General features: G+C 44.0%; 1 protein-coding gene across 1 annotated transcript; it reads left to right on the plus strand.

Moving 5' to 3' along the window:
* The first annotated feature begins 30,991 nt into the window (after positions 1 to 30,991).
* Positions 30,992 to 100,048, plus strand: LOC121002472 (insulin-like growth factor III). The gene is made up of 4 exons (XM_040433924.1): positions 30,992 to 31,181; positions 59,829 to 60,003; positions 98,085 to 98,213; positions 99,537 to 100,048. The coding sequence occupies exons 1-4, from the start codon at positions 31,131 to 31,133 to the stop codon at positions 99,548 to 99,550; spliced, it is 369 nt and encodes a 122-aa protein (XP_040289858.1). The 5' UTR covers positions 30,992 to 31,130; the 3' UTR covers positions 99,551 to 100,048.
* The last annotated feature ends 44,131 nt before the right edge of the window (positions 100,049 to 144,179 follow it).

Genomic DNA, 144,179 nt, shown 5'->3' on the forward strand with positions numbered 1-144,179 from the left:
CCTCGACCCCACCAAAACACCCCCCCCCCCCCCCCCGGTCACCCAACTCTTGTGAGGGTTCATGTTATTGAGTTGGGGAGGCCCGGGTGGCTTTGGCCTGGTCGATATGGATCCATAAAACTCCCTGTCGCCTACGTGACTTTTTCTTGGTCGTCATCGGCCTTTGCACCTTTAGCATGGTGTCACCCATTACTTCAAGGACCTGATAGGGTCCTTCCCAGTTTGCATCCCAGGGGCCGGCCCGACGAAAGATTTTCACCATCACTAGCTCTCCTACAGAGGGCATTGGCGTTTCCCCCTGTAGATACGGTCTGTGTAGCCGTATCGCTGCATGAGGCAGTAACTCCTTCAGGTTTAGTTGTACCTGTTGGAGAAACAGGTCTCTGGCGATGGCGTTCTTCACTGGTCCTGACACTAGGGGTTCATTGGGTAGGCATAGGGGCATTTTGCGTCCGGTCATTAGTTCAAATGGGGTGATACCGGTACTAGTAGCCTCGGTAGCTCGGATTCCCATTAGCACGGCTGGCAGAGAGGTTACCCATGAGGAACCTTTCTCCAGTAGTGCTTTAGAAAGTCGTGTTTTTATGGTCCGGTTCATCCGCTCCACGATGCCCGCAGACTGAGGGTGGTAAGGCACATGAAACCTTTGCTTTATATCTAAAAGCCCACAAAGTGCTTTCATTACCTTACCCGTGAAATGAGTCCCTCTGTCCGACTCTATCAATCTGGGGATACCCCATCGTGACAGAACCTGTTCCCAGAGAACACGGGCAGTGGTTGTAGCCGAATCATTAACCGTGGGGATGGCTTCTACCCACTTAGAGAAGACATCTACTACCACCAGTGCGTAACGATAGTTACGACTTCCTGTTGGTAAAGGTCCTATAAAATCTATTTGTAGTGCGGACCATGGACCATCTGCAGGAGGAACTCGCTGCAACACCGGCTTCAGGGCCGACGCCCTTGGGTTAACCTGAGCACAAACCAGGCACTGTTGTGTTACTTCCTCTACTGTGTTGGACATTCCCTGCCAGTATAATTTGTCTCTCAGGAGAGACAAGAGTTTATCCCGGCCCAGGTGTCCAAACAGTTGGTGGTTCAATCTGGTTAGCTCTGCTTGCAGATGTTGTGGAACCACGGGAAGAGGAAGTTGCTGTGTACCGGTATCGTAACACAGGATCCCCTGCTGTATTGACCAGGGATGCTGTGGAGATGTGAGGTGTGTCATTAGAAGAGGATCTTTTGCTTGTTCCTCCTCAAATGACACCGGGCCTTTACTCAGGTTGGTACGAACTGCAATCTGGTAGGCCGGTAACGGCTCAGTGTCTGTTTCCTGAAGGATCCCAGACACTGCCGCTAGTTTGGCCAATTCATCCGCCTTGTTGTTACCTAACGTCAAAGGCTCATCCCCTTTCTGATGCGCAGGGATTTTTATGATGGCTGCTTCCGCCGTGTGTGCCATGCCCCATTCCCAAAGTTCTTTCAGGACCGACAAATGAGCCAGAGGTTTGTTTTGGCTATCCACAAATCCTCGTCTTTTCCATGTGTCCAGGTGCAGGGTGAGAGAACGAACTACATATGAACTGTCGCTATATATAGTTCGTTTCCCTGGGGGTTGAAGAAGCAAGGCTTCCTTGACCGCCTCCAGTTCCGCCCGCTGTGCCGACATGTGACCTGGTAACTTGACAAGATTCTGGGTACCTGTGGTCTCATCCAGCACAGCAAAACCTGTGACATAGGTCCCATCCATGAAAAATCGAGAGCCATCCACAAAGATGACTCTGTCTTCTGGATGTTTATCGGTCCTGAAAATTTGTGGCGCGTTGATATGCGCTGGTTGGCCACAGTCATGTTCGGTGCCAGTTAGGTTCAATAACTGGGACAGAACATACTTGGCTTTGTGGTTCACCTGCAGACTCCGGCCGCTGAGATCCATAATCCACCTCCCGAATCTCTGTTGGGAGACTCCAGGGAGTGTATCACGGAGCAAGAGGGCCAATGGAGAGTGTGGAGTCTGTAAAGTGAGGGGCCTGAAGCCTACAATATGCTCAGTGGTTTTGACGGCATAGTGTATGGCTGCCAGTTGTTTGGCACACTCATCGAACCCTCGTTCAACAGGCGAAAGTAACCTGGAGAAGTATCCCAGCGGTCTAGTGTCATATCCTATCTGCTGTAGGAGGACCGCTGAGATAGACTCCGTCCCTGCATGCGCCTGTATGGCTATTTCCCCTTCAGGATGGGGAGTGGCCAATACAGGGGCAGAGGAGAGGTCCCTTTTCAAAGTAGAAAAGGCCCCTTCCTGTGCATCAGACCAACCTTTGATTGAGGGGTCTTCTCCTCTGAGGAGTTCATAGAGGGGTTTTGCTTTGGCAGCAAAATCCTCTATGAACTCCCTCATAAAATTAGCAACTCCCAGGAATTTTCTCAAATCTTGTAGAGTGCACGGTCTAGGTAACTTTACCATGGCTTCCACTCTGGCTGCCACGATTCCTTTGGCTCCAAAAGAAATTTGGACTCCAAGGAAAGTTACCTCTGTTCTGGCCAAATTTGCCTTGTGGGGACTCAGCTTGAGTCCTGACTTGGCCAGGAGTCCCAATAGCTCTTTTAACAGAACCAAGTGTTCTTCTATGGTTTCTATGTGTAAGAGCAGGTCATCCACGTATTGCAGAAGGCACTCCGGCCGTGAGAATACACTCAGAACGGCCGCCAATGCCTGGTGAAAATACGTGGGACTACTGTGGAACCCCTGGGGGAGTACACCGAACATGTACTGTTTGTCCCCTACTGTAAAGGCAAATTTGTACCTACAGTTTTCAGTGAGTTCAATTGAGAAGAACCCATTGGCAACATCTATGGTTGAGAATATGCGACTTTTGCCGCTTATTCTGGCCATGATGTCAGGAGTCTGTGCCACCACTGGAGCGGACATTGGGGTGTATTTGTTGAGGACCCGGAGGTCTATGGTGAGCCTCCATGCATTGGTGTCCTTTTTCTTTACTGGCCAGAGGGCATTGTTGCATTTAGAATTGCCCTCTATGACCACCCCCCTAGTTTTTAATTCTTGGACGGTGTCCAAAATTGAATGGGTGGCTTCTGGCGGAAAGCGGTATTGGCGTTGAGGTGGAGGGTCGGGACCCTGTATGTCCACCTGAACACCAATCAGTCTGCCACAATCATTTTTTCCCTGGGCCCACAGATCGGGGTACTCATACACAATAGGCTCCAGGTCTGGATTATGCGAGATCTCAGGCCATTTGTGTTCAAGTACTTCAGTAGAGTCATCTATTGTTGGCAATGGTGGTCCCAGAAACTGGCGTTGGATGACAAACACCTTGGATTGTCTGGGACCCCTCCATACAATACTATTTGCCAGATCTAAGATCCACCCATTTTGTGTCATTACGTCGGTTCCAATAATGTTGTCAGAACCGGGGTAATACCACATGGGGATCCTAAGGGTCGTGTGACTGGTAATCTGGACAATTACTTCTTCTATTCTGTGGGCCCTCACCCCCCCTTGTTGGTGATCAAATCCGATCACCACACACTGAGGGCTGTTGGGATGTAAATCATGTTTGACATTGGTAATGGAAATTTCCGCACCAGTGTCAAGCATGATTTCGGCGTCCTGATTTTTGATTTTGGCCTTTATGTGGGGTCTCCCTGAAGAATCCAGTATGATGGGACATACTGGCGCCAGATCTTTAGGGATCCCTGATCTTCAATCAATTTCTACCAGACTCCCAGTAGGTACCTGTGAGGTACATACTGCCACTTGTGGGTTCTTGCTATGAACCCTTCGTGTGGATTCCAGGGATTCCACACTCATTACCGAACGCGCTGGGTCATTCACAACAGCCACACGTTTTGGTGTCTGGACCTGTGAATGTCCCAGATATTCCCCCACTGGTTTGGCATAATTAGGTTTCATCTTGAAACCGTTATTATTGCCTGTTCTCTCAGGATTTGTCCGGTTGTTACGTGACCATTGTGGACAATTCCTCTTTATGTGCCCGTATTGTAAACATAGGAAGCATCGAATGCCTCCAATCCTTTCCAATGGCGGGGCTGTGGGGCGAATAGCCGAGTTACCTTTTGTGTGCTGTACCCGTTCATCTTGAGATGTATCGTGTACAGGCGCACGCTCCGTCACTTTGACGGATTTCTTATTGAGCAGTGTATCCTGTCTGCACTGCTCAATAATCATAGCAGCATCCGTGAGGGATGGCTCCCTAGCTGCACTCAACCGGATTGCAGTGTCAAGGTATGGGAATTTTTCCACAAACATACGTATCATACCCTGTGGAATTCCGATACCATGATCTTTTGTAACCCTTCTGTACATTGCTTCAAACCGACTACACATAGACAGAGGTTCGTCATGTATAGTGGGTTTGAACTTGGACAGGATATCCGGAGTGACGTCCCAATGGCCCGTTGCCAGTCTCATGAGTATGGAGAGACGTTCCTCCTTGTCATAAAACTGTCCATTCATGGGTTGCGTCCTCCCCGTTACCTCATACCTTTGGTTTAGGTGTGTAGGTAACCATAACTTGAATAACTCCATGCGATATTCGTGAGCCACTGAATACTTGTTACAGTGACCCTCGAAGATATCACATGAAGTAAACGGATCTACACTGGGATCATATTTTGGGATCTCCTTGCAGATCCGTAACAGGAAGTTTATCCTTTCCATACTGGAATGGTTAGGATAAAAATCTTCCTGTCTTTCCGGACGCGTTGGCGGATTGGAAGTGGTAAATGGCCAACCACTTTCCTCTCTCCAATCGTTGCCCTGTTCCTGGGATCGGTTGCTACTATTCTCCCTGGGTGTGTGGGTGAAATGTAGCGTCCGTTCCACCTGTCCCCTAGTGTCTACTGTATCGGATGTTTGATCCGTGGAAGATCTTGGCGCTGTCGCCGCTATCTCCCCCTGTGCCGTTTCCGAAACACAAACCTGTTTCGTGGGCACCATACTGTTAGCACCAGGCCGTGACAGATTCGAGATGACCTGCTGCAAATCCGCAATGGTTTGCGTTTTTGCAGCCAGGTCCTCTCGAAGTTGAACAATCATGTTATCCATAGATACCGTATTGTTCCTGAACTGGTTTATCTCAGTGTACAGTCTGAGCAGTTCTTTATCCATGTCAGAGTAGAAACTCTCCTTGTCAGAGAGTCTAGACTCTAACACGCAAATTTCCCTGCCCCTCTCGACCGTACACTGGGATTTCTCTTGTAGTTGTGTTTGTAATGTGTGTAACTGTTTAATGTTCTCAACACAACAATTGCAGTGGAAGTTTGCAGTGTTGGAAACTTCCTCTGCCTTTGCCGTGCTGTTAAGTGTTTCCAGATGTTCCGGCTTCCAAATGATATCCTCAAAGGTGTGAACCAATTTGGCTAACATTTGGAACCGTTTTTGGTTTTTTTAAACATGCTGCGATTAATGCAGAGTTTGTCATGAGCGTATGCCTGGTCCAATAAAGTGGACCATAGCAGCTCAGTGGATTTGTAGGTGGTGGGAATGATGGGGTTGTATGTGCTATGTTTGCTGAGGTGTTGCAGTGTGGCGAAGTTCATACTTACTTTTTGACGAGAGGCCATCTTCATTGGTGTCGTTTGTTGTGCTGTATTGCTGCGTGGAGGAGGTCCTTCAATATTCGGAACGCCTTCTCCCGACCAGCCAGACGACTTATGTTCGACTTCAATGACGACGGTTCTCTCTTCAGTGGTGTAGGTGATGACTTCTCTCCAGTGGGCGTGTAAGGGAATCAGAAAATATTAATACAGAAAAATCAGAAAAGATTTTAGATTCTCTGCTGTAGAGGTTGCTCTGTGTTTGGTTCTGATTCAACAAACCGCTTTACCTATACGAACTATCAGGCAATGGACGCTCAGAATCCACTGACCGCGTCCCTCCCGCCTGACTAGTTCACAGCGTAAGCGATTCTTTTCACCAAAACCCAAACACAGAAAACAAATTCTCAGCAGTGGGCCTGGCTCGCCAATGTAAAGGGGGGAATATTAATCACCAATATTTATGCAAATATTGATACTTAATATTCATAAATAGGAGGAGCCGTCTATTGATAACTCCGCCTATTTATACCTTTATATAATAATAACAATACCTTCACTATGCCTTACACTGATCGCTACACTAGCTGCATGCGCCTTACTAACTAACTATCGCCAATAACTACACGTTACCGACGGATACAAATATAACAGTATTTATTAACAATACACTACGCAATACATTTACAATACAGCACTAATTATACAGTACTCAACTACACTACACATTCCCAATTCCACCCACAAACTAACTATACGATACACACATTCAATATTAACAGCCCACCCACCTAGTACTATAAACTATCCCTATGGGGTAGACGAAGGTTGACGGTGGTCTTACTAGAGTGTAAGCCAACCATAAAGCATAAATATACCGCGGGAGGTGATTAGGGTAAATCAGGGAAGGGATTACTAGGGGTGTTGGATTATCAGGGGTAATAAGGGGTAGGGTACCAGGGGTATATAGGTTAGGGTTACCAGGGGTATATAGGGTAAGGTTACCAGGGGTATATAGGGTAAGGTTACCAGGGGTATATAGGATAGGGTTACCAGGGGTATATAGGGTAGGGTACCAGGGGTATATAGGGTAGGGTTACCAGGGGTATATAGGGTAGGGTTAGGGTTACCAGGGGTATATAGGGTAAGGTTACCAGGGGTATATAGAAGGTTACCAGGGGTATATAGGGTAGGGTTTATAGTGAGTGAGAGTAGTGGGGTATATAGTAGGGGGGTATATAGTAGGGGGGTATATATTGAGAGTAGTGGGGTATATAGGGAGTGAGAGTAGTGGGGTATATAGGGGGGTATATAGGGAGTGAGAGTAATGGGGTATACAGTGTGGGTGAGAGTAGTGGGGTATATAGGGAGTGAGAGTAATGGGGTATATAGTAATAGGGGGGTATCAGAGGGGTAATTAGGTATAATGCTCGTTGTCCAGGGGTTGCTCGTTCGTCCAGGGATGATCCTCTCCGGCTGGGGCTCTGTACAGAAGTGCCTCAGCGTAGCGCCGCCTGACTATTTAAGTTTGGCGGCGCTCGCTCCCGAGGCCGCACGTCCGGACGTGCACGTGCGCGCCGCCGGCCAGAACACGTGGGCCGGCGCGGTGATATGACGTCACCGCGCCGGCCCGCGCATCCCGGAGCGCGCTTCCAGGCGGAGGGTTCCTTTGATCCTCCGCCTGTAACACGTCTGCACACCATGCGGCGCGATAATTATCGCGCCGGAGGTGTGCAGATAACAGAGGGAGGGACGTTTGTTCCTCTCTCTGTTATGTTAACTATCCCCAATGGTTGGGGATAGTTAAATACCAAAAGGCATCGGATCTCTATTGATCCCATGCCTTTTGAAGTCACCAGAGGCTGGACATAATTGTCCAGCCATCTGGAGATCTTCTCATCCCCTGCAGGGATGCATGAGGAGGGGGGGGGGGGGCGGCACGTCTTGTTCCTATACTATATGTGTATGGATGCTTGGGGCACATCCATACACATATATATATACACAATTATATTTATAAGTATATGCATATTCATGGATGTTTGGGGCACATCCACAAATATGCATACACACACACACGGGATAATAAGCCCATCCATACATATATATATATACATAGAGATGTATGCCTGTCAAGGAGGCCTACATACATCTTCATGTATATCCCCTGGTCCCACCTGGACGGGCCCACAGTCAAGGGCCAATATACATGTATATATGTCAGGGCATATATACATATATATTTAAATATCACACTTCCTTCAACACACAGCTCTGTGTATGCTTTACGCTACAACATTTACCTGTTGCAGCCTGACCTGCTCCTGCTGAGTTTGGTCTAGCTAGGTGTAGGCCGTATACTATACCCTTAACAATTAGCTGCTGCTGCTGTTTGTCCTCATCCTGCTGAGGACTACCAGCATGGACCACTTATTCACCCTTGGACTTTATCAACTATCAACTAGTATTAGAATTCTCTTAAACTGTTCATGCTGTGCTTGCTTAATTTTTTTGCACATGTGCTCTGTTCATCATAGATTGTCAGTACTGCAGTCAGCTGACAGTCTGCAGTTAAAGCACATCTTGTTCATTTCATTTTAAATACATTGTGGTGGTGTATAGAGCCAAAAATGTTAGAATTGTGTCGATGTCCCAATATTTATGGACCTGACTGTGTATATATATATATATATATATATTCATTCAAATCAATTCAAATATATATATATATATCACCGCATGCGAAAACTTTTTATTTATCCCATATGGCAAACGGTGAAACGGAAAAAAGTCAAAATGGTAAATTTGCCGTTTTTAGGTCGCTTCACCTCCCACAAAAATTTTAATAAAGAGTGAACAAAAAGTCATACACACCCCAAAATGTTATCAATGAAAAACAAAAAATTTGCTCCATACACATAACTACAAAAAGTTACAGGGATCAGAATATGGCGGTGGCTGTTCGGGCATCACATTCACAAGCGAGGAGGATGCCGGGGAGCGGGGTAAGTATGACCAGTATGAGGGTCCCAGGCACTTTCAGGGGTAATATAGGGGTTGGGTAACCCCTTTAATAGTAAAAAACCCTATCAAGTACTTTACATCAACCCCATGTCGTCCATTATGTGAGGAGATACATGTTGGGATTACTTACTATTAATGTGAGGCACATGGCTTTGTCACTTTAGACTTCCATGTGCCTCACATTAAGGGTTCATTCACATGAGCGTGTCTCTTGCGGAAATCACACTCTATGTGAAAAAGGGATTGTGCGGAGTGGACTCCGGTCTGGACTACAGGAGCGCACAGCATTATCGTGATTGGTTACGATAGATTCCGTTACAGAAAGGTCACAAAGAGGCACACAGCATTAACAATCATGATAATGTTGTGCACTTCTGTACTCCAGACCGCACAATCCCTCTCTCACATGGAGCGTGATTCCCGCAAGGGACACGCTCTTGTGAAAGAGCCCTTATAGTAAATAACCTCATCAAGTACCTCACTATGTAATTATTTAATATTTATATCACTGTATGACTCACAGAAGGGGAAAAAGGTCCTTCAGATAAGCCAGTAAAAAGAGTTTTCAATTCATGGGATAACCCCTTTAAGGCTTCTGACATCTCATACTATGGATGAAAGTGCCAACAAATTACTTAACAGCAAGACCAATAAACTCATAGGATGTTTTTTTCAATGAATTGTCTGTCATTTAGGCCATTCTGACCTAGCTGTTAGGAGAGGTTGGGAGCAGTGGTTATGTGAGGGCACACACAGCAGACAGGCTTCGGACAGCCTACAGAGACCACCGGTAGAGAGGATCATTTGGTCTACCAACAAGCATGAGCAGCTCTCACTTTTTAGTTTCCAGACCCAGGTGGCACCTTCATTACACGTCCCTATCTCTGCCCAGACTATTTCTGGTGCTTATCAGAAGGAAATCTGGTGTCACGGTGCCCATTACATGTCCTATCATTGGCAGTGGTGTCGTGCTTGAGAAATCTGCACTGCTATGGACTGGAACAATATCGTCTTTAGCAATTCCAGTTTGGGATCCAACGATGGATTTTAGTATGGAGGCCATGTGGAGAGTGCTTCAATCCTGCCTTTGCTGTGGAGTGACACACTGCCCCAGTTTGCTGGTGCTGGTGTGATGATGAGGGGAGCCATTGCATACGACAGTTGGTCACTCATTCTAGTGATACGAAGGACACTAACAGCTCAGCGACATGAGCAGGACATCCTGCAGCCACGTGTTGCCTCTTATTGTATTACTTCCAAGTGGAATTTTTCAGCAGGTTTTACAGGAATGTCTCTGCAAGACTGCAACAATTTCTGGGCCTGCCTGGTCAATAGATTTATCACCAATAGTGCATTTATTAGACCAGCTGGGATACCAGCTTTGGTAACCTACGGGTGTACAGGATCTACAGACCCAGTTGCAACATCTGTGGGTAAATGTACTGCAGGCAGTGGCATACCCCCTATAGTGGCAGACCAGCTGCTATGGGCCCGTGGGGAAAAAGGGACCACAGTAGAGGATAGGCCCTGCCCCCTAATTACACTTATTACATCCAGCTCTAGTAAAGTATCCATACCATCAGTGGAGAAAGCTAAATGACCTGTGATGATGTCATCACAGGTCCTGTAAATGTAGTAAAGGAACTGCACAAAGAAATCCTAAATTAGGCAGGAGTATCTGCCAGGACCTGTGCTGACATAATATTCAGCATCACAGGTCCTGTACATCTAGTAAGGGAACTGCAAAGAACATGGTGTAGTTCCCTGGTTAGATAGAACCATATGCCAGGACCTGTGATGACATCATTATCATCATCATTACAGGTCCTGCATATCTACACTGACCAAAAATATAAACGCAGCACTTTCGGTTTTGCTCCCATTTTGCATGAGCTGAACTCAAAGATCTGAAACATTTTCAACTTACACAAAAGACCCATTACTCTCAAATATTGTTCACAAATCTGTGTTAGTGAGCACTTCTCCTTTGCCGAGATAATCCATCCCACCATATCAAGGTGCTGATAAGACAGCATGAATATTGCACAGGTGTGCCTTAGACTTCCCACAATAAAAGTCCACTCTGAAATGTGCACAGTTTTGCCTTACTGAGAGGGGGGGGGGGGGGGGGGGGGGGGGGGGGGGTGAGAAAACCAGCCAGTATCTGGAGTGGCCACCATTTGCCTCACGCAGTGAAACACATCTTCGTTGCATAGAGTTGATCAGGTTGTTGATTGTGGCCTGTGGAATGTTGGTCCACTCCTCCTCTATAGCTGTGCGAAGTTTCAGAATATTGGCAGGAACTGGAATACGCTGTCGTATACGCTGATCCAGAGCATCCCAAACATGCTCAATGGGTGACTGTCACGGGTAGTACGGGGAAGGAAAGACAACCAAAGGGAACAACAACAAAATAACTACAGACTAGGCCCCAAGCCTAGGGAATAAAGAGGTCACCTCCTAGCAAACCCTGACTCTCCCTAAGCTGCTAACCACATGTGCAAGTCTCAAAGGTAGAAATACACATGCACGGGAACCTAAGGCTGCTGACACACTGCACTAAACCCTTAGCTTAGGGAACAGGAAAAGAGGCAACCATCTCCTTCCAACCTGAAGGAGCCAGTGTCTCCCTGAGGCTAGTCAGGACAGACACAACAAGAAAAGGGAAAGGACTAAGCTTGATAAGCAACTTGAACAGGAGAATCACCACACAAGCAGAGCACTCCTCAGAAGAACTATTAGCCGCAGGGAAACCAGTGAAAGGCAGAACATATAAAGGGGCCACCTGACTGATAATAAGCAACACCTGCGAAGGGGTGGAAACCTGTCAGCAACAATGAAAACAATAGAGATCTGTCAGATTGACCGTCTATCTGAACTTCTAAGATCTCTCCCAGAGCGGTGACAGTGACATGTCCGGTGAGTATGCTGGCCATGCAAGAACTGGGATGTTTTCAGCTTCCAGGAATTGTGTACAGATCCTTGCAATATGGGGCTGTGCATTATTATGCTGCAACATGAGGTGATGGTCATGGATATATGGCACAACAATGGGCCTCAGGATCTCGTGACGGTATCTCTGTGCATTCAAAATGCCATCAATAAAATGCATGTGTTTGTTGTCCATAACATACGCCTGCCCATACCATAACTCCACCACCACAATGGGCCACTCGATCCACAACGTTGACATCAGCAAACCGCTCACCCACACGACGCCACACATGCTGTCTGCCATCTGCCCTAAACAGTGAAAACCAGGACTCATCCGTGAATAGAACGCCTCTCTAACGTTCCAGACGCCATCGAATGTGAGCTTTTTCCCACTCAAGTCGGTTACGACGACGAACTGCAGTCAGGTCCAGACCCCAATGAGGACTACGAGCATGCAGATGAGCTTCCCTGAGACGGTTTCTGATAGTTTGTGCAGAAATTCTTTGGTTATGCCAACCGATTGTTGCTGCAGCTGTCCGGGTGGCTGGTCTCAGACGATCATGGAGGTGAACATGCTGGATGTGAAGCTACTGGGCTGGTGTGGTTACACGTGGTCTGCGATTGTGAGGCCTGTTGGATGTACTGCCAAATTCTCTGAAATGTCTTTGGAGATGGCCTATGGTAGAGAAATGAACATTCATTGCATGTGGTCTTTTATTGTGGGCAGTCTAAGGCACACCTGTGCAATATTCATGTTGTCTTATCAGCACCTTGATATGCCACACCTGTGAGGTGGGATGGATTATCTCGGCAATGGAGAAGAGCTCACTAACACAGATTTAGACAGATTTGTAAACAATATTTGAGAGTAGTGGGTCTTTTGTGTATGTAGAGAATGTTTCAGATCTTTGAGTTCAGCTAATGCAAAATGGGAGCAAAACCGAAAGTGTTGCGTTTATATTTTTGGTCAGTGTAGTAAAAGAACTGCACAACAGAGCATCATCATATCACAGGTCCTTCAGCCCCCAACAGCATGGAAGATGAGCTCTCCACTGAGACTAGAATGGGGTGGTAAGAGAAGGTCCTCCTCTGTCTCCTCCTTCCTCTTTATTTGCCCCCCATTTTATATATATATATACAGTACAGACCAAAAGTTTGGACACACCTTCTCATTCAAAGAGTTTTCTTTATTTTCATGACTATGAAAATTGTAGATTCACACTGAAGGCTTCAAAACTATGAATTAACACATGTGGAATTATATACATAACAAACAAGTGTGAAACAACTGAAAATATGTCATATTCTAGGTTCTTCAAAGTAGCCACCTTTTGCTTTGATTACTGCTTTGCACACTCTTGGCATTCCCTTGATGAGCTTCAAGAGGTAGTCCCCTGAAATGGTTTTCACTTCATAGGTGTGCCCTGTCAGGTTTAATAAGTGGGATTTCTTGCCTTATAAATGGGGTTGGGACCATCAGTTGCTTTGAGGAGAAGTCAGGTGGATACACAGCTGATAGTCCTACTGAATAGACTGTTAGAATTTGTATTATGGCAAGAAAAAAGCAGCTAAGTAAAGGAAAACGAGTGGCCATCATACTTTAAGAAATGAAGGTCAGTCAGTCAGCCGAAAAATTGGGAAAACTTAGCAAGTAAGGGCTATTTGACCATGAAGGAGAGTGATGGGGTGCTGCGCCAGATGACCTGGCCTCCACAGTCACCGGACCTGAACCCAATCGAGATGGTTTGGGGTGAGCTGGACCGCAGAGTGAAGGCAAAAGGGCCAACAAGTGCTAAGCATCTCTGGGAACTCCTTCAAGACTGTTGGAAGACCATTTCAGGGGACTACCTCTTGAAGATCATCAAGAGAATGCCAAGAGTGTGCAAAGCAGTAATCAAAGCAAAAGGTGGCTACTTTGAAGAACCTAGAATATGACATATTTTCAGTTGTTTCACACTTGTTTGTTATGTATATAATTCCACATGTGTTAATTCATAGTTTTGATGCCTTCATAGTTATGAAAATAAAGAAAACTCTTTGAATGAGAAGGTGTGTCCAAACTTTTGGTCTGTACTGTATATATCGTATTTTTTGCTTTATAAGATGCGCCCGATGATAAGACGCGCCACAGGTTTTAGATGAGGAAATTAATAAAAAATGTTTTTTCATCAGACCTCATATAAGATCCTCAGATCAGACCCCCATAAATATCAGGACATCGGATCAGACCCCCATATCAGCCCTTCATGTCAGAACCCATCAGCCCCTCATGTCAGAACCGCATCAGCCCTCCATGTCAGACTCCCATCAGACCTCAGATCAGCCCTTTATTTCAGACCCCCATAATGGAAGCGATCACTAGTATTCGCTTTATAAGACGCATGGCCATTTCCCCCCCACTTTTGCGAGAAAACTTTGTGTCCTATAAAGCGAAAAATACTGTATAGTACTGCAGTTAGTTACAACCACTATTACCTCACATAGTGAGCATAATATATAACTGACCACATATATATCTACACACTGGATTTATTATACCTTGTACTTCTCACATCAGTACACTGATCTATATACTATATAAATATATATGTGTATATGTTTTATCTCTCTCTCTCTATATCTCTCTTTCTCTCTCTCTCTCTCTCAGCTTTATATATTATATATATATATATATATATATATATATATATATATAGAGAGAGTGCATGTATGTATGTATGTCCGCTAAATGAATACGCACTGTCGCATTTACAATTACGAAATTTGTTACGCAGGTACATCAGGTAACCGTTCCTGAGATATTCCAAAAAGTGCAAATATGGCACATCACATGACCTACATTAGCCAATAAAAGCCTGCAGGTCTTTCTCCTCATATCCCAACTGCCATACACACGGTCACACGACCCTTATCAGCCAATAGAAGCTTGCAGGCCCTTAGTCTCAACATACACACAGTTTTACCCCAGGTTTCCATAACAACCCAGCCATTTTTCTTTACTGCTTTAGGTCAGCTTTAAAGGGGTAGGGCGCTGTGGATGCCACTGTTAAGGGAGCGGAGTGCTGTGGAGGTTACAGTTAAGGGGGCAGGCTGCTGTGGAGGTCACAGTTAAGGGGACGATCCGCTATAGAGGTCAGTGTTAAGGGGGAAGATTGCTGTAGAGGCCACTGCTAAGGGGGTGGGGTGTTGTGGGAATCACTGTTAAGGAGATGGGGTACTGTGGAAGTCACTAATAAAGAGGCGACCGCTGTCGAGGTCACTGTAAAAGGGGCGGGCCACTGAGGAGGTCACTGTTAAGGGGCGGGATGCTATGGAGGTCACTGTTAAAGGGGCGGGCGCTATAGAGGTTTCTTTTAAGGGGGAGGGGTTATGATACTATGGAGGTCACTAATAAAGGGGCGGCTGCTGTGGAGGTCACTGTTAAAGGGGAGGGCGCTGTGGATGCATACCTCCCAACCATCCTGGATCCGGAGGTACAGTCCCGGATTTTAGTGTCTGTCCTGCTGTCCCCATACATGGGAGCTATGTCCCGCTTTCTGGCTTTTTGGCAGCTGTCTCTGCTTCCATAGGAAGCAGAGACAGTTGCCTGTATTATCATGAAGCCGAGAGCCTCACCCACAGACCAGAGCAGCCGATGTCCTGCTGCTGCTGAGAACAAGGTAAGTATGGGGTGTTCATTTTTTTTTTACTTTCTGTTAGGGGCACATAACTGGACATACTACTGGGGGCACACCTGGGCATATTAATGGGGGCACATAACTGGGCATATTACTGGGGGCACAGCTGGTTATATTACTGGGGGGCACATAACTGGGCATATTAGTGGGGGCACAGCCGGACATTTTACTGGGAGCACAGCTGGGCATATTACTGGGGGCACAGCTGGGCATATTACTGGGAGCACATAACTAGGTATATTACTGGCGAGACAGCTGGGCATATTACTTGGGGTCACATAACAGGGCATATTACTGATATATAGTATATACAGCAGTGTACTTATTTGTGAGGTATGAGGTATAATTTGTGAGGTATAAGGTATAATAGATGCAGCGTGTACAATTATATAGTATATACAGCAGTGGACTGATATGTGAGGTACGAGGTATAATAGATGCAGTGTGTACAGATATATAGTATATGCAGCAGTGTACAGATATGTTAGGTACGAGGTATAATAGATACAGTGTGTACAGACAGGGGCGTAACTACTATAGCGGCAGACCACGCGAATGCTATGGGGCCCAGGGCAAGTGGGGTCCCAGTCTTAGTTGTGATTATCTCCTCTGCTACTGGAGGTAAAAACTTGGTCAGGACTCTACCCTCTAATCTAAAGGAACAACTTTTAGCAAATCAGGCAGTGGAAAAATGTCCCAAGAGTCATTGAAAAGGGTTTAGGCAGAACCCTTCTGTCCTGTGTGGGGGGCCTGGTTTGATCCTTGCTATGGGGCCCTTGCTTCTCTATGTACCCCACTGTGTACAGATATAAGGTATATACAGCAGTATACAGATATGTGAGTTACAAGATGTAATTTATATCTCATACCTCACATAGTACACTGCCGGCCAGGAACCGGTAGTGGGAGGGGCTATGAATGGGGCATGGGGGCCTAATTTGGATCTTTGGTATGGGGCCCAGTCACTTCTATGTACGCTCCTGGCTGCAGTCTACCATATGGAACCTGTATGCCTCCATGCCCAACCGTACCTCATCTTGCATCCAGGCTAGAGGCAGCCCAACAGGATACTAGAGACTCTTTTCAGTTGTACAGTTTCCCCCAATTAACATATCCTTCTGGTCTAATACTGTATTCACTTACATATATCATCAGTACATTCACACATAGAAACACTGGCGTAACTATAGGGGTCGCAGCGGTCGCGATTGCCAGAGGGCCCCCATTGCCAGTGGTACTGTACTTTTCCCTTTATAAGAAGCAGTGCATCTTATAAAGGGAATACTAGCGAGCGCTTCCATAATGGAAGCACTTATTAGTCTTCAGGAGGAGGGGGAGAGAAGCGCTGTGAGCGCTGTACAGTACTTACCCTTCCTCCTGCTTGCTCTTCTCAGGGCCCGCGCTGCTGTGTCCTGGCTGCCTACAGCGTCAGGACATACAGAGCGCACTCTGAACTGACGCTGCAGGATGTCTGCTGACTGCAGCATGGGCCCTGAGAAGAGAAGACAGTCGGGACAAGGAGAGTGGCGGTAGGAGAGGTAAGTTACTTTATTATTTTACAGTCTGATCTGAGCTCTGATATGGAGGTCTAATGGGGGATCTGGAGAGGTCTCACTGGGGGTCTGGAGAGGTCTAATTGGGGTCTGCAGTGGTCTATGGGGGGTCTGGAGGTCTGACTGGGGGGGTCTGGAGGTCTGACTGGGGGTCTGGAGGTCTGACTGAGGGTCTGAAGTGGTCTAATGGGGGCTATGGAGGTCTGACTGGGGGGGTCTGGAGGTCTGACTGGGGGGTCTGGAGAGGTCTGACGGGGGGAGTCTGGAGAGGTCTGACCGGGGGCCTGGAGGTCTAATTGGGGTCTAGAGGTCTAATGGGGTCTGATTGGGGGTCTGGATGTCTAATGGGGGTCTGATTGGGGGTCTGGAGGTCTAATGGGAGTCAGATATGGCGGCTGACTGCAGCACGGGCCCTGAGAAGAGAAGACAGTCGAGACAAGGAGAGTGGCGGTAGGAGAGGTAAGTTACTTTATTATTTTACAGTCTGATCTGAGCTCTGATATGGAGGTCTAATGGGGGATCTGGAGAGGTCTCACTGGGGGTCTGGAGAGGTCTAATTGGGGTCTGCAGTGGTCTATGGGGGGTCTGGAGGTCTAACTGGGGGGTCTGGAGGTCTGACTGAGGGTCTGAAGTGGTCTAATGGGGGGGTATGGAGGTCTGACTGGGGGGTCTGGAGGTCTGGCTGGGGGGTCTGGAGAGGTCTGGCAGGGGGAGTCTGGAGAGGTCTGACCGGGGGCCTGGAGGTCTAATTGGGGTCTGATTGGGGTCTAGAGGTCTAATGGGGGTCTGATTGGGGGTCTGGATGTCTAATGGGGGTGTGATTGGGGGTCTGGAGGTCTGATTGAGGGTCTGGAGGTCTAATGGGAGTCAGATATGGCGGTCTGGAGGTCTAGTGGGAATCTGGAGGTCTAATGGGGGTCTAGAGGTATAATGGGGGTCTTATATGGGTGTCTGGAGGTCTAATGGGGGTCTTATCTGAGGTATGATATTGGGTCGGGGTCTTACATGGAGGTCTAATGGGGGTCTGATCTGAGGTATAAAATTGGGGTCTTATATGAGGTCTGATAGAGGTCTAAAGGGGGTTTGGTCTGAGATGGGGGGGATCTCATTTAGGGTTTTTATAGGGGTCTGATCTGAAAGGAAGGGGGGATTTTTTTGTACTAGCGCACAATATAAAGGGGTGTTTTTGTACTGATGCACTATCTGTGTGGTACCAGTATTTTCAGGGGGACTGTTTCTGCAGGAAAGTATTGGGGAGCACAATGGACACAGTATTGGGGGTGGCAGGATCAGGTGAGGAGGAGGATGGAAAAGTAGGAAAGTAAGATGTCTGTTTGTTAAACTCTGCAGAGACGAGGTGCGGCTGAAAGAAGTCACCATGGCGGTCTGGTCTGACAGGAGAAGAAGAGGAAAGAGAATATCTACATCAGAGAAGAGAAGTCACTGGATGTAAGAGGTACATACTGTATGTGGTGCTGTATTATCCTGTATGTTCTGTAGCACTGTAGGTAAAGTTTTCCAAGTATGAGCACTGCTTTCTCTGCTCTGTTTACCTGCTCATCACAGCAAATGCTACGGTGAGCAGGTAAACAGAACAGAGAAAGCATCTCTCATATGAGCGCTGCCCTCTCTTCAAATAGCAGATCGTCGGGGGTGCCAGAGGACCACGGCTGATCTGATATTGATGATCTATCCTGAGGATAGGTCATCATGTAGTAAAAAGAGGACAACCCCTTTAACAGTAGGACTGGAGGGAAAGGGGGGGGGGGGATTTCAATATTTGCCTTGGGCAGCAGAAAAGCTAGGTGGACCAGCGCTGAGTGAAGAAGGGGGGGGAGGCAAGCGGAACTCTTGCACCAGGGCCCATGAGCCTTTAGCTGCGCCCCTGCATAGAAAGTTTCATTCCATTCCAACAACTCCTTCTTGGTGCATTATTTTGTTTGTCAATAAGTGTATATTTTAAGCATAAACTCTGGGGGGCACTTAATATTGGAGTCCACCATAAGCAAATATATGAAATGATTTAGTCTCTAGTAAAAGGAACACACAATCCCAGTCCAGCTGTCTAGGCTGTTGCTATGTAAAAAATGTCATCTTCCCTCTAACCCCCTCACTTCATCGGCAGTCAGTAGGCTGTCATTGGAGGACCCTCTTCCAAAACAAGTGCTTGTTTACCTAGGGGGTGTACTGTTAACCAGATGGAACTTGTTTGTCCAATTTATTGTGTGAGCTGCTAGCCCTGAGCCAAAAAGTCAATAGAAAGGGAAAGGAAATGCAACCTCATTCCACTGCTGATAATACCATGTCACTGCACAGGCCTGTACTCAAACAAATAGGTGCAAGCATATTCATCTTCTCAGGTCTTCTTCAATAGCTTCTAGGTGAAAAACAAACTCCTATTTGGAATCCAAGACCCTGGAAACTTGTGGCTTGAGACTGCAGGGATTTTAGCTGTTGTGTGTGAAAAAGACAGACCATTAGAATCTGTAAGTCTAAGGCACTGACATTATCTGCAAACCAAACCACAGCATCAGCAGAAGGTAATTCTGAGGTGGTGAAGGGATGTTTCAGATGTTATGTCTGGTTGGGTAGGATAGTACATCACAGCCGTATTGGATTAGGATCGAAGCTAAATCCCATCATACACATGCTTAGAGTACCTTGAGCTTAAATTCATTAAAATGGCCAATTTTGCCAACCATTGTTTGAGAAAGTAGCAATAGTTGAAGGCAGAAAATTGGCTGCCAAAATGTTATTGGCCAGGTTGGAAAACATGTACAGTTGCAAGAAAAAGTATGTGAACCCTTTGGAATGATATAGATTTCTGCACAAATTGGTCATAAAATATGATCTGATCTTCATCTAAGTCACAACAATAGACAATCAGTCTGCTTAAACTAATAACACACAAAGAATTAAATGTTACCATGTTTTTATTGAGCACACCATGTAAACATTCACAGTGCAGGTGGAAAAAGTATGTGAACCCCTAGACTAATGAGATCTCCAAGAGCTACTTGGAGTGAGGTGTCAGCCAACTGGAGTCCAATCAATGAGATGAGATTGGAGGTGTTGATTACAGCTGCCCTGCCCTATAAAAAACACACACCAGTTCTGGGTTTGCCTTTCACAAGAAGCATTGCCTGATGTGAATGATGCCTCGCACAAAAGAGCTCTCAGAAGACCTACAATTAAGAATTGTTGACTTGCATAAAGCTAGAAAGGGTTATAAAAGTATCTCCAAAAGCCTTGCTGTTCATCAGTCCACGGTAAGACAAATTGTCTATAAATGGAGAAAGTTCAGCACTGCTGCTACTTCCCCTAGGAGTGGCCATCCTGTAAATATGACTGAAAGAGCACAGCACAGACTGCTCAATGAGGTGAAGAATAATCCTAGAGTGTCAGCTAAAGACATACAAAAGTCTCTGGCATATGCTAACATCCTTGTTAGCGAATCTACGATACGTAAAACACTAAACAAGAATGAGTTTCATGGGAGGATACCACAGAGGAAGCCACTGCTGTCCAAAAAAAACATTGCTGCACGTTTACAGTTTGCACATGAGCACCTGGATGTTCCTCAGCAGTACTGGCAAAATATTCTGTGGATAGATGACCAAAGTTGAGTTGTTTGGAAGAAACACAAAACACTTTCTGTGGATAAAAAGAGGCACACCAACATAAAAACCTCATCCTAACTGTGAAGTATGGTGGTGGAGGCATCATGGTTTGGGGCTGCTTTGCTGGGTCAGGGCCTGGATGGATTGCTATCATCGAAGGAAAAATGAATTCCCAAGTTTATCAAGACATTTTGCAGGAGAACTTAAGGCCATCTGTCCACCAGCTGAAGCTCAACAGAAAATGGGTGTTGCAACAGGACAACAACCCAAAGCATAGAAGTAAATAAAGAACATAATGGCTTAAACAGAAGGAAATATGCCCTCCGCAGTGGCCCAGTCAGAGACCTGACCTAACCCTGATTGAGATGCTGTGGCATGACCTCAAGAAAGCGATTAACACCAGACATCCCAAGAATATTGCTGAACTGAAACAGTTCTGTAAAGAGGAATGGTCAAGAATTACTCCTGACCATTGTGCACTTCTGATCTGCAACTACAGGAAACGTTTGGTTGAAGTTATTGCTGCCAAAGGAGGTTCAACCAGTTATTAAATCCAAGGGTTCACATACCTTTTCCACCTGCACTGTTAATGTTTACATGGTGTGTTCAATAAAAACATGGTAACATTTAATTCTTTGTGTGTTATTAGTTTAAGCAGACTGTGATTGTCTATTGTTGTGACTTAGATGAAGATCAGATCACATTTTATTACCAATTTGTGCAGAAATTCATATAATTCCAAAGGGTTCACATACTTTTTCTTGCAACTGTATATGGCAACCAGTTTGGCTGATCATTTTTCATTGTACTCAAGTATTAGGAAGTCATGTTTTTTAAAAACTGCCCCCCTCCAGTTTAGTTTAGAGGTCTTCTGGGATATTAATATTGATGACCTCCCCTCAGACAGTGCACCCCTGCCAATAAGCTGTTTCAGAGTAACTCTGGTGCCAGAAGTCACCTTCGGAAGTACACAACTCTTTCCATTGTGTAGTAGGTGAAGCTGCTTACAGCAATGCTGCTCCTATTCAATTTTCTAGGAATAGATCATCAATAGTGTTGAGCAAGGTGCAGCATTCAAAGCCAAATTCTGTCTGAAGTTTAGGAAAACTTTGATTCGCAAATAATACGAATTTCCTTCAACTTCGTAGTAACGAATTAGTGTTTCCTAAAATGGTGGCTGCACGTGTTACAAAGTGAATGTAAGAAGCCAGGGAATGTGAGATCACCCATAATCCCTTGTCTCCAACCAATCCTCATCTTTTACTGGCTTTACTTCTTCCAAATCATCCTTTAAAGTCTCCATGTCCTGGAAAAGTCAGCAAGATGAAGAGAGAGGAGGAGCTGGATGTTCCTGATGACATATTCTCATCGATATTAGATGATGTGAAAAAGGAGGAAAAGCAGATGGCAGAAGAAGGGCTCCCACCTGTAGGGCAGGAGAGCGCTGGGGTTGGAGAAGTGGATATGCCAGAGCTGATTAATATTGTGTGTTTACTGTCAAATAACCTGCAGGAGATTGCAGGCAAGAACAGCAATAATATCCATATTGTGCCCCCACCTAACCAGCCAAACCCCATACCCGCAACAGCCCCTGTTTAAAAGTGCTGCGCGGCCATTAACAATGAAGAAGGACTACACAGTGCGGTCTCCATTATGAAAAGGCTGCTGTGTCTGGCTGTACCCTTTGGCCTCTTTCACACGGACGTCATGTTTTTGGCCCAGATAAGATGCAGGTGCGTCGCGGGAAAATGCGTGATTTTTCCACACAAGTGCAAAACATTGTAATGCGTTTTGCACACCTGTGAGAAAAATCTGCATTTTTGGTACCCAAACCTGAACTTCTTCACAGAAGTTCGGGTTTGGGTTAGGTGTTGTGTAGATTTTATTATTTTCCCTTATAACCATGTTATAAGGGAAAATAATAATGATCGGGTCCCCATCCCGATCGTCTCCTAGCAACTGTACATGAAAATCGCACCGCATCCGCACTTGTCCTATTATTGCCCACAAATCTCGTTCCGCGGCTTCATTCAAGTCAATGGGTCAGCAAAAAAAACGGAACACATACGGAAATGCATCCGTATGTCTTCCGTATCCGTTCCATTTTTGTGGAACCATCTATTGAAAATTTTATGCCCAGCCCAATTTTTTGTAATTACTGCATACTGTATATGCCATACAGAAAAACAGAGCGGAAAAACGGAACAGAAACAAAAAAACTGAACAACAGATCCGTGAAAAACGGACAGCAAAACACTGAAAAAGCCATACGGTTGTGTGCAGGAGGACTAAGGCAGAGTAGCTTGGGTATACATGATTTATAGAAATTTGCGACAAATTAATTTGTGACTAATTGAATTTCTTGGATAACTTTGGTGAAGTTGCCAAATCAAATTTTTCGCTCACCTCTAGTCTTCAATATTAAAATCCTGAAAATCTCCTTTAAGGCTTTGACGCTGGGTTCACACCTGAGCGTACTGTATGGAGCGCTCTGTATGCGCGATTTTATCGGGCGTTTCTATTCGCGGCCGGCAACAAGCAAACGCCCATTGTCGCGCATTCTCGGAAGTCTATGTACGGGAACGCGCGACCATACGCCCCAAAGAAGCTCCTGTACTTATTGGGGCGTAGGGCGTTTTACAGCGCGTTCGTACGAGCTGTAAAACGCTCAGGTGAGAACCATGCCCATAGGGGATCATTGGTTCTTGCCTGTTGAGCGTTTTACAGCGCGTAGGAACGCACTGTAAAATGCTCAAGGGGTGAACCCAGCCCGAGCCTATTGCTGTTTTGGCAATTAAAGTAGAACCTTATTCTAATTTCATACAACCCTTTTACTACAATGGGTCTAATTTAGCAAAAATTGTCTATAGCAACCAAGTTTTCATATTTACAGTATGTGAAAGTGCATTATGATTTTTTGTTATAGGCAACAAGACAATTTTTGATAAATCTGGCTCAATGTTTCTACATGCCAGACCTGTTTTCATAAGAGGTGCCATCTTGTAAATTCTTGTTTCCATAAAAGAGGACAAAACACCTATTTAAATAAATTTACTTACAAATAATAGATCCATATTGCTCCTTCCTTTCAGCCAAACCCGACCCGGGTTTCACCACTGCTTCGTCAAGTACTTCAAGTGGATGAAAGAAAGGAGCTGTGGGGATCCATTATTTATTTGTTTACCTGGTCTGTGAACCGAGCCCACATGGCGGAGGATACTGCAGCACTCAAAGTAGGAGACCTATGGATACTTTTATAAATTTATAGTGGGTGTGGCGGTAGCGGGGAAGGAGGCGGGCCGACCAGTCTCTTTTATCATTTCCTACGCCTGTTTTAGGTGTACAAAATGATATAAATCTACGACAGCAAGGGAGCTGGCGTAGATTTAGGCTGGCCGTGGATGCGCCTAAGTTATGAAGAGGCTGGCGCCTCTACATAACTTAGGTGCATTAAGCGCCAGTTCAGGGTTCTAAAACACCCGTCTAAATAAATACCCCCATAGACTTTAAATAAATTGGTGTCCGTACCATCCACTTGGACTTTTATACTGGTTTTGATAGCTTTTAGGGATACTCATCTCAGATTTAGCTAATAAAAGAGGTCCATTGTTGGGGAGCCCATTAGGGTCCCTAATAGAGCATGTGACTGGAAGATGTCTAAAAGATCACTAAAACTTTAAAAAACATTTTCAAGATGAATAAACATACTTTCTCCATGCAAAAAATACAGGCAATGTAAGCAGCACCTACAGCTTACAAGAGTGCCAGAGCAGCTGCTGTGTATTTGTATTCCCTGCATTCGTCCTCCTCTATTACCCAAAGTACTCCGACATATGAAGGGAGCAGTTTGGATAACAGATGTATGTCAGAGAATTGATCAAACTGTAATTCTGTAAAGTAGCTCCAAAGCTGGTTCTTCATTCTTCGCTGAGGTATTTCTGGTTTTGGTTACATATCATCAGGGAAATGTATGAAAAACTACTGCAAATGAAATGTGGACAAGCCACCCATAGAAACCTATTAGACTGCAAATTTTTTCGGCTGCACTATATTTTATAAGGCCTTTTATACACGACATTGGAATTACTTATACATGATTACAATTATTCTTACTATTTAGTAAATTGAGAATTGGAAATTCTTTTTTCCTTTGATTTTTGCGTATTTGTTTTTGTCATTTGACTTCTGTGCTGGGACAATGCTATTTATCATTTTGTCTGAGCTTGATAAATGCCCAGTGTTGCACCTGTGTCCATCAGTTCCAGGTCAGTAACTGGAGAGCAGGATTACACAGGAGAATGCATTCTTTCTGTCTAGACAGCTGTAAGACGTATAACTTCATGGGATTGTACAATGCAGTGGCTTCACTGGTATTAGTAAATGTGGTCTACTATGCCCAGTTATTGCCAGTCACAATGTCCATATAGCAATCAGCATTTCCTTGCTTCCTCCAAGCTCTTGTGCTGGTGTGTCCTTGCAGCAGCCATGAAACAGAGAGGATAGGAGTGGTGGCTGAGGCGAGGATGGTGGTTGTAGTACTCATGATGCCCAGTTATTGCCAGTCACAATGTCCATATAACAATCAGCATTTCCTTGCTTCCTCCAAGCTCTTGTGCTGGTGTGTCCTTGCAGCAGCCATGAAACAGAGAGGATAGGAGTGGTGGCTGAGGCGAGGATGGTGGTTGTAGTCTCTTAGCAGATCTGAGTCTATCTCCAAAGTATGCCTGAATTCTCAAAGCTTTCTATTCTCCCAGACCAGTGTGCTATGGAGTCCATAAGTGTTATACAGGTTATCTCCACAGTCTTTATTATGCACCTCTTCTCAATGTTTGCTACACACTCCAAGATAATGCTTACCGCCTTCCTCAGAGACTGTTTTAAGATCTGTCAATTTCCCTTGCTGGCTGGTTTCTGCCCATGGCTACTTCTTTCTTCATCTTCTCTCACTGTCTCTGTCTCAATTGCAACAACACTGCACACACTATGGGAGAGATTTATCAAGACCGGCACTTTCTGCAATGGTATTGATATCCCCTGCACTACTGAAGGATCTACCTAATTTATGACGAAGCGCAGGCCTCATCATAAATTAGGCGCATCCTCTAGCAGTCTGTGCGCCTAAGCAGAATACAGCTGCTGTAGATTTCTGGCTTTATTTGTGCTAGAAAACTGGTGTAAATGAAGATAAATTTGTCTGTGTTAGCCATGCCCAGTTCCCACCCTTGCCACACTTATTTTGGAAAAATGTTGAGGGTGGTGTAAAAAGAAGCTTGCAAGTTTGCAACTTTTTAAAGCCACTTTTCTGGTACAAGGGAGATGATAAATATCTTCCTAAGTCCTAACCACCCCCTACGAGGGAGGGTGGACCATCCCTAGCAACTGTTAACCCTATCTTCAACCTCTAGGGCAAAACAAATATATCACATAAAATAAGGATGTTTTTAACCCTTTATGCAGTGGGCTGCCAGCTACTGCATCCTGGTCTCTGAACCTCAGACTTCTTCTATTTTTGGTCAAAATTGATTCTGTACTGCCTAAATCAGTGTAATTCGAGAATAGCTGGTAGCTCTTCTGATGTCTATTTTTATAAATATGTATATTCCACATAAAATAATTATCCAGTAGCACTTTTTCTTAGAACTCTGTGTTGTATTGTTCCTTTGTTATAAAAAATTAGTTTTTACCATCCACTTGGCAATGAGGCGTGCTCTATATACTCTAACGCTGTTCAATCAATGTTGACAGTGTAAGACTATGTAGGGACAGACTCGGGTCTGTCCAGAGGATGGCAAAATACAAGGTTCTAAGAAAAGGTGCTCCAAAACTGTTGATTCACGAGGAACACTGCTATTTATTTTCTTCAGTAATGTTGACTTGGATGCATCAGTGACTTGTGCATAGTTGCTCGTCTGTGTTCCAAACACAACTGCTTTCTCATCTGAACTGTGCTGCTGTCTGTCCCCAAATAGTGGTTGAAGGTTGGTTCTGTAAATGCTTTTATTTAGAGTTCTTAGCTTGATTCAGTTGTTTACATCTATAACTCTGCATATCATAGGTATATACCACACTGTGATATTGCTGCACAATGATAACCAGAAGCAACAATAGAACAGCAGATCAGTCAGCTCTTGGTTTGGGTTGAATCATCCATGATTTTTACCTGATGTTTTAGCAGGTCCTACATTGCACTCAAGCCCATGGGCCACATGTACTACAGCAAACGGCTGTACAAAGATTGAAAATTTGCAACTTTTTGAGATCTTCTGCCGTGCAAGCCGCTTTAGAAAATTTGGCAGGGCTTAACAGTGTTTATTAAATATACTGCATGTGTACAACAAAATTTATTGTCTATAATAGGGGTGTAACTAAAAGGAAGTGCAGTGGTTTCAGTAGCCCCAGGATCAATAATCTTAATGGGCCTAAAAGGTCCCCTCACCCCATATGAATTTGTAGAGGTCACAATTTTCTCACCAATCAGTTGATTGTCTGATGTGTGCCTGTTCAATTCACCAGCTGCCAAGAGACCAGTTAAATCCAAGAACAGAGAATCCAGATTTGATGCAAGCAATTAATATACTTTATTCATAGGCTTCACTGTACTGATTGATATAATAAGAGTAGCCATTGTCAATGTTTTGGACTGATGGTCCCTCCTCAGGCTTGGCAGTGGATAACTATGAGTAAAGGATCCCATTAAGAGTAGCACTAAGGGTGGGGTCACATCACTTTTTTCCCATCCTTTTAACATAGTAACATAGTGAATAAGGCCGAAAAAAGACATATGTCTATCCAGTTCGGCCTGTTATCCTTCAAGTTGATCCAGAGGAAGGCGAAAAACCCCAGTGAGGTACAAGCCAATTTTCCCCACTTAAGGGGGGGGGGGGGGGAATTCCTTCCCGACTCCAATAAGGCATTTAGAATAACTCTCTGGATCAACATCCCCTCTATAGTAGGTATAGCCTGTAATATTATTACACTCCAGAAATTCATCCAAGCCCCCCTGGTCTGACTAGTGATGTATAAAGTGGTAGGACTATGTTCTCATCACGGGCATCTATGCCCCTTTTGATGCAAACCATTATCTTATTGGCCTTGACAGCAGCCGCCTGACATTGTTTTTTACTGCTTAGGCTACTTTCACACCTGCGTTCAGGTGTCCGCTCGTGAGCTCCGTTTGAAGGGGCTCACGAGCGGCACCGAACGCAGCCGTCCAGCCCTAATGCATTCTCAGTGGAGGCGGATCCGCTGAGAATGCATCAGTCTGCCAGCGTTCAGCCTCCGCTCCGCTCAGTGAGCGGACACCTGAACGCTGCTTGCAGCGTTCGGGTGTCCGCCTGGCCGTGCGGAGGCGAGCGGATCCGTCCAGACTTATAATGGAAGTCAATGGGGACGGATCCGCTTGAAGATGACACCATATGGCTCAATCCTCAAGCGGATCCGTCCCCCATTGACTTTCAATGTAAAGTCTGAACGGATCCGTTCAGGCTACTTTCACACTTAGAAATTTTTCTAAGTTATAATGCAGACGGATCCGTTCTGAACGGATGCAAACGTCTGCATTATAGGAGAGGATCCGTCTGATGAAACATCAGACGGATCCACTCTGAACGCTAGTGTGAAAGTAGCCTTAGTTTGCTGTTTATTAAAATTCCTAGGTCCTTTTCCATGTCAGTGTTACCCAGTGTTTTACCATTTAGTATGTACGGGTGACTTGCATTATTCCTTCCCATGTGGATAACCTTACATTTGTCAGTGTTAAACCTCATCTGCCACTTCTCTGGCCAAGCCTCTAATCTATCCAGATCCATCTGTAGCTGTATACGGTCCTCTTTCATGTTAATTACTTTACACAGTTTAGTGTCATCTGCAAAAATTTATATTTTACTGTGCAAGCCTTCTACAACATCATTAATAAATATATTGAAGAGAATAGGGCCCAATACTGACCCCTGAGGTACTCCGCTAGTGACAGTGACCCAATCTGAGTGTGTACCGTTAATAACCACCCTCTGTTTTCTATCACTCAGCCAGTTACTTACCCACATACAGATGTTTTCTCCGAGTCCGAGCATTCTCATTTTATATACTAACCTTTTATGTGGTACAGTGTCAAATGCTTTGGAGAAGTCCAGATATACGACATCCATTGATTCGCCGCGGTCAAGTCTAGAACTTACCTCCTCAATGAAACTGATTAAATTAGTTTAACATGACCAATCCCTCATGAAGCCATGCTGATATGGCGTTATTTGCTTATTTTCATTGAGATCCTCCAAGATAGCATCTCTTATAAAACCTTCAAACAGTTTACCCACAACAGATGTTAAACTTACCGGCCTATAGTTTTAAGGTATACAAAAAAATGTATACGTTAAGCAGATGCCTCAGACTGATGCCATACAGTGGCATCTGTTCACCATAGAGTTCCATTGTAAAAAAAAAACAATTTATACTTTTTTTTACCGGACTGTGCAAGATACAAGAACGCAGTGTGCTGCATTTTTGTATCTTTTTTTTGTAACATATACAGTACAGACCAAACATTTGGACACACCTTCTCATTCAAAGAGTTTTCTTTATTTTTTTTGTAAAAAAACTGAAAATATGTCATATTCTAGGTTCTTCAAAGTAGCCACCTTTTGCTTTGATTACTGCTTTGCACACTCTTGGCATTCTCTTGATGAGCTTCAAGAAGTAGTCCCCTGAAATGGTCTTCCAACAGTCTTGAAGGAGTTCCCAGAGATGCTTAGCACTTGTTGGCCCTTTTGCCTTCACTCTGCGGTCCAGCTCACCCCAAACCATCTCGATTGGGTTCAGGTCCGGTGACTGTGGAGGCCAGGTCATCTGGCGCAGCAACCCATCACTCTCCTTCATGGTCAAATAGCCCTTACTTTCAAAGTTTTCCTAATTTTTCGGCTGACTGACTGACCTTCATTTCTTAAAGTAATGATGGCCACTCGTTTTTCTTTACTTAGCTGCTTTTTTCTTGCCATAATACAAATTCTAACAGTCTATTCAGTAGTACTATCAGCTGTGTATCGACCTGACTTCTCCTCAACGCAACTGATGGTCCCAACCACATTTATAAGGCAAGAAATCCCACTTATTAAACCGGACAGGGCACACCTGTGAAGTGAAAACCATTTCAGGGGACTACCTCTTGAAGCTCATCAAGAGAATGCCAAGAGTCTGCAAAGCAGTAATCAAAGCAAAAGGTGGCTACTTTGAAGAACCTAGAATATGACATATTTTCAGTTGTTTCACACTTGTTTGTTATGTATATAATTCCACATGTGTTAATTCATAGTTTTGATGCCTTCAGTGTGAATCTACAATTTTCATAGTCATGAAAATAAAGAAAACTCTTTGAATGAGAAGGTGTGTCCAAACTTTTGGTCTGTACTGTACGTCAAACGGAGGCATAAAACGTGATGTGAACCCACCCTAATCGCACTGGCCACACAGTGGAAAAGGGGCAATGCACAGTGACATCCTAAAAATATGTTTGGTGTACTGTCAGGGGAGGTTAGGCTCATATTGAACTCTTGCTTTGTTAGTGATAATATTGGATAACATAAATGTACAGTTAAGTGGCCATTCCGAAGGGCTCATTCACATAAGAGTATTTCTCCGTAATTCCCTTTGTTTAAAAAAAAAATATCAGAGCAGAATATAGATTTTAAATCCTATCAAAAAGCCCTAAAAAGCATGAGATAATCAACTCCAAAATTGATAGCATGGCAGAAGTCTTAATAATCATGTGAATATGAATGTTGAGCAGGAGAAAGAAGGAATATTAAAGATAACCTTAATTCATGAGATCTCACAAAGAGACACGGGTCCAATTCAACTTTCATTGAGAACCTTTACCTTAGGGCCACATTAACCTTTAGGGCCATATCATCCCTGTATAAATTCTGTATGTGTCTTTGCATAGAAGGATTCTGGTTACAAGAAAGAGGATTACATGGTGTAGAGCTTAAATTAATATCTGTAATTATAACCACTCCACCGCCAAAGGATCTGCAAGGCTGTATGGATCTCATCATTGTCATTATGTATGAGACCAGTGATTTGAAACCTGTTCCAGCTGTTGCAGTTGTACAACTCCTGTCATGCCCTGATAGCAGCAGTCTGTCAGGGCATGATGAGAGTTGGTGCTTTGCACCAACTGGAGACCCACAGGTTGGGGAACATTGTATTACACAAATGGATGTTCCTATAGTGAATTTTACCCTACCCCTCCGCCATGTTGTAACCTGCCATCAACATCTCTTTAAGGTATGGTGCTTCTTGACTTTGACTCTATATATGTATGTATGGTATATACTGTATATGCATATATTCACATTAGTGTCTACTAAAACTTTGACCATTACTGGTTTTCAGTTACTTACTCTATCCTCTACCAGGAATAAGACTTGCAAGAATCTCGGGGAAGGTAGGAGAAGGCAATATTTGGGTTTTGCACTGAGCTTTAGGTTTAGGAATACCCTCCCCCCTTTGTCTCTCCCAGCTGGACAGCTACTAAGGAACCTCCTCCACCTTTCAAATCCATATAGTGCTGAGTTACCCTCTCCTTCTCATGGACTTCTCTCTCTCCCAGACAAACAGCTCCTGGACATCAGAACTGGCTGTTACATGGTCTGAGAGATCCCACAGTGCAAAGTCCTGTCAGCAGCCCTGTGAGCTGTTAAAACATTTGCATGCCTTCATACAGTCGATAATACAGGCCACTGACAGTCATGTATCTCCAAGACTGCAGAAACCAAAAAAGGCCAGACCTGACAAGAAAGGTAACTTCATTTTACTTCCCATTTCTTTGTCCTCTTCTACATTGACCTTTAACCCTGTTTGCTTGCTAAGCCATTCCACTGCTTCTGAATTTTGCAAAGAAAAGTCAGTCATGTACTTATATAGGGTAAAAGAAAACTGTCTGGACCTGGAACACTGCATATGTTTAACCCATGCAAACCCTTGCTGCACTCCAGGCACTGTTGGCATTGGCACGGTTAACTAATGCCATGTATCAGCTGCATTGTGATCTGCTTAGAAAACTCTACATAGTCAATGAGACTACATGAAAATGATCTGCATATTCCATGACTGCCAGGGTGCTATATAGTATATTATTTTATACAGCATAGGTTTTGTATTTTTTTTTGCCATGTGACTAATATTGACTTTCAAAGAGCTAGAATTTTGTTTCACTGCACAAGAATCCCAGAAACTACGATTCTCAGGAAACTTGGATGCTAAGAGTTGTAGTTTCATATCTTGTTCTTTTTCATTTTATATATTATTCAACGCTTTAGTCATTAATTGTTGAAGAAAGAAAAAGAAAACTGCAGCAAAAACAGTCTGCCATGTTATTTTTTAGGCAATATTTTATTATAAAGTATTTTTTTTACTTTATTTTTATAAATAATAGTATATGTCCACTTTTTACAGTTTTATAGAATTAATCTACATAAAACATTGAACAACTTTGTAAATATATTACTTTACCTATCTTGTACTGAACTAAATTACCGTTTGCATTATACTCCTGAGCTGTATTCATATATCTTCAGAGGTGAAATCTTCCAGCATTCTTGACTGATTCAATGTCTGAACAGAACTTTCTATCATAATATACATTACAAAGGTGCTGATGTAGAAAGATCAAACTCTTGTGAGGCTTAAAGGGGTCGTCCAGGATTAGAAAAATATGAATCCTTTATTCCAGCACCTCACTTTACCTTCAGAGCTGTAATACCACACCCAACCTATTGACAGGTGTGGTGCTGTTTTTGGAAGAAAGCTGGCATCTTTTTCTAATCCTGGAGTAACCCTTTAAGCTCTTAGAGATGTTTCTGACTAGCTTGCTGACTTTTCACTAGAAAAACGCAAAACTGCGACTGCAGCTTGAGAATATAGAAAAACCTAACACTCTTGATCAACACAAGATTACCAATGCAGTACATTTATAAAGTTGCTCAACTTTTATGTATGTTTTATTTTATTGTAAACAAAGCTGTAGCTAGGGGTTTCTTCGCCCAAAAATTCTATGAGATATCCTCCAATACAATGTTACTCAACACATACATATCGTGCATACATAAATATTACTGCTATATGATAGATACATACATACATACATACATACACATAACACAAATGACACTAACAAATATTTATAATATCTACATGCAGATACATACACATTATACACACAACACACATAATGAACACAGGTACAAACACATTCCATACACATATTATACATACCTACCTCTCCTGCAGAGCTGTCACATGCCAGCGCTGGAGAAGGGCCGTGGTACGCAGAGCAGAGCCTTTTTCCTTCTTAAAGGGAACCTGTCATCAACTTTATGCTGACCGTACTGAGGGCAATATAAAGTAGTGACTGAAATGCTGATCTCAGCGGTGTGTCACACATCAGCTAAAAGTAAGTGGTTGTCGAGAACTAGTGTTGAGCACGAATATTCGAATAGCCACTTCGAGAATTCGCGAATATTTAGAATATAGTGCTATATATTCGTTATATCGAATATTCAGCATTTTTTTCCATCTGAACACATGATTAATCTCTGCTTCTTGCTTGTGGGCCAATGAGAAGGAAGCAATGTCAAGTTCACAACAATACTTAGTGCACCAATCAGTAATCTGTGGTCAGACCTGCTAAAACGTGAAGTGGCACGTAGTGCGAAAAAATATTCTAAGCACTCCCGATTAGCGCAATCACGAATATAGTGGAACACTTGACTCTATCTGCATATAAAGCTATTCTAATGTTCTGCCGTGCCAACCATTTTCTCCAGTCTCAGGAAACTTATACCAGCTTGAAAAATGTAGACAAAAGGGACCCACGCCTGTATTTCACGTTATGAATTTGCATTACGCGATTTTTACATTGCCGATTTTTTCGCATTTAATAAAATAATCTCGAATTCTCAAAATTCGTCGAATGAATGACGAATATTCTACAAAATATTTGTGAAATATTGCAAATCATCACTACCGAGAACCAGCATCATAATCATTGCAGCACAGACCTTGAAAAGAGTCAAATCTACCTGAGAAGAGTCCTGGTTATTCCTAATCTCCTGCTCTCCCTACCCATCTGCTGATGATTGACAGGCTTCTACCTAGTTTTTTCCCTTTCTATCTAGGAGAGAACTGCCAATCATCAGCAGATGGGTGAGAGAGCAGGAGATTAGGAATAACCAGGACTCTTCTCAGGTAGATTTGACTCTTTTCAAGGCCTGGGCTGCAATGATTATGATGCTGGTTCTCAGCAGCCACTTACTTTTAGCTGATGTGTGACACACCGCTGAGATCAGCATTTCTGTCACTATTTTATACTTCCCTCAGTACGGTCAGCATAAAGTTAGAAAGGTTCCCTTTAAGCTGCTCTCTGCAGACTCCCTCCCTCTTTCGTCAGTCTTGACAAAGCTGCTTCCCCTGTCAGGTTACAGCAGCCGTTACAAAGCATTAGCTTTTGCAACTTTTTGTAGTATAGACAGAGGATGGAGATGGAAGGCAGAACCATATATTGACATCTCTACCTAAGCTGGGGCTGGTGTCCCAGCTGCCTTGTTTTGCTATGCCCCTGATGTAAACTTCAGAATAGTGCTGGGCATACCTTTTAAAGAGCTGAACCTGGACATAACCCCTTCTTCCCCTACTCAGCCCCTCTGATTGAAGCATTGGAGCATTTCATGCTCCCCCTTGCCCTGCACTGCATTTCCCAGGGCAAGGGCTGTTTGTTTACCTTTTTACACTATTAGGCGGAGGGCAGCGCTAAAGACCACCCATTAGTGCCGGCGATGTCACCGGGCTCACTGCTAGGCGGAAGCCTCAGCCTAGCATAGCCTGGTACATCATCGGATCTTAAGAAAATGCTCTTGCCCTACGCTATACAACGCAGGGCAAGGGAGAGCATCGGAGCATGGTGTAGTTTCCAAAATGTGGTCACTTTTTGAAGGTTTCCATCGTAGGAGTACCTCAGGATCTCTTCAAATGCAACATGTTGCCCAAAGACCATTCCAGCAAAATCTAAATCTATCACATATGGTAAATGTAAATTGCTAACTATTTTATGAGATATCACTACCTGTCTTAGGCTACTTTCACACTAGCATTTTCAATTTCGCTATTGAGATCCGTCATAGGATCTCAATAGCGAAAGAAAATGCTTCAGTTTTGTCCCCATTCATTGTCAATGGGGACAAAACTGAACTGAATGAAACGGAATGCACCAAAATGTATTCCGTTCCGTTTGGTTGCGTCCCCATTGCAGACAGAAAAATGCTGCAAGCAGCGTTTTTCTGTCCGCGATGTGGTGCGGAGCAAGACAGATCCGTCCTGACACACAATGTAAGTTAATGGGGAAGGATCCGTTTTCTCTGACACAATAGAAAACTGATCCATCCCCCGTTGACTTTCAATGGTGTTCAAGACGGATCCGTCATGGCTATATAAGACATAATACAACCGGATCCGTTCATGACGGATTCATGCGGTTTTATTATTGTAACGGAAGCGTTTTTGCAGATCCATGACGGATCCGCAAAAAATGCTAGTGTGAAAGTAGCCTTAAAAGCGGAGAGGGGCTGAATGGGGGCAGAAGGGGTTATGTCTGGGTTCAGCTCTGAACCCGGACAACCCCTTTAAGGAACCAGTCTCGAGAAAATTTGATTCAACTGTTTCAAAACCAAATAAAATTATTTTCTTTTTTTTCACTGAAATAAATGTAAGAAACATTTATCACAAACACTACAGGCCTACAAAAGGATAAAAAGCTAAATAAAAAAGGATAAAAAGCTAAAATGACTGCACATAAACCCTACATTGTGTGGAGAAAACTGTATATAATATGGCATTGGTAATTTGGTGTTATAATTTTGTTAGATGTGATTATTAAAAAAAGAGATGCAGAATGAATCTACTTCATAAATCAGGCTCAGAATGAATCACACTCCTCAAATAAATCCATTTTTCAAAAAGAAAGTTAAAACTAAGCACACTTAAATTAATTAGATTTGGCTACGAATTTCACAAAAATTAGTCCGCCAAAAGAATACAAAGTTTTTTTTTAACCTGTTGCTGACCACCCATAGACTATAAACATCCTAGGGGTTCAAAAATTGCGGCTGCATACTCTGCATACTCATACAGATGCTGAGTGGGGGGACTGCTGTCAGTGGCAGCAGGGCAACCCATAGAGAAGATAAGAACACAAAGAAACGTTTACACAGCGCTGAATGAGCACTGTATGTACAGCTGAGGAAGCGATATGCCACTTTCTGCTCTGGCCTGGCGGTCATGTGACTGCCTGGGCCGCAAGACTGCAGCAGCTGCCAGGACTTCCTGAGACCCCAATCAGCCCTGCAGTGTGGCTGTACAGCCTTTGTGGGGGTTGTATTCCCCCTGTAACTGGGGCTACTATGTCAGCCCGAGTTACTGTAGAGATCAGCATTAAAAAAAAATTTGATGTTAAATATCCCCCAGAGGTCTTATATGACCTTATGGGGGACACAAAGTGTAAAATAAAAGTGTAAAAAAAATGTATAAAAATAAAAAAAATTCACATACTGTATATAAAAAGCTCCCTTTTCCCCATTAAGTAATTTAAAAATTGTTAAAAATAGAAAAAAATTGACATATTTGGTAGTGTTGCGTCCATAATGAATGGCTCTGTAAAAATATCATAAGATCTATACCATCAGGTGAATGCCGTAAAAAAAGTAAATAAAAATTATGCCAAAATAGCTTTTTTTGTCACCTCGCCTCCCACAATACATTATATCCAGTCATCAAAAAGTTTTATGTACCCCAATATTGTATTGATAAAAAGTACAGTCTGTCCTGTAAAAGGGAATCCCTCAGACATCTATGTTGGCAGAAAAATAAAAATGTTATGGATGTTAGTATAATGCAATGCAAAATATAACAGATTTTTAATAAAGAGTGATTTTATTATGCAAAAGTAGTAAAACATGAAAAAAAAATCTATATAAATTTGTTATCGCCATAATCTTATCAACATGCAGAATAAAGTTATCATATATACCACATTATAAACCTCATAAAAAATAAAAATAAAAAAACAGACAGAATTAAAATTTTTGCCCACCTCTCCTCCCCAAAAATTAGCTAAAAAGTGATCAGAAATCCAAATAGTGCCAATAAAAACTACAGTTTGTCCCACAAAAAAAAGCCCTCCCAGAGCAAAGTCAACAAAAAATTTAAAAGTTATGGGTCTTAAAAACCATTTCAGCAAATTCCATGTTAGAAAATCCAGATGATGCTCCTTCCCTTCTGAACACTGGTGTATCTCCAAACAGCAGTTTACGACAACAAATTGGTGTTACAATATTCAGGAAAAAACGGATAGCACATTGTGGGGTGATATTCTCCTGTTATCCCTTGTGAGAAAGAAAGTTTTGGCCTAAAGTTCCACTTTCTTAGCAAATGTCATTTTTCAGTTTCACAGCCAAATGTTATGAATTCTATGAAACGCCTGTTGGGTCAAAGTGCTCACTCCACCCCTTAAAAATTAATTGGGTGGTGTAGTTTCCAAAGTGTGGTCACTTTTTGGAGGTTTCCATCGTAGGAGTACCTCAGGATCTCTTTAAATGCAACATGTTGCCCAAAGACCATTCCATCAAAATCTAAATCTATCACATATGATGAATGTAAATTGATAACTATTTTATGGGATATCACTACATGTCTTAAAAGCGGAGAGGTTCAAATTTAGAAAATAGTACATTTTTGGATTTTTTTTATACATAAAGACAAAACATGCTGCCTCAAATTTACCATTAACATGGCGTACAATGTGTCACAAATAAACAATCTTAGCATTCCAAAGTTATTACCATATAAAGTGACACATGTTAGTTTCACAAAATTAGGCTTGGACAGGAAGGGGGTAAATGGCCTGGTGGGAAAGCGGGTGATTCGTTTCAGACAAATCCCGTACAAATGGCCCCAGTGCAAATTAGCAGGGAAAACAAGTGGGAGGAAGTGGGGGAGCTTGCCCTGATTTGCTCACAGGCTGGCAGACAGCCTAATCAGCCAATCAGGTGGTCCTTCTGCGCAGAAGTAGGAAACACCATTCTGTTCCAAGCTAGACTTGTAAAAGTATGGCAATGTCTGGCAAAAAACAATTGCAAAAACAAGTCAGTTACTAGGGACACTATAGCGAGAGAATATGGAGATATAATTGTGAAGATTTTAGGGTTTTATCAGGGAAAGCGTGAGGTACTGGTCACAACCCAAGGTGTTTCATAGAGCTTGTTGGAAACTTTTGTATAACAAAATCCTGCAAGAAACTCTTATTTTTTTTGATATGAACAATAAGACAGCATTTTGTTTTGTAAAAAAAAAAAAGTTTCTACAGTTCATAGACTTATTGCCAGCACCCCAACGGCATACATTCTTCTGCAAACACTGAGGAATTGTCCTTTTTTCTAAAAAATGGTTTCATTTACTGTTTGTAATTTGGCATTTCGGTGCATTATACCCTTGTTATTCAGTGCATTGCATATCACTGCAAGATAACATTCAGTGTTACAGTAAACACATTTTACTGCAATAATGCCAAAATTATACACATGTTATTAAACACATTGCATATTACTGCAAGATTCCAAGTGTTATAGCAAATTCATGCTACTGCAAAAGCTTTATTGTTACCACTGGAAATTGTCAATACCAGTGTGCATTGTGTTTGTGGAAGGGGGGAGGGCATTTAATTGTGCCCCTGTTTTTAAATTACAGCAAAAACACTTGCAATTTTGCTAGTACAATTTAATAATCTGTGCACCAAACCTGTGGACTGGATAAATCACTCCTCTCAGAAGTGACATCCACATCATCCTGCTGTGACTGAGTCTGACACCGTGCCTTGGAGACAGGGTTCATAGCATTCCTCCTGGTCCTCCTCCTTGTAGCTCCAGAAAAGCCTTTCAGTTGCATCATCTTTGTCTTCCCTGCCCCCTCCTTGTGGGGAGCTTTCTTTTTTTTCTGACAAGAGGCAACAAAACCCCACGTTCTATTGAAGATTCTCAATATAGTCTTTCTGTTGATGATATGTGTGAGAAGCTTCAGCATTTGGACTGCAATGAGGAGGAAGTCCAGGCAGAGGCTGTGTTGGTAGATAGCTGTGTTGGTGGTGGTAGTAGTAGTAATGGCACTTGTAGCCATGGTGGTGGCAGTAGGGACAGTGATAGCGACAGTGACACTCTGAGGAATACAGAGCAGAGAACTGGGAGGGAACAAAGGAGCCCACAATGACATATCACAGTCTGATAAAAGTGGTAGGGAGGGTGAGGACTATGATAATGACTCTATGTTGGACAGGACCTGGGAGCCAGATCAAGGTTCTAAAGAAGGAGAAGGAAACATCAGAGAAGAAGGGTGGTGGATGTGGTGGCAATAAAGTGCAGAAGCAAAAGCCCGATCTGCTTCTATTGTGATCAGGTTGTGAACTGGTGATGCCTCTTATAGGGTGGGTATAAGATCGAAAACAAAACCACAGCCATATGCAAATGCTGCAAGATGGGCATTCAGACACAAACATAGGTAACAGGGCTCTACTGCAGCACATGAGGTGCCATCAACTGATCCTGTTGGAAAATAGAATGAGCAAGCATTCCAAATCAAAACAAGTCTGTCCTCCTTCTCCTAGTCTTCTTTGTGGCCCACTTCCCCAAGAAGTGTAATGTAATTTGTATCATCATCAGCTGCTAATTCTCCTGCTCAGACTCCTACTTCTCATTGTCCTCCACCCGATTATGAGACATCTGTAATGAAATGTGTGGCCATGAGAAAACTCTCCAAAATGTAGTTCTTGTCTAAAATTGAATTCTTTTCTATTCCATCAGCCGCAGTTTTTGCAATATCACATCAGTCAGACTTTTGGCCAAGTTCTGTAGTGGAGCAGTTGCATTCCTTCCCCAAAATTTCATTCCTTTCTAAAAATGATATTCTTCTCTATGCCGTCAGTTTGGACTTTTTGCCAAACAGGCATCCATAAAAATTGTATTGTCATCATGGAAATATGTTGCAGTTCTGCCGCTTCACCAAAATGTAATTTTGCTGTATGATATTTGTACTTCTGCCCAGCTTTTCTTTTTTAAATTATATAAAATTGTATCATTTTCTAAATTATTGTGGTCTTTCCCCTGTACATGCCCTTTTTCCTAACCCTATGGACTTCTGGGCAGGCAGATTGGAACAGTGGGTGGAACTGGTCCAGCTTGCTCTCGGTCTACTGTCTTGTCCTGCTTCCAGTATCCTCTCAGAGAGGGTTTCTGCTTGGCAGGTGGCGTCATCACACTCAAATGAACAAACTTGTCCTCCAACATTATACATAACATCACATTTGCCAAAATAAATCAGGCATGGATCCGTGAGGATTTCCACACTGATGATGACAATGGCTATTGATTGCCGGCATTAAATTTACTCAGCTATTGATTGCCTGTCCCATCACGCCATTGCTGTCACGTCAATTACCCCTCAGCCACTACTATTTCCCCTACATATCTGACTATTACCCCTACACATCTAACCCTTTCCACATCGACACTGTACTGCTCCCAAATAAAAGGGAACATTTTCCAGGCTTGTTCAACTTCAGAACAAACCACTGTTTCTAATGACTAGTAGCACATTTTTGTACAAATATGGACAAGCATACTGCCCCATTAATGCATAATTTTTAGAAGCTTGTGCAGAACAAGCCACTGTTTCTTATGACATTAACATGTGTGTGTATAAACAAGGGCAGGTATCTGCCCCAATAAGGCACAATTTTTTACACTTGGTCCCAACAAGCCACTGTTTTTTTTTCTGATAACACTGTGTGCATTTAAACATAATCTGCCTCCTATGAGGTCCAATTTCTGGAAAATTTGTAAAAAGACAAATTACAAAAAGATATACAAAATTTGAGTCCCAGGAGACCTCAGAGTATCATATACCAATTTTCAGACTAATTGGAGAATATTTGATTAATGTAAAGTCAATTCGGGCACAAATTGATTAAAAAATATATATATATTTAGTAACATAGTAACATAGTAACATAGTACATAGTAACATAGTACATAAGGCCGAAAAAAGTTCGGCCTGTCATCCTACAAGTTGATCCAGAGGAAGGCAAAAAAACCCTGTGAGGTAGAAGCCAATTTTCCTCACTTTAGGGGAATAAAAAATTCCTTCCCGACTCCAATCAGGCAATCAGAATAACTCCCTGGATCAACGACCCCTCTCTAGTAGCTATAGCCTGTAATATTATTACACTCCAGAAATACATCCAGGCCCCTCTTGAATTCCTTTATTGTACTCACCATCACCACCTCCTCAGGCAGAGAGTTCCATAGTCTCACTGCTCTTACCGTAAAGAAACCTTTTCTATGTTTGTGTACAAACCTTCTTTCCTCCAAACGCAGAGGATGTCCCCTCGTCACAGTCACAGTCCTGGGGATAAATAGATGATGGGATAGATCTCTGTACTGCCCCCTGATATATTTATACATAGTAATTAGATCTCCCCTCAGTCGTCTTTTTTCTAACGTGAATAACCCTAATTTTGATAATCTTTCAGGGTACTGTAGTTGCCCCATTCCAGTTATTACTTTAGTTGCCCTCCTCTGGACCCTCTCCAGCTCTGCTATGTCTTCCTTGTTCACAGGAGCCCAGAACTGTACACAGTACTCCATGTGTGGTCTGACCAGTGATTTGTAAAGTAGTAGGAATATGTTCTCATCACGGGCATCTATGCCCCTTTTGATGCAACCCATTATCTTATTGGCCTTGGCAGCAGCTGCCTGACACTGTTTTTTGCAGCTTAGTTTGCTGTTTATTAAAATTCCTAGATCCTTTTCCATGTCAGTGTTACCGAGTGTTTTACCATTTAGTATGTATGGGTGACTTGCATTATTCCTTCCCATGTGCATAACTTTACATTTGTCAGTGTTAAACCTCATCTGCCACTTATCTGCCCAAGCCTCCAATCTATCCAGATCCCTCTGTAGTAGTATACTGTCCTCTTCAGTGTTAATTACTTTACACAGTTTAGTGTCATCTGCGAAAATTGATATTTTACTATGCAAGCCTTCTACAAGATCATTAATAAATATATTGAAGAGAATAGGGCCCAATACTGACCCCTGAGGTACTCCACTAGTGACAGTGACCCAATCTAAGTGTGTACCGTTAATAACCACCCTCTGTTTTCTATCATTGAGCCAGTTACTTACCCACATACAGACGTTTTCTCCCAGTCCGAGCATTCTCATTTTATATACTAACCTTTTATGCGGTACAGTGTCAAATGCTTTGGAGAAGTCCAGATATACGACATCCATTGATTCGCCGCTGTCAAGTCTAGAACTTACCTCCTCATAGAAACTGATTAAATTAGTTTGACATGACCGATCCCTCACAAAGCCATGCTGATATGGTGTTATTTGCTTATTTCTGTTAAGATGCTCTAACATAGCATCTCTCAGAAAACCTTCAAACTGTTTACCCACAACAGATGTTAAACTTACCGGCCTATAGTTTCCAGGCTCTGTTTTTGGACCCTTTTTGAATATTGGCACCACATTTGCCATGCGCCAATCCTGTGGGACATTCCCTGTCAGTACAGAGTCCGCAAATATCAGAAATAAGGGTCTGGCTATGACATTACTTAATTCCCTTAGGATACGGGGGTGTATGCCATCCGGTCCTGGCGATTTGTCTATGACGAAACAAACACTAAACGAATCTCAAGAAGTTCACTCATCTCTACACACAATGCCTAAAATGTTGCATAAAGTAAAAATATCTGTATCTTAGCAACACTGAAATTTTACAGCACTACTAATGTGATACATACAGCCCCAAATCCTACATCTATCAATTAGCCACACTGAATACTTTTAGACAGGTTAAATTTGATTTATACAAAGCAGGCCATTGCCTCATTTACCTGCTGTTCCCACTTTACTGAAATAAATATCATGGAATGCCAACATTCAACTATAATGTGAAGTTAATTTTTACCAATCGTCTTGTATCAGTAGGCAAACAGTGCAACGTGCAATTTTCTAAATCAGATCAGTTAAAGGCAGAGCAGTGACAACTTAGCATATTCACATTATTTTATATAAAAATGTGGGTGATATATAAGCTGTCCAAGCAGTGTCACTAATAGGCCTATAATTATTACTGTAAGTTCTTTACCACCATGCTATAAAAGTTTATGTAGAACAATAAAAATTATGTAATACAACTGGTGACAGAGATGCAATTTAAAATTGTTTATTCCCCCACAAAGGGAATCTGTCACCAACAAATTCACTGTTAGAGCTGATTCATACGACCGTGATCAGTCCATAAAACAGTCCGTGTGTCGGCAGCAGCACTTGTATGCAGTCGGCTACATGACCACAGTCCCCATGTTACCACAATTTGTCCTGTCTGTCCTCTCTGTACTTCATATCTCCTCATGAACTCCATTCCTACAGAGAATCAGCTGAAGATCATATTAAACTGTATTCAGGATCATAATCCCTGACAAGTAGAGCAGAGAGGAGGATGAGGCAGCTCTTTAGCTCAGTGTTGTGAAGTAACTTGTTCTGCTATGTGATTAGGACAGCAGACATTTTATTTCCCCTAACGATTGCTTCCTAGACAAAGCTAGCTATTATAACTAATGAAAGGTATTTGAGAATATATTTCTAATAAAGTAATATTTAAGTATTTTCAGTAATTGTATTGTATTAATTCCCAGAGAACCTCTTTAACATAGGTAACCATGCCCAATTTCCCACCCACTTTTCAAAACTGGAACAAGTGGTGTAAAAATTCAAAAAGTTGCAAAATTTCTTGCGCAATTGACCTCACAAAGTCAGGCTACTTTCACACTCGCGTTTTGGGCGGATCCGTCTTGGATCTGCAAAAAAACAGATCCGTTACAACAATACAACCGCATGCATCCGTCATGAACGGATCCGTTTGTATTATCTGTAACATAGCCAAGACGTCACAATAAAGAAAACGGATCCGTCCCCCATTGTCTTTCAATGGAGTTCAAGACGGATCCGTTTTCTTTATTGTGCCTTTATTATAGCATCACCAAATAACAAAGTGACCTTGCTAAGGTCCTAAATACTCTTTTTTTTTTGGTAATATCGTTAGTAACTGCTAAATTTTTTAGAACCCGAAATTCCAAATAATAAAATGTTTGCTGATTTGTACATACACTAACCCTTATCAGAGCAATAAAGCTTCTTCTGCCTTAGGCTCCTTTCACATCACCGTTTCTCCTTTCCGTTCTCCGGCTCCGTTGAGAAGCAGGAGAACGGAAAGGACAGATTCTGCAGATAACTATATTATAGTCTATGGGGTCAGATATTATAGTCTATGGGGTCTTTAGGCTCCGTTACACTCAGTTAGGTCTCAGTTATCTGCAGAATCCGTCCTTTCCGTTCTCCTGCTCCTCAACGGAGCCGGAGAGAGAAAAGTCCAGCTCGATTAAAATGTTACCTTTATTTCTCAGTGCAGATTAAAAGCCAGTTACACTCCAGTCTACATGTTTCGGATCAAGGACAATAGCGATCCTTCCTCATGTCAACGGAGCCGGAGAACGGAAAGGAGAAACGATGATGTGAAATGAGCCTTAGCATTAGCTTCTCCACATTATACTATATATAAATTTTTTCATTATCTATACACCATGTGGGGAAAACACAGGATTTTTTAAAGGAGGTATACAAGTGTGCTGGTGCCACAACAAAGACAGCAAATCTATCCCATCCACCCCCAAATATACTCACTTTGCAATGTTTCACATGTATTACAGAATATATCAATGCCTAGGGAAGTTTAGTAAAAAACGTTTTTTTTTGGCCACTTCACCGCCCATTAAACATGAATAAAAAATTTTGTAAAAGGCTGCACGTATCCCAAAAGTTATGGAAGTCAGAATATGGTGACATAAAGCAATTTAAATAAAAAAAAACTTTTTTATATCTTTAAAATTAATAAAACATAAAAATTATATACATTCTCCATACTCTTCCTGACCCACAGAATAAAGTTAAAGGGGTTATCCAACCCCTAAAATCCCTCCCCAAATGCCCGGGTCCCTTACTCAGATTGTACTTACCTTGCTCCCTGGCACCCGCATCACTTCTGATGCCCGCACGGCCACCGCTGCATCTTCCCATCGCGCAGATGCTACGGAGGTTTGTTCTCGTCGTGGCCTGCTATTGGCTGAACCCCCCCTGTCACTGGATAAAAACATGGGGGGGGGGGGGGAGGGTGCAGCGGAGGCCGTGTGGGCATCAGAAGTGACGTGGATGCCGGGGAGCGAGGTAAGTATAACCTGTGTAAGGGGCATGGGAATTTGGGGAGGCATTTAAGGGGTTAGATAACCAATTTAACATCCTTTTTACTGTTCTGTGAACAACGTAAAAACGAACCCCTAAAACAATGGCGGAATTGCAGTGTTTTTTAATCCAGTATATTTGATGTATCCTAAAATAGTGACACTAAAAATACAACTTTCCCCACAAAAAAACAAACCCTGATTCTTTAAAGGAAATTTCCCTGAAGCAGTTAAAACCAGATGGTGACACATATCCTTTTTTTAAATAATCTTTTAGCATTTTCTGATTGCAGATTTTTTAAATTTAATTCCCTGAACATGATTATGGGGACTGCCATAATCATGTTCAGAAAATAGCCACCATTTAGAGAATTGCTTTAGGCCCCTTTCACACGAGCGAGTTTTCCGCGCGGGTGCAATGCGTGACATGAACGCATAGCACCCACACTGAATCCTGACCCATTCATTTCAATGGGGCTGTGCACATGAGCGTTATTTTTCACGCATCACTTGTGCGTTGCGTTAAAATCGCAGCATGCTCTATATTCTACATTTTTCACGCAACGCTGGCCCCATAGAAGTGAATAGGGCTGCGTGAAAAATGCATTGCACCCGCAAGCAAGTGCAGATGCGATGCGTTTTTCACGGATGGTTGCTAAGAGATGTTGTTTGTATACATTCCCTTTTTTATCACGCGCATGCAAAACGCATTAAAACACATTGCACTCGCGTGGAAAAAACTGAACAACGGAACGCAATCGTAGACAAAACTCACTGAACTTGCTTTTAGAATCGTGCGATTTTCCAGGAACGCACCCGCAACGCATCGGGACCTAATCCGCGACGTTCGTCTGCAAGGGGTCTTACAGTAGCCACATGAGCCAAAGACACAATGTACAGGAGTGGACCTCGTTGACTTCTATAGGAGAGTTCTCTAGGCATGCTCGATGACCTGTGCAGAGGTCAGATGGGAGCAGATAAGCTTTGACAATCACCTGTTGTGAATAGTGGATCCTGTGTTGTGTATATTATAGAGGTGATATATAGCATTCTAATCCTGCTTGTAATGTTAAGCAGATAACTGCAGTAAAGTGATCTGTACAGACCAAGAAGTTGCACCTATTATAAAGCAGGCCATACACATTCGGCTGATTTTTTGGCAGACAGCTATCACTCCCGTCTTCCTACTGGCTGCAACATACATATACATGCTCAGGTCAGTTGAACGTGTCTGCATATACTATTGGGTGAGCGAGAAAATCGCTTCCAAGGCAGTTCTGCCAACAGCTTATCTCCTCAGAGAACAAAAGGATCAGGTGAAAATATTCATTTTGCCCTATTGTCTTCCCCAACATCATCTGTCAATGGAGAGTCCGAAGCTCTCCATGCACCTTAGTTTTCGGTGGGTTCGGCTGACAAGTATAAAATGTTTGGCCAGTTTTAGACTTAGTGGCCAGTGTGAAAACTGCAGGATTTTGTTTTATTTATATTATTTGCAGTACCCCAGTACCAGGGGTATCTGCAACTGTTTGATAATGTACTGTTAAGGTAATGCACTTCATGTAATTTAATGCACTGTATGCTCAGAATGTTAAAGCATGAGCTAGATGTTGCCAGGACTAACATCTTGCCCCAGCCTACTCTGGAGCTGAGGGTGTGGGCTGGCCACACCCCCTAGTACCAGGAGATTATAGTTGTGCTAGGAGTAAGGAGTGTGAAGATAGGCCTGGAGGAGGCAGGAATCAGACATTATGCGCTCCTCTTCTCAGGCATTCAGTTTCAATACTTCCAGAGGCTAACAGATTCCCATGTGTCCTCTGCTACTATCGCAAAGAGAGAGAGGAAAGATTTTAGAGAATTTGCGTGGCTACAACGAGAGTCAGCAAAGTAATCAGTATAGCGCATTACAGACTTTACTTCAGCAAAGGGGGAACAAGTTAATACACCCTATGCATCCCAGAGTAGTGGACATAGAGGCTACAACATTTTAGTCAGCAAAGTGATCAGCGTACAGCATTTCAGACTGCTGCATGGAGGGATAATGCACACTTCAAGTACGATTTTGGCCAGTTGTATTATTGGAACTACATGCCATCATGCGAAATGTGGACGTTCTGACAGATTGTGGTTGCTAACCAATGGTCCCAGTACTTGAGACTGTAGAAAAAGAAAGAGTAATCTGAGGGCAATTGGTGTAAACATCTTTTAAGCTCCTGCTTGGACATCTAGAAAATTTGCACTGTGTGTAGATAATTGCTAGATGTACTACAACTCCTATTGTGCACATAGTAAAAACAAACTTTTGTTAAGTTCAACTTGGCCTGATCTCTGACTCTTAACAGTACATAGTGGCCATTGCATTTCCATCATGTGCCCTGCCTTGCAGCCACATGGACATTTAACATCAAGGACATCCCCGAAATACCAACAGGCAGGGAGCCCACAACTACAGGGTGTGTCCCGAGGGAAAAAAAGGTGCATCTCCTTCACTGCACCGACCCCAGTGAGCGACTGCCTGAAGGAGTACACTGTGACACATCATTATTATGTCCACTACCGCTCCCATCCTCTGTGCCGACTCCTCAGGGGCTCACTGCATATTGACATGAAAAAATAAAAATAAACACCAAAAATTATTAAAATATTTATTTAACATGAAAACATTATTATTAAGGGTAATGCCTCATTCACACAGTCAGTGTTCGGTCAGTGATTTTGAGCAAGAACCAGGCTGCATCCTTAGGGCCCTTTGCACAGGAAGATTTTCTAATATTACATTTTGCTTAAAGTGCTGTGTTTTTCCATCTTCTTGTTCCATTTCTATCCATCACTCATTGACTTCAATGTTAAAAACAAAACAAAACAGAAAGCTTCTTTCCATCAGGTTTCCATTATCTGTCGCAGAAACATCGCAATTTCCTTACTGTCAAATATAATGGGAACCTGATGGAATGGACACAAACTGAGCACAACTGGTGCTGGTATAATCCATTCAGACAAAGGACAATGGAGTATTTTATCCCCAGTTTTCAGTTTCTCTGATTGAACAGAAATATGGAAAACCCACTATTATGAACAAGCCCTTAGTAAGTATGCAACAATAGGGGACAAATACCTAGTTCAAAAGAACAAGTCTCTCTCTAATCTTGCCATTTAGCAGTGACCAATTAACATATCATGCAGTTATGGTTTTTACTATTGAAATGCCCGGCTGCAAGTTTACGGAGAGTTAGGCTAGGTTCACATCACTGTTTAATTTTCTTATCCATCAGAAGAACAGAAAAAAAACAGATTTTTTATTTTGAGCATCGTTTGCTTATTTGACATCTGTTTTCGTTATTTCCTTCTAAGATCTGTTGTTTTTGATGAAGGAAAAGCTTCCATTAAAGGATAACTGTAAGTTGTGCTGTGATAATAATTCATGAATCAGCCGCCGGAAGTAGAAGCACTGTGCGCAGTGAGCCGGCTGCTACATGAATGATTATCACAGGGATCGCAGGTCAGCGAATGTAACGGAGCATTAGATTGCATAGAAAGGGGGAATATAAATGTAATTTTAACTCCTAAGACTCCTGTGCCCAGCCTTCTGTCTCCTAGGGAAGCACGAGGCAGAAGTACAGCGTCTGGCTGCACAGCCCGTCTTTCTAATCAGAGATGGATGGCCCTTAGCAACGCTCTTTTGAAGAGTGCTGCTAAGGGCCATTTCAGCCCCAGTTTTCTACCAAAAATAAAGTTTTGGCTAAATAAAGTCTATTGCAAAATTGTTACCTATCACTTGCCCTACACTTTAGCAAAAAAAAATATAAAATATGACAGTTATCCTTTAAGGGCTTCACAACTGCCCCCAATGCCCCCCTTCCCCTTCCCCAGTAAAAAAAAAAAGACAGACCTCAGACGAATGCAAAATAAGCACAACGGATGCTAAAAAAAAAATTTTTTGAAAAAATTTCTTGATGGATCAGAAGATCAGTTTGACGGATCAGAAGAACGGAAAATTAACTGGTGATGTGAACCTTTTACAGCTGCCTTGTTGTTGTTTTTTAAAGAAAAGTAATAGACAAACCAATGTTTGTGTTTGGTCTGCCTGCTGAAAGTCTTTTTTTACCTCTGCTTGAGGATCTATTATCTTGTCTTCTCTACCTATGAACAGCTGTGCAGCCATAACCCCCACTCCTCACACAGCCAAACAAACATTTCAATATTTGTCTAGAGACTCACAGATGCAGATTGTCGATTGGCCGTGGATATCACATCGCTGGCAACCATGCTGTATTTTTCAGTACTATGTTTTTAGTCAGGCATTAAAGGGGTTGTCCAATGTGTAAAACATGCCCCCAATGCCCGGGACCCACATATAGATTATACTTACCCTGCTCGGCAAAGGCATTGTTCCTGCTCCCCGCATTTCCCAATTGCGTGGATCAAAACATCCGGCAACGGGGGTGGGGGGGTTAGGCAATAGCAGGCTGCGACGGGGACGAGCCTCCCTAGCACCGCGGAGACGCAGCAGAGGCCGTGCAGGAGCTACGCGAGTGCCAGGTAGCGGGATAAGTATAATCTATATGAGGGGCCTGGGCATTGAGGGGCATGTTTTACACGTTGGATAACCCCTTTAACCAAGTACAAGACAACAAGTAAGATTCAAAGATTCTTGGTATGTTTGGTAAGTTTATGAATTAGTGTGAAAATAAAGCTAAAAAATCCCCATATACAACTCTTACTGTATATAAAAAACTATAGTCTTCCCATCTTAAGGTAGGTGATATAAGTCTAGGATATGCCAAAAATTCCCAATAGGTGTGAGTCTCACCTCTGGGACCCGCCCCTATCTCCAGAACATGGCCCTCAAAGTGAAGGAGAGTACACCACACTTGCACTGTGTTCTCTCCATTCACCGCTATGGTACACCCAAAAATAGCCGAGCCAGCATTTGGCTATGTGTGGAACTCCCATAGCGGTGGAAGACTCCTTCTATTCAGATGCTAGTTGCAATAGATCTGCAGTACTTTATATGGCTGAAGACTAAAGAGCATCCTTTTCCATCGCAAAATCTGCAATCAAAAAGCCAATAACAGCTTTCTATTAAGTTCAGTGGAAAAAAGGTCAACACGTGCACATGGTGGCATTTTTTCCACCACTAAATTGAGATCCACTTGTGAAGAGGCACGTAACTTCTTAGAAGCAGATTGTTAGTGGATTTTGTATAATAGGGAAGCAGAAAAAAACACTAGTAACTTTCAAATGAACGTTTCTGAATTATCCCAACCAAGGGCTGGAATCCTGGATTAAAATAAACACTGGGAAAACCTTTTCTAAAACCTTTTCTAAGTCCTCTACCAAAAACTCTTCTAAAACACCTGTAAATACTCTACCAAATTAGAAATCTGCCACCAAAGATTACCAATTTTCAGCTACTGATCTGCTACTGATTTTTCTGTTGCGGATTTTGCCATGTGAATTTAGCCTTAGGGTAGGGTCACATCTGGTATTTTTTATGTGTGGGAGTAAAACAGAATAGCTGGAGGAAACTTACATAAACACAGAGGGATCATATAAACTCCAAGCAGATGTTGACCTTGGTCAGATTTGAACCCAAGGCACCAGTGCTAACTACTGAGCCACTTTGGTGCGTTTTTGATTGTTAAACTGCCGTGGAAAAATGAAAGCTGCATTGTGATGGGTTATGGCAAACATGGACAGATTTCAATTTTTTTCTAAATTCAGTGCTGTACTCAGTTATTTCTGGCAGTTCCATAGAGAATGTTAGCCCCTATCCTAAAGATCGAGGATGACTTGAAAACTTGGCACAACTTCTTTGGACAGCAAGTTATAGAGCAAGAGGAGCTGAGCAGATAGATATACACTCACCTAAAGAATTATTAGGAACACCTGTTCTATTTCTCATTAATGCAATTATCTAGTCAACCAATCACATGTCAGTTGCTTCAATGCATTTAGGGGTGTTGTCCTGGTCAAGACAATCTCCTGTACTCCAAACTGAATGTCAGAATGGGAAAGAAAGGTGATTTAAGCAATTTTGAGCGTGGCATGGTTGTTGGTGCCAGACGGGCCGGTCTGAGTATTTCACAATCTGTTACTGTTAGTGGGATTTTCACGCACAACCATTTCTAGGGTTTACAAAGAATGGTGTGAAAAGGGAAAAACATCCAGTATGCGGCAGTCCTGTGGGCAAAAATGCCTTGTGGATGCTAGAGGTCAGAGGAGAATGGGCCGACTGATTCAAGCTGATAGAAGAGCAACGTTGACTGAAATAACCACTCGTTACAACCGAGGTATGCAGCAAAGCATTTGTGAAGTTACAACACGCACAACCTTGAGGCGGATGGGCTACAACAGCAGAAGACCCCACCGGGTACCACTCATCTCTACTACAAATAGGAAAAAGAGGCTACAATTTGCACGAGCTCAGCAAAATTGGACTGTTGAAGACTGGAAAAATGTTGCCTGGTCTGATGAGTCTCGATTTCTGTTGAGACATTCAAATGGTAGAGTCCGAATTTGGCGTAAACAGAATGAGAACATGTATCCATCATGCCTTGTTACCACTGTGCAGGCTGGTGGTGGTGGTGTAATGGTGTAGGGGATGTTTTCTGGGCACACTTTAGGCCCCTTAGTGCCAATTGGGCATCGTTTAAATGCCACGGGCTACCTGAGCATTGTTTCTGACCATGTCCCTCCCTTCATGACCACCATGTACCCATTCTCTGATGGCTACTTCCAGCAGGATAATGCACCATGTCACAAAGCTCGAATCATTTCAAATTGGTTTCTTGAACATGACAATGAGTTCACTGTACTAAAATGGCCCCCACAGTCAACAGATCTCAACCCAATAGAGCATCTTTGGGATGTGGTGGAACGGGAGCTTCGTGCCCTGGATGTGCATCCCTCAAATCTCCATCAACTGCAAGATGCTATCCTATCAATATGGGCCAACATTTCTAAAGAATGCTATCAGCACCTTGTGGAATCAATGCCACGTAGAATTAAGGCAGTTCTGAAGGCAAAAGGGGGTCCAACACCGTATTAGTATGGTGTTCCTAATAATTCTTTAGGTGAGTGTATAGTTTCATGGGAAAAGAATCAGTAAAAAGTATACCTTTAAATCTCTGTCAGTTGTACACAGAGGTGTTATCAGTGATTGATAGCATTCTTTGTGTAAGTGTGTATACATAGATATCTGTCAGTCACTGATAGTTGGACAGGGGGAGGTGTTATCAGTGATTGATAGCATTCTCTATGTAAGGGTACTTTCACACTTCCATTGTTGGATTCCGGCAGGCAGTACTGTCGCCGGAACTGCCTGCCGGATCTGGAAATCCGTATGCAAACGGATAGCATTTGTTTCCGGATGCGGATCCGGTTGACAAATGCATTGAAACACCGGATCAGTCTCTCCGGTGTCATCCGGAAAAACGGATCTGGTATTTATATTTTTCACATTTTTAAAGGTCTGCGCATGCGCAGATCGGGAAACCGTGTTCGGTCAATGCCTGTGACGGAACTCGATACCGGAAAACTTTAATGCAAGTGTTAAAGTACCCTAAGTGCGTATACATAGATAGCTGTCAGTCACTGATATTTGTACACAGGGGAGGTGTTATCAGTGATTGATAGCATTCTCTGTGTAAGTGTGTATACAGAGATATCCCTTAGTCACTGATAGCTGTACACAGGGAGGTGTTATCAGTGATTGATAGTAGTGTTGAGCGAACCTGAACTGTAAAGTTCGGGTCCGTACTGAACTTTGCGAGTTCTGGTACCTGACCCCAAACACGAACTTTGCTGGAAAAGTTTGAGTTCGAGTTCGGTGTTCGGGCATTTAATAAAGCTTGTTGAAACGCTGCAGGGCAGCCAATCAACAAGCTTTTAAGCTGTAGGTACTTAGAAGCCATCACAGCCATGCCTACTAATGGCATGGCTGTGATTGGCCGGTGCATCATGTGACCCAGCTTCTATAAAAGCTGGATCACATGTAGCACCGTCCATCAGCTCTGAGTATTGCAGGGGCAGGAAGCAGGCAGCTGAACTGAGGGAGAGAGTTAGGAATCTGGCTATTTGTTTTGTGGGTGACCTACAGTATAAATATTTTAAATATAATACTAAATCTGGCTGTTAATTCTGTCGGTGACCTATAGCCATCTTTTGTGGGTGCAATGCACCATCTAATCTGGCTGTTAGTTAGGTGGGTGACATATTCCCATTTTTTGTGTGAGGTACACCTGCATGCATACGTGACAGTGAAATTGACATAGTTAATTCGTCTGTTAGTTCGGTGGGTGACATATTCCCATTCTTGTTGTGAGGTACACCTGCATTGCATACGTGACAGTGAAATTGATATAGTTAATTCGTCTGTTAGTTCGGTGGGTGAAATATACCCAATTTTTGTGTGAGGTACACCTGCACTGCATCAGTGACAGGGAAATTAATATAGTTAATCCGTCTGTTTGTTCGGTGGGTGACCTCAAAGAATGAGGAGAGCATCAAATAAGGGACGTGGCCCTGGTCGTGGTGCTGCTGGTGTTGGTGGAGCTCCTGTTGCAGGGAGAGGCCGTGGTCAATCTGTGCCAGCTACAAGCCCAAATGATACACCTTTCTCGTAGACGCACGTAGATGACAAAAACTTCAGCGTTATTTTGTAGGCTGGAATACCGGTGTACGAATGGTGAGGCCAGAACAAGTAGAGGCGGTAATAGATTGGGTAGCTGACAGTGCCTCCAGTTCCTTCACATTGTCTCCCACCCGGTCCCCTGCTGACAGCGCAGAGTTGGCACCTTCAGCCCATGGGCATCTGTCTTTCACCTCACCCCCTTGCAAATCAGCCAAGCAGTCTCTTATGCTTTTTGATGACTCTGCTGGCAGGGTTTCCGTAGGCCATTCACCTAGCCCTGCCCCATAAGTGGACGAGATTGAGTGCACCGATGCCCAACCACTAATGTTTCATGATGTGGACATGCAGTGTGCAGACTGGCAAGGAGGGCAGGGGTGAAGAGTGGGTGGAAGATGATGTGGAGGATGATGAGGTCCTAGACCCCACATGGAATCAATGTCATGCGAGTAACGTGTGCAGTTCGGAGGAAGAGGTGGTGGTCACACAGCGCCAGCCGCACAGCAAAAGAGGGAGCTGGGTGCAAAAGCAGAGTGGCCGTCCCCTAGCTAGTATGCCTTCTACTGCCCACCACACCCAGGGACTGAGCACACCAAAGCCAGCTCCAAGGAGTTCCCTGGCGTGGCAGTTCTACAGACAATGTGCTGACATCAAGACGCGAGTGGTTTGCACGCTGTGAAATCAGAGCCTGAAGCGAGGCATACATTTTCTAAACCTGAGCACCACCTGCATGACCAGGCATCTAAAAGCACGAGCTGCAGTGGAGTAAACACCTCAAAAACCACGAAAGATCACAGGTTCCTCCTGCTCCCTCTTCTGCTGCAGTCTCTGCCTGTTCTTCCCCCTCTGGAGTGACAGTGGCACCTGCCACCCAGCAAACAGAGGATGTGGCAGCAACGCCACCACCTCGGTCACCATCACCAAGCATCTCCACACTGTCCCATTGAAGCGTTCAGATGTCCATCTCCCAAACACTGGAGAGAAAGAGGAAGTACCCCCCTACCCACCCACGATCCCTGGCAGTGAATGCCAGCATTTCAAAATTCCTGGCTTTTGAAATGTTGTCATTCCGTCTGGTGGAGACAGAGACTTTTAAAAACCTTATGGTGGTGGCTGTTCCACAGTATGTGGTTCCCAGCCGCCACTACTTTTCCAGGCGAGCCATCCCTGCCCTGCACAACCAAGTGGCGGACAAAATTAGGTGTGCACTGCGCAACGCCATCTGTGGCAAGGTCCACATAACCACCTATACGTGGACCAGTAAGCACGAGCAGGGATCTCCCTAACTGCACACTGGCTAAATGCAGTGGCGGCTGGGCCTGAGTCAGATAGCAGTTTGGCGCATTTCCTTCCGCCACCGAGGATTGCAGGACGTTTCTCTTTGCCTCCTGTTGCCTCATCCTCCACTTCCTCCTCTACCACCTCCTCATCCGGTCAGTGTAACACCTTCACCACCAACTTCAGCACAGCCAGGGGGAAACGACAGCAGGCCGTTTTGAAACTCATCTGTTTGGGGGAAAAAACACCATGCAGGAGCTGTGGACGGGCATGGGACAACAGACCAATGAGTGGTTGGTGCCACTGAGACTCAAGCTCGGACTGGTGGTGTGCGATAACGGGTGAAATCTCGTAGCAGCTCTGAGCCTAGCCGATTTTAAGCACATCCCTTGCCTGGCGCATGTGCTAAATTTGGTGGTGCAGAGGTTCCTGAAAAATTACCCCGATATGTCAGAGCTACTGCAGAAAGTGCGGGCCGTCTCTGCGTTCTCACCCTGCTGCTTCTCGCCTGTCTGCGCTGCAGCGTAACTTCAGCCTTCCAGCTCACCGCCTGATATACGACGCACCCACAAGGTGGAACTCCACTTTGCACATGCTGGAGAGACTGGCGAGCAGCAGCAGGCGATAGTGGAGTTTCAGCTGCAGCACGCCCGGGTGAGTCGCTCTGCGGAACAGCACCACTTCACCACCAACGAGTGGGCCTCCATGCGGGACATGTGTGCCGTGTTGCGCTGTTTCGAGTACTTCACCAACATGGCCAGCGCCGATGACGCCGTCCTCAGCGTTACTATCCCACTTCTATGTCTCCTTTATAAAAACACTTCGGGCGATGATGGAAGAGTATGTGGCACAGAAGGAAGAGGGATCATTTCCACTGTTTTCAGGCCAGTCATTCACAAGTGGCTCGGAGGGTGGGTTCCTGCACCAACAGAGGCCAGGTACACAACTGTCCAGCCAGGGCACAGTTCTGGAGGATGTGGAGGAGGAGGATGATGATGATGATGATGAGGAACCGTGTTCCCAGCAGGGTGGCACCCAAAGCAGCTCATGGGCATCACTGGAGCGTAGCTGGGGGGATACAGAGGACACAGACAATACACCTCCCACAGAGGACAGCTTGTCGTTGCCTCTGGGCAGCCTGGCACACATGAGCGACTATATGCTGCAGTGCCTGCGCCACAACCGCAGAGTTGCCCACATTCTAACCAGTGCTGATTACTGGGTGGCCACCCTGCTGGATCCCCGCTATAAGGACAACATGCCTTCCTTAATTTCGTCACTAGAGCGTGATAGGAAGATGCGCGAGTACAAGCTCACGCTGGCATTCCCACCTGATAGCGGGGGCTCAGTGGAAGCACAAGGCAAAGGCAGAGGAGGAGATAGAGGTCAATGTGGACAAGCTCACGTTCATTAAACTGAACCAGGCATGGATCCCACAGGACTTGTCCGTAGCTTGTGCGGAGTAGACAAGTATACCGGCCGCACCCAGCCATTGTTATACTCCAGTGCACTTTCTCTTTGCATTCTTTTTTCTATTTCCCAATGTTTTGGGGTCTTCCCAAATGTAAAAAAAAATAAAGTAAAGAAAGAAAATTTTTTTTTTTAATAAAAAACAAAACAAAAACAGTGTTGGCTACCTCCTCCTCCTCCTCCACCGCCGCTTCCACCTACAGCGCCACGTCCACCGCCTCCTCAACCTCCTACTCCACTTTTACCCCTGCCTCCTAGTTCAAGATTATAATTTTTTATTTTTTTCTATTCTGTTATTTTATGTTACTCTTCTACCCCGCTACAATCAGTTAAGAGCTTTCACTTTGTCATCTGATGTAATTTTACATTATATCTTCACAGATGTGCATACAACCTTGTTAACTCTAATAAATGCTGTAATTTCCATGTTCACCAGCAGGTGGCAGCAATGTGTTAGTAAGGACTTATGTTCAGTTTAGTACATCTTAGGGCTCTTTCACACTTGCGTTGTTCTGTTCCGGCATAGAGTTCCGTCGTCGGGGCTCTATGCCGGAAGAATCCTGATCAGGATTATCCCCATGCATTCTGAATAGAGAGAAATCCGTGTCTTCAGTTCTGGAACGGAACGTTTTTTGGCCAGAGAAAATACTGCAGCATGCTGCGCTTTTTGCTCCGGTCAAAAATCCTGAACACTTGCCGCAAGGCCGGATCTGGAATTAATGCCCATTGAAAGGCATTAATCCGGATCCGGCCTTAAGCTAAACGTCGTTTCGGCGCATTACCGCCGACGTTTAGCTTTTTCTGAATGGTTACCATGGCTGCCAGGACACTAAAGTCCTGTTTGCCATGGTAAAGTGTAGTGAGGAGCGGGGAGCAGTATACTTACCGTCCGTGCGGCTCCCGGGGCACTTCAGAGTGACGTCAGGGCGCCCCACGCGCATGGATGACGTGATCGCATGGATCACGTCATCCATGCACATGGGGCGCACTGACGTCATTCTGGAGCGCCCCGGGAGACGCACGGACTGTAAGTATACTGCTCCCCCGCTCCCCACTACTACTATGGCAACCAGGACTTTAATAGCGTCCTGGGTGCCATAGTAACACTGAACGCATTTTGAAGACGGATCCGTCTTCAAATGCTTTCAGTTCACTTGCGATGTTACGGATCCGGCGGGCACTTCCGGCAAATGGAGTACACGACGGATCCGGACAACGCAAGTGTGAAAGAGGCCTAAGCTGGAATAGTTCGTTCCAGCTTAGCTCCCCCTCTGTGAGCAGAGTGGGCAGTGCCCACATCCTGCAGCATGGGGAGAGAAGGAAGTTAGAGTGAGTGTAGCCCACCCCCTGCTAGGGGTAGGGTGTGCGTGTTAAGAGCTCCCCGATATAGGGAACCAAGCAGGATCTTATCTCGGCTGAGACATTCATCACCATCCCCAGCCTGAGCCCTGCAGCCTCAGCTGGATGAAGCAAGCAGACAAACTCCAGTTCCAGGAAGAAAGCCTATCCTGAGAAGATAACTGTGAGTAAAGTCCAGAGACCCAGGAGAAGCCATATTTTTCCTCAGCTAGTCAGTCCCCATACAGCAGAAGACATAGAGAAGTGCAGAAGCCAAATTCCTGCCACAGTATAGAGCTACAAAGCAGACGTCCTTTCCTGCAAGCTCCCGGTTGATAGAGCGGAAGATAAATTCCAGCCAACCATTGCTAATACCTGCTGGGACCTAAGAGCAAAGCTGTATTTTGCTTGGATGAAAGTTATCTTCAGTAAAGACAAGTTTGAATTGCATCTAAAGGTCTGGACCTCAATTTCTGCTGCAAAATTCCTCTATTACTCCTACTAGCACTACACTCAATTTATTGCTAGTGAGCCAGGAGTCCAGTCGTACCCAGGTAGGAGACACCGTTGACACAATTACCACTACCATACAGAGACATTACACCACTCTGGCATTCCTAACCTGGGGCGTGCGTTATAACACCTGCGCACGCTGCAATTGGCATCACTAACAAACATAGACTATTATTTGCACCTGACCCAGACATTGCATAACTCAGCGTCAGTATGCATACCCCGCATCCTGCTCATTGCATATTCGGGGTCAAGTTCGGGTCCTGAACCCGAACTTTGAGCCGAAGTTCGGCCAAACCCCGAACTTCCAGGTGTTCGCTCATTCCTAATTTATAGCATTCTCTGCAGAGATAGCTGTCATTCATTGATAGCTGTACATGGGGAGCTGTTATCAGTGATTGATAGCATTCTCTGTGTAAGTATGTATACATAGATAGCTGTCAGTCACTGATAGCTGTACACAGGGGAGGTGTTATTAGTGATTGATAGCATTCCCTGTGTAAGTGTGTATACAGAGATAGCTGTCAGTCACTGATAGCTGTACACAGGGGAGGTGTTATTAGTGATTGATAGCATTCCCTGTGTAAGTGTGTATACAGAGATAGCTGTCAGTCACTGATAGCTGTACATGGGGAGGTGTTATCAATGATTGATAGCATTATCTGTGTAAGTGTGTATACATAGCTGTCAGTCACATTTGGGTCGATATGTTTTACCTTTATTTATAATGTATTCAAAATGTACAAAAAAATTCACAATTTTCTAAATTAGAATTTTTCTGCTTTTAGGACAGATAGTGATACCTCATAAAATAGTTATTAAAGAGGACCTTTCACTGGTCCTAACATTACAATATAAGTACCTGGCATTGTTGGGCATATTGAGGAGATGTAATGTCACTTATTTTTTATCCAATGGGCTGCTCTGTTCCCCCCGCTGTGTCCCCCGTTCTGGTTTCCCGCCCTGTATGCTAATCAATTCCATCGGTACAGGGAGGAGGAGACGGCCATGTTTCTCAGGGGGCATCTCCTGGGAGAAGGTGTTTTTTTTTGTTTTTTTTCCGGCTGTGACGCTCTCCTCTCGATTGGTTTACAGGGACCATGTTGCTATTCAACAGCCTCCAGGGTACTAGTACAGCCATTTTCTGAGAACCAAATGTTTATTTTTCTCTAGATGGAGCTCTGTGAGGGCTTATTTTTTGTGGGACGAGTTGCCACAAAAAACATGTTTTTTGAAAAAAACATGTTTTTGCGTCACCATCTTCTGAGAGCCATATTTTTTGACTGAACAAAAGAATTGTGCACGGAACTAGGGTTGAGCAAATGTGGTTCGGATTGCTGTATCCGAAGCTGATTCTTTTAAGAACTTAATTAAGAATATCGGCTCTGTCCTACTGTAAAATGTATTGCCTCCATGAAGGTCTTTCTAAAGTTTCAGCAATATTGCAAAACTTACTTAGTCTTGACTCACGTGTCACTTTGTTTATTCGCATAAAATACTCTACATCGGCTTCGTATACAGCAATCCAAACCTGATTCGCTCAACCCTACCCAGAACAGTTGTCATTGCCTTTCCTCACACCTTTTGACAGGTCAAATAAAATGTGAGTATTAGTTAGTGTAAGTAGTCCATCCTGAGGCATGACCAGCGTGAAATTCACTCTACCATTGATGTTAGTATCAATTGTGAATAATATAAGTAGGACAAAAGTGTCAGCGACATGATGAAGACAATGTGACACAATGAAAGTAATTATTGGATAACCTTTGCCTCAATATGTTTGCCTATAACATTGACTTTTTTCACCTTTCCTAGAAGGCAGCACCGATCACTATCAGTCAGATGATACTTTGTCTGTCTCTGGTGTTTACGCTGTATGTGGGAACCGCCAACGCTCGTTGCTTAAGGCCTCGCTCTAGGGAGATGCTCTGTGGCTCAGAACTGGTGGACATGCTACAATTCATCTGTGATACCAGAGGCTTCCATGTCAGTATGTATTTCTTTAATTTGACCTACTTTGATTGATTTAATTCTTAAACCTGCAACTTGAAGCATCTATGTAGTTGCTAAAATAACCAGGAACTATTTAGTTACGGTACATAGTTAATACAGTTGAAAAAAATACATAAGTCCATCAAGTTCAACCAAGGGAAAGGTGGTGACGCAAATCCCAGAAGGAAGTGAGACTCAGATTTCTACACATTTTCATAAGCATTAATGTAATTTACTATTAAGAATTCATCTAAACTAGAGGTGGGACGAATCCAATTTTTTTCAAATCCGAATCCGAAAAGGTTCTTGAATACCGTATTTTTCGCCCTATAAGACGCACCGGCCCATAAGACGCACCTAGGTTTTTGGGGAGGAAAATAAGAAAAAAAAATATTTTAACCAAAAGGTGTGCTTTTGGTGGGTTTGGAACTAATGGTGGTCTGTGGATGACGGACACTGTTATGGGGGGATCTGTGGATGATGGACACTGTTATGGGGGGGATCTGTGGATGACGGACACTGTTATGGGGGGGATCTGTGGATGACGGACACTGTTATGGGGGGGATCTGTGGATGACGGACACTGTTATGGGGGGGATCTGTGGATGACGGACCCTGTTATGGGAGGATCTGTGGATGATGGACCCTGTTATAGGGGGGATCTGTGGATTACGGACAATGTTATGGGGGGATCTGTGGATGACGGACACTGTTATGGGGGGGATCTGTGGATGACGGACACTGTTATGGGGGGATCTGTGGATGACGGACACTGTTATGGGGGGATCTGTGCATGACGGACACTGTTATGGGGGGATCTGTGGATGACTGACACTGTAATGGGGGATCTGTGGATGACGGACACTTATGGGGGGATCTGTGGATGACGGACACTGTTACAGGGGGGGATCTGTGTCTGGCACTGTTACAGGGGGGGATCTGTGGCTGGCACTGTTACAGGGGGGGATCTGTGGCTGGCACTGTTATATATGTGCCATCCACAGACCCCCCACCCCATAACAGTGCCATCCACAGACCCCCCCAGCCCATAACTGTGCCATCCACAGACCCCCACCCCTTAACTGTGCCATCCACAGATTCTGTGTGCCCCCCCACGCCCCCCAGTATACAAATATAAAATGTATTATTGAATTAAAAGTTATTAAACATGCCCCCCTGATTCCTAATAGTAACGTATATCCGAATTGCTTCTGTATAATGCCGGCAGGCAGGCCGGGCGGCCGGCGCGTCCCTCAGTGACGTCACTTGTCTGCGCCGCCTGCTTCATTCATAAAGTAGGCGGCGCCGGCACGTGACATCAGGGAGTTGCGCTGCCGCCCGCCCGGCCTGCCTGCCGGCATTATACAGAAGCAATTAGGATATACGGTACTATTAGGAGTGAGGGGGGCATGTTTAATAACTTTTAATTCAATAATACATTTTATATTAGAATACCGGAGCGGTGGGGCGGGGCTATAGTACAGTGACTGCACCGCCCCACCGCTATTGCCGGCCCCCAGCTCCTCCTCCCAGTCCCTCCCCCGGCCCCCGCTCCGTACATCGCATCCAGCGATGTTAAACTGTCAGCATTCGCCCCATAAGACGCAGGGGCATTTTCCTCCCATTTTTGGGGAGGAAAATATGCGTCTTATGGGGCGAAAAATACGGTATATCGAATCTTTCGAATCTCGAATCCTACGAATCCTGTACATAATTGTGTGAACGGTGTAAGAAACAAAGTCAGACCGTGTCAGCTTGTCTGAACCTCCACCTCCCAGTCACGGTCGCACCCTATATGACCGTGATCATTACGCCCTGCTCCTATCACTACAGAACATACAGGGTAATACAGCGCCACATACCTCTTACATCCAGTGACGTCTCCTTTGATGTAGATGTTCTCTTTCCTCATCTTCTCCTTTCAGACCTTCAGACCAGACCACCATTTTTCTGCCATTTTTCGTCTTTGCAGTTTGACGGAAAAAAATCTTAGTTTACTACTTTTCCATCATCCTCCCATCTTTTGGACAAATCATCTTAACACCCCCAATACTGTTCCACTGTGCTCCCCAATACTATACTGCAGAAACAGATAATACCCCTGATAATACTAGTACCACACAGAGCCCCCCATATAAAATACCCCTTCTTTGTGGCCTCAGTAGATGCTCCCATAGTGCCCCCCAATAATGTGCCAATAAGAAGTGGCCCCACAGTGCCACCCAATAATGTGCCAGTAAGTGTCCCCATAGATGCCCCCCTAATCATGTGCCAGTATCAAATGCCTCTCTCCTCCCCCCATGTGCCAGTATCAAGTGCGGAGTGCCTCTCTCCTCCCCCCCATGTGCCGGTATCATAGTGCCATCTCCCCCCCAATGTGCCAGTATCATAGTGCCATCTCCCCCCCAATGTGCCAGTATCATAGTGCCACCCCCCAATGTGCCAGTATTATAGTTCCATCTCCCCCATAATGTGCCAGTATCATAGTGCCATCTCCCCCCAATGTGCCAGTACTATAGTGCCATCTCCCCCCCAATGTGCCAGTATTATAGTGCCACCTCCCCCCCCCAATGTGCCAGTAGTATCAGTGCCATCTCCCCCCATAATGTGCCAGTGTCATAGTGCCTCCCCCCCAATGTGCCAGTAGTATCATAGTGCCATCTCCCCCCATAATGTGCCAGTATCATAGTGCCTCCCCCCCCCAATGTGCCAGTAGTATCATAGTGCCTCTCGCTTCTCCCCCTCGCCAATGTGCCAGTAACAGCTAAAAAAAAAAACACTTTTACTTACCTCCGCTGCGATGCAGGCCTCTTCTGGCCTGTATCCCGCGCTGTACGGCTCAGGCGGCGCGATGACGTCATTGCGCCGCCTGCACCGGCCTCTGATAGGCTGCGGGCCTTGTGCCGGCAGCCTATCAGAGGAACAGGGAAAGGAAACGCCTCTCCCTCCCCTGTCGCAGCAGCGAAGCGCTCATCTTCTAGAGTGCCCTGCCGCGACCACCACCAGTCTGGGCACCACCGGGATTCGTCGGATTCGTATCCGGTAAATTACATCGGGATTCGAGTCCACGAATCCAGCAAGATTCGAGGGATTTGTGGATCGACGAATCCCCGTCCCATCTTTAATCTAAACCCTTTTTAAAACTGTCCACTGTACCTGCTGTGACCACGTCTTGAGGAAGTCTATTCCACAGATTCACAGTTCTTACAGTAAAGAAGCTTTGACGCTTCCGGACACAGAACTTTTTCTTCTCCAGTTGGAGGCAGTGCCCCCTTGTCTTTTGAGGGCATTTGACATGGAACAGTTTTTCACCGTATTTTTTGTCTGGCCCATTTATATATTTGTATAGGTTAATCATGTCCCCCCTTAGACGTCTCTTCTCAAAACTAAATACATTTAATTATTTTTATCTTTCTTCATAACTAACACACTCCATGCTCCTTATCAGTTTAGTATATGGGACAAGTAAATTGTCAGCACCAACAGAGTGGCATATGAATAATACCAAATAACAGCTTCAGGCATAAAGTAATCTAATAATGACATACCTCCCAAATATGGTGGGACAGTCCCGGGCTCTGGTGGCTGTCCTGTGGTTTCGGGAGAGCTGTAGTACATCCCCATTTCAATTATATCTGCATCCTGAGGATGTAGATACGGTTGTATGCAATGGTGAAGTAGGGAGACTTCAGCTCCATGCTCCACCATTCACCAGCCAGTGTGCAGTAGACGTGATGCAGTGACATCCCCCGGGTATTACCACCAGGCTTGTCTATTCTCCTGCTTAGCTCAGCAGGCGCTATGACATCACTGCATCATACCTGGTGCTGAGGAGAGCATGATGTGGTTGGTTGGTTGAGTATTACAGTACTTTTTAAAATCTTAATTAACACTACAGGGGCTTCACTACTGTAAGAGCGGCACTGAGGGGCCAGCACTACTGTAAGTGGATGACTAAGGAGGAGTCAGCACCACTATCAAGAGGCACTATGGGGGCATAAGTATTGCGTGGGGGCAATAAGAGGGCACTCTACTGTGTGGAGGCACTAAGGGAGCATAAATACTGTGAGGGGGCACAAAGGGAGCATAACTACTGTGTGCGGGTCACTAAGGGAGTATAACTACATTGTGGGGGCACTAATATGTAATGGTGCTATACAATAAATAATACTATTATCCAATTAATATTAGGATTTATAGTGGTGCCCCCTTTAGTAGGGATGGCTGATACATCTTGTACAACTGCACAGGTCACACATAACTAAGGCCGGCCCTGCTGGCCTAACCAGTCTTTTATTAAAGGGACACTTCCATCAAATTTTTTTTATCACATATGAACAACCTATATGTGACTAATTTTTGTCAACCTAAACAACCTATAGGTGACTAATCTATGGGTGGATGGTTTTCTGGATATAATTTTGTGAAATCACATTTACTGGTATTATATTTTCCACCCTAGTTTTGGCTCTAACTTACTCTTTGTTTGAACCTTTAGCAAGTTTAGCGCAACAGACATGTCTCGTTTAACTTTTTGGTTAGACCACCAATGTGACCAGAAAGAACGCCCCTGTCCACACCCATAATTACTCACGTTACATTACACTAATCAATACAATGTTCCTCTGTGGACATCTTTATTTAGGCCTATCAAGAGAGCAACATAGCACAGCAGCAGTAAACTGAAAAAGTTTTCATGTCTATCATCTGCTTTGACTGGTATACTGCTGCTGAAAAGAGAAAAAGGCAAAACTGCTAAAAATTATTTTCTACGACAAGTGAATACTCCTATCCGATGCAAGTGTCTCCTTTAAGGAATCATTGTCACCATTAACCCCTAGGATACCAGCGCCGTACATGTATGGCGCAGAAATGCTGGACAGAAATCCCAGCGCAGTACAGGCACGGCGCACTGATCGGGCGGGTGCAGGAGCTAGGGGTCTGGCTGTCACTTATAGCTGGACCCCTGCTGTATGCTCTGGCATCGGGGAAAACACCGATGTCAGCGCATTAACCCTTGCATGGCCGCGGTCAGTGCTGACCGTGGCACGTGCGGTATCCTGACAAGTGCCGGTGTCCATGGGGTCCCCGCGCTGCTGTGATGAGGACCCTATGGCATGGAAGGCAGCCCGATGCCTTCCTTAGGCATCGTGGCTGCCTTCCGGGAGAGCCTGTGAGATCCAGCCCCCTGGATCTCACAGGAAGCAGGCTGTAAGTGTATTACCGTCTGCAATACACTTACAGCCAATGGATCACAATACAGAAGTATTGTGATGCATTGTAAAGGGGATCAGACCCAGAAATATTAAAGTCCCAGAGTGGGACAAAAAAAAAAGTGAAAAAAAAAAGTAAAAAAATAAAAAAGTTTTTTTTTTTTTTAAAGCATCCTTTTCCTAAAATAAAGTAAAAAAAAAAATTTGAAAAATAGGGAAAAAATGAAAAGGATACATATTAGGTATTGCCGCATCCGTATCGACTGGCTCTATAAAAATATCACATGACCTAACCCTTCAGATGAACACCGTCAAAAAAATTAAATAAAAACTGTGCTAAAAACTATTTTTTTTGTCACTTTACACCGCTAAAAGTGCAACACCAAGCGATCAAAAAGGTGTATGCCCCCAAAATATTACCAATCTAACCGTCACCTCATCCCACAAAAAATTAACCCCTACCCAAGACAATAACCCAAAAAATAAAAAAAGATGGCTTTCAGACTATGGAGACACTAAAACATGATATTTTTGTTTCAAAAATGCTTTTATTGTGTTAAATGTAAAAAAAATAAAAAAAAGTAGACATATTAGGTATCGCCGCGTCCGTAACAACCTGCTCAATAAAAATACAACATGACCTAACCCCTCAGGTAAACACCGTAAAAAAAGAAACACGGTGTAAAAAAAGCCATTTTTTTGTCACCTTATATCACAAAAAGTGTAATACCAAGCAATTAAAAAGTCATATGCACCCCAAAATAGTGCCAATCAAACCGTCATCTCATCCCGCAAAAATGTTACCCTACCTAAGACAATTGCCCAAAAACTGAAAAAGCTATGGCTCTCAGACTATGGAGACTCTAAAACATGATTTTTTTTTTGTTTCAAAAATTATATCATTGCGTAAAACTTACATAAATAAAAATAAGCATACATATTTGGTATTGTCGCATCTGTAACAACCTGCTTTATAAAAATATCACATGATTTAACCCCTCAGGTGAACACCGTAAAAAAACTAACAAAAAAAACGGTGTCAAAAAAGCAATTTTTTGTCACCTTACGTAACAAAAAGTGTAATAGCAAGCGATAAAGTAATATTCACCCCAAAGCGTCATCTCATCCTGCAAAAACTGAGACCCTACCTAAGACAATCGCCCAAAAAATAAAAAAAACTATGGCTCTCAGAATATGCAGACACTGAAACATGATTTTTTTTATTCAAAAATGCTGTTATTGTGTAAAACATAAATAATAAAAAAAAAGTATACATATTAAGTATTACTGCGTCCGTAAGAACCTGCTGTATAAAAATATCACATGAACTAACCCCTCAGATGAACACCGTGAAAAAAAAAAAAACTGTGTAGAAAAAGCTATTTTTTGTCACCTTACACCACAAAAAGTGCAATAGCAAGCAATCAAAAAGTCATATGCACCGTATATAGTACCAATCAAACTGTCATCTCATCCCGAAAAAAATAATGAGCCCCTACATAAGACAGTTGCCCAAAAAAAAAAAAAATATGGCTTTCAGAATATGGAGACACATTTAAAAATGCTTTATTATGTAAAACTGAAATAAAGAACCAAAATAGTCATATTTGGTATTGTCGCGTCTGTAACAACCTGCTCTATAAAAATAGCACATGATCTAACCTGTCAGATGGACACTGTAAATAACAAAAATTAAAAACTGTGCCAAAGAAGCTATTTTTTTGTTACCTTGCCTCACAAAAAGTGTAATATAGAGCAACCAAAAATCATATGTACCCTAAAATAGTAACAACAAAACTGCCACCTTCTCCCTTAGTTTCCAAAATGGGGTCTTTTTTTTGGAGTTTCTACTCTAGGGGTGCATCAGGGGGTCTTCAAATGTGACATGGCAGCTTAAAATTATCCTAGTGAAATCTGCTTTACAAAAACCATATGGCTTTCCTTTCCTTCTGAGCAATGCCGTCTGCCTGTACAGCAGTTTACGAACACATATGGGGTGTTTCTGTAAACTACAGAATCAGGGCAATAAATATTGAGTTTTGTTTGGCTGTTATCCCTTGCTTTGTTAGTGGAAAAAATTGATTAAAATGGAAAATCTGCCCAAAAAGTGAAATTCTGAAATGTCAATCTCCATTTTCCGTTAATACTTGTGGAACACCTGAAGGGTTAACAAAGTTTGTAAAATCAGTTTTGAATACCTTGAGGGGTGTAGTTTCTAAAATTGGGTTATTTCTGGGTGGTTTCTATTATGTAAGACTCACAAAGTGACTTCAGACCTGAACTGGTCCTTAAAAAGTGGGTTTTGGAAATTGTCTGAAAAATTTCAAGATTTGCTTCTAAGCCTTCTAACGTCCCCAAAAAATAAAATGGCATTCACAAAATTATCCAAACATGAAGTAGACAGGTGGGGAATGTAAAGTAGTAACTATTTTTGGAGTTATTACTATCTATTATAAAAATAGAAAAATAGAAATTTGCAAATTTGCTAATTTTTCCAGAATTTGGGTAAATTTGGTATTTTTTTATAAATAAAAATGAAATGTTTTGACTCCATTTTACCATTGTCATGAAGTACAATATATGACGAGAAAACAATCTCAGAATGGCCTGGATAAGTAAAAGTGTTTTAAAGTTATTACCACATAAACTGACACATGTCAGATTTACAAAAATCGGCATGGGATTTAAGGTGAAAAGTGGCTCGGTAGTAAAGGGGTTAAGGTATAATTGTAGGATTATACGAAACATCATTACTTCCCAGTTTTATGTAGGATCTGTTGAATGGTGGCAGAATACAAACATTATAGGTTTCCCCGCTTTATGAATTTATGGCCTATTGAAACGATAAGCGTCTGATGTGAAGAATGGGTGGAATGATGGTTACCATTATTTAGCCCTGAATTCTAGTGTTGATCGAGCATGCTTGGCCGTACACCAATTCGGCTCGAGCATCTCAATGCTTGGCACATGGCGGTATTCGGCCAAATACAGCATGTGCTCGAGCGCAATGCTCGAGTCTCCTCCCCGCACGTTTGTTGGCTGCTATATAGCACCCGATGACACATGTTCGGCTCCGTGTTAGTCAGGGAGAGCTGTGCTGAAGAAGGGAAAGATAGTGTAGGGAGTGAAATTATTTTTTTTAAGTTGAAAAACTGGTCAGAGACCCAAAAGTCCTTTTAAGGACTATTGTTGTGTGTGGCAGCAGCAATATATATTTTTAGCGCAACCTGTGCTAAATTGCTAAAACTTTACAGACCAAAAAGTTATTTTAAGGACTATTGTGTGTGGCAGCAATATCTATTTTTAGCGCATCCTGCGCTAAATAGCGTGGAATAGTTAGGCCGCTGCAGACAGCGACATTATCTGCGCTACATCTCCTGTGTAACGTATGCGCATCCCAAAAATATCTGTGACATCCAGTGTAATTTTTCCATAGACGGTGTCTGCTGCGGACAGTGACATTAGCTGCGCTACATCTCCTGTGTAACATATAACCCCCAAGAAAAGAACAGAACAGCAAATGTATAATACAAAAGATAAATTTTATTGGATTAGTAATTTAAAATATAATTACATATACATATATTAGCAGCATTACATTCACAGTAAAAAGTACCCACAAGACCACTATCCTCAGTACGTACAAGTAATATGCTCCTATAATTAAGGGGGCAAAATAAGAGACAGAATAAATAAAGTGCTACAGTATAGATCAATACATACAGGAAACAATTGTATAAAGTGTACAGACCGAAGTAGTCCTGAAGTGTATCTCCTGTGTAACGTGTGCACATCCAAAAAATATCAGTGACATTCAGTGTGCTTTTTCCATAGACGCTGTCCGCTGCGGACAGTGACATTACCTGGGGTACATCTCCTGTGTAACGTTTCCACATCCCAAATACCTGTGACATTCTGTCACGGCTGAGGATGGGGGAAACCCTCAGCCGTGCGGTGTCAATAATAAAGGGTAGCTGCTGGGCCAGAACAGGAAACGGGGAGCAGGTCATCTCCTAATGCATCCCTAAATCTGACCCTGACTCCTAGCTGTATGAGCCAACCCTGATGGTAGGAGGGCTCATACTCCGGAACCTAGGGTCCCTACTAGCCCTCAGGATAGCCCTGGAACTAGGAGCAGGGTAAGACGACCTGTTCCTTCCAGGCACGGATGAACAGGAGTCTCACTGGCCAAGATGCAAGGAATGGGGAACATATACAGCAGATGGCAATGGCAGGTAGTGAAACTAGTACAACACCTACCTGCCACAGACACACAGACTGGAACCCGTGCACAAGTGCTAATGTCCACACCAAACACAAAAGGACACAGCACGCACACAAAGCACACAGGAACCCAGACAACCATAAGCTGCAATAAACATAGAGACACCACTAGACATATAATAACAACAGAACAACAATGTCTAAACATATCTTATGACCACAAGGGTGGCCCTCACTGGATAGATGGTATAATACCAGGAGGATGACTCCAGCATAAACATGGCTGAAGTACCCCTCAGCTACAGGCATCCAGCAGAGGCTAAATAGCCCAAGTAGCCAAACCCACACACAGACACACCCAGTGTTCATACACTAAGAAGGGAGTTAACCCTTCCTACACCAGGCAAAGAACGGAAACCACTTAAAGGGAAATACACGCATAAACACCACACTCCACCTGTTACCGCCGGCAACGGCATGCGTTGCAACCATGTCCTGGGAATCAGCCAGAAGGCCGAGACACTGCCACCACATGCACACAACGCCACACGTTACCGCGAGCAACCGCAAGTGAAGGGAAAATGTCACAGTGCACACCATACAGACAAAAGGCACACCTACAAAGACAGGTTGTCAGGTGCAACCGCATGCCCTTAACAGCAAGCTGCCCAGCAACAGCTCAGGCCGCTATACTGCGAATAACATCATGTTGCCAGCGGCAACCACACATGAGGCCACATACTTCAGCCCTCACCTGTGATTGATAACAAGACCAGACCGCGGCAACAGCATGCGGGTCCAGGAGTCACGACCATGAGCATAAGCATGGTCGTGACACATTCCTTGCAATTTTTTATTAGCTGCTGGTGACATCAGCGACATTATCTGCGGTATTTCTCCTGTGTAACATTTCCACATCCCAAATACCTGTGACATTCCCTGTAATTTTATATTAGCCGCTGCTGACATCAGTGACATTATCTGCGGTATTTCTCCTGTGTGACGTTTCCACATCCCAAATACCTTTTTTTTATTTTTTTTGCGCATACACTTACAAATCCTACGCTACTGTACGTGTGACATACTTTCAAGCATATACACTGCGCAAAAAAATAAATGGAACACAAAAATAACACATCCTAGATCTGAATTAATTAAGTATTTTTCTGAAATACTTTGTTCTTTACATAGTTGAATATGCTGACAACAAAATCACACAAAAATAAAAAAATGGAAATCAAATTTTTCAACCCATGGAGGTTTGGATTTGGAGTCATACTCAAAATTAAAGTGGAAAAACACACTACAGGCTGATCCAACTTTGATGTAATGTCTAATGTTGATCACGAATATTCGAATTTCGAATTTTTATCGCGAATATAGGTACTTCAAAAATTCGCTAATATTTCGAATATAGTTATATATATTCGTAATTTCAAATATTCTATTATTATTATTTTTTTTTATCAGTACACATGATCCCTCACTGCTTCTAGCTTGTGGGCCAATAAGAAGGCTGCAATATACTTGACTTTAGGAGTAGTAGTGTTTGCAAATTTTGCTCTATATTCGTTTTTTTTTTATATTCGCTATATTGCTATATATTCTTGTTTTAGAATATTACGAATATTCGAAAAAACAAAGTTATAGAAATATAGAGAATATTCGAAAAAAATCTAATATAGAGCAATTTAGCTAATATAGTGCTATAATCTTCTTTGTCTAATAGTTGTAAGTTGAAAAATTCTCAATAAAAAATTCGAATCCGAAAATTTGCATATTACACAATCATTACCTTTCCGATTTTTCGAGTAAAAAAAAAAATCGCGAATTTTCGAATTTGCGAATATTCGACGAATATTCTACAAAATATTCGTGAAATATCGCGAATTCGAATATGACCCCAGCCGCTCATCACTTGTAATGTCCTTAAAACAAGTCAAAATGAGTCTCAGTAGTGTGTGTGGCCTCCACGTGCCTGCATGACCTCCCTACAACGCCTGTGCATGCTCCTGATGAGGTGGCGGACGGTCTCCTGAGGGATCTCCTCCCAGACCTAAACTAAAGCATCTGCCAACTCCTGGACAGTCTGTGGTGCAACGTGACGTTGGTGGATAGAGCGAGACATGATGTCCCAGATGTGCTCAATTGGATTCAGGTCTGGGGAACGGGCGGGCCAGTCCATAGCATCAATGCCTTCATCTTGCAGGAACTGCTGACACACTCCAGCCACCTGAGGTCTAGCATTGTCTTGCATTAAGAGGAACCCAGGGCCAATTGCACCAGCATATGGTCTCACAAGGGGTCTGAGGATCTCATCTCGGTACCTAATGGCAGTCAGGCTACCTCTGGCGAGCACATGGAGGGCTGTGCGGCCCTCCAAAGAAATGCCACCCCACACCATTACTGACTCAATGCCAAACTGGTCATGCTGGAGGATGTTGCAGGCAGCAGAACGTTCTCCACGGCGTCTCCAGACTCTGTCACGTCTGTCACATGTGCTCAGTGTGAACCTGCTTTCATCTGTGAAGAGCACAGGGCGCCAGTGGCGAATTTGCCAATCTTGGTGTTCTCTCGCAAATGCCAAACGTCCTGCACGGTGTTGGGCTGTAAGCACAACCCCCACCTGTGGACGTCGGGCCCTCATATCACCCTCATGGAGTCTGTTTCTGACCGTTTGAGCAGACACATGCACATTTGTGGCTTGCTGGAGGTCATTTTGCAGGGCTCTGGCAGTGCTCCTCCTGTTCCTCCTTGCACAAAGGCGGAGGTAGCGGTCCTGCTGCTGGGTTGTTGCCCTCCTACGGCCTCCTCCACGTCTCCTGATGTACTGGCCTGTCTCCTGGTAGCGCCTCCATGCTCTGGACACTACGCTGACAGACACAGCAAGCCTTCTTGCCACAGCTCGCATTGATGTGCCATCCTGGATAAGCTGCACTACCTGAGCCACTTGTGTGGGTTGTAGACTCAGTCTCATGCTACCACTAGAGTGAAAGCACCGCCAGCATTCAAAAGTGACCAAAACATCAGCCAGGAAGCATAGGAACTGAGAAGTGGTCTGTGGTCACCACCTGCAGAACCACTCCTTTATTGGGGGTGTCTTGCTAATTGCCTATAATTTCCACCTGTTGTCTATCCCATTTGCACAACAGCATGTGAAATTGATTGTCACTCAGTGTTGCTTCCTAAGTGGACAGTTTGATTTCACAGAAGTGTGATTGACTTGGAGTTACATTGTGTTGTTTAACCCCTTAAGGACACATGACGTATCGGTACGGCATGTTTCCCGAGTCCTTAAGGACACATGACGTACCGGTACGTCATGTGTTGTTCCGATCACTGCCGCCCGGCCAGCTGTGATCGGAACAAGGTGCCTGCTCAAATCATTGAGCAGGCACCTTGGCTAAATGCGCGGGGGGGTCCCGTGACCCCCCCATGTCCGCGATCGCAACAAACCGCAGGTCAATTCAGATCTGCGGTTTGTTGCGCTTTCTGCAGTTTCTGATCGCTGCGGTCCCTGACCGCGGCGATCAGAAACTTTAGTGTGCCGAAAATATATTTTTATCACCCCCCCTGCACCTCTGAATGATTTTAGCCCGGTGGGAGGTGCAGGGGGGGTGTTGCGGGCGGTGGGGGCGGTGCGGGAGGCGGGCGGTGCGGCAGGCGGGATCGCGATCCCCCGCCCGCCTCCCATTGAATAATCGTTGGTGTAGAGTGGGTATACCAGGGTGCCAGCACATTGCTGGCACCCTGGTATAAACGGCTGACATCGGTGATGCGATGTCAGCCGTTTAACCCTTTCCATACAGCGGTCCGTACGGACCGCTGTATGGAAAAAGTTAACAGTAAGAGGGAGCTCCCTCCCTCTCCGATCGGGGGGCTGCTGTGCCTTTGCAGCCCCCCGATGGAGAGGGAGAGAGCTCCCAGACAGCCCCCCGCCAGATCCCATCCTTACCCTTCCCCGTCTGCGCAGTTCTGAGCCGACGGGGAAGGTTCCCATGGCAACAGGACGCCTCTCAGGCGTCCTGCTGTTCATGGTGCTGAACAGATCTGTGCTGAAAGCATAGATCTGTTCAGTGTAAGTAAAATACAGTACAGAACAATATATATTGTACTGTACTGTATTATACAGACATCAGACCCACTGGATCTTCAAGAACCAAGTGGGTCTGGGTAAAAAAAAAAGTGAAAAAAAGTGAAAAAAATGTAAAAATCAAAAAACACATTTATCACTGATTAAAAATTAAAAAAATAACATTCCCTACACATGTTTGGTATCGCCGCGTCCGTAACGACCTGATCTATAAAACGGTCATGTTACTTTACCCGAACGGTGAACGCCATAAAAAATAAAAATAAAAAACTATGATGAAATTGAAATTTTGCTCACCTTACTTCCCAAAAAAAGGTAATAAAAGTGATCAAAAAAGTCGCATGTACGCCAAAATTGTAAAAATCAAATCGTCATCTCATCCCGCAAAAAATGAGACCCTACTTAAGATAATCACCCAAAAACTGAAAAAACTATGGCTCTTAGACTATGGAGACACTAAAACATAATTTTTTTTGTTTCAAAAATGAAATCATTGTGTAAAACTTACATAAATAAAAAAAAAGTATACATATTAGGTATTGCCGCGTCCTTATCGACCGACTCTATAAAAATATCACATGACCTAACCCCTCAGGTGACCACCGTAAAAAAAAAAAAAAAAAAACTGTGTAAAAAAAGCAATTTTTTGTCATCTTACGTCACAAAAAGTGTAATAGCAAGCGATCAAAAAGTCATATGCACCCCAAAATAGTGCCAATCAAACCGTCATCTCCTCCCGCAAAAAATGAGACCCTACTTAAGATAATCGCCCAAAAACTGAAAAAACTATGACTCTTAGACTATGGAGACACTAAAACTTTTTTTTGTTTTAAAAATGAAATCATTGGGTAAAACTTACATAAATTAAAAAAATGTAATACATATTAGGTATCGCCGCGTCCGTGACAACCTGCTCTATAAAATTACCACATGATCTAACCTGTCAGATGAATGTTGTAAATAACAAAAAAAAAAAACGGTGCCAAAAAAGCTAATTCTTGTTACCTTGCCGCACAAAAAGTGTAATATAGAGCAACCAAAAATCATATGTACCCTAAACTAGTACCAACAATACTGCCACCCTATCCCGTAGTTTCTAAAATGGGGTCACTTTTCTGGAGTTTCTACTCTAGGGGTGCATCAGGGGGGCTTCAAATGGGACATGGTGTCAAAAAAACAGTCCAGCAAAACCTGCCTTCCAAAAACCGTATGGCATTCCTTTCCTTCTGCGCCCTGCCGTGTGCCCGTACAGCGGTTTACGACCACATATGGGGTGTTTCTGTAAACTACAGAATCAGGGCCATAAATAATGAGTTTTGTTTGGCTGTTAACCCTTGCTTTGTAACTAGAAAAAAAATATTAAAATGGAAAATCTGCCAAAAATGTGAAATTTTGAAATTGTGTCTCTATTTTCCATTAAATCTTGTGCAACACCTAAAGGGTTAACAAAGTTTGTAAAATCAGTTTTGAATACCTTGAGGGGTGTAGTTTCTTAGATGGGGTCACTTTTATGGAGTTTCTACTCTAGGGGTGCATCAGGGGGGCTTCAAATGGGACATGGTGTCAAAAAAACAGTCGGCGCACCTTTCACTCTACGCCCCGCTGTGTGGCCGTACAGTAGTTTACAGCCACATATGGGGTGTTTCTGTGAACAGCAGAGTCAGGGCAATAAAGATACAGTTTTGTTTGGCTGTTAACCCTTGCTTTGTTAGTGAAAAAAATGGGTTAAAATTGAAAATTAGGCAAAAAAAATGAAATTCTCAAATTTCATCTCCATTTGCCAATAACTCTTGTGCAACACCTAAAGGGTTAACGACGTATGTAAAATCAGTTTTGAATACCTTGAGGGGTGTAGTTTCTTAGATGGGGTCACTTTTAGGGAGTTTCTCCTCTAGGGGTGCATCAGGGGGCTTCAAATGGGACATGGTGTAAATAAACCAGTCCATAAAAATCAGCCTTCCAAAAACCAAACGGCGCACCTTTCACTCTACGCCCCGCTGTGAGGCCGTACAGTAGTTTACGGCCACATATTGGGTATTTCTGTAAACAGCAGAGTCAGGGCAATAAAGATACAGTCTTGTTTGGCTGTTAACCCTTGCTTTGTTAGTGGAAAAAATGGGTTAAAATGAAAAATTAGACAAAAAAATCAAATTCTCAAATTTCCTCCCCATTTGCCAATAACTCTTGTGCAACACCTAAAGGGTTAACAATGTATGCAAAATCAGTTTTGAATACCTTGAGGGGTGTAGTTTCTTAGATGGGGTCATTTTTGGGTGGTTTCTATTATGTAAGCCTCGCAAAGTGACTTCAAACCTGAACTGGTCCCTAAAAATTGAGTTTTTGTAAATTTCGGAAAAATTTCAAGATTTGCTTCTAAACTTCTAAGCCTTATAACATCCCCAAAAAATAAAATATCATTCCCAAAACAATTCAAGCATGAAGTAGACATATGGGGAATGTAAAGTCATCACAATTTTTTGGGGTATTACTATGTATTACAGAAGTAGAGAAACTGAAACTTTGAAATTTGCTAATTTTTCCAAATTTTTGGTAAATTAGGTATTTTTTTGTGCAAAAAAAATAATTTTTTTGACTTCATTTTACCAGTGTCATGAAGTACAATATGTGACGAAAAAACAATCTCAGAATGGCCTTGATAAGTCAAAGCGTTTTAAAGTTATTAGCACTTAAAGTGACACTGGTCAGATTTCCAAAAAATGGCCTGGTCCTTAAGGTGAAAATGAGCCCGGTCCTTAAGGGGTTAAGTGTTCCCTTTATTTTTTTGAGCAGTGTATAACATTTAATATGAAGAAGGCGAGCAGTAAGGGATAGGGAAGTGGCCGTGATGCGGATGGTGCACGCACAGGCTATGGCCCTGGGAGCGTTGCAACTGTGCCTGCTGCCAGAGCACAAGAAAAACAATCATCCACGATACCTAGCTTTATGTCCCAGTTTGCAGGGTGGCGCAGGACAACACTCTCGAAGTCTGACCAGTGCGACCAGGTGGTCGATTGGATTGCAGCAGATAATGCTTCCAGTCGGTTAAGCATCACCCTGTCTTCCACCAAGTCCAGTCTCAGTAGCCAAGAGTCTGGTCAACACAATCCTCACCCTGATCCTCCTTCCTCCCACTAGAGATGGCCCGAACTATCCGACGGCGAACAGTTCCCGGCGAACATAGCTTGTTCGCGTTCGCCTCTGCCGGGCGAACACATGCGATGTTCGGTCCGCCCCCTATACATCATCATTGAGCAAACTTTGACCCTGTACCTCACAGTCAGCAGACACATTCCAGCCAATCAGCAGCATACCCTCCCTCCCAGACCCTCCCACCTCCTGCACAGCATCCATTTTAGATTCATTCTGAAGCTGCAGTCTTAGTGAGAGGAGGGAGACTGTAACTGCTGCTGATTTAATTGGGAAATCGATAGCTAGGCTAGTGAATTCAGTGTCCACTCCAGTCCTGAAAGACTCATCTGATCTCTGCTGTAAGGACAGCGTCCTGACAGCACCCCAAAAAGCCCTTTTTAGGGCTGCAACATTAGTCTGCTTTTTTTTTTTCCTTTATATACATATTGCAGTTGCCTGGCCTGCCTGTGTGTGAGGAGCTGCAGGCCCACAGACTGTAGTGTGCCCACTGCCAGTGCTCACCCCTGTCATTCCGTGTGGCACAGGACTTTGCTTAAAAAAAGGCACTTAATTTTTACACTTTAATCTAAGGTTAGTTGCCTGCCAGTGTGTGTCAGGCTGACTTCCACTGACTGTAGTGTGCCCACTGCCAGTGCCCACCACTCATACCGGCTGGCACAGGACTTTGCATAAAAAAGGCATTTAATTTTTACACTTTAGTGTAATTTCAGCTGCTTGCCTGCTGCTAGTGTGTGTCAGGCCGACTTCAACTGACTGTAGTGTGCCCACTGCCAGTGCCCACCCCTGTCATCCCGTGTGGCACAGGACTTTGCTTAAAAAAAAGGCACTTCATTTTTACACTTTAATCTAAGGTTAGTTGCCTGCCAGTGTGTGTCAGGCCGACTTCAACTGACTGTAGTGTGCCCACTGCCAGTGCCCACCCCTGTCATCCCGAGTGGCACAGGACTTTGCTTAAAAAATAGGCACTTAATTTTTACACTTTAATCTAAGGTTAGTTGCCTGCCAGTGTGTGTCAGGCTGACTTCCACTGACTGTAGTGTGCCCACTGCCAGTGCCCACCACTCATACCGGCTGGCACAGGACTTTGCTTAAAAAAGGCATTTAACTTTTACACTTTAATGTAATTTCAGCTGCTTGCCTGCTGCTAGTGTGTGTCAGGCCGACTTCAACTGACTGTAGTGTGCCCACTGCCAGTGCCCACCCCTGTCATACCGAGTGGCACAGGACTTTGCTTAAAAAATAGGCACTTAATTTTTACACTTTAATCTAAGGTTAGTTGCCTGCCAGTGTGTGTCAGGCTGACTTCCACTGACTGTAGTGTGCCCACTGCCAGTGCCCACCACTCATACCGGCTGGCACAGGACTTTGCTTAAAAAAGGCATTTAATTTTTACACTTTAATGTAATTTCAGCTGCTTGCCTGCTGCTAGTGTGTGTCAGGCCGACTTCAACTGACTGTAGTGTGCCCACTGCCAGTGCCCACCCCTGTCATACCGAGTGGCACAGGACTTTGCTTAAAAAATAGGCACTTAATTTTTACACTTTAATCTAAGGTTAGTTGCCTGCCAGTGTGTGTCAGGCTGACTTCCACTGACTGTAGTGTGCCCACTGCCAGTGCCCACCACTCATACCGGCTGGCACAGGACTTTGCATAAAAAAGGCATTTAATTTTTACACTTTAGTGTAATTTCAGCTGCTTGCCTGCTGCCAGTGTGTGTCAGGCCCGCTTCCACTGACTGTAGTGTGCCCACTGCCAGTGCCAACCACTGATACCGGGTGGCACAGTAGCTTGCCGATAAATAAGGCATTTAATTTTTAGACAGTAGTCTAAATTCAGTTGCTTGCCTGCTGCCAGTGTGTGTCAGGCCCTCTTCCACTGACTGTAGTGTGCCCACTGCCAGTGCCAACCACTCATACCGGGTGGCACAGTAGCTTGCCGATAAATAAGGCATTTAATTTTTACACTTTAGTGTAATTTCAGTTGCTTGCCTGCTGCCAGTGTGTGTCAGGCCCGCTTCTACTGACTGTAGTGTGCCCACTGCCAGTGCCAACCACTGATACCATCTCCCCGTTCGAAAAATCTATTCAATAAATGGCACCCAGATTGGGGACGTTAGAGGGATTAAACTGATGAGAATAGTACTACAGAAAATACCACTCATATCGGGTGTGACAGTAAATTGCACGGCGCAGACGCAGTCACCGTGGATAAAAACAAAGGGGAGGGAGCCAGCGTTTTTTTAACCATCTCCCCGTTCGAAAAATCAATTCAATTGACCTTTCGGGGACCCTTGGTGTTGTACGTGGCTGGGTGGAGGAAGAAACCTTCAATGACATCACCGGGACGTGGCTAGCTTGGTATCCAACCTTGTGCAAATGGGGAGTTTGCGGTTGTGCAAATGAACTGTTTGCGGTGCATTAAAAGGGGAGTTTGGTCTGTCAATGTCTGTGATGCGGGCGTAACCCTTACACTACCTGATCGATACAACATCATACCTGATCGTATACACACACTGGATGTTTTAAAGCACGTTATTCCAAACAATTTAGGAATGTTAGTTGATTTATGCCCTTTATGGATTAAAACCCGACTCTGCGTCCACTACGTAATTTTCCATGGGAGTTTTGCCATAGATCCCCCTCCGGCATGCCACAGTCCAGGTGTTAGACCCCTTGAAACAACTTTCTCATCACTATTGTGGCCAGAAAGAGTCCCTGTGGGTTTTAAAATTCGCCTGTCTATTGAAGTCTATGGCGGTTCGCCCGGTTCGCCAGTTCGCGAACATTTGCGGAAGTTCTCGTTCGCTGTTCGCGAACTGAAAATTTTATGTTCGCGACATCACTACCTCCCACCATCGAGAGTCTTCCAAACAAGTGATCCCACACTCGGATATTCCGAGGAGCTCTTTTCAGCGCCATTCCTTTATTTGGGCCTCTCGACAAGCCCACTTGAAGAGGGACATGAGATCTTGTTTCCTGATTCCCAAACTCTTGAGCATCCACAGTCACAAGAAGATGATGGTGGGGAACGGCAATTAGTGTTTCATGAGGTGGATGATGATGATGAGACACAGATGCCAATAAGTCAACGCAATTAGTGTCTCAAGAGGTTGATGATGAGGATGAGACACAATTGTCAATAAGTGAGGTTGTTGTTGGGTCAACAAGTCAGGAGGATGAGCAGAGTGAGGAAGTGGAAGAGGAGGAGGTGGACGATGAAGTCATTGACCCAACCTGGGAAGGTGGAAAGCCGAGCGAGGACAGCAGTACAGAGGGGGAGGGATCCGCAGCACCGCAACAGGCTTGAAGAGGCAGTGGGGTGGCAAAAGGGAGAAGGCGGGCCACACCAAACAGGTCCACAACTGTTCCCCGGAGCACACCCTTGCGGAAATCTCCCTTGCCAAGGGGTAGGTGTTCCGCAGTCTGGCGCTTTTTTGAGGAAAGTGCGGACGACAAAAGAATTGTAATTTGCAATCTGTGCCATACAAAAATGAGCAGGGGCGTGAACACTAGCAACCTCACCACCACCAGCATGATCCACCACATGGCATCAAAGCACCGTAATTGGAGGGACGAACGCCTGGGTCCACAATCTGTGTCTGCGGGTCACACCACTGCCTCCTCTTCCCCTGTGTTACGTGCTGACTAATCCCCTGTCGAAGGCGCAGGCCCGGATGCCTCCCGCCCTGCACCTGGACCTTCGCAATCGCCATCAGCGACCACATCCACTTCTGTGTCCCAGCGCAGCGTACAAATGTCCTTACCCCGGGCATTTGAACGTAAGGGCAAATACCCAGCCACCCACCCACAGGCCATAGCACTAAATGCGCAACTTTCCAAATTACTGTCCCTGGAAATGTTGCCATTTAGGCTTGTGGACACGGAGGCCTTCCGCAGCCTAATGTCAGCGGCCGTCCCTCGTTACGCAGTCCCCAGATGCCACTATTTTTCACGGTGTGCTGTGCCCGCCTTACACCAGCATGTGTCCCGTAACATCACCTGTGCCCTGACCAACGCAGTTACTGAGAAGGTCCACTTAACCACTGACACATGGACAAGTGCTTTCAGCCAGGAACACTACATTTTTCCTGACGGCACACTGGGTGAACGTTGTGGAGGCCGGGAGCGAGTCGTACCCTGGGATGGCACAGGTGCTACCGACGCAAAGGATTGCGGTCCCTAATTCCATCAGGGTTTCCGCCACCACCTATGTTAGTGGCTCCAACCCCCACTTCTCCTCCTCTGCCTCCTCCTCCACTTCCACCTCAGAATTATCCTCTTGCAGCACCAGTAAGCCATCAGTCGGTAGCTGGAAGCAGTGTAGCACTGCAGTGGGGAAGCGTCAACAGGCCGTGCTTAAGCTGATCTGCTTAGGTGACAAACAGCACACCGCCGAAGAGCTGTGGCAGGGGATAAGAGACCAGACTGAGCTGTGGCTCTCACCACTCAACCTAGAACCAGGCATGGTTGTGTCTGATAATGGCCGTAACTTGCTGGCGGCTTTGGAGCTCGGCAATCTTTTAGAGGGTCAGCTCACCTGCAGGCCCTCGCATGTAATGTTTTTGAGGGTCAGCTCACCAGCAGGCCCTCAACCATAATGTTTTACAGGGTCAGCTCACCAGCAGGCCCTCACCTACAATATTTTAGAGGGTCAGCTCACCAGCATGCCCTCACCTACAATCTTTTAGAGGTTCAGCTCACCAACAGGCCCTCGCATATAATGTTTTTGAGGGTCAGATCACCAGCAGGCCCTCAACCATAATGTTTTACAGGGTCAGCTCACTAGCAGGCCCCCACCCATATTTTTTTCAATGGTTAGCTAAGCAGCAGACACTCGCCCATAATTTTTTCGATGCTCAGATCAGCAGCAGGCACTCGCCCCTAAGGTTTTTGAGAGTCCGCTCTGCAGCAGACCCTCACCCCTAATGTTTTAGATGGTCAGCTCAGCAGCTGGCCCTCGCCCGTAATGTTTGAGGGTCACCAGCAGGCCCTTGCTCCTAATGTTTTTGAGGGTCACCAGTAGGCCATCAATCATAATTTTTTCAAGGGTGTATGATGCCTTCCTTTATGTGTAATAAAGGGTGTATTGGAGTGCCGGTTCCTTGTAATTTTTGGAAGCCCTTTCACTTAATGCATAGGCTTTATGAGTGTAGGAGTCCCACTACCTGAACAATTGTACCACAATGTGAATGAGGCTCTCCATTATGTGATATACAGGTTGTATCGGAGTGCCTCTTCCTTGTAATTTTTGGCAGCACTTGCACTTTATATACAAGTAAATATACAGGACAGAATGTTTCCTTACAATTTTTCCTCTAAAATCGATTTTATCTTCGGTTTTGTGCGTATTATTGTCAGTCTGTAAAAGTGGCGTACTACTAGGAACAACATCGTTCCCAGCAGCGACCTGGGAGTCCAAGATGCATCCAGACATCCTCCCCATGCTGTTCCCGAACCATTTCGGTGGTGTTTCCATCAATTTCTGACCTTTTCCTATGAACCTGACACCCTCCCCTCTTCAGAGCAGGGGGTGCCTGGTTTAATGCTCGGGTTCTACCAGCATCCCGAGGTGTTCGACCCGAACACCCGAGCACTTTGGTGTTCGATCAACACTACTGAATACCTCCTCCAATTCAAAAACAAAGATGTTCTTGTGACCTTAGTGAAGATGAATGTGGTCAACGGGAAACAAAGGGGATGGCTGTAACAAAAACAGGGGCGGACTGGCCATAGTCCTTATAGGGTAATTTTCTGATGGGCTAATGCCCAGGAGGCTGCCCGAGCCCTCCGCATGGCCGCTGGTCTGGTACATAATGATCTTATGCTCTCAGCATTATTAATGGTAGGAGGATCAGGTACTTAGGCACATGGCCAGTGGCAGCAGATGCCCTCCTGAATTCAATTGGATCAATGTCCTGAGTATGGTGATAGGGCAGTATTATATGCTGCACTGTGTTATTTGATACTGCTAGGCGGTATTTTGTGCTGCACTATGGTATAGCTGGCCCGGCCTACTTTTGTTGTCCTTGCCTACTTGTGGCTTATGTTAGCCCTGCCGACTTATGTTGCCATGCCTTCTATCATAGAAACATACAATGTGTCGGTAGATAAGAACCATTTGGCCCATCTAGTCTGCCCAATATACTGAATACTATGGATAGCCCCTGGCCATATCTTATATGAAGGATGGCCTTATGCCTATCCCATGCACGCTTAAACTCCTTCACTGTATTTGCAGCTACCACTTCTGCAGGAAGGCTATTCCATGCATCCACTACTCTCTCAGTAAAGTAATACTTCCTGATATTATTTTTAAACCTTTGCCCCTCTAATTTAAAACTATGTCCTCTTGTAGCAGTTTTTCTTCTTTTAAATATTCTCTCCTCTTTTGCCTTGTTGATTCCCTTTATGTATTTAAAAGTATCAATTTTGACTCGCCTACAACATGGGCTATTTTTAGTTAGTTTTTTTCCAGGGCTTTAATAGCAACATTTACAAGTTAGGAAAAAAACAAAGGTGATTTTTAAATCAGTCCAAATATCAAATACTTGTCATCCTCTTTGGACAATCTTTTTTTTAAATTCCCAATGATTACTGATTACAGGTTTCCCATGCCGCCAGTGATCAGTTGTAATCTGTGAAAGAATCTGACAGCTAGTGTTTAATTATCCTACAATGCCACCAATTCTCCTACAAGTCTTCTCGTGAAATAAATGGACTTTCCATGTAGGCATGGACATTTTGGGTCTTCCAGTCACTTCCCATACTCAGTCACAGTGATGCAACACAGATAAAGGGGTTGGGCCACCATTAAATGCTAATTAAATATAATTTGGCACAAAGAACTAGTTACATTTTGTAATTTACTTTTGGTTACAAAAATGCTCCAGTTGTGAGATATTCTGTTACATTATAATGGCACCCCCTAGTGTTTAATCTGTATAGTAATCTGCATGTCCACCTACTATGTTGGTTGCACATGCTCAGTTCCATCCTTCAACTGCTAGCAGACCTATCTTCTGTTAGAACCTGTGACCGTTACAAAGAGAGAGCTGCAGCAGAAAGGACACACACCCTGACCTGTGATAAGAAGAAAGCTACAGCAGAAAGAACATGTCTTTTGACAAAGGACATGCCACATTTCCTGAGCTGCCAGTCTGAAGGCAATTCAGCACAGTAATTGGAACAATGAATGGGGGGAGCCAGGAGCGCACCACTGATAAGGCGAGGTGGTGGCCTCAGGCTATGCTCTGCTAGGACTGCAGGGGGCAGCAATTTAGCCTACAGCCCTGCAATACTGCACAGCCCTGAATACAGTTATATATATATATACAATAATCCTGACATCACTACATTCAGGAGATGCTAGAAGATCTTTGTAGACGATGACATGATCAAAATAGAAGATTCAAGGGAGTAATGGAGGTAAGCATGGAGAAACAGCAGCCTGTAAGTGTATAAATGTGTGTATGTCAGCTCTTATTCTGCTCAGCTCTACACCTGATGGACCCTTTCACTTTTTCCACATTTTATTATGTTGCGGCCTTGTGCTAAAATTTAAAAGAAATCAAGTTTTCCCTCATCAGTCTGCACTCAATACCCCATAATGGAAAAGTGAAAACAGAAATGTTTGCAAACTTCTTAAAAAGGTAAAATAAAATTTCGAATGCACATAAATATTCAGACCCTTTGCTATAATATTAGAAATTTAGCTCTGGAGGCCTCCCATTTCTCTTGATCGTCTTTGAGATGTTACTACATCTTCATTGTAGTCCACCTGTGGTAAATTCATTTGATTGGGAATAATTTAGAAAGACACACCCCTGTCTATACAGGGTCTCACAGCTGACCATCCATATCAGAGCAAAAACCAGCCACGAGGAGGAAAGAACTGTCTGTAGAGACAGGATTGTGTAAAGGCACAGACCTGAAGAAGGGTACAAAAAAATGTTCCGCTCCACTGAAAGTTCCCAACAGTACAGTGGTCTCCATGATTTTTAAATGGAAGACGTTTGGAACAATCAGGACCCTTTCTAGTGCAGATCGCCCCACCAAACTAAGTAATCAGGGAAAAGGGCCTTGGTAAGAGAGGTGACTAAGAACCCAATGGTCACTCTGAATGAGCTCCAAAGGTCCTTTGTGAAGACTGGAGAAACTTCCAGAAGGTCAACTATCACTGCCATATTCTAATCTGGGCTTGATGGCAGAGCAGTTGTAAGCTGTGTCCCGGGGTGGGCCCCCCAAGGATACAGCGAAATCACAGACAAGAAAAGCGACACTGACATCAGCTTTATATGCAAGAACAGAAACTTTACTTTAACAATAGTGAAAACACAACAATATAAATATACACAGACTAAGTTATACCCCAGGCCCACAGTCACCGTCCCTGTCCGAGTGACAGGCCTAGCCCGATGGCGCACACAGCAGAGCCTGCAAGTCGTGCCGTGCCACTAAAGAGGACACACCTAGCCGGTGGCGGACGCAGCAAAGCCTGCAAGTCAAATACTGCGCTGCAGTCCAGTACAGTAAGGCCTAGCAAAACATATAACCCTATCTATCTAACTACTATAAGGCCTAGGCTAGTCTCTGTTACTTCAGGCGCCACACAGTAGAATACAATCAGTAACCAGATGTACTGACCTGCGTCCGTTCTGGGCCCGAGGATGCCGCTTACCCGGGATGGCTACCAACCTCTCAGCAACCGTGCGGCCTTCCTTGATAATAAGACTTCTTCCCACACGCTGTACACTGTCTTCCTTGAGCAATCTCTCTTTCAAAGAGCCGGATCCAGTAAGGGGACATCAGCTAATCTCCTTCCTCTGCGTGTCCATTCACTACCGGACATCCGCAAGCCAGGATGGAATCGGATTCAGTCTCTCAAAGAACATTGCTTCCACCATGTCAGATCAGCACTTCCTGGTTTTTAGAAGCGGCTAACATGAGTCATCATCTGCTTTGCATATGCAGATCCCAGAGTGTGCTGACTGTGCTGCAAAACAGTGGCCTCTAGTGCCTGGAATGCCAAATGACAGCTCCAATACAATTTAAATATAAACATTTACAGGCAGAGTTTATGCACAATCTCACACGGTCAGAAAGAAGCCTTTGGTCAGTAAGACACATGAAAGTGCAAAAAAAGCACCTAAAGGACCCTCAGACTGTGAGAAACAAGATTCTTTGGTCTGATGAAACTAAGATTGAACTTTTTTGGCCTCAATTCTAAGCATCATGTTTAGAAGAAACCAGGTACTGCGATATGCCCCTATTGTGTAGCGATATGCCCCCCTTGTCTCAGATGGGAATACCCCTTTGATGATTATACTGATTTTGGGGTCTGCTGTCTGCATTTATTTTGCAGTTTGTGTCTGAACACACTTTGGGGTTTGATCTGGGATCTAAATTCATTTTGGGGTGTGGTGTGATAACGGAGTTGTGATCAGTACTTGTTATTAAAGGGCCCTTTTATATGGGACAATTTTGCAAGCGATTGCTGGGAAGGAAGCATTCCTGTAGCAATCTCCTCCACAGTATGTGTATATGCTATATGTGTGCTTACAGTGCCTTGCAAAAGTATTCACTCCTTGACTTTTTTCGTATTTTGGTACATTACAGCCTTAAGTTCAATGTTTTGTTAATCAGAATTTTATGTGATGGATCAGAACACAGTAGTCTAAGTGAAATAATAAAAATATATAAATAAAACTATTGTTTAGAAATAGAAAACAGAAAATTTGCATGTGTGTATGTATTCACCCCCTTTTGTTAGGAAGCCCATAAAAAGCTCTGGTGCAACCAATTACCTTCAGAAGTCACATAATTAGTGTAATGATGTCCATCTATGTGCAATCTAAGTGTCACATGATCTGTCATTACATATACACACCTTTTTTGAAAGGCCCCAGAGGCTGCAACACCAAAGCAAGAGGCATCACTAACCAAACACTGCCATGAAGACCAAGGAACTCTCCAAACAAGTAAGGGACAATGTTGTTGAGAAGTACAAGTCAGGGTTAGGTTATAAAAAAAATATCCAAATCTTTGATGATCCTCAGGAGCACCATCAAATCTATCATAACCAAATGGAAAGAACATGGCACAACAGCAAACCTGCCAAGAGACGGCAGCCCACCAAAACTCACGGACCGAGCAAGAAGGGCATTAATCAGAGAGGCAGCATAGAGACCTAAGGTAACCCTGGAGGAGATGCAGAGTTCCACAGCAGAGACTGGAGTATCTGTACATAGGACGACAATAAGCCGTACGCTCCATAGAGTTGGGCTTTATGGCAGAGTGGCCAGAAGAAAGCCATTACTTTCAGCTAAAAACAAAAAGGCACATTGTGAGTTTGCGAATAGGCATGTGGGAGACTCCCAAAATGTATGGAGGAAGGTGCTCTGGTCTGATGAGCCTAAAATTGAACTTTTTGGCCATCAAAGAAAACGCTATGTCTGGCACAAACCCAACACATCACATCACCCAAAGAACACCATCCCCACAGTGAAACATGGTGGTGGCAGCATCATGCTGTGGAGTTGAGGGAAAGATGGATGGTGCTAAATACAGGGATATTCTTGAGCAAAACCTGTACCACTCTGTGCGTGATTTGAGGCTAGGACGGAGGTTCACTTTCCAGCAGGACAATGACCCCAAACACACTGCTAAAGCAACACTTGAGTGGTTTAAGGAGAAAGATGTAAATGTGTTGGAATGGTCTAGTGAAAGCCCAGATCCCAATCCAACAAAAAATCTGCGTTCAAACTTAAAGATTGCTGTTCACAAGCGCAAACCATCCAACTTAAAGGAGCTGGAGCAGTTTTGCAAGGAGGAATGGGCAAAATCCCAGTGGTAAGATGTTGCAAGCTCATAGAGACTTATCCAAAGCGACTTGGAGCTGTGATTGCTGCAAAAAGTGGCTCTACAAAGTATTGACTTTAGGGGGGTGAATAGTTGTGCACATTGACTTATGTTATTTTTGTCCTATCTGTTGTTTGCTTCACAATAAAAAAAACAAAACAAAAAACAAACATCTCCAAAGTTGTGGACATGTTCTGTAAATGAAATGATGCAAATCCTCAAACAATCCATGTTAATTCCAGGTTGTGAGGCACCAAAATACGAAAAAAGTCAAGGGGGGTGAATACTTTTGCAAGGCACTGTATATGCTGTATGTGTATATGTTGTGTGTGTAAATGCTATATGTATGTATGTATGTATATGTTGTATATGCTATATACCGTATTTGTGTGTAAATGCTGTAAATTTGTGTGTATATAAGATGTGTATGTGTGTACTTGTTATAAGAGTAAGATTGTCCCTGACTGTCCCTCTGAACAGGCTTGGACTGGCCCACAGGGGTACAGGTGAATCCCCTGGAGGGCCCTTGAGCAAGGTGGACCCTTTGTCTTCCATCTGCTGCACAAGTGGCACATAACACAGTAGTCTTACTGCACTACATATAGATAAGCAGTGTAAAGCACATCAACCAGCCTAAGTTCATATAAAAAACTGGGTAGAATATTTAAGTAACTCCCCAGTCTATTATTATAGACACAGATTCAAGACACCCTGTGCCATAGTTGTGAGACCTCCACTGATCTGATATTGATGACCCATTTCTGTCTTGGAAAACCTCTTTAATGTTTTGTACTGTAGAGAGGTGTATACTTTTAGATTTTGTATGATTTTACTACATGTTTTGTATCTCTGACACTGATATATTGTATAATTGAGTAATTGATATCTAATAGATATATGTATATATACGCATGTGGACAAAATTGTTGGCACCCTGTTAAAGAAAGAAAAACCCACAGTGGTTACTAAAATACTTGAAACTGACAAAAGTAATAATAAATAAAAATTTACTGAAAATCAATTAATGAAAATCAGACATTGCTTTTGAATTGTAGTTCAACAAAATAATTTATAAAACAAACTAATGAAACTGGCCTGGACAAAAATGATGGTAGCTTTAACTTAATATTTTGTTGCACAACCTTTTGAAGGGAGTCTGTCACCTCCATATGGCCATATACAGTGCTTACATTGTCCTACAGCACACCTATGCATGAATGTAATAGTACCTTTGTCTTTTTCTTTACACTTGCAGAAGCTGGAAAACGAAGTTTAATTCATATGCAAATTAGCACTCGCAAGTGCCCAGAGGCGGCGTTCACTGTGTTGGAGCCCAGGCTGCCCTGCCTTTTTTCATTGTTTCCCCGCCCCAGCCTCTGTATATGCCCGCCCTCCTATTCCCTTGCGGCATCCTTCGGTCCAGCCGAGATCCCGCACCTGCGCACTTCCTCGCCGGGCACCAAGCTTGAGGAAGGCTCTCAAGCTTGAGGAAGGCTCTTGTGAGCCGAAACGTCGCAAGTTTGCCATATTATGGGTGATTAAAATCCTTCACTTCACCACTATTTTGGAGTGGGGCCATTCTTCATCAATGGAAACCTCAAGGCCACTGAATATGCGAAATTGCTATATGATTATGTGTTTCCCTCTTTATGCACTGAAGCTGGCACGACGTTCCCTGAGTTTTTCCAGCAAGATGGTGCACCACCACATTATGGGTGTCAGGTCCGAGCATTCCTAGATGAACAGTTTCCTGGAAAGTGGATTGGTCGTCGTGGGCCAGTTAAATGGCCCCCAAGGTCTCCCGATCTGACCCCCTTAGACTTTTATCTTTGGGGTCATCTGAAGGCAATTGTCTATGCTGTGAAGATACGAGATGTGCAGCACCTGAAACTTCGGATACTGGAAGCCTGTGCTAGCATTTCTCCTGCGGTGTTGCTATCAGTGTGTGAAGAGTGGGAGAAGAGGGTTGCATTGACAATCCAACACAATGGGCAGCACATTGAACACATTTTATAAGTGGTCAGAAACTTGTAAATAACTCATGAAAGAATAAAGTTACGCCATTAAAGCACACCATTGTTTTTCTTGTGAAATTCCCAATAAGTTTGATGTGTCACATGACCCTCTTCCTATTGAAAAAACAAAAGTTGGATTCAAAATGGCCGACTTCAAAATGGCCACCACGGTCACCACCCATCTTGAAAAGTTTCCCCCCTCACATATACTAATGTGCCACAAACAGGAAGTTAATATCACCAACCATTCCCATTTTATTAAGGTGTCCATATAAATATAAATGGCCCACCCTGTAGTTTTGCAACAGCCGGAGGGCCGCAGATTGAGCATGCCTGCTTTAGATAATAGACCATTATGGTTTGAAAAGAAGTCGCGCCTGTTTAGTATTCTCATCCATTGGTCTGACACAAGATCTTTTGTACAAAGAAAGATCTTTCTTTGAAAGAACATTCCCAGAAAGCTTTTTCATGAACAACTGTAACCAGGGGCGCACAGACAGGCAGGGTCCAACAGGTCTGAACTCCCCCTAGAACAATTCATTTTTTTTATAACACTCAGGGCCACACCAATCACCACAGGCGGCGCGGCCCTGGATCTAATTGCAGACGGCGGCGGTGGCTGGGCAGTAGGAGATGAGTGCTTCCATTGTGGAAGCGCTCATCTCTTTATTCGATACAGATGGCTGTGCTGCGGTGGGGCAGGGGAGGGAGAGGCGTCTCCCTTCTCCTTTCTTCTGATAGGCTGCAGGCACTAGTTCCTGCAGCCTATCAGAAGCCGGCTCAGGCGGCCGGAAAAGGCCTGCATCGCATCGCTGCCAGCCTCATGAAGGTAAGTATTAGTGTTTTTTTATTTTATTATATAGATGGCACATCTTTTACTGGCACAATATAGGGGGCATTTGCTACTGGCCCATTTGGGAGGGGGGATGGATCTGGGGGCATTTCTTACTGGCTCATTTTTTTGTTTGGGAGGGCACTATGGGGGTATCTGGGGGCATTTCTTAGTGGCCCATTTTGGGGGGCACTATGGGGGCATTTCTTACTGGCCCATTTTGTGGGGGCACTATGGGGGCATCTGGGGGTATTTCTTACTGGCACATTATGGGGGAGGCATCTGGGGGCATTTGTTATTGGCCCATTTTTGGGGGGCATTTCTTACTGGCACATTATGGGGTGGGGGCACTATGCGGATATCTGGGGGCATTTCTTACTGGCACATTATGGGGAGGGCACTATGGGGCATCTGGGGCATTTCTTATTGGCCCATTTTGGGGGGGCACTATGGGGGAATCTGGGGGCATTTCTTATTGGCCCATTTTTGAGGGGGCACTATGGGGGCATCTGGGGCATTTCTTACTGGCACATTATGGGGGGCAGCTAGGGGCATTTCTTACAGGCACATTACGGGGTGGGGGCACTATGGGGGTATCTGGTTGCATTTCTTACTGGCACATTATGGGGGGCACAATGGATGAGATGAGCCCTATGGGGGCATATGGGGGCTCTAAAGGGGCATTTTTTTATTGCCACATTATGGGGGGCACTATGGTATCTGGCGGCACTAAGGGGGCATTTTTTACTGGCACATTATAAGAGGCACTATAGGGGAGAGCGACACTATGGGGCATCTGGTGGCACTAAAGGGGCATTATTTGGGGGCACTATGGGGGAGGGGAGCACTATGGGGGCATCTGGTGGCTCTAAAGGGGCATTTCTTTTTTACTGGCACATTATAGGGGGCACTATGGCATCTGGCACTAAGGGGGCATTTTTTATTGGCACATTATGGGAAGCACTATAGGGGAGAGCGGCACTATGGGGCATCTGGTAGCACTATGGGGGCATCTGGTGGCTCTAAAGGGGCATTTTTTTTACTGCCACATTATAGGGGGTACTATGGCATCTGGCACTAAGGGGGCATTTTTTACTTGCACATTATGGGAGGCGCTATAGGGGAGAGTGGCACTATGGGGCGTCTAGTGGCTCTATAGGGGCATTATTTGAGGGTAATATGGGGGAGTAGAGCACTATGGGGGCATCTGGTGGCTCTAAAGGAGCATTTTTTTACTGCCAAATTGTAGGGGGCAATATGGCATCTGGCACTAAGGGGGTATTTTTTACTGGCACATTATGGTAGGCACTATAGGTGAGAGCAGCACTATGGGGCATCTGGTGGCACTATAGGGGCATTATTTACTGGCACATTATGGTGGGGCACTATGGGGGAGAGGAGCACTATGGGGGCATCTGGTGACACTAAGAAGGGGCATTTTTACTGGCACATTATGGGGGCACTATGGGGGAGAAGAGAACTATGGGAGAATCTGGTGGCACTAAGAAGGGGAATCTTTTACTGGCATATTATGGGGGCATCTGGAGGCACTAAAAAGGGGGATTTTTTTACTGGCACATTATGGGGGGCACTAAGAAGGGGCTTTTTTTACTGGCATATTATGGGGGGCACTATGTCGAAGGGGGAGAGGAGCACAATGAAGGCATTTGCTGGGGGCACTAAGATGGGGTATTTTATACTTGCACATTATGGGGGCACTATGGGGAACGGGGAGAGGAGCACTATGGGGGCATTTACTGGGGCACTATATAGGGGTATTTTATACTGGCATACATTATGGGGACATTAGCTCAACTGCGGGCACTAAGCGGGGGTATTTCTTGTACTGTCATATTATAAAGACAATTATTACTACTAGGGGGCATTATCTTGAGCTTTACTACTACAGGGGGCTATGGAGAGCATGATTATTAGTATGGGCACTATGGGGGCATTATTACTACTAAGTGTGCTCTGGGAGAGAATTATTTGTATTAGTGAGATTTTGGGGAGCACTGTTACTTTGGTGGGCACCCTGGCACAGTATCAGCTTAGCACAATTATTTTTGGGGGACATTATGTTTATACTATTAGTGTCCGGGACACTATTTACTGGGCGCAGTTATATATTTTTTAGAGCACTGTGTGCCAATAATTGTTGAAAGAAGCACCTGTGTGGTACTAGTATTTTCAGGGGGACTGTTTCTGTAGTATAGTATTGGGAGCACCGTATTGGGGATGGCAGGAAAGGGTGTTCAGAAGATGATGGAAAAGTGGGAAACTAATGTCTGTTTGTAAATCTTTGCTGAGACGAGAGATGGCTGAAAAATCATCATGGCTGTCTGGTCTGTATGGAGAAGATGAGGAAAGAGAACGTCTACATCAAAGGTGACATCATTGGATGTAAGAGGTATGTGGCGTTATGTAGGAGAGGACATGCTCCAGCTCCTCCCCTCTGCCATTTGCAGAAGGAGGATTCAGAGCTGGGTGAGGACGGCCAAGGGGGGCAGCAGGCCACGGGCGGGTGGCGGATAGTGGGGAGAAACACAGGCCCTGAGCAGGATCTGGGGAGAGAGGAGAGCGGAGGAGCTTCCTGGCTGTAGCCCTCCCCTCTCCGTATGATGTGTAGAGCCGGGCCTCCACCCGGACCTACACACCTTCGCGCAGCTCCTCCTCCACTCTTCTGTTGGTGCCTTCAGGACTAGGAGGGAGGAAGTGAAACTGCAACAGTTCCTGCCTCAGAGCTAAGTGGGGGGTAGTGTGAGTTTGAGTACAGTAGCTTTATGTCAGGGCCCTGAGTATTGAGTACAGTGCTTCTATGTAGGATGGGGGTGAGACTCTTACCTTCATCCTCAACAATATAATTTCAGCTGTACAGTGTTTGTTGGGAGAGGCCTATTATATGTAAGAGGGGCTTATAACAATGGGCGGGTGCAGGGGTCTCCTCCACCAGCGAGCTGCAGAATGTTGGGAAGGAACGCTTCCCTCCTGATAATCTGCTGCTCTGTGGTCCCATGTAAATGCAGGGGTCTTCTCCACCAGCATGAAGCAGATTGTCGCAGAATGTTTCCTTCCCGATAATCTGCTGCCCTGTCCAATGTAAAGGGACCTTTACAGTTGTTCTGACTGCACATACGCATTCAATGAGACCGGGAGATGGACGAAAGATCTTTCTGGGAACGTTCTTTCAAAAAAAGATCTTTTGTTAACAAATGACAATGGCTATAACAATGGTTTCTGTGGAAAACATCCATTTTGATTAACTTTATATTAATATGTGTGTGTACCTTCACATACATGTTTGAGTGGGAGTGTATCATGACAGCTATCTCATGTGTATGGAGGTACCGATGCGGACAGCACACGGAGTGCTGTCCGCATCTTTTGTGGCCCCATTAAAGTGAATGGGTCCACATCCGAGCCACAAAAAATGCGTCTCGGATGCGGACCCAAACAACGGTCGTGTGACTGAGGCCTTATTCTCATTAATATTTACTAACATTTATCTATTACTACAGCTTTTTGGTTTCCTTCCACTATAATGAATCAGAAGCACTTAGAAAGATAATTTAGAAACCCGGCAAGTAGTGGAGGACTGGTCTATAGCTGTCCATACATAAGATAGTAGCAGCTGATTAGAAGACAGTTATTTCCCCTGACCTTCCTGTACACATGCAGACTGTTTCAGTGGGTAGAAACAGGCTACTGCTAAGCATTTCTGTGAGCACAATAAAAGTTAAAATCCAACATGGTGATCCTTCAATCATTCCCCGTGTGATCCTGCCGACACCAGCAGCAAGAGACAAAAACTGCATTACAGTATCAGAGCTTTTACAAGCAGTTTTGTATAGTGTGGAATTCAATGTGGAAAAAAAGCACGATTGAATATTGCATGCCCTAAAAACTGTGTTGTTCTTTTTGGTGTCTGAAGATAATATATAACATCCCTTTCACTACAATTGAAGATGTGGCACATTATAGTCAAAGCATCTCATGTGAACATAGACCTAGTGTTTTGGGGCATTATTTATTTCATTGTTTCTGGTTTACTTGTTTGTGTAAAACAGTTATAGCGGTGGAGACAGCCATATTGTGTCCTGTGTCCGATGTCAGACCCCCACCAATTGAATATCGATGACCTACACCGAGGGTAACAATTAGGGATCGGCCGATTTATTGGAAGTACCGATATTATCGGCCAATATTCAGGATTTTGTACGCTATCGGTATCGGCATCTAACCTTGCCGATATACCGATAATGCGTATAAAGCGAATACTAGTGAGCGCTTCCATTATGGAAGCGCGCACTAGTATGCATTGGGTGCCAGGAGCGGGGATAAGGTGCAGCAAATGTTTCCGATACTTACCCTCCCTGGTCTTCTTTGATGGGGCCCGCGCTGCACTGTCCTGACCCCGTACAGCGTCCGGACGTAGTGCATGCACTATGACCTGACACTGTCAGGTGACAGCGCAGTGCGGGCCGGAGAAGACAAGGGAGCGAGACGCCGGACCCGGAGATAAGGAGGAGCTGCGGCACAGGAGAGGTGAGGAGTTTTTTTTATTATCTAAAGTCTGATGGGGGTTAATAAAAGTCTGATTTGAGGTCTGATAGGGGTTAATAAAGGTCTGATCTGAGGTCTGATAGGGGTTAATAAAGGGCTGATCTGAGGTCTGATAGGGGTTAATAAAGGGCTGATCTGAGGTCTGATAGGAGTTAATAAAGGGCTGATCTGAGGTCTGATAGGGGTTAATAAAGTCAGTGAGGAGGGGGGATGGTGTGGAAATTGGCATTTGGCACTAGTATATTATAAATGTAAATGATAAATTGACTACCAACTAAGGGCTTTATTAATTTATAATTTAAATTTATAATAAGTGTGGCTGTCATGGCCCATAAACAGGTAGGAACTAGTGTTAGGGACCACTCAATAGAGGCGACCTTGACGTGGTGAGTGGCTTATTACGCTTTGGCCAAAATGTACACCAATGCCTCATCCAGCATGGAGGCAGGGCAGAATGCTGGATGCAGAGTGCTATCACATTTGTATTTTCCGTTTGTATATGTATTTCGCCATAGTGATGTGCACCTACATAAAGGTTGTGCTGACTCAATCCCCCACATACTAGTGCCAAATGCAAATTTCCACCACCTCAGTGTCTACCAACTAATATAATATATATTATGAGATATAAAATATCGGTATAAATTATCGGCTATCGGCCTGAAAGTTCACAGATTATCTGTATCGGCTCTAAAAAAATCAATATCGGTCGATCCCTAGTAACAATGTTTTAAACTTTTGACTTTCAGGCTCCATATCTCACCATCCACTACAGCTTCGAACGTGAGACTACCATCATTGTATAGACAATTATATTGGCTATATCATGCATAAATTGGACTTGCAACTACTGAGCATATGATTAGTTATGCAGATTCTTGCCATGTAACTGCATTGTTACTGTTTTGCTCCTAAAATTCTAAATTAATTTTTTTATTATTTTGTTAGTATTTTGTAAATCCACCTTTGGCTCTCAACACTGCCTAAATTCTTCTGGGCATGCTCTCGATCATATTCAAGTATGTCTCGACTAAAATCTGTCCCTAGGTCTCTTCTACACGTTCCCAATGTTGGTGCATACTGGTCGACTCACTTGGGTATGAATACAGCTTTCTCTTCAACTCTACTCACAAGTATTCGATTGGGTTGGGGTCTGGGGACTGTGGGGACCAATCCAGCACCTCTACTTCATTGTCATTAAATCATTTCTTCGCCAATCGTGACGTATGCTTTGGGTGGTTGTCCTGCTAGAACACTGTCGTCTTTTTCATAGTACGAAGTAACTTGCCTTGTAGGATATTCACATAAAGCTCAGCATTGAGACCACCATCGATCCTGGTCAAGTATCCAACGCCTTTGGCTGTGAAACAACCCCATATCATCAGGCTTCCTTCACCGAACTTGGTAGTTCCTTCAATTTCTCGATCCATTAGCCCCCTTTTCCCCCTGTTTCTTCCAGACCCATTTGCACTCATCTGAGCCCAGTCTATTCAATTTTGTCTCATTGCTCCAAATCACCCGTTTCCAATCTTCTACTGTCCACTATTCGTACTTTTTTTCCAAACTTGAGCTAACGCTTCTTATGATGATATTGAAGTCGAGCCATCTTCACCTTTTTTCGGGCCACCATTCCAGACTTTTGTAATGCGCGTCGTACGGTGCTTGTATGGATGTCTGTGATCTCACTATTACGAAGCATACAAGCCACTTCCACTGCTGTGTTGTTGCTCCAGAACTGATAGACCTTTGATAAGCTGACTTGTTGAATCTGATATTTTGCCTGGACGTCCACCACTTGGATTTGGAATGGATGGATGGACTTCATTTTGTATTCTTCCAACTGTCATGGCACACACATGATGCAGTTTGGCAATTTTTTTGGCCGGGAAATCTTCTTCATGGTATGTTGCAAACAGGTTGTAATTTGTAGTTTACAAGAAGAAAAAGTTAAATATACACATGGGAAGGCACACCACCTTTCGTAGCTGGTATTGGATCAGAACACTATTTATTAGTACAGAATCGGTCTATAAAAAGGCACAATAGTATCAAATCAAAGAGCAATAAAAGTACATAATAAAATACATATTTAAAATAATCAGAATAGATTAGCTTAAAAGACAAAATAAACAGTTGGTAGGAAAAAAAATTGGTTACCAAAAACTCGGCTCTAACACCTAATTGGTAGGAGACATAATGCAAATAAGACTCTCAAAATCCATATTTCCTATGACCATCTATGATGGAAGAGACAGGGTGTTGATCCCTCTATTTCTGTTTTGTTATAAGAAGAAAAAGTTGTTACACCACCAGGAGCAAAACAGTAACAATGCAGTTACAAGACAAGAATCTGAATAACTAATCATATGCATTTTGTATGAGATAGCCAAGATGATTGACTATAAAATGATGGTAGTCTCATGTTTGAAGCTGTAGTGGATGGTGAGATATGGAGCCTGAAAGTCAAAAGTTCAAAACATTGTTACCCTTTTGCTCATCAGTGTATCCTGAGAAAAGGTTATCAATGTTGAGAGCCCAGAAAACCCACTTAAAAGCTATGTACACCTTTGTGGGCATTTTTTTTAATTATTGCATTGTACTCATTTTGAGCTAAAAATAATTTTGACCCCCTGTCTCAGTGCAGCCTTGAGTTTCTCTAGTAGCAGGCTTTGAATTTTTACTCTGTTCCATCAGGCAGCTGATGACTCCCTATCTCTGATCTCTGACCTCCTAAAGACTTATTACAGCTGAATTCTTATCTTATTGATAAGAAAGTGGCCTAAATAAGTGTTTATGGCCTTTTAGTAAGTTAGAGAAAAGGTTTTGGCACAAAGTAAAAGTGAAAGTACCATTCACACAGCTAGACAAACAGTTAAGCCTTTGCGACAGAACAGTTCAATATTTTTAATAAAGATGATGTTAATAAAAAATGATTTTTAGCCCAACATAAGTAAAATTCTAACATAAAAAAATTGCCTTTAAAAGCAGATTTTGCATATGTTTTACTTCAATCACAAAAAGGCTGCCTTGAAAATAAATGAGGTTGTTCAGATCAGATTTGGCTGTACCATTAATGTATGACCTCTTCTGTTTGATTACTTTATGTTTAATTTTATCTTCAAATTTTTCTTAGGTAGACCTGGTACAGTCCGCAGCAGATCCCGGCCTGGGATAGTGGAGGAATGTTGCTTCTGTGGGTGTAATTTTGCTATACTGGAATCGTACTGTGCTGCTCCCATTTCTAATACTACTAATAAAGAAGGTTAGTTTACAACCCCATAATGAATTTGATGGAGATAGGCTCACCCTGAACTGATGTGAGTTCAGGGATGGACTGGCCCTCCAGCGTACAAGAGGATTCTCTAGTGGGCTCAGGCTTGTCACAATAAAGAAACCCAACTCTAGTAAGAAGCTGGAAACTATAGTCTGACAATGGGAGAAGTCCACTCTCAAGTAAGAACACATTTATCCTTGTCATCTCCCAGACTCTATATCACATGTCTCTATTTTAGAGCAGCATGACCAGGTTCTCGGGACAAAATAGCACCATATGCGGCAATTTGGCATCACAACCAGAACAATACTTGTACTTATATATTTACTTGAGACCTGTTTGCTCTTTGGCACCTGGATCAGAATAACATATTAGTTGCCTCTTGCCAAGTTAAACCAAAGTAATTATTCATACAGCATATACGAACACTATGTGCCAAATGATGAATTTTCAGGCTGTCCAAAGGCACAATGTTCCATCTATGCTCTGGTTCTTATTTGTAAAATAATATTCAAAGATAAAGTTTTGCCACCACCAGTAATATAAAGGTGGGCATACACCTTACATAGCTCTCAACCAAACACTCATTCGGCCAACAGCTATTCCTCCCATACTCCTCATACATATGTATACTATGCTTGGCTAAGCGTGCATGTGTTCTCAATTGAGGGAAATAAGCTTATCTGCCATGGGAACAAAGGATCCAACATAATTAAATCTAACATGCTTGATTCTTCTTTCCCTCAACATTTGCAGTTGGGACATATCGGGTGCTCAGCAGCAGGTCCTGCCAAAACTGGACAGTTCCATTGATGGTCATCTGATGAGTTTTGAGCACGTTAAGGCTACATTCACACAACTGTAGTGTTTTGCACATCTGAAAATTGCGGATCCGCAATACATGGATACCGGTCCGTGTGCTTTCCGCAATTTGCAGACCGCACATGGCCACCTCTATCATAGAAAATGCCTATTCTTGTCCGCAATTGCGAACAAGATTAGAACATGCTCTATATTTTTTGCGGGGCCGCGGAACGGAACTACGGATGCGGACAGCACACGACGTGCTGTCTGCATTTTTTGCACCCCCCATTGAAATGAATGGGTCCGGATGCGGACTCATTCATACGGTCGTGTGAATGAGCCCTAAGTCTGTAAACCTTTTAAGAATGGACATCTATTAGTGGTTGCTGTCACTTTTGGAAAATCAAAACAACTACTTCAACATCTCTACAGAATATGACGCAAGACGACTTCAATTAAATCTTATTAATTAACTTTTTTTGTTTTTGTTATTTTACTGTTTTGCAGAACAAAAATCTTAAAGACCTATTGGTTTTACTTGCACTTGACATTGATTCCAGAATGATCATGGAAATCCAGTCTATAGGGACTTATAGCTGCCACGGATAAGTGCAATAAATGGGAAACAACTGGGAAGAAAATCTCACAAAATAAAGGGAAAAGAGAATTCTCCTTAGCCCGTTCCACCCCGTGTGATGAAGATGTGTTGGCCATGCTGTGAATATAATGAATGCTGCTACGGACTTGTGATGTGTAGGCTGTGCCCCAGTTATTAGGCTAGCCCATATAAAATTAGGCTTCCTTCCTAGTTTAATATGTGTAATGTCTATGGAATATTGTTCTTCCTTATACTGTCCTAGTTTAATATATGGAATTTCTATAGAATATTGTTCTCCATTATATTGTCATGTTGTAAGGTACAACTGCCTTTTAACCCCTCCCTTCTTAACCTCTGCCATAGTATCTTTTTATTCCCAAAATACTTTTAACTACTCCCATTAAATTTAGATTTTCCATAAGTTACGTTTGATTTTTTTTCTGTTGAAATTAACTCTTTCAAGGATACCCACCCATGTACTTAGGAATTGGCTAACCACAGACCTCGTGTTTACTGCCTAAATGAAGTACGTTAAAAACACTTTATTTCATTTTATTAAAAAGTAATCTCCACAAATATAGGCTGATAGGGTGAACTGGAACTGATTCAGACCAATAATTATGCTGGTTCCTAAATTGACCCTACCACAAGAACTCCTTATCTGCACTAGTCCCTCAGGGCTGCCGTCCCTATAAACAGTGCGTACCCTATATCTGTATAGGACCAATATGCCGGAGGAATGTTCCCTATTGGGGTTCAAGTAACGGGGAGAGAGTCAGCCTGCATGTATCAAATATATCTTGCAGTGCTAATGCTCCACAGACCTCGGTGGCATATCGCTAAGATATACCACCAGTGTTGACTAGTTGGTGTCTGATTCATGTGAACCTTGCCAGTCACTGCAATGAAACACTAGCATGGCCTTCATCAGCCACCTGGAGATAGTCGAGGAGAGCTAACAGGAGATAAAGTGCCACATTGCTGTAATGATCAGTGGGTGTGGAACAGCGTCAACCAGCCAATTTGACTTTGGGCTAATCCTAAGTGTGCTATTTTGGTAGTCCTCTGGTTTTCACCCGTTAATACAGGGGTGTACAACGAGTGAATTGCGTGTGGCCTGCAGAGCCATAGTTTGCAGCCCCCATTCTGCTGGACAGAAGCCCAGCTGATCATGTAATCAGCTGTGTTCCTGACCAGAGCGCTGCACAGCACTGGATTAAAAATCCTGCTCCTGCACTCTAGTCAGTGACAGCCAGGAACCTGAGAAGAAGAGAGAAGTGGTTTATTATCGCTTCTGCTTTCACCTCAGATAGGTGCATAGCAGTCAATGAGTGCTATGCAGTGAAAAGAGGAAGTGACTATGCCTTTTATTGGACCCGACAATCAAGTGATTCACGGGTGTCTTGGGTGCAGAGCTGCAGGGTCTTAGTAGACCCTGATGAGCTCTGCCTTGTACAAAACCCCCACAGGGGGCTGTTCATTTGGATGCCCCAGTTACAGCGAAATCGTGCAAAATACAAAAAAAGGGTGTCCCCAGAGATCTTTCAGTGACCACTTGGAAGACACATTATGTGTCAAAAATATATTTAAAAAAATTAGTTAAAAAAGCTAAATTAAAAAAGGAAAAAAATATAATATAAATAGGAAATGGAAAAAAGGGGGAAAAAAAGGAAAAAAAACAACAACCCCAAAACCTCCTGGGGGACATATGTGGCAAATATATAAAATGAGTATCCGGGCTACTCACTGAACTTTTTGAGGGGTTGTTAATCTCTAGGTTACGTACTGTATATCTGGTGAGCAAGCCCTTGGGTGAAAATACTTTGGATCAGAACCTCATTAACTCAGTAACAGGATATAATATCCAAAAGCACCTGAGAATCCCCCCGCTCTCCCACCAGTTATTAGGTTTCTTTTTCCAGGCCACCAAGCAAACATTTGGATAGGCTGGGCAAAAACCCTCTCTGGACTTCTCTGAAGTGTAGCGTGGACTAGATTTTTGTATGGTCAATGAAAATTTGACCTCCATTTTAGCTGATCGCCATGATCAATTCTTAAAAATATGGGCACCTTCGGTGCGAACTCTCTTTCTGCTCCTCCTAACAGACCTCTGCTGTCTATTTAAGAATCTACCTATAGATGCTGGTGCCTACCTTGAGTCTGCCACCCCGCGGGAGATCCCTTTCCCCTTCCCTCCCCTGCAGCTTGTCCAGCACCACCCCAATATGATTAAATAGTGGTAATGGCAGGATACAGGCCTATAATTCTACTACCTCAGTACTGTTTTGCTATTAGTTCATTGGCTTAGCCATGTGATGGAATACTGCAAACTGTAACTTACAATTAACCAAATACCAGTTATGGTGACTGCAATCTGACGAAAGGCCCTCCCATCCCCTCCAGTTTGTCTCTTGTCTACTTCCCCTGTTTGTCACATTTGTCGGTTATCCATGTTTCTTTTCATTATTCTTCATTAGTTGACCATAATGACCATTTTCAATTGGCCGCATAGTGTGAAGAGACATTATGCACTGTTAGTGCCTACAGATTTTATCTCCTCATAGTTATACTCTGATGGACAGAATTGTTCTTACCACACATTACTAGTTCACTTTGTCATATTCTCTGTTGGCTCTTACTTATATAAAATGTTTAAAAATCTTCAATAAAGATGTTTGTAAAAAAAATGGTAAAAAAATTAAATACAAATAAAAGAAAAAAACACCCACACCAACCAAAACGGTCGCCATTATCAACCCATTCACATGAAACTGTGGACAGGAAGCAGTAAGAACCAATGAGCGCCTTCCCCGCTAGTAAGGGAAAGTGCTTATTGGTTATTGCAGGGCACCAGTCTCACAGATATAACCTATGTGCATATGTTTCACAACCCTCTAGAAGTTCTACAAAGATGCATTATTTATAATGCTCATGCAAATTAATTATCTTTCCAAAAAACAAGGCAAAAGAAAACTCTACCTTTGGCATCACATGTCGCAAGGCAGCTATCCTATAAGTCAGGGATGCACAACCTGCGGCCCTCCAGCTGTTGCAAAACTACAACTCCCAGGATGCTCAGACTGCCTACAGCTATCAGCCTACAGCAGGGCATGGTGGGAGTTGTAGTTTTACAGCAGCTGGAGGGCCGCAGGTTGAGCATCCCTGCTATAAGTCAATGTTTGACCTTTTAAACAAGCATTGAGACATAACTTAGACTATAGCCAAGCCAAAACCTTATCTGCAGGGGTGATAGCCCTCTTGATTGCTGACCCCTGACTCAGTGTCACCCTTCAAAACTCAGCAGAGGAAAAAAAAACAAAAGGAGAAGACCTTTAGGGAAACATGACTCAGGTACTGTCCTTCCCCTGGACAAGGGGGTGGAAAGCTAACACATGATATCAGGTAGGTGCAGCAGAATATTTACTTTTTCTGTGAATTGATATGACTGACAATTGTCTAATACACCTTTTATATTGGGAAATTACTGATAATGCAATAACCAAATAATGTGGATCACCCCTTTAAAGGAGTTGTCCTGCACTGGTGGACCCAGCTCATCTATGAAATGCATAGCCACCGTTTAATACTTAATGTTTTCCTGCTGTGACCACCGCAGGGGAAATGTTTGACTGGCCACAATACTACTTAGTGACCATTTTTATGTAATACGTTGACTAGTGGTCATTGCAAAACATAGTTAGTAAGCACATCCTGTAAAATGACGATAATGCACAGGCGCATGGCTGAAAATACAAAACAACACAATGCAACAGCACTCTACAAAGGTAGAATATATGGACTAATGCTATACTCAACTATATAAATCAATGTGAAGTACTTAGCAAATATTTTTGATCAAAATCATTTGTGCCTATCCACCACAGCAAGGTGACCTTTTTTAGAACGGAACCTACTCTATGTGATTCCTCTCCTTGTGCCAACTAACCTCAAATTAATTCAGGGAGAGCAGGCTCCACGTGCACACAGAACCCATTCTATATGATAGCTCTCCTTGTGCCAACTGGCCTCAAATGCACTACATAAAATCAGCCTGTATAAAAAAAAGGGTTTGTTAGGAGTGCATGACTAAATGCACACTGCAAAAACAAAAATACAAAGTCAGCACATCCTGTAAAATGAAGTGAATGCGCAGGCATATTTGCTAAGTACCTCATATTCATTTATCGAGTGAGTATAGCATTAGTTCATATATTCAGTGTTTGCAGAATGCTGATGCATTGTGGTCTGACAGGTGTTCATTGAGTATTGCATTAGCAGCAACCTTGGAGTCCTCAGTGGGGAAACATAGCATCCACTATAATTTTAGCATATTTTTGCTCATGTCATGCTTTACTGCTGTTGAAAATTGGGATATTTTTAACGATACCACATACGTTTTGTAAGTCATTAAGACATCACTGTAACATCAGAAAATATATTCCCAGTGACCTGTGATCCTTACACCACACTTTGGAAAGCGGCCAGAATTTTTATATTTGCAGCCTTATTATGTAATCATTGTCCTTTTCTGAAAAGCCTGACGCCAGCAAGGTCACGACGGTCACCTAAGATAACGGTAGAGGGATGCAACATGTCTGCCCAGCTGTTATGCGGGTCTATGTCCTGTACATCAGGGTCCACTGTCAACTACTCTTTAGTATTTAAAAGGTTTACTTTTAAGGTTTTTGTGCCATGACATTGATGACAATAACAAAATATTACATCAGCATTTGATCACTGGGGGTCTGACCACCAGGACTTCAGATGAAGGTGCTGTGGAGCCTGTTGCTTTTAATAAAAAAGTAGCTGTGTTAGGAATTGCAACATTCAAGAATTTTTGTTATCTGAACTTGGCCTTAAAGGGGTTGTCCAGCCTTGGAGCCAACAACCCCTTTGGTCCAGATTAAATTTTTAACATATAGAATTGAATGGTTAAAAAAAGAAGCACCACTCGTCTCACCAATCCCCTGCTATTCAGCAAAGTCCCTGCTGCTTGCAATTTCATGGTCCCAGATCAGCACACAAGAAGTTGTATGAGATGCCTGCTCAACCAATCTCTGCTCATACCATTGACTCGCCTCAACGAATGGGCCGGGACCGGGAAACGTAGGGCAACGTGGACCTAGAATGGCTGCAGTATAGGATTGGTGAGGTGAAAATGCTTCTTTTTTATCCAATCTCCCCACATATAAAAAAAAGTCATCCTGCGGGAAAACCTCTTTTCTATGATGACAAGAATAATATATGGAAGAAGATATGTCTGGCTGAGGGCCAGCTTTAATCATTTATGACAAAAAAAATTGTCAATTTTCAGATTTTGGATTTGCTGTAAGTAAATGGGTGCCTTCTTGTTTCCATCCAGAGGCTTAAACTGTGTACATACTGTAAATAATACTTCTTATAAGGGACCATTGAGAAATGAAAACTTGAATCTACTGGTTGAGGAACTTCTCTTCTTCTCTTTTTCCTTTGAACGAGTTTTGATCACTTTCCCATTACTGTTTACTGGTGATTTTCTTATTTTACCAGTAGCGGATTGCACCTCTCCACACTGAGGTATTGAGGCCACTGAAATCCATCATATATAAGCGTTCATTGAGAGACCATTTTTGTACCTGCCGAGGCTCTATTTATTCAGACAGGTCAGTACAAAGATTCGAGGTAACGGTCAAACTGCACACACAGCAAAATTTGTTTTAGATAAAAATAGCCACAGCAAATATTGTACATGGAACTGACATTGTTCCCGAGGTGGTGCTCTGAAGAGACTAAAATATCACACCCAGTATTAACACTTGAGTCTCCGTGTTGTCTGATACCGGCCGCAGATCTTAATCATCTTGGTGGGATAGATTCGGAGCAGTTCTCCCTTTATCGGTGAACTAGACAAGGCTGCCCCCTTTCCCCATTGTTGTTTGCTTTAGGATTGGAACCTTTAGCATGTAATCTTAGACAGAATGACAATATTAAGGGTTTTGGAGGGAAGGGATTGGGAGACAAACTCTGTTTATATGCTAATGAAAATATGAGACGCACAGGAGTGGATGAAACCACTGATGGAGGTGCTCACAGTAAAAAGGATTCGCCCCTCCTCTGAAGAATTTAAACAGTGTGATAGAAAATACTGGGCACTCTCTCTATAGGTAGAACCATGCGGTTTGAAGAAATATGCCAATTTACAATTGATGGATTTATTAACATACACTTGTACACATATACGAATAAAAAATAAAATTATAAAAATATCCCCACAATTGAGCGCATACGTCTAATACATATAATAATGGTATGACCTAAAAATTGTGGTTAAGAATACCTAAAATAGTGGATAAATGAACATCAGTGCTACAATATAATAATATTCATCCTGCGGCTCAAACCAGTTAGATCGCAACTAGTGACTTTGATATTATAGGAGACGTTGGATTGTTGTTGGGAGCTTGCGAAATCTCCTATATTTACTTAGGAGATTTAGCACTTCACAATGAGTGTTTAAAGCGGCGTCCCGCTATTACTCACTGCTCACTAGTTGCTGTTACAGTCGTCAGCAGTGGAAGACCGTAACAGCAACTAGTGAGCAGTGAGTAATAGCGGGACGCCGCTTTAAACACTCATTGTGAAGTGTACAATCGGAGACTCAGTAACTTTGTCCCTATTAGCGGATCCAAATTCTTTAAATAAGTAAATATAGGAGATTTAGCAAGCTCCCAACAACAATCCAATGGCTCCTATAATATCAAAGTAGCTAGTTGCGATCTAACTGGTTTGAGCCGCAGGATGAATATTATTATATTGTAGCACTGATGTTCATTTATCCACTATTTTAGGTATTCTTAACCACAATTTTAGGTCATACCATTATTATATGTATTAGACGTATGCGCTCAATTGTGGGTATATTTTTATAATTTTATTTTTTATTCGTATATGTGTACAAGTGTATGTTAATAAATCCATCAATTGTAAATTGGCATATTTCTTCAAACCGCATGGTTCTACCTATAGAAAGAGTGCCCAGTATTTTCTATCACTCTGTTTATATGCTGACGACGTTCTCTTATTTTTGAGGGAGGGATGGAGAGTGCTCCCCTCAGTGATGAGCCTCATAGAGACATGCGGTTCGGCGTCAGGAAATAAAGTTAATTGGAGTAAGTCCGAATTTTTACCTCTGGTCCGGCCACCCCCCAGCGTCACCTTCAAAATCAAAATCCTTACCCCTGATGACTCAATAAGGTATTTCGGAATTAAAATCAGTGCCGACCTAACACAATATAATGTTTTGAATACCATCCCGATGATTAACGGGATTAGATAAAAAACGAGTATTTGGCAGAAGTTGCCTATCTCACAAGCAGAAAGGATAGCGCTAGTGAAGATGGTGGTCCTCCCAATCGTTCTGTACACAATTACAGCCTGCCCGGTATGGATAGATGATTCTTTGTTTCACCTTCTGGAAAGAACGATAAATGATTTGATTTGGGAGGATAAGGGTGAGAATTAAGCAAAAATTTCTATGGCTACAGGAGAAGGATGGAGGTTTATCCCTCCCCTTCTTCCAGGGATATTACTTGGCATTTCAGATACGTTGGTGTATGGACGATGGCAGTGACCACCATCTTTTGTTTATTTTGAGAGACTTCCCGGGACCATATAGGGATATCTTCACTATTTTGGATACAGGATTTTTAGAGAATAAAGGGAAGCACTGCATTCTAAGTAATACACTTCACAAGGTTTGGAATAAAATTAAAAGTATTTTGAGGATCACTTATTCTACTCAACATACGCCCTTGTGGCCCAATATGAACTTAAAATAATTTTTTATATTTTCTGATTATGAATACTGGAATCGAAGGGGAATAATAGACTTTCTCACATTATAGTAGATGGGAAAATATTACCATTAGATAAATTAATACACGGCACTGAAGTATCTTTTATAAGTAAGTTCAGATATGCACAAATCTATCACACATTTATTCACATGGTAGATAAGAAAGTATTTGATATTAGGGAAAATATTTTAGTTGATTTCTGTTTTAAATTTTATGGGTCCAGAATTTCTCCTTCACAGATATATGATAAGATCCGACAAGCTCTAGCCGGGGTCACAGAGTTCAGGAGTAGATTAAATCATACTCATATAAATATAGACTTATCCAATTTAAAATCGTTCACCGTCTTTACTATTCTTCAGCTCTCCTAGCGAAAATAGGAATAACAACAGAGGGTAGATGTTGAAAGTGCTGCAGAGCGGGGGCCTGATTTACACATCTATTGTGTTACTGCTCGGGGATCCAGGACCTCTGTTGCTGGATCTATACAGAATTGGGAAAAATCCAGAATATCGGATTGGAACCGAATTTAGTGCAAGCAATTCTGGGGGATTTATCTACTATTAATCTACCCATTCAATCCAGAAAGATCTGTCTAAGGTGTTTTATGGCAGCAAATGCACTTATAGTGAAATATTGGGGATCCGAAAAAAACTATTACCTTGCTAGAATGGAAGTCCTTAATCAATACTTTAAATATCTATGAGGACATAGCTGGTGAGCAGTGCCATGAGGAGGCTAGATTATTTTTTCTCTGGTGTATAGTGTAGTCACCTTTCAGATCGGGCTCCCATGTGAGACTAATTAGCTGGAATGGTCCAGCAGCAGTGATGGGAGGGGGGGGGGGGGGGGGGGTTAGTCATTTGTTTCAGCTTTAAATTTCTATTGATAGCCTGACGTTTTCTGCCAATGCAAACAAGGATGGTTAAGTTTAATTTCACATGATCCTTTTGTGTCTGCCAGTGGTTTATCCCTCTCCATGGTCATAAACATACAAGCTTTACCAAGCTTTAGCACCATGTTTACTAGAGGAGTCATCAGCTTATGAAGGTGTATGGGCAGCTCTGGTCATTGCATAATAAAAAGTTCTGAAACTTTGAAAAATGCTCCTGTCTAAAAATAATCTGTCTAGTATCTGTCTAAGAATTTATTGAAATTGGCCAAACAAGGGTTTCTGCAGGTTTTGGGGTTCGCTCATAAATAAAGTAGAGCTTAGGGGGAAGTCCGAAGCTTCATAGGAAAGAGGGCATGGCCTAACATGCAGTGGTTTGGGCCAAAATTGCGAGACAATTCTGGCATAAAATTCTGTGATAAATCTGGTGCATGTGAGCTAAACAAGCCAAACTTATAGGAACATAGTTTATAAGGCTGAAAAAAGACATCTGTCCATCTAATTCAGCCTGTTATCCGGCAAGTTGATCCAGAGTAAGGCAAAAACTCCTGAGGTAGAAGCCAAATTTCCTCACTTTAGGAGAAAAAAATTCTTCCCGACTCCAATCAGGCAATCAGAATAACTCCCTGGATCAACAACCCCTCTCTAGTAACTATAACCTGTTAACTATTACAGGTTAACTATAACCTGTAATATTCTTACACTCCAGAAATACATCCAGGCCTCAGGCAGAGTTCCATAGTCTCACTGCTCTTACCGTAAAGAATCCTCTTTTATGTTTGTGTACAAACCTTCTTTCCTCTAGACGCAGAAGATGTCCCCTCGTCACAGTCACACTGCATAAAACGTTTATCTCATAGCTAAGCTCCTATAACATGATGATGTACGTCCAGATCATAGAGAGGGCAGTCATGGCATAGGTTTGATAGAATTCTAAGTATAAAGTGAAACTTTACAGCACTAATCCAAAAAATTCCTTTTTTTTAATCAATGGAAAATGACAAGTCAAAAACATATGAAAAACCATATTTGACCACGGCATCTGAGAGCTATAAAGCCTGGGAGCGCATGCTTCTCGGAGAGGAACACCTACCCTTTGCTGAGATCGGGTAAGGCGTTCTTTAGTAGTAATAGGCCAAAGCCTGTACGACTTCTAGGTCTATTACTAGTATATTCCAATGCATGCCTGCAGGCGGCAGCACTGCATTAGAATATACAGATTTTTTTATTCAGTAATGCATAAAATTCCATTACTGAATAAAAATGGCAATATAATGATTGCATTTTGGGGTTCCCTGGGAGCCCAAAAAAAAGGTAAAAAAAAATAAAAAATACAAAAATTCAAATCACTCCCATCCTTAAAATGAAAATAAGCAATAAAAAAATTTATATAATAGGTCTCGCCACGCTCGAAAAAATGTGATACCATTTATATATAAAAATATTTATCCCATATGGCGAATGGCGAAATTGAAAAAAAATAAAAAACACCAATTCTCTATTTTTTGTTTCTTCACGTCCCCAACAAATTGAATAAAAATTTATCAAAAAGTTACACATTCCAAAATGGTATCAATAAAAACTACAGATCGTCCTGCAAAAAATAAATAACTAGCACAACTCTGTAGATGTTATGTGGGTCAGAATATGGCGATGAAAAAAAAATTGTTTCCAAAGTTTTCATTTTTTTCATTATTAAAACACAAGAAAAACTATATAGATGTACTGACCCAGAGAATGAAGGTAATTGGTCAGTTTTACCGCATACAGAACTTCAGAGGGATTTAAGTGATTATCAACAGAATGAGATATTTAAGTGGCAAAGAAATAATATCAGGTTGCGTTCCCAATCCATCACTTCTTTGACATCAGAAGAATGTGGGGCGTCTTATTAAGGCAGACGCCCAACACCTTGGCGAGGACCAGGTTCAGACAGAGTGGATTACAATCTTCGTACCTCAGCTCAGAAAAGAAAGAACAGGAATAAGAAAGACAGGGAGAAAAGAGCCATGAATTGAAGGTAATCAATTTGTCTAATATCACAATAACTACATCTCAACAGCAGGTTTTAAGAAAAGGGCTATCCTTTTCCCCCGACAGGGAGGTTTGACTTATTTGAGGTAATTAACGATTTAGAATTTTTTTACGGAAATTATTGTTAAAAAGACATTTTAATAGGAGACATGATATAACACCTTTATCGTCCCCTGCAGAACGACAAGCCGTGAGTGATTTGGAATCCCTATTGGCAGAAAATTATGAGTCTAGTGGTGAGGGGGGCCCAGTACATCTGTACCAGAGATCACAATGTTTCCCCCCGAAGACATTATGTCCGGCAGTAGATATCTTTTCTAGACTGGTAATACAAGATTTGAGAAAACTAGTCACTTCTAGGAAAGGTGACAATTTAACTAGACTGCAGAGACAAGCACTGGGTGAATTGAAGAATCTAAAAGAAGTTGTTATAAAGCCAGCAGATAAGGGGGGCAACGTTGTGGTTTGGCCTGTGCAGATGTACGAGAAAGAAGACCTGCAGTCCTATGTAAAACCACAGATAACACTAGTGCTAAATAATGTAGTAGTGTTACCTGCAGTCCTATGTAAAACCACAGATAACACTAGTGCTAAATAATGTAGTAGTGTTACCTGCAGTCCTATGTAAAACCACAGATAACACTAGTGTAGATCATGTGGAAGTGTTACCTTCGTCCTTAGTGTGCCTCCCTGTGTCTATCGCACAGACTCCATGCTGGCGCTGCCTCCTCTTCCATCTTCTTCCCCGCACAGAACGTTCTGAAGCAGCTGCGTCAAGACATAGGAACACTGTGGGCATGGTGATACACACAGGGAGAGACACACACAGGGACGGGGACACACACAAAGGGACAGACACACTCACACACACACAAAGGGACGGACACACACAAAGGGACAGACACACACGGACGGACACACACAGGGACGGGGACACACACACACACACACAAAGGGACAAACACACACACACAGGGATAGGGACACACACAAAGGGACAGACACACATGGACGGACACACACAGGGACGGGGACACACACACAAAGGGACAAACACACACACACAGGGATGGACACACACACACACGGACGGACACACACAGGGACGGGGACACACACACACAGGGATGGACACACACACAAAGGGACAAACACACACACACACAGGGATAGACACACACACACACAAAGGGACAGACACACACACAGGGACGGACACACACACACTGGCACACTCAACATCAGCAGCAAGTCCAACCCTTAATGACCCCCACAATCCCTGGGGGGGGGGGGGTGAGTAGTAGCAGGCAGGAAAGCACACACTGTCCCCTGTCCTATATGAGCCCCCCCACCCCCACCAAATACCTGTAAGTTCTGTTAGTTGCTTGGCTTTGGCTGTGGCTGCTGGCTGGGGCTCCGCCTCCTTCCTCTTTCTGCCTGTGCGGCAGCTGCATCACTTTAGACAATTGAATGACACACTCTGTTACAAAAAGATTGGACAGGAATCCTACAGATCGTTTTAAAAGAGAACTAGACTACAAGAGAGTGTTGATTTAGATATAATCAGTCGAAAACTGATGGAAGGCCTGACAGTTGATTTTCTGGATGCCGCCAATCCTCCTGGACATCCCATTGTCTCGTGGATTGGTGTGCTTTGTCAGAATGTTGGGAAGTTTGTTGATTTCTTTTTGAAAAAATGTGTGGAGACCCTTCCTTCTTTTGTCAACGAGATTCACCTGGAAGAGGGGATGTATTTAGTCACTTGCGATGTTGAATCCTTGTACACGTCTATACGCCACGACCAGGGAGTAAGAGCATCAAGATTCTTTTTGTCAATGACTAATATAGACAATGGTTTAACTGAATTGATTGTAACATTATTGGAATTTACGTTAACACAATTATTTTTTGTTTAAAGATTGTCCCTTCCTACAGCTCCAGGGAACTGCGATGGGGGAGTCTTGTGCGCCCTCATATGCTAATTTGTTCCTGGGGCTGTGGGAGAGAGAAATTGTTCAAAGCACTTCTGGATATGATGCTGTGCTCCTCTGGTCTAGGTATTGTAGGGATTTTCTCTGGTAGGCAGGGTAAGCGGACGCAATACAGAGGCAAGACCGCGGTTGAAAAAACAAAAGTCCAGTGTTTATTCACACAGAGAAGGCAGAAAAGAAAAACCGCTTTACAGGGTCCTGGTGTTAGTTCACACAGCACGAGCTCCCAAAATAACAAATCACCTGGCAGACCACAGCAGGCTTTAGGGCGCCTGACAGCGGGCGGCTCTCATGCAGCTCTCAGCCTTGCAGTATAGCGCATCTCCTCAGCTCCCAAAAACACAGAGCTCCCACATCTCCACTATCAGTTGGAGGATCATACCACACCCAGCTGAGCTGCTGGCTGGGTTTTTAAATCCCAGCCCAAAACCTGGCCTGGATGTGGGGAACAGCCATCGAGCCTGCTCTTTGGTAGTGATGGCCCGAATAGTTCGCCGGCGAATAGTTCCCGGCGAACATAGCTTGTTTGCGTTCGCCGCGGCGGGCGAACATATGCGATGTTCGGTCTGCCCCCTATACATCATCATTGAGTAAACTTTGACCCTGTACCTCACAGTCAGCAGACACATTCCAGCCAATCAGCAGCAGACCCTCCCTCCCAGACCCTCCCACCTCCTGGACAGCATCCATTTTAGATTCATTCGGAATCTGCATTCTCAGTGAGAGGAGGGACAATGCTGCTGCTGCTGATTCAATAGGGAAAGCGTTAGCTAGGGCAGTGTTCTGTGTCCACAGACTCATCTGCTGTAAGGACAGCTTCCTGACAGCACCCCAAAAAGCCCTTTTCAGGGCTGGTACATCAGTCTGCTTTATTTTTATTTTTAATATATATATATATATATATATATATATATATATATATATATATATTGCAGTTGCCTGCCCGTGTGTGAGAGGCTGCAGGCTCAGTCACAGACAGTACTGTGTGCACACCATTCATACAGGGTGTGACAGAAAATACCTCGCAGATAAAAAAAAATTCTATTTAATCTTTTTCTGTGATCTAATCACAGTTGCAAGCCCGTGTGTGTCAGGCCCACACAGACTGTATTGTGGCCACTGGCTAGGCCTCCACTTATACCGTTACAGGGTGTCACTCACTCACAAATACCTTTCAGATAAAAAAAATTCTATTTAATATTTTTCTGTGATCTAATCACATTTGCAAGCCAGTGTGTGTCAGGCCCACACAGACTGTATTGTGGCCACTGGCTAGGCCTCCACTTATACCGTTACAGGGTGTCACTCACTCACAAATACCTTGCAGATAAATAAAAATTCTATTTAATATTTTTCTGTGATCTAATCACATTTGCAAGCCAGTGTGTGTCAGCCCCACACAGACTGTATTGTGGCCACTGGCTAGTGGCTAGGCCTCCACTTATACCGTTACAGGGTGTCACTCACTCACAAATACCTTGCAGATAAATAAAAATTCTATTTAATATTTTTCTGTGATATAATCACATTTGCAAGCCCGTGTGTTTCAGGCCCACACAGACTGTATTGTGGCCACTGGCTAGTGGCTAGGCCTCCACTTATACCGTTACAGGGTGTCACTCACTCACAAATACCTCGCAGATAAATAAAAATTCTATTTAATATTTTTCTGTGATATAATCACAGTTGCAAGCCCATGTGTGTCAGGCCCACACAGACTGTATTGTGGCCACTGGCTAGTGGCTAGGCCTCCACTTATACCGTTACAGGGTGTCACTCACCCACAAATACCTCGCAGATAAAAAAAAATTCAATTTAATATTTTTCTGTGATCTAATCACATTTGCAAGCCCGTGTGTGTCAGGCCCACACAGACTGTATTGTGGCCACTGGCTAGGCCTCCACTTATACCGTTACAGGGTGTCACTCACTCACAAATACCTCGCAGATAAATAAAAATTCTATTTAATATTTTTCTGTGATATAATCACAATTGCAAGCCCGTGTGTGTCAGGCCCACACAGACTGTACTGTGCCCACTGCCCACCACTTATATAGGGTGGCACAGTACCTTGCACGCATAGTAACACTTATCTAATAAAAAATGACAGGCCGAGGCAGGCCACGCCGCAGGGGCCGTCGTGTTCGTGGTGCTGTGATTTCCACTGCCCCTGGAATAATGCCCAGTGTTCAGAGGCCACGTACCCTGAACCCAAAAAATTCGGAGAAAATAGTTGACTGGCTTACACACAGGACACCCAATCTTCAACAGCTTCCGCTAAGAACCTTGACACACCATCCTCCTCCAGCTCAGCTTTGGTCACCTGCTCTCAAGTTACCACTCTCCCGCCCGCCGCCACCACCACCACTACCACCACAGCCACCACAGCCGCTTCACTTGATCCTTCAGAGGAGTTATTTACACATCAGTTTGATGAAATTAGTGATGCGCAACCATTATTGCCAGAGGATGGAGATAATAGGGATATGTCTCAGTCAGGCAGCATTACACACATGGACGTACAGTGTGATGACGATGATGATGTTGTACCCGCTGCTGCTTCCTTTACTGAGGTGTCAGATACAAGTGAAGTGGTTGATGATGACTATGTGTCCGTGGATGCCACGTGGGTGCCTGCTCGAAGAGAAGAAGAAGAGGGGGAAAGTTCAGAAGGGGAGACAGAGAGAAGGAGGAGACGAGTTGGAAGCAGGGGGAGGTCGTTGCAAGGATCTAGTGGCACAGTCAGACAGCATGTATTGGTACCCGGGGTCATAGAAACATAGAAACATAGAATGTGTCGGCAGATAAGAACCATTTGGCCCATCTAGTCTGCCCAATATACTGAGTGCTATGTATAGCCCCTGGCCCTATCTTATATGAAGGATGGCCTTATGCCTATCCCATGCATGCTTAAACTCCTTCACTGTATTTGCAGCTACCACTTCTGCCGGAAGGCTATTCCATGCATCCACTACTCTCTCAGTAAAGTAATACTTCCTAATATTACTTTTAAACCTTTGCCCCTCTAATTTAAAACTATGTCCTCTTGTAGCAGTTTTTCTTCTTTTAAATAATAATGTTACGCCTTTCTAAAGCTAGGGAGAACTGTAATCTAATAGTGTGTCAGGACTCGAACCTGTGGCCAGTCATGTCCCAGGCGGTAGCTCTACCCACTAGGCTACCGTCTCAACCCATGCTGTTGCCACCACCAGAATGCCGTCATTGCAAAGCTCAGCAGTGTGGCATTTTTATTGTGTGTCTGCCTCTGACAACAGCGATGCCATTTGCAACCTGTGCCAAAAGAAACTGAGTCGTGGGAAATCCAACACCCACCTAGGTACAACTGCTTTGCGAAGGCACATGATCTCACATCACAAACGCCTATGGGATTAACACATGATGACGAGTAGAAGCAGCACACAAGCTCAAAGCCACCATCCTCCTCCTGGTCCAGCATCTTCAGCCACGTCAACCACTGCTGTCCTCCTTGTCCCCTCTCAACCACCCGCCACTCTGCCTTTCACCTTCAGCAGTTCCATCTCATCTGCCCACAGTCAGGTGTCTGTCAAGGAAATGTTTGAGTGTAGGAAGCCAATGTCACAGAGTCACCCCTTGCCCGGCGTCTGACAGCTGGCTTGACGGAACTCTTAGCCCGCCAGCTTTTACCATACCAGCTGGTGGAGTCTGAGGCCTTCAAAAAAAATTTCGCTATTGGGACACCACAGTGGAAGGTACCAGGACGAATTTTTTTTTCAAAAAAGGGAATCCCAAACCTCTACTCAGTGATTGAAAAGGAAGTCATGGCATCTCTGGCATACAGTGTTGGGGCAAGGGTCCATCTGACCACTGATACCTAGTCTGCAAAGCACGGTCAGGGCAGGTATATCACCTACACTGCGCATTGGGTCAACCTGCTGACGGCTGACAAGCATGGAATGCGTGGCTCTGCAGCGGAATTGGTGACACCACCACGACTTGCAGGCAGGCCTACTGCCACCTCCTCTACTCCTCCTACTCCATCCTCTTCCATAACCTCCTCGGCTGAGTCCTTTTCTGCTGCGGTGTCTGGCTGCACATCAACTGAATCCCCCCAGCTCCCTAGGGGCTATTCCACATCCCGGATATGACAGTGTCACGCTGTCTTGGGGTTGACTTGCCTGCGAGCAGAGAGCCACACCGGACCAGCACTTCTGTCCGCCCTGAACGCACAGGTGGATCAGTGGCTGACCCCGCACCAACTGGAGATCGGCAAAGTGGTGTGTGACAATGGAAGCAATTTGTTGGCGGCATTGAATTTGGGCAAGTTGTCACATGTGCCGTGCATGGCACATGTGTTGAATCTCATTGTACAACGCTTTGTGTCTAAGTACCCAGGCTTACAGGACGTCCTCAAGCAGGCCAGGAAGTTGTGTGGCCATTTCAGGCGTTCCTACAAGGCCATGGCGCACTTTTCAGACATTCAGCGCCGAAACAACATGCCAGTGAGGCGCTTGATTTGCGACAGCCCGACACGTTGGAATTCAACACTCCTAATGTTCGACCGCCTGCTCCATCAAGAAAAAGCCGTCAACGAGTATTTGTATGACCGGGGTGCTAGGACAGCCTCTGCGGAGCTGGGAATTTTTTTGCCACGTTACTGGACGCTCATGCGCAATGCCTGTAGGCTCATGTGTCCTTTTGAGGAGGTGACAAACCTAGTCAGTTGCACCAAACGCACCATCAGCGACCTCATCCCATTTGTTTTCTTCCTGGAGCGTGCCCTGCGAAGAGTGCTGGATCAGGCTGTAGATGAACGTGAAGAGGAAGAGTTGTGGTCACCATCACCATCAGAAACAGCCTTGTCATCATCGCTTGCCGGACCTGCGGCAACGCTGCAAGAGGAGTATGAGGAAGAGGAGTCAGAGGAGGAATGTGGCTTTGAGGAGGAGGAAGACCAACCACAGCAGGCATCCCAGGGTGCTCGTTGTTGTCACCTATCTGGGACCCGTGGTGTTGTACGTGGCTGGGGTGAAGAACAGACCGTCAATGACATTAGTGAGAACGAGGAACGGGAAATGAGTAGCTCGGCATTCAACCTTGTGCAAATGGGGTCTTTCATGCTGTCATGTCTGTTGAGGTACCCTCGTATAAAAAGGATGAAGGAGAATGACCTGTACTGGGTGGCCACGCTACTAGACCCCCGGTATAAGCAGAAAGTGGCGGAAATGTTACCAACTTACCGAAAGTCAGAAAGGATGCAGCAGTTCAAAACAAAACTAAAAAATATGCTTTACACAGCTTATAAGGGGGATGTTACAGCACAACGGGAATCTAACAGGGGAAGAGGTGAAAGTAATCCTCCTCCTACCACGACCACGGCGGCAAGGACAGGACGCTTTACAGATGTGTTGTTGATGGAGGACATGCAGAGCTTTTTCAGTCCTACACATCGCCACAGCCCTTCGGGATCCAGCCTTAGAGAACGACTCGACCGACAGGTAGCAGACTACCTCGCCTTAACTGCAGATATCGACACTCTGAGGAGCGATGAACCCCTTGACTACTGGGTGTGCAGGCTTGACCTGTGGCCTGAGCTATCCCAGTTTGCGATAGAACTTCTGGCCTGCCCCGCTTCAAGTGTCCTGTCAGAAAGGACCTTCAGTGCAGCAGGAGGCATTGTCACTGACAAAAGAAGTCGCCTCGGTCAAAAAAGTGTCGATTACCTCACCTTCATTAAGATGAATGAGGCATGGATCCCGAAGGGACTGACAGTGGGGGATACGTTTGACTAACAAAAGGCCTGATGACATGCCTTGGCCTCAAAATGGTCCCCATGCTGCTGTATTTAATGTCTGCATACCGGATGACTTTCGTGAATTCTCCGCCACCAACTAGGGTTCAAGCCGCAATGTTTTAGTCACCTTTCTGCCTTGAAAACAGCAATTTTTCCAGCGGCTGCAACTATAACATTATTTTTCAGGCATGTGTACATGCCTAATTTTTCTGGCCTCTGGTGCTGCACTGTGGCTGCAAAAACAAAACAAAAAAAAAAGGCACATACAAGTGTCAATTCCCCTTCGTGATCGTTACCTTGTTGTGGTGAAGGGGCTTGCGTATCACAATGAATCGATCATCACCTCTATGAGTGTGTTGGCAATGTTGCCACACCCCAGATGATAAGGCCGTTGCTTCATTATGATCAGACCAAAAGCGATCGGCTGGATAATTTTTCATAGAAAAAACTTACATTTTTTTATTTATTTTATTTAAGTTGTATGGGTGGGTTTTTAATACATAAAATAAAAAAATCATAATAAAGTCTCTTAATAGTTTATTAGAAATAATGCAGACAATTTAAAAAATCCCCATCAATTCCAATACAAAGCAAGTACAAAGCTCAGAACTAAATTATTCCAGGATGTCGTAATGGTTTGTTAATTCGACAATGGTTAATCAATTCGACACACGTCCCCGGATAGGGGACGTAACAGGGATTAAACTGATAGGAATAGTACTAGTTAAAACACCACTCATATAGGGTGTCACAGCACATTGCTCCGTGCACGCGCAGTGCCCCAACTTGGGAGTAAGAGGACCGACCAAGCTGCTTTTTCCATCTCCCGGTTCCTAAAATCAATTCAGTTTGGTGTATCAGAGTTTGGTCTGTCACTGTGAAGGCAGTCGAAGGTACCCGGCCAAATTTTTTTTTCACAAAAGGCAATCCCACACTGATATGGGACGTAACAGGGATTAAACTGATGAGAATAGTACTACAGAAAATAGCACTCATATCGGGTGTGACAGTAAATTGCACGGCGCAGACGCAGTGACCGTGGCGTGGATTCAAACAAAGGGGAGGTAGCCAGCATTTTTTTTAACCATCTCCCCGTTCGAAAAATCTATTTAATGAATGGACCCCAGATTGGGGACGTAACAGGGATTAAACTGATGAGAAGAGAGAACTACAGAAAATACCACTCATATCGGGTGGGACAGTAAATTGCACGGCACAGACGCAGTGACCGTGGATTCAAATAAAGGGGAGGGAGCCAGCGTTTTTTTAACCATCTCCCCGTTCGAAAAATCAATTCACTTCACCTTTCCGGGACCCTTGGTGTTGTACGTGGCTGGGTGGAGGAAGAAACCTTCAATGACATCAACGGGACATGGCTAGCTTGGTATCCAACCTTGTACAAATGGGGAGTTTGCGGTTGGGCAAATGGACTGTTTGCGGTTGTTTGCGGTGCATTAAAAGGGGAGTTTGATCTGTCAATGTCTGTGAAGCGGGCGTAACCCTTACACTACCTGATCGATACAACATCATACCTGATCGTATACACACACTGGATGTTTTAAACCACGTTGTTCAAAAAAATTGGGATTGTTAGGTGATTTCTGCCCTTTATGGATTAAAATCCAACTCTGCGTCAACTATGTAATTTTCCATGGGAGTTTTGCCATGGATCCCCCTCCGGCATGCCACAGTCCAGGTGTTAGTCCCCTTGAAACAATTTTCCCATCACTACTGTGGCTAGAAAGAGTCCCTGTGGTTTTAAAATTCGCCTGCCTATTGAAGTCTATGGCGGTTCGCCCGTTTGCGAACATTTGCAGAAATTCGCGTTCGCCGTTTGCGAACGGAAAATTTTATGTTCGCGACATCTCTACTCTTTGGCTGCTCCCAATAAAAACCGGCCCGGATTGGCTTTACAGCCACACTAAGTAAAACAGTGTCAGCGAGCACTAGCTGCCGCTGACACACAAAATTACCGGTTCTTATCTTACCGAGGCCAGGAACCTTGGTGACATGTACCTTCCGTCAATGACGGACCCTTGCGCCTTCCTACATACCTCCCCCCTTTGTTCAACCCTGAGGGGGTGAACACGCCAGACAGTGTACTCGGGACAGGGCATCCGCGTTTCCCTGTAACCGGCCTGCCCTGTGTTCTACTGTGAACTTTAAGTTTTGCAGAGACAAGAAGCACCTAGTGACCCGAGCATTCCTCTGTTTGGCCTGGCTCATCCACTTGAGAGAGGAGTGATCGGTCACCAGATGGAACTTCCTCCCCAACAGATAATAGCGGAGAGACTCGAGTGCCCACTTGATGGCCAGGCACTCTCTCCCCACTATACTGTACCGGGTCTCCGCTGGAGTGAGCTTACGGCTGAGGAAGACAACAGGATGCTCCTCCCCGTTGACTCCCTGAGACAGTACCGCACCGAGGCCTACTTCGGAGGCATCAGTCTGTACCACAAATTCCCTCTTGAAGTCGGGCATCACCAAAACGGGGACCCACACAGGGCCGACTTCAAAGCGGAGAAAGCCTCTTCCGCCTGGTCATTCCAGCGGACTATCACGGACTTCCGTCCCTTTAAGAGCCCTGTCAATGGAGCCGCTAAAGTGTCAAAATGGGGGACAAACCTCATGTAATAGCCCACCATTCCCAGGAACGACTTTACTTGTCTAGTGGTGGCAGGTTGGGGCCAATTCCGTATCGCCTCTATTTTGCTTACTTGGGGTTTGATGACTCCGCGCCCAATGACATAACCAAGGTATTTAGTCTCCTGTAACCCTATCGCACATTTCTTTGGATTAGCTGTTATTCCCGCCTTTCAAAGGGAATCCACTACTGCCTGTACTTTGGGCAGGTGACTTTCCCAGTCGGTATTGTGATTGATAATATCGTCCAGATAAGCCGAGGCATACCGCTGATATGGACGAAGTACAATATCCATTAGACGTTGGAAAGTGGCGGGGGCGCCATGCAGGCCAAAGGGTAACACCTTATATTGATAAAGCCCCTCTGGTGTAATGAAGGCAGTTTTCTCTTTGGCAGCCTCCGTGAAGGGTACCTGCCAGTACCCTTTGGTGAGGTCCAAAACAGAAAAATACCTGGCTTGGCCTAACCTCTCAATAAGTTTATCTACCCGAGGCATGGGATATGCATCGAACTTAGATATTTCGTTTAATTTCCAAAAATCGTTATAAAATCGTAACGTCCTGTCTGGCTTGGGAATTAAGACTATAGGACTGGCCCACTCACTTTTAGACTCCTCAATAACGTCAAGCCGCAACATGAGCTGCACTTCCCCCGAGATGGCTTTTCGCCGAGCCTCGGGTACCCGGTATGGCTTTAACCGGACTTTTGCCTGAGGCTCAGTGACAATGTCATGTTGGATTACGGAAGTGCATCCAGGGAGGTCTGAAAACACATCCGTGTTCCGACTAACGAACTTCCTGGTTTCCTGAGCCTGTTTATAGGAGAGGCTTTCAGCAATTTTATTGTGGCAACCGCTTCCTTTGCATCAGACAGAGGAGCCGGAACCACTTGCCCTAGAAAGCCCGGCTGCGGACTGTCTTCCGTACAGGTTTCCCTATCCTTCCAAGGTTTTAATAAATTAACATGGTAAACCTGCTCTGGTTTTCGCCTCCCCGGCTGGTGTGCTTTGTAATTTACCTCTCCAATTTTTCACGTACCTCGTAGGGCCCCTGCCACCTGGCTAGGAACTTAGGCCCCTTTCACACGGGCGAGTATTCCGCGCGGATGCGATGCGTGAGGTGAACACATTGCACCCGCACTGAATACCGACCCATTCATTTCTATGGGGCTGTTCACATGAGCGGTGATTTTCACGCATCACTTGTGCGTTGCGTGAAAATCGCAGCATGCTCTATATTCTGCGTTTTTCACGCCACGCAGGCCCCATAGAAGTGAATGGGATTGCGTGAAAATCGCAAGCATCCGCAAGCAAGTGGTTGCATGGTTGCTAGATGACAGTCTATTCACTGTATTATTTTCCCGTATACCATGGTTATAAGGGAAAATAATAGCATTCTGAATACAGAATGCTTAGTAGGTGATCAATTGAGGGTTAAAAAAAAATAAAAAAAATAACTCACCTTCTCCTCTTGTTCGCGTAGTTCCCGGTCTCTTCTTTACTTCTCAAAAGATGAACTATCGGCTAGGACCTGTGGTGACGTCAGATCACATGCTCCAATCACATGGTCCATCACCACGGTGATGTACCATGTGATTGGAGCATGTGATCTGACGTCACCAAAGGTCCTTTAGCCCACAGCTCATCATTAAAGAAGTAAAGAAGAGACCGGGAACTCCGCGAACAAGAGGAGAAGGTGAGTTAATTTTTTTATTTTTTTTTAACCCTCAATTGATCACCTACCAAGCATTCTGTATTCAGAATGCTATTATTTTCCCTTATAACCATGTTATAAGGGAAAATAATAAAATCTACAGAACACCTAACCCAAGCCCGAACTTCTGTGAAGAAGTTCGGGTTTGGGTACCAAACATGCGTGATTTTTCTCACGCGAGTGCAAAACGCATTACAATGTTTTGCACTCGCGCGGAAAAATCACGGGTGTTCCCGCAACGCACCCGCACATTTTCCCGCAACGCCCGTGTGAAAGAGGCCTTACTGTCCACGTTCGGCACCAGAACCAAAACCCGATCACCCGGGTAAAGATCCGGACCCGGGCCTGCCGATTATAGATCCGACTCTGGGCTCGCTGAGTGGCCTCCATATGCTCCCTGACAAGAGGCAAAACGATCTCTATCCGCTGTTGTATCTTGGTAACATATTCAAGGACGCTTTTATGCGGAGTGGGTTGTTGTTCTCATGCCTCTTTGGCTATGTCCAACAAACCACGAGTCTGCCAAATAGCAATTCGAAGGGCGAGAACCCAGTAGAGGCCTGGGGCACTTCTCGCACTGCGAACATGAGATAGGGCAGAAGAAGGTCCCAATCCTTTCCATCTTTGGACACCACTCTTTTTAACATGGTTTTTAGAGTTTTGTTAAACCTTTCAACCAGTCCGTCCGTTTGTGGATGGTACACGTACGTCCGTAACTGTTTAATACGCAGTAACTTACAGAGTTCCCTCCTGACCTTGGACATAAAAGGGGTCCCTGGTCAGTCAGGACCTCTTTAGGTAACCCCACTCGGGAGAACATTTCCATTAGCGCTTTAGCTATAAGTCTCGCCGATGTATGTCGCAGTGGCACTGCCTACGGGTACCGAGTGGCGTAATCAAGGACAGCCAAGATGTGTTGATGTCCCATAGCGGACTTCTGTACTGGGCCTACTAGGTCCATAGCGATTCGCTCAAACGGTACCTCGATGATCTGGAGAGGCACCAAGGGACTGTGAAAAAGGTGGTAGGAGCTAGTTGCCTGGCAGGTCGGGCAAGACTTACAGAACTCGTCCACCACCTTAAACACACTGGGCCAGTAAAACAGTTGCTGTATCCGGTCCTGTTTTCTGCATTCCCAGATGACCCCCGAGAACATGCTGGTGGGCTAATTCTAACACGAGTTTGCGATAAGCCTGGGGCACCACCAACTGTTCAATGAATTCACCTCGCAGCTGATTTACCCAATACAACATATCCTGATGAACCACAAAACGGGGGAACACCGACTCTGCCCCTGGTTGTTGTGGTTCGCCATCTACTATTAATACTTTTTCCCAGGCTCGGGATTACAGCCACACTAAGTAAACAGTGTCAGCGAGCACTAGCTGCCGCTGACACACAAAATTACCGGTTCTTATCTCACCGAGGCCAGGAACCACGGTGACACATACCTTCCGTCAATGACGGACCCTTGCGCCTTCCTACAGTATATAGACTACGTGTTTTTTATTTGTCAGGGCCCCGTACTCCAGTTGGAGAACTTTTTGAGTGATCTCAATAGAAATGAATTCAACATTAAGTTAATTTGGAAATACAGTCAAATTGAAGTGAAATTTTTTGATATTATGATCAAAAGGAGATCTGATGGGATTATTTACACCGATGTCTTTAAGAAAACAACAGCAGTCAATTCCTTTTTACATGGACCTTCTCCCACTACCCAAAGGTTTTTTAAGCAATTCCGGTTGGACAATTTCTGAGAATGCGACGGATCTCTTCTGAAGATGAGAATTTTGAACGACAATGTTTCCACCTAACAAGACGCTTCTTGGAAAGAGGCTACCAATTCAAAACCATAAAGGATGGATATGAGAGAGCAAAAGGGCTATCCTGCGACGCATTGTTGGTGAATCAAAGAAAGAAGGGGATCAAAGATTCTGTGGTAAGATTTATTACTCCATTTAATAATGAATGGCGCACCATCCAGAATATCCTGAGGAAACACTGGGCGGTACTACAAACAGATAGAAATTTGGCCTCCTTCTTATACCCATACACAGATGATATGGAAACGATCAAAAAATTTGCATGATGTTTTGAGTGAATAGTCATTATGTAGCACACACATCAAAAGGGGTATTTGGAAGTAAAGGCCCGAAATAGGGATCCTTTTTATGTGGAATGTGTGCGGCCTGTAAATTTATGATCCGTTTCACCACCTTTTGGGACTTTTCTAGGGGGAAAGAATACAAAATTTTCCACAACATCACCTGTAATATGGAAACAGTTATTTATATGATTACCTGCCCTTGTAATTTAATATATATTGGGATGACCACAAGGGCCCTAAAAGTGAGCATTTTGCAACATGTGAACAAAATTCAAGCTGCGTTGGAGGTTGCTGGAGAGGATGTGGAGGGGTTGCAATCTGTTCCTCGCCATTTTCGTGAGTATCATGCTTGCAACCCAAGAGTCTTGAAAGCAAGAGGAATAGACAGGGTTAGACTTGGGTCAAGGGGTGGGGATGTTAAACGGGCATTGCTACGTAAGGAAACAAAGTGGATTGTATTGTTGGACACTATGTCCCCAATGGGACTTAATGAATCTAATAGCTTCAAATCCTTTTTGTAAATATGCGTGAATTTTAAACTGTGGGGTCTATAATTGTTTTTTATTGGGTTTTATGTACTAATTTTGTTTCTTTTGCTGTCTAGAGAGGTTGAAGAATGTGAAGTCAAACAGTAATGGAATAGAATTAAAGAACCATTTTCAAAGCAAGAAAACGAGGGACGATAAACAGACAATATATTAGCCAATTTATGATTTATTAATTTTAATTTTTTGAGTGTCATTTAAAAAAAATAAAAATTATTGCAATCTATGCACCGGACTTCATGATAGTTTGTTCGGTGTTTCGATTGCATCTTATGTGCACGGTAGCACGATATTTTTTGATATTTTTGATAATAATTTAGGTTGTGGTTCACAAAATTGTAGTGTATGTTTAAATTGGTATTTCACAGGGCTATTCTCTTTTTATGGGCGATGCACTCCATCCACCGGGGCCTCCTTTTTATCTCTTGAGACTCCTGTGTGTCGACTGCATTGTTTCCATCTTACACATAATTTAGCACTTTTTGTTTTTCTTTTTCACGTTTGGGACGTATACATATGTAGATGTCAATTTGTAGCACTTTGCACTTTATCAGCATTCATGAATTATATGTATTTTATCTATTTATTATGTAATGATAGATCACACTTTAGCACATTATGTGAATTACTATAGTCTATTATTATTTTTTTATTATTGTTTTTTATAAATTATTTAGTATTTGGTACTAGGATGTAATCATGGTATGTTACAATAATATATGTTGTATAGATCGGGTATATGGTCATGATTGATAGAGATGTGATGTATCGATTATCAAGGAAGATATGTGATTGTTCATTTCATCATGTATTAATTATGATTATGGTATTAGGATTTTATTTAGGTACTCTGAATTTTTGAATTATGAATATATACGAAATAGTATTATGGTACTAGGATTCTATGTATTTTACATATGGAGTCTAGATTATATATGAAAAATTACCATGAGTTATGTAGATTAGACAAACAATGATGATTGGCAGTCCCCCTGTTAGTATTGTTATAGTACTGTGTCCATCAGGGTGGTACTTTCCCCTTTAAGATATGTATCACGTGGACGCATGGCCGCGATCGAACGCATGTGCTGTTTCCGCTCCATCGAGACACGCTCCGTCTACGTCACCGCGTCACCAGTTCGTGGCTGGGGACTGCTGCCCTGTCATCCCAGGACGCCGGTGGCGCAGGAGGGGAGAAGCATGCCGCTGGCGCCCTGTGACACTTTCTTTTTGTCATTTATTGCCCCCTTTACATTTCTATTTATCCACATTGGTGTGTTTTTTTCTTGTTCCTCACCCTTTTATTCCCTAAGGTATGTACCTCTCACAATTAGAGATTAGGATTGGTCACTATTACCCAGGTGTCCACTAACCAGCATGTCTGTTGTTCTATCAGGTCTATTGGTAAATACTAAGTCAAGTATTGCCGTCCCCTTCGTCAGATCTTTAACCAGTTGGAAAAGGTAATGATCTTTGGTTATTGGCAAGAGACTGTTTACTGTACAAGATATACAGGTTTCAGCTTCCCAATCTATATCTGGGTAGTTGAAGTGCCCTATAATAACAAGCTCATTGTGATTTGCCACCTCATCTATTTCCCTTAGTAGCAGATTTTCTGTGGACTCACTTTCCCTCACTTATACCTACCTGGAGTGTAGGCTTTAGACAGGACTTTACATAAAGGCAGACCCCTCCCCCTCTCTGGTTTTCACGATCCTTTCTAAACAGACTGTAACCCTGTACATTAACCGCCCAGTCATAGCTATCATCCAGCCATGTCTCAGTAATTCCCACCATGTCATAGTCCTCCTTAGGCCCCATTCATTAGGCCGCATTCTGCAGAACGGAATTGCGGACCCATTCATTTCTATGCGGCCCAGATACGAAATTGCGGACCCGCACTTCCGGGTCCGCAATTCCGTTCCTAAAAAAAATAGAACATGTTCTATTCTTGTCCGCAATTGCGGACAACAATAGGCATATTCTATTAGTGCCGGCGATATGCTGTCCGCAAAATGCAGAACGCACATTGCCAGTGTCCGTGTTTTGTGGATGCGCGGATCCGCAAAAAACACACTACGGACGTGTGAACGGAGCCTTACACATCACTAATTCCAGTTGACCAGTTTTATTAGTCAGGCTTCTAGCATTAGTATACATACAATTAAGAGGTTTTTGGATATTTTACCCTACACCTTTCCATATGAATTGTTCTAGTCCCTCCTTCCATTCCTCCCCCAGTCCCATTACCTTGCCCCGGTCTCTAGCTGCACTATCTTCCCATCCTATAACGTAATTACCCTCCCCCCCCAGTCCCTAGTTTAAATACTCCTCCAACCTTCTAGCCATCTTTTCCCCCAACACAGCTGCACCTTCCCGATTGAGGTGCAGCCTGTCCATACGATAGAGCCTGTAGCCGACAGAGAAGTCGGCCCAGTTCTCCAGGAGCCTAAACCCTTCCTTCGTACACCAGCCCTTGAGCTACTTACCTCCCTAATCTACTGCTGTGTTTCTGGTGTGGCTCGTGGTACTGGTAGTATTTCAGAAAATACTACTTTTGATGTCCTTGCCCTGAGCTTGTGACCCAAGTCCCTGAAATCATTTTTTAAGGACGCTCCACCTACCATGACTGCTGGGTCTTTGCCAGCCCCTCCCAGTAATCTATCAAAGCGATACGGGATATGTCAAACTTGAGCGCCAGAAAGACAATACACTGTTCGATGATTCCGGTCCCCTAATTGGTACCCCAAATTATGGAGTCTCTCACTACCATCACCTGTCTGGCCTGCGCTGCTCTCCTGGTCCCCCCTCATCTGCCAACTTTGCAAAGTTTTTGGAGTGTGTCAGATCAAGGCTAACCTCCCTGGCACTCTTCCCTCTATCCTGCCTTCTAACTACTGTGTGAGGGCACTAAGGGGACTGGGTGGGATTGGACGTGCATACATAGACATTGGGAAGAGTTAAGGATGTGACTTAGCATTAAAAAATTTACCGCGCTCCACTACTGTTGTTCCTCTTTCTGATTTTCAAGTTGGGAGGTAGGGGTCCCTACCACCGAAAAATAAAGTCATACGGCGGTAGGAAAGTGGTCAAAGCTGTGTGCTCAGAGCCTGTACAGCAACACAGAGGACCTACAGAATCTAACTGTATGCACAACTACACAGACGACATGCTCTTTGACATGCAGCCGGTATTAGGATACATAGAATTACTCCCGTTTACAGTTCTAGATAATGCTAATGGCCCCCATTACATGAAATCAGGTGCATATCTTAAGGAGATATAACATCCCTGGAATCTCGGTCTAAAATGACATGATATACTGTATATGTAAGTGTCCACTAGATGGCACTAAAGCCAAAAGTACATAAAGGGATTTAACCAGGAAACACCTCCTGACCTTGAATTTCTGCATTTACAGAAACCTACCTTGTCCTATTATATGTCTATATGGCTTATATTCTACAAATTCTAATTTGTTACTTGAGTGGGTTATCCCACCATGGGGACCCCTTTCTATGACGGCCATATATCCTAATAGGTTATGTAGAAGGGGATTGTTGTCATGAGACAAAGGCCATTTTACCTGTAAGTAGGTTTATTTGCATTATACACAGGAAGAGGGGACGTCTTGTCAATATATTTTGCATAGATACACAAGAAGACTGAACCTGTGAAGTCTGCAAGGATTAGGTCTTGCCATTTTTTGCAGAATTAATATAACCAAGAATGAAGCCATTTGAAAAAGCATTGTTCTGTGGAATTACACAGAATGTGAGATCTGCTTTTGTTATTTTGTAACTGAAATATGTTAAAGAGGTTGTCTTATCTCGGCGTTACGAAGGTGAGATGAGACTAAACCCCGACCACCACGTGGCTGGGAAAAAGTGGGTAGGCGCAGCACAGCAAGCTAAGTTGTTTCCCTAAGGCTACATGCACACGAACGTCTTTTGTTTCCGTTTCCGTTCCTTTTTTTTTTTGGCGGATAGGTTGCAGACCCATTCATTTCAATGGGTCCGCAAAAAATGCGGATAGCACACCGTGTGCTGTCCACATCAGTATGTCCTTTCCGTAGCCCTGCAAAAAAAATAGAACATGTCCTATTCTTGTCCATTTTGCGGACAAGGATAGGCATTGTTACAATGGATCCGCCAAAAAAACTGATGACATACGGACGTTATCCGTTTTTCTTTGCGGATCCGCAATTTGAGGACCGCAAAACACATACGGTTGTGTGCATGTAGCCTAACTCGGGAGCAGTATAACTTGCTGGGCTATGCTGTTTTCGTAGCTTTCATGCACTGCACTGGACAGCTGCGCTGTTTCTAAGCCACGTGGTAGTCGGGGTTTAGGCTCATCTCGCCTTACTTATGTTGAGATGAGACAACCCCTTTAATGTCATTTGAAAGTAAGAAATAAGCAACGTACCTGCCCATTGATTTACAGCAAGCAGTGATCTTGAAATCTGTGAGATACTGATACGGAAAATAATTTAGCACATTGTATAACTTCACATTATGTATAGAATAATATTTCTTTTCTGAAAGAGAAATATAGACTACTTAGTCCTTTTTCACACAAGTGATACAGTCTGCGATTTTTTTCTAAGGCCTCGTTCACACTTCAGTTAATCACAGATTTGTGCTGTCCGTGTTCTCTACATTAGTTTTTGTCTAACACGAATGGCGGGTCATTTACTAACACCAGTTTTTAGCATTAAAAAAGTCACAAGAACCCTTTGTGTGACCTTTTAAACACTCATGCGACAATATTTTGTTGCACAGGCGTTTTTACGCTGTCCTCGCCACTTGGGAGTGGTGGGAACCTGGAAACACGCATAAAAGAGCAGTGAAAACTACCGCAGTCACGGGCTGGGGTAGTTTTCTGTCCAGGCACACGGAGTGCCAGAGGGACGCCTTATTTATGACGAGGCCTGAGCCTCATCATAAATTAAGCCCTTCCTCCCGCAGCACAAGGGCTATCAAAGACCAGCGAAAAAAGACAGTGTTTGATAAATGACCCCCATTGCATTTAATGTGTCAGTCCAGATGATGTCCATTGTGGAAATAGATAGAATCCGGACAGAAACATTGCTCGTGTCAAATCAACCTAATGTCCCATACACATCACCGTATTTTTGGTCCCCATCCGATCCGCATTTTTTGCTGATCGGATGTGAACACGTTCATTTCTATGTGTCTACAAAAAAAAAAAAAACGGACAGTGCATAGTGTCCTGTCTGCATCAGTATGTCAGTTCCGCAGTCTCGCAGTCTATTCTTGTCCATTTTGCAGATAAGAATAGACATTGTAACAATGGGTCTGCAAAAAAATAAACATATGAAACACGGATGTCATCCGTATTTTTGGGGGATCTGCGTTTTGTGGACTGCAAAATACATACTGTCATGTGAATGCACCATAGGCCACCTGCACATGTTGCAGAATATGCGTGTTTTTTTTGTGTGGATTCCTGTGCGGAAAAACCGCAGCGTAGAACAGCGCCATAAAAAGTGGATGAGAGCTCATGTATACTTTGCTGATTTTTTCTGTGCGGAAATTGACCTGCCGCATGGATTTCCAAATGCACAGCATGTCCATTATGTTTGTGGTTTTAGCTGTGGATTTCACCCTTTTCCACTGATGGTTGAGATCTGCTGCAAAACCGCATGAAATCCGCAGTTAGAAAGTGTCGATTTTGGTGCGGATATGGTGCAGAAACGCACATTAAATCTGAACAGAAATTTGTGCGGATCTTAGATGCGATCAACCGCATTGTGTGCTGGCGGCCTAAGGCTCTCAAAAGAAAGCTTTTAAAGGAAAATCAATGGCCCAGATTTACTAACCCTATTGACAGTGTAAGCTTAGACCGGCCGTCTAGACCTGCACCAGATTTATTATCACAGGGGCTTAGGCTGGATGATACATCTGGTGCAGGGACAGACTTTTCTCTGACTACACCAACTAGTGGTTGGATTAATGTGAAGTAGAATTTTACACCAGAATTGTGACAACCCGCCTTTTCTGTGAAGCCCCACCCTCTATTTTTAGTCAGTCAGGAACACAGGGGCACATTTACTAAGACCATCTTTTTACGTGGTTTTAGTTTCCTCTTTGCATTGCCATAAGATTAGTCTAATTTATGACGAGGCGTGCGCCTCATCATAATTTATGCACATATATGGCAGTCCTTGTGCCTGGTATAAAAACTGCTCCAGCTCCTGGCTGGTGTACTTTTTCGCCAACATATATGCTTGTTTACAAATGTAAATGTTAGTAAATCTGCAGTACACAGCACTACTCTTCCCATCCAAATTATGGAAACCGCGGTGGTACCCAGCAGACCCAATAAGTCAATGAGATCTGCTGGGTGTTACTGGTAACAGATCTTGAACTCAGTTTTTTTTGCATGTTTCTGCTCATTTGACTACAACAAAAAACACAAATTTAGCAAGCAACTTTTTGGGGGGATATTGGCTACCACATCTGGAGCATGAAGGAGCATGACACGGGGAATGCCAAAAGAGAATCCATTTGCCATGCACTTTCCCATCAGGTCCCACTCTATACATAACGTACTGTGGCAGATTTATTAAGACTGGCCTAGTAAAAGGGGTTGTCTGAGTTAAAAAATTAATGACAAAGAGGCTGTTAAAACATTCTTAGGCCTCTTTCACACAACCGTTTTTTTTTTCCGTTTGTGAGCCGTTTTTTGCGTTCCGTATATATGGTCCGTATACGGAACCATTCATTTCAATGGTTTCGCAAAAAAAACGAATTTACTCCGTATGCATTCCGTTTCCGTATTTCCGTTTTTCCGTTGCGTTGAAAGATAGAACATGTCCTATTATTGCCCGCAAATCACGTTCCGTGGCTTCATTCAAGTCAATGAGTCCACACAAAAAAATGGAACACATATGGAATGTACTCCTTATGTCTTCCGTATCCGTTCCGTTTTTGTGGAACCATCCATTGAAAATGATATGCCCAGCCCAATTCTTTTCTATGTAATTACTGTATACTGTATATGCCATACGGAAAAACCGAACGGAAACGGAAACACAAAAAGCCATACGGTCGTGTGAAAGAGGCTTTAAAAATTATATTCCATTTGACTTCGGCACCCTCAACCACCAAATGCCCACTGGGGTCAAGAAGTGGCGTGCATGTGCTACTTTTACATCTGCCCGCAATAATTCTTTTATTAAGGGTCTACTCACACGACCATAAGAGTTTTGCGCTCTGCAAATTGCGGATCCACAAAACAAGGGTACCGACTGTGTGCGTTCCTCATTTTGCAGAAAGCACACGGCCAGCCTTATGATAGAAATGCCTATTCTTGTCCCCGATTGCAGACAAAAATACGACATGCTCTATCTTTTTTGCGGGGCTGCAGAACGGAACAACGGATGCGGACAGCACATGGTGTGGTGTTTGCATCTTTTGTTGCCCTATTAAAATGAATGGGTCTGCACTCATACTGCAAAATTGGGATGCGGACCCAGAAATACGGTCGTGCGAATGGACCCTAAAAGAGGAACACTCCAGGCAAATCTGATAAAATGACCTGCATTTATAATGTATCTACACTATTTTTTTAAGTATATTTTATTCCAATCTGCTATGCAACATAATCATTATGCAGTTATACCAGAACTTAGGGGGTGATTTATCAAAATGGTGTAAAGTAGTACTGGATTAGTGGCCCATAGCCACTAATCATCTCTGTGCTCTAGGCAGAACTTTCCTGTAACAGAATATCTGTAATCCACCCAAAAAACATCTATGAACATCCTGACAGCAAACTATGAATCTGGCCTTATCAAACAAAGACAGAAACAAACCCCTATTTTGTATCTGTAATAACTGGGAAATGGAGGTTATACACAGGGGAGCAGCTCAGAGGCGTAAAGGATCACTAGCCTTTCACACTTTTCATATGTAATAGCGACTTATCAAGGCTACTTTCACACTAGCGTTTTTGCTGGATCCGGCAGGGTTCAGCAAAAACGCTTCCGTTACTGATAATACAACCATCTGCATCCGTTATGAACGGATCCGGTTGTATTATCTTTAGCATACCGAAGACGGATCCGTCATGAACTCCATTGAAAGTCATGCTGCGGTTTGCTCTCCGGTATGAGAACGGAACAGAATGCATTTAGGAGCATTCCGTTCTGTTCAGTTACGTTTTGTCCCCATTAACAATAAACGGGGACAAAACGGAAGCGTTTTTTTCCGGTATTGAGAACCTGTGACGGATCTCAATACCGGAAAACTAAAACGCTAGTGTGAAAGTAGCCTTAGGTGGGGTGTGAGCGCTGAGAACCCCATCGATCGCTAGAACGAGGAGAGAGAGGTGATATCGCACTCTGTGTCCTCACTGCAGGAGACAGAATCAGGCCAGGCCCATGGACTTTTCTTTTGAGTCTGTCTCCTGTAGCATGCTATATGAGCGCTTCTCTCTTCTCGTTCTACGATCGGTGGGGGTCTCAGCACTCAGACCACCGCCGATCAAAACCTTTGATATGTCACTATGATATATCAAAAGTTATTTGAAAATTCAGTGATCCTTTAAGTTTCTCTTTCTTGTTCTGTGGTCGCTGGATTCTTTCACAGTGCAGTCACAGCCTGACGTGGGTGGAGTAGATCAGGTTTCCGAACGGTTTAAAATCTATTTGGAGGATAGATTTTTTTCATGCAAATTACCAGGTCATTCTCATTTGCATGATTTGCATAGCTTTGCATGTCATTTTTTACAGGATCCGTTCCCAGTACCTGTTAACCCTTTCACTGAAAGAGACTGCATAAGTAACATATCATCTGGAAATATATTTATACCATTAACTGACAAGTCAATTTAATGGATTTCTTCTGGGGAACCTATAAAAGCCTTGTGCCAGGTTTCTGTAGCATGACAGAAATGAGAAAAAACGGTCACAAATTTGTATTTATTTATTTTTGGCCAGTCCTTAGCAGAAGGGAAAGGTCTTATTCCACCCCAACACATTTTTTTTAAAGAGTTTCCAAGTAAAAAAAAAAGAAAAGAAAAAAAAACAGGCAGGAAGGTTGTTGAAACAAAAAATATTATACTCCCTTTCCTAAACCTTTTTGCTCTAGCTGCACTGTTCTGATTCCCTTGGCCATTGACGTCATATTCTTGGCTGCCATGAAGACTTCCTGTATACTGCACGTGACCACTACAGCAATTTACTGGCCTCCTTGGTGTACGGCACAAGACTGCTGGGGCCAGTGATTGGCTGCAGCAGTCACATGTAGTACGTACCGTATATGGAGAATTAGAGCAGCAGCGCTGGATTGGAGGGGGAGGAATGAGGAATATAATTTTTAAAGCCTCTTTCACACGACCGTATGGCTTTTTGTGCTTCCGTTTCCGTTCCGTTTTTCCGTATGGCATATACAGTATACAGTAATTACATAGAAAAGAATAGGGCTGGGCATAACATTTTCAATGGATGGTTCCACAAAAACGGAATGGATACGGAAGACATACGGCGTACATTCCGTATGTGTTCCATTTTTTTTTGCGGACTCTTTGACTTGAATGGAGCCACGAAACGTGATTTGCGGGCAATAATAGGACATGTTCTATCTTTCAACGGAACGGAAAAACTGAAAAACGGAAATACGGAAACGGAATGCATACGGAGTAAATTCTTTTTTTTTTTTGCGAAGCGATTGAAATGAATGGTTCCGTATACGGACCATATATGGAAAGCAAAAAACGGCTCTAGAACGGAAAAAAAAAAACGGTTGCGTGAAAGAGGCCTAAGAATGTTTTAACAGCCTCTTTGTCATTAATTTTTTAACTCAGACAACCCCTTTTACTAGGCCAGTCTTAGTAAATCTGCCACAGTACGTTATGTATAGAGTGGCACCTGATGGGAAAGTGCATGGCAAATGGATTCTCTTTTGGCATTCCCCGTGTCATGCTCCTTCCTCAAGTCCTACACTGGACATACCACAGAAAATACGTTTTAAATGGAGTGTTCCTTTACATTTGCAATACCATTCATATCAACTATCACTTAAAGGGGTATTCCAGTTGGTTGAAGTTATCCCCCTGTCCACAGGATAGGGATTAAACTATTAGATAGGTGGGGGTCCTACAACTGGGATCCCCACCGATCACAAGAATGGGAGCCCTGTAGTCCCTGCGTGCTCCCTGAAGTCATCGAAGTGGCTGGTCACACATGCTCGTGGCTGCTCCATTCATTTCTATGGGAGTTCCGGAGATAGCCAACTCTAGCACTCGGCTATATCTGGAGCAATTTTCCATTTTTGTGTTTTTGCTCTTCACTTCCTGTCTTCCCAGAGCCATAACTTTTTAATGTTTCCATTAACATAGCTGTATGAGGGCTTATTTTTTGCTGCATTTAATGGCACCATTTAATATTGCATACCTTGGCAAAAAGTATTTTTTTTCTTGGCATGGCCGTATTCTGACCCCCATATGTTTCCACCTACAGAGCTGAGTGGAGCTTATTTTTTGCAGAGTGATCTGTAGTTTTCATTGATCCTATTTTTTATCATTTTTTTATGAATTTTTTTGGGAAATGAAATCGGCCATTTAAATTTTTTTCCATTAGTGCTTTTACCATATAGGATAAATTCAATTATATTTTAATATTATGGGCGTTTTGGGACACAGCGGTGCAAATTATCTTTATTTTTGCATTGATTATTTTTAATCTGGGGAAAGGGGGATTTGGTTCCTTATTTTTTATAGTTTTAAAAAACTTTTTTTTAATGCATTTTAAGGCCTCCTATGGGACCTGAACAAGCAATCATTAGATTGCTTTTCCCATACACAATTGTGCTTTAATACAGTAATGAATGGGAACTTACTATATTCCTATGGAGCAATGCCACCAGCAGGCTTCCAAAGGAATATATACATCATAGGACTGGTTGCCTCGCACAAGCTCTGGCATATGACAACCAATAAAATGCTTTACCAATCTCAGTGTGGGGAAGCCGTTCAGGCCCTGGGAGCACATCTGCAAAATCCATGGATCTTAAATAGCTGTCAGCCGAATGCTCTTTCAGCCAACAGCTATCGCTCCTGACTTCCCTATACACATACACCCTCTGACTGAACATGCTGTCAGTGGTGAGAAAGAATAAAGCAGCTGCCAAACACTGCTGTAAGAAGCTAACTTCCGGGGAAACAAAAGGATCGAGAAATGATATTCATATTATCCCATGCCAACATCTCCCCTGCACATCCACCATACAATAGATGGCGCTGTGCTTGGTATACTGTGTGGAGGACACAGCACATGACATCTTCAAACACCTGATTAGCTGATTTGCCGGGAGCTGGACTAGCAGGGGCGGATTGGGAACTTATAGAAAAAATGGAAAAAATTGTAAAACTGGCCCCGTTTTGTAGTCCGGTCCAAATTGATAGAAGGCAAGGCCAGCAATACCATATTGTGGCACATTATACCATCCCAACAAAGCCAAATACTACAGTGCATCACAAAATACTGCCAACAGCACAAAATACATCCCCAAAAACTTCCACTGGCCAGGCGTGGTGAGGGCTCATGCAGCCCCCTGGGCATCGGCCTGCAGCGGGCTATTGCCAGCGTCTGGGGTATCCCTTGCCTCTTAGGAGGTTTCTACGCAATATGTCCCTCCTATAGAGCAAGTAATCGTGACACCAGTTGCAGTTAAGCAACGAGGACATGGAGTCCCCTTTGTAGATGGTAATGTTAGTATCCAGGGTAGGATTGCTAGAGTGGCCTACAATGTCTCTGTAGATGTTGTATGCACGTGTCACGGTTCTCCTACCTGGATATCCTTGGATCCCAGACGTGGTGTAGTCCGAAGCAAGTGCAAAATAGGGTTGTTGAACTTGGGTGAAGAGTAAGTAGAATAAATGGAATCCAGACTTTGTATTAACATAGAACACAACTTTAGGAAGTTTAGGAACTTCTTCCTGGCTTCAAGCTTACTTAGCTTGGATATTAGGCAATGCAAGCCCAGGAGGGGACAAGCAACCATGTATGACGGTGCTCTGCTTGTCAAAACACAACCTTTCCCCAGGAATGGGGTAGGCTAGACTGACTAACACTAACTAACTCCTCCCTCTCTAAAGAGGGCTATAAGGGAACTAGAAGGTTCCTCTCCAGGGAACTATCTCTGCGCAGATTTGCTGCCACCTGCTGGTGAACCAGGCACATTACATTTAAACATTAGTTTGCAAGGAAATACATACACACACATTGCAGGAAATGGAAATAAATATATAAGATGACACAGGATCACACAATGCAGATAGTGGGATTGCAAAAGAGGTGGTAATGCCACTCTGGGGTATTACAGGCCCACCGGGAAATTTGGCCAATCTGCGCTTGTGGACCAGCACTAATCAGATTCTGATGAACTAACACACTTTAAATGTGCTATGGACGTCCTGCCTCCTCTCACCCACTTTTTGTAAAAGTGTCAGAAAAGAGGAGAAATCAGCAAATTTTGGAGCTTTTCTACATAAAAATAACTAGCATAGAGCAATAATACCTTTCACCAAAGTTTTTGAGGCCTTTTTGTATTTTTTACAAGTGTTTTTGAGTGGCTTTTTCTTTGTTAATTCAGACAATTTTTAACGTGTTTTTTTCAGGCATTTTTCAAGTACTAAAGAAAACCCTGGGAAAAATGCTACCCTTTGAGCATGCTGAAGTTTTAAAAATAGCATGGACAAAGACAAAAAATATATAGTTTGTATTAAATTTAATATTTCACTTTTAGCTTTCGGCAAACATCTGGCTGCAGTTCCTCGCTAAAAAATTAAATCTGGAAAAACATCTGGACAACGTCTCAAAAAAATGCACAGAACGGCCAGCACACGGTAGATAAGATTTTCTGAATCTCATGTACACGGTGCAGAAATTTTCCAAGTGGAAGTTGTGGATTTGGAGATATGCAGCATGTCAATTGTGCCGATGTTCATTGCAGATTTTACCCTTTGCGATGCAAAGGGTGAGATATGGGACAAATACTGATAAAAATCTGCTAGTAACACGTGGTAGGCAATTAAGAGTGCCGTGTTTGTGTGAGGGGAGGCGGGGCTTTAATATTTTAAACCTGGCTCTCCTGCCCCCACTTGTCGGTTCGAATGCTTTCGAATCGGCTCGTGGGTTGGCTATCCGTGCCAGAGAAGTTGCGTGTCTCATTGGTAATTCGTGTGGTCGGCTGCGTCGGGCTCATCGCTGCGGAGAATAGGTAGGCCGGGTGCCTGCACACCCGTCTCGTTATGTATGTCATGTTATGCTGCCGGGCGTGCCCGCCGGTCCCCGCCTTCGACGCCTCCAGCAGGTCCTGGTCTGAGAGAGGGCGACACCTACAGGCCATGCTGGTACTGCAGTCCAGGTGCTGGGCTCCTTGCTCAGCACCAGTGGCTAGGCACTAAGGCAGGCGTCAGAAAAAAAATAAAAAAGTTTTAAGTATTAAATAAAGAGAGGGTTCAAGGAAGGGGGATGGCCACTTCGCCTTGTGCACGCAGCCTGGCCGCCCATAAGCCCATACGGTACGTCGGGAGTCAGTGGGTCGGTTTCGGGAGCAGCCGCGACAAACCGGTGGTTAGCTAGGGAGCGGTTGCGTGGGTGAAGGGTCACTCAGCCGGGGTTCGCTCACTCACATGTCTGTCCTTGTTTATTCAGGTCCACAGGTGGTTGGCTACTTTGCGATACTGTGGGGTTTGTGGCTGTGATGGCCGCCAGGTGAGTCAGGTGTGGTGCGCATGCGTGGGCCAACCCCCTCTTTTACTCCTGCGTGGGCTTGGGGGACTGGGTATGGTGGCCTATCAATGCCCAGGCCACTGGCGCATGTCTTGCAGGGTGGCGCCTACAGTCGTGGCCTTTGGTGGGAAGTAAAAAAAATAAATAAAAATTATATAGATAGAAATTTTGCTTTGCCAGGTCTGTCACGACTACAGACTCGTTATAAAGCCCTGCCACGACTGCAGGCATCAGTCTGTCACGACTACAGACCCGCTCTAAAACCCTGCCACGACTGCAGGCATCAGTCTGTCACGACTACAGACCCGTTATAAAGCCCTGCCACGACTGCAGGCATCAGTCTGTCACAACTACAGAATCGTTATAAAGTCCTGCCACGACTGCAGGCATCAGTCTGTCACGACTACAGACCTGTTATAAAGCCCTGCCAAGACTGCAGGCATCAGTCTCTCACGACTACAGACCCGCTCTTAAGCCCTGCCACGACTGCAGGCACAAATCTGTTACGACTACAGACTCATTATAAAGGCCGGCCACAACTGCAGGCAGTAGTCTTACGACAACAGACTCGTGAGGTAATACTACCACGTCTACAGGCGATGGTCCGTTACCGCTACTCTCGATGTAGGGTCCCCTCACGACTACAGGGGCTAGTCGGTCACATCCACAGACTCGGTCGCACTCCCGTTGATTACAGGCACTGGGTGGGCATCTACGGGTAGTTGCGTCACGTCTACGCACGCGGGTCAGCCACGGCCTGGGAGGTCAGCCTTCACGGTCACAGGTAGGTCCGGTCAGGCTTCAGTCTCCCAGCGGGTTCCAGTCACAACAACCAGCCCCTAGGTGAGGGGGGCACTCCCGCATCGGCGCACAATGCCAGGGAGCTGTGCGGCTCCTCACGCGGCACACGATTCAAACCAGTGGGGGCCGGGGCCCACGGTAAAGGAAGGGCTACCTCTGATCCGGTGCACATTGCCAGGGAGCGGCGCTGCTCCCCATGCGGTACGAGTGTCCAGCCGGCGGTGGGTCGGCCCTAGCTGAGGGGGGGGGGCTCCCCCGCACTGGTGCATTCTGCCAGGGAGCAGCGTGAGCTCCCCACACGGCTGGGGGTAAAGGCTCCTCATCTTCAATAAAGTCTGGCACGGGCCGCCGCCCCGTTAGGTAGGCAGGGATCAGGGGAAGGAGTACTAGGCTCGGTCAGGGGGAGCAGATCATAGGCGGTGGCTGGCTGCCTGCTGCCGGCTGTACATAAGGTTCCAAGGGGGTTATTTAGGCACAGGATGTTAGTTAGTCCGTGCAGGTGATCTGCGTTATACCATGCTCTTCATGCTCGTACTCAGAGCTGTGCCCATACGAGAGCTGCTTAAGTGGTTTATAGTATGAAAAAAAATTAAAAAAATTAAAAATTTGAGTCTCTCACACATGGCTTCCCCGTTTGGTTACACATATGTCTCCGCCATTAGAGTCTCTCACGCATGGCTTCTCCGTGTTAGTTTTACACATACGACTCCGCCATTAGAGTCTCTCACGCATGGCTTCTCCGTTTTAGGTTTACACATATGACTCCGCCATTAGAATCTCTCACGCATGGCTTCTCCGTTTTAGGTTACACATATGACTCCGCCATTAGAGTCTCTCACGCGGTGGGTCGGCCCTAGCTGAGGGGGGGGGGGCTCCCCCGCACTGGTGCATTCTGCCAGGGAGCAGCGTGAGCTCCCCACACGGCTGGGGGTAAAGGCTCCTCATCTTCAATAAAGTCTGGCACGGGCCGCCGCCCCGTTAGGTAGGCAGGGATCAGGGGAAGGAGTACTAGGCTCGGTCAGGGGGAGCAGATCATAGGCGGTGGCTGGCTGCCTGCTGCCGGCTGTACATAAGGTTCCAAGGGGGTTATTTAGGCACAGGATGTTAGTTAGTCCGTGCAGGTGATCTGCGTTATACCATGCTCTTCATGCTCGTACTCAGAGCTGTGCCCATACGAGAGCTGCTTAAGTGGTTTATAGTATGAAAAAAAATTAAAAAAATTAAAAATTTGAGTCTCTCACACATGGCTTCCCCGTTTGGTTACACATATGTCTCCGCCATTAGAGTCTCTCACGCATGGCTTCTCCGTGTTAGTTTTACACATACGACTCCGCCATTAGAGTCTCTCACGCATGGCTTCTCCGTTTTAGGTTTACACATATGACTCCGCCATTAGAATCTCTCACGCATGGCTTCTCCGTTTTAGGTTACACATATGACTCCGCCATTAGAGTCTCTCACGCATGGCTTCTCTGTTTTAGGTTACACATATGACTCCGCCATTAGAGTCTCTCACGCATGGCTTCTCCGCGTTAGTTTTACACATATGACTCCGCCATTAGAGTCTCTCACGCATGGCTTCTCCGTTTTAGGTTTACACATATGACTCCGCCATTAGAGTCTCTCACGCATGGCTTCTCCGCGTTAGTTTTACACATACGACTCCGCCATTTTAGTTTCTCACGCATGGCTTCTCCGTTTTAGGTTTACACATATGACTCCGCCATTAGAGGCTCTCAAGCATGGCTTCTCCGTTTTAGTTACACATATGACTCCGCCATCTGAGTCTCTCACGCATGGCTTCTCCGTTTTAGTTTTACACATATGACTCCGCCATTAGAGTCTCTCACGCAGAGCTTCTCCGTTTTAGTTTTACACATATGACTCCGCCATTAGTCTCTCACGCATGGCTCCGCCATTAGTCTCTCGCGCATTGCTTCTTCGCTTTAGGTTTACACAGATGACTCCGCCATTAGAGTCTCTCACGCATGGAGGAAAAAAAAAAAAACATTCCTCACCAGGCCCAGCTGCGCTGGGACTAGTCTCTCATCTCACCATAGCTAAGAGACTGATGGCCAATTCCTTGGCCAGTAATACTCTGAGGGCTTACAAGACAGCTTGGCGCCTGTTTCAGAGATATGAGAACACCTACCCGGCCGCTGGCCGGGGGCCTATCACTCACCTATTGGGCTTCGTCAGGGTTTTGCCACTCTCAATTAAACCTGTCCTATAGCACGGTTAACTATACCTGGCAGGTATTCAGCACCATTGGTACATGCTACATCCGGGCCTACCGTCACTCTTCTCCGCCCACCCGATCAAAGCGGCGTTGAAGGGTTCAGGCCGTGACAGACAAACTGCAGGGTAAACCGTTCGGGCCGCAGGTTAGTGCTCTGGCCTTCCATGGATTCCTCAGGTCAGGCGAGCTCATGGGCACCAATACGCTGGCTGGGTGCTTGCGGAAAGGTCAGCTCATCCGGCGCGGGTCCATCTATGTCCTCACCTTGTCCTCGTCCAAGACGTCACGGCCGGGGGAATCGGTGGCAGTCAGATACTTTCCCACGGACAGCAGATGGTGTCCGGTGCAGGCCTTGGAGGCTTGGCTGCGTAGTATTTAGTCCAAGCCAACATGTTCTCCCGTACTCAAACTAGGCAATGTCCGGCTAACCACCGCGGCCTTTCTTAAGTACATTCGGGTTTAGTTGACAGATTCAGGGGTCGGTCCTCTCTGGATCACAAGGTGCCAGTACATGTCATCAAACGGTTGGGTCGTCGCAGTTCCGCGTGTTCCATGCGTTATATCCCGGATCCTTAATACGAAATGTCACTGGCTTTCGAGTTTTGGTTTTGTAGTTTCTGTTATCAAAGTCTTTTCAAACTCCTATGCATGGTTTTTTTGGCCCCTTTAGGCTACCCTTCAATAAGCAGTTCCGGCATAACTCTGCTGCTTCTAGGTAGGAGGGGGAGTATAGGCTTAGGTAGGGGACCCTCTCATCATGAGCCGGATCGAGTGGGTCGAAAGCATTCGAACTGACAAGTGGGGGCAGGAGAGCCAGGTTTAAATAATTAATTTAATTATTTAAACCTGGCTCTCCTGCCCCCACTTGTCGGTTCGAATGCTTTCGACCCACCCAGAAGCCCTCCCTTCTTCTCAGGACTCATCATTGGTGTGGCCCCCTTTAGGCTACCCTTCGATAAGCAGTTCCGGCATAACTCTGCTGCTTCTAGGTAGGAGGGGGAGTATAGGCTTAGGTAGGGGACCCTCTCATCATGAGCCGATCCGAGCACAAATATGGATTTCTGTTTGGAAATCTGCACAAAAAATCTGAACTACACTAAGTTTTATGTTCGGGTGCCTGTAATGAACGCACAGCATCTGGATTGAATCCTGTCCCATCATCCCTGTGTTCAGGAAAAATCGCAGCTTGTTCTATATTGTGTGTTTTTCACGCAGCCCTGGACCCATAGAAGTGAATTGGGCTTATGTGACAATAAACAGTTTCCATCGGTGGGTTTACTGTATAAGGCCTCCTGCAGACGACCGTATGGCTTTTTCAGTGTTTTGCAGGACGTTTTTTCCGGATCCGTTTTTCCAGTTTTTGTTTCCGTTGCGTTTCCGTTTTGGTTCAGTTTTTCCGTTCCGTTTTTTCCGTATCCGTTCCACAAAAACGGAACGGATACGGAAGACATACGGATGCATTTCCGTATGTGTTCAGTTTTTTTTACTTGAATGGAGCCAAGGAACGTAAATTGCGGGCAATAATAGGACATGTTCTATCTTTCAACGGAACAGAAAAACGGAAATACGGAAACGGAATGCATACGGAGAACATTCCGTTTTTTTTTTTTGCAGAACCATTGAAATGAATGGTTCCGTATACGGACCGTATACGGAATGCAAAAAACGGCCCGCAAACGGGAAAAAAAACGTTTGTGTGCAGGAGGCCAAAGTCAAATTGTAGATGGCTATCTGGGTCCTTTGGTCATTGGTTGCTATGACGCCGTGCGCTTCATGCCAGCGATGCACACTATAGTAATACACTCGTATGATCTATACGAGTGTATTACTGTACAGCAGCGGCGGCATGAAGCGCACGGCGTCATAGCAACCAATGATGCCGTGCGCTCCTGCTCTTAACAGGAATCCAGCCCGGCATACCACGGACCGCTCTCGGCCGCAGATCATGGCCGTGTGCATTCGGCCTAAATCTGAGCCAGATTTTGACGTGGTGTGTGAATAATGGGTGAGTATAAATGTAATTTTCTTCAAAATGGATCATATAAGCATTGACGTAGGGTGGCGCCACATTAGCCCCCATTGTGGACTTTTACATATGTGGTTCCCTTTTTTTTCAAATTTTATTCTCACTTATTTACCGTACATCATATACCAGTCTTACTTAAGATGCAATATGTTTATTTCAGATCCCACTGAAAAAGGTCTAATTA

The sequence above is a fragment of the Bufo bufo genome, chromosome 1 (genome assembly GCF_905171765.1).
Source record: "Bufo bufo chromosome 1, aBufBuf1.1, whole genome shotgun sequence".
Classification (NCBI taxonomy): Eukaryota; Metazoa; Chordata; class Amphibia; order Anura; family Bufonidae; genus Bufo; species Bufo bufo.

Coding starts and splice junctions, on each gene's coding strand:
- LOC121002472 (XM_040433924.1), top strand. CDS start 31,131: ATGTATCTCCAAGACTGCAGAAACCAAAAAAGGCCAGACCTGACAAGA. Junction 31,182..59,828: donor GGCCAGACCTGACAAGAAAG/GTAACTTCATTT, acceptor CACCTTTCCTAG/AAGGCAGCACCGATCACTAT. Junction 60,004..98,084: donor TACCAGAGGCTTCCATGTCA/GTATGTATTTCT, acceptor AATTTTTCTTAG/GTAGACCTGGTACAGTCCGC.